This window comes from Rhipicephalus microplus, chromosome 4, assembly GCF_043290135.1.
Source record: "Rhipicephalus microplus isolate Deutch F79 chromosome 4, USDA_Rmic, whole genome shotgun sequence".
NCBI lineage: Eukaryota > Metazoa > Arthropoda > Arachnida > Ixodida > Ixodidae > Rhipicephalus > Rhipicephalus microplus.
Genome location: NC_134703.1, coordinates 200074810 through 200218988, shown reverse-complemented (window position 1 = coordinate 200218988; position 144179 = coordinate 200074810). Strand labels below are relative to the sequence as shown.

At 45.9% G+C, this 144179-nt stretch overlaps 2 protein-coding genes across 3 annotated transcripts in view; both read left to right on the top strand.

Annotated features, from left to right (window-relative positions):
• The first annotated feature begins 45657 nt into the window (after nucleotides 1–45657).
• Nucleotides 45658–118672, top strand: LOC119172520 (methionine aminopeptidase 1D, mitochondrial). The gene is made up of 6 exons (XM_037423661.2): nucleotides 45658–46966; nucleotides 82872–83063; nucleotides 87228–87394; nucleotides 93190–93287; nucleotides 97986–98033; nucleotides 116173–118672. The coding sequence occupies exons 1-6, from the start codon at nucleotides 46553–46555 to the stop codon at nucleotides 116316–116318; spliced, it is 1065 nt and encodes a 354-aa protein (XP_037279558.2). The 5' UTR covers nucleotides 45658–46552; the 3' UTR covers nucleotides 116319–118672.
• A 19506-nt stretch (nucleotides 118673–138178) lies between these two features.
• The window catches only part of LOC119172524 (uncharacterized), a 176247-nt gene continuing 170246 nt past the window's right edge, over nucleotides 138179–144179 (top strand). Inside the window, exon 1 of one of the 2 annotated variants that reach the window (XM_037423668.2) lies at nucleotides 138179–138407. The gene's annotated coding sequence lies outside the window, so the exon portion shown is untranslated. The remainder of the gene's footprint in view (nucleotides 138408–144179) is intronic. The other variant, XM_037423666.2, reaches the window with a different exon arrangement.

Sequence of the window (144179 nt, the reverse complement as noted above, 5' to 3'; positions counted from 1 at the left end):
GTCTCGCCAGGCTTCTGGGTTTTGTGGCGCAGACGCTGGTCAGCGCGGAGCTTGCGGACTTCTGGTCGGCCGAACGCTTCAGTCACGAGGGTCTTAAAGGAGGGCCAGTTGGCGATGGCGATTTCGCGGTTGGTAAACCAAAGCTTAGCTACGTCTGCCATGTGAAAGATGACCTAGGCGAGCTTAGAGTCATCGCTGGCGCTTACGCGTTCGTACAAGGAGAGCCAGTCTTCGACGTCTTGCTCACCACTACCGCTGACGATTGGTGGGTCCCGTTGGCGAGTAGCGCCGGGGCAGGTAGACGGGGCAGCCGATGGTGCTGGCTGGGCTGGGATGGGCTGGTTGGCGACTACGTCAGTCATGTTTCGCAGTGGTCTCTCGGGCAACTTGCGAGAGCGGAGCTCCAGGTCTGCTTGGGGATCTCAGCAGCCTCCACCAAATGTGATGACGTTTATTGAACCAGAGAAGTCGCAACGAGGTCACAAAGAAAAATGGCCGTACGGCAAGTCTGGCAAAGGCGGCCAAGGTTCTCGTGCAATCAGAGCGCGGGGCTTTTTTTGTTCTCTTCTGAAGGCGCATACGCGTTGGTGCTAATGCTCCACTACATGTTGTCTAAATACTGTAAGCACAATATTGACAAAGTTTCACCTTCATCTTCCTCATCTGTATATAATCAACATCACGAAAAACGTCGTCTTCGTTCGAATGGTTGATCAGGCGATTCGGCCTAATAAACGCCGTCGAGACTCCAACGCTGCTACTATCTTACAGAGTGGTGGAGGCTGCTTCGATCCCCAAGTCCTCTCCGACGTCACGTTCCCCTGGAGCTTCGTTCGGGTCGCCGCTTGCTTCCCCCGTCCACTGTCATGGCTCAAGAACCGCTGCCCGGAACATCCAGCATCCCTGTCCAACAAACCGTTCCTGCGTGGATCGTCAACGCCTGGCAGCGCGACCCACCCATCTTCTGTGGTCTTCCGCGCGACGACGTCGAGGTATGGATAAAAGAATACGACATGACCAGTGTTTATAACCAATGGGATGAGCCTCAAAAACTTCGTCACGTCGCCTTCTATCTGTCCGATGTCGCGAAAACGTGGTTTTTAACCACGAGAGCAGCTTCCCGGATTGGCGTACTATTGCTCAACAAGTCCGTAGGATTTTTGGGAAACCGAACATCCATTCCGAAGTGTCGAAACGAAAGCTCGATGGGCGTGCCCAACCTCTCGGGGAGACGTACACTTCGTACATTGAAGACGTCCTTGCCCTTTGCCACCGCGTGAACTCGGCGATGACAGAAGCTGATCGTCCTCGCCACATCATCAAAGGGATAGGCCATGTCGCGTTTAACGCGCTGGCTGTTAAAAACCCCTGCACCGTTGAGGACGTCATCACGACTTGTCAGCATCTGGATGAACTCCAAGCCATTCGATTGCACCCAGACTACCCAAACGCCAGTGGCAGCCGGCCTTCCTCGGATGCGGATTTGCGCGCGCTTATTCGCACTCTGATTCGCGAGGAACCTCAAGCGTAAGGGTTGTCATGTGCACGCGCCCCTAGGCATCACTCTCAATCTGCTGGACTGCGCGACATCATCGAAGAGGATCTCTCATCCATGGCTGTCGCTCTCCCATCGAACACTGCGGCGCCACCAACACCACCCATGACGTATGCGCAAGTCGCTGCCATGCCACCTGCCTTGGTTCAGCACGTGCATCCTGTTCCTGCGCAGTCCAACGTAGCAGCATTTGCACCACACTCGCCTGTCCCAGCGCCACTACCAGTGCCTGTGACAGCTCCAGCACACTACACCCCCTGGCGCTCGCCTCGCCCAATATGTTACTATATTGTGGCATTCGGGGCCATATTTCACGATTTTGCCGCAAGTGCCAACAGGACGAACGCCGTGGCTATGATGTTTACGAAAGGGATTCGGAGCCATCCCCGAACCAGTACAAGCGACGCCCTACGACAAGTTCCTTCTCTCCGACTTCTCCACTCGCCACACCCCGCCCCTGCTATCCCGTACGCCGCCGGTCCCCTTCACCTCTGCGACGCTCAACATCTCCTCTGAGACCGGCTGTACCTACTTCTGACTACCACTCGGAAAACTAGCTGGTGCAGTTTTTGGAGGGAAATCTGCATCGCTCGAACAAACACCAAGACCTCCAGAGGGCCCAGACAACTTGTTATTAGTGTTTGCGGAAGGGGTACCAGTTCAGGCATTGGTGGACACGGGGGCTGCTATTTCTGTTATTCATGCGGATTTGTGTACTCGTCTACGTAAGGTTACCACACCTTATACAGGCACTCTCTTAAGTAGCGCAAATGACTCGCAGATACGGCCATCAGCACAGTGCACCGTTAGAGTTTTCATTGATGGGATCCGGCATCATATTCAGTTTGCCATGCCGGCTTTTTGTGCTTTTATGCTTATTTTAGGATGGGACTTTCTTTCTGATGCTGCTGCTTCCATCTCTTGTCGACAATGATTGATACATATGCGAGAGCCGGATGATATTTCCCTGCAATCATCACGTGACCAGCTACGAACAGCCAATGACTTCCTTGCGCCACCTAACCACGAGCACGTTATCACGGTTATGTCTGACTCCATTGACCACGGTGACGTCCTAGTCAGCACATCAGCCCGTTGTCTATCCGGAGGGATTGCACTTTCACCGAGTCTTGTCCGCTTCTCCAACGGCACCGCATTTCTCGCAGTACTGAATTTCACCAATGAGCCGATTCGGCTGACCAAGGGCACTGTTGTAGTTTCCAGCGGGGACACACAACCTCTCTTTGTAGTGGCTTCGGATACCAGTCTGGTAGAATCACGTTCAATACCAACAGATGCTCAACCTACTACGGCTCTCGTCAATGCCATCAGCACGGATCTCACTCCCCCGCAAGCAGACGAACTACTGGCGTTGTTGTCTAAGCATGTATTTTCTTTCGGCGTACATTCCACTGCTCTGAGCCAGACTTCTGCGGTGACTCATTGCATACACATCGACGGAACTTCTATTGTCCGTCGTCGACCATACCGTGTTTCTTCCAGCGAACGCGAGATCATCGACAAGCACGTTGCTGATATGCTCCAGCAAAACATTATCCGCCCCTCCTCAAGCCCTTGGTTGTCACCTGTCGTTCTCGTACGAAAAAAAGACGGTTTGGTGCAATTCTGCGTTGACTACCGCGCATTAAACAAAGTAATTAGGAAAGACGTATATCCCTTCCCTCGCATTGATGATGCCTTAGATTCCTTACAAAGAGCGGAATATTTTTCGAGCCTTGACCTGCGCTCCGGTTATTGGCAAATTCCAATGCACGAGGATGACAAGCAAAAAACTGCCTTTGCCACACCCGACGGACTTTACGAACTTAACGTCATGCCTTTCGGCCTCTGCAATGCGCCAGCAACGTTTGAACGACTGATAGACACTGTATTGCGGGGCCTTAAGTGGAAAACATGCTTATGTTACCTTGACGATATCGTCATATTTTCTTCAACATTCGAACAGCACTTGCTGCGCCTAGATGAAGTTCTGACGTGTCTCGCAGCTGCTGGCCTTCAGCTCAACACCAAGAAGTGCCACTTCGCTAGCAAAAGTATTAAAGTACTCAGACATCTCGTCTGCAAAGATGGAATCCGGTCTGATCCCGACAAGAAAACCGCCGTTCTTCACTTCCCGGTGCCTCAACGTGTCAAAGAGCTCCGAAGCTTTCTCGGCCTTGCGTCGTACTTCCAGCGCTTTATACGAGACTTCGCCACCATTGCTGCGCCACTTCATCAACTCCTTTCTTCGGGAGCGTCATAAGTATGGTCAGACGAATGCCAAATGGCTTTTGACAGCTTAAAACGTGCCCTCACGTCTGAGCCAGTGCTTTGTCATTTCGATAACGCCGCACCCACTCTCCTCCATACTGGTGCCAGCAGACACGGACTCGGCGCTGTACTTTTGCAACGAACAGAGCGTTATGACGAACGTATGATCACATACGCTAGTCGCACCCTCACAGCAGCAAAGAAAAACTACACCATCACCGAGCAGGAGTGTCTCGCCGTTGTCTGGACCATCCAGAAGTTTCGACCATATCTTCACGGCCGCCACTTTGCCGTTGTCACTGACCACCACGCTTTGTGCTGGTTGTCGACGTTGAAGAGTTTGTCTGGACGTCTCGGCCGCTGGATACTTCGTCTCCAAGAATACGAGTTTGACGTTATCTACAAATCCGGCAAGAAATACAACGATGCCGATGCCCTTTACAATCCTCATCAGGCACTCCTGGCCTGTCGCCAACTGTGAGGGAACACATCAAAGTGCCTCCGTCAGTTCATTCACTCGCCGCTGTCGATTTTCTTTCTACCTTCGACAACGAGACGTTTGCATCACACCAACGCAGCGACATTTACTGTCGCTCTATAATACAGCGCCTTCAAGGCTCCTCTCGTCCTCCCAACGCCCGCGCCCATCGACAGCTGCGGAACTTCAAGACTGAAAACTCAATCCTTTACCGCTTTGTATTCCACCCCGAAGGACAGCGCTGGGTTCCTGTTGCTCCTCGTTCCCTAAGGGCGCAGATTTTGGAGGCGTTTCACGATGACCCCAAGGCTGGTCATCTCGGTTTTCAAAAAATCTATGAACGCATCCACAGTCGTTTTGCATGGCCTGGCCTTTCCAACTGCGTAGCGCGATAAGTTGCGTCATGCTCGCTATGCCAACGCCACAAGCGACCCACTTCCTCCCCGGCCGGTCTTCTACAACCTCTTCCGTGTCCTGACGCTCCCTCCGATGTCATTGGCATTGACCTCTACGGACCGCTACCAATATCGGCTAGCGGCAAGCGCTGGATTGTCATAGCAGTTGACCACTTAACAAGGTACGCCTAAACAGCTGCACTTCCTTCAGGATCAGCAGAGGACATTGCCACATTTTTTCTGGAGGCAATCTTTCTAAGACATGGTGCACCCCGCATCTTATTGAGCGATCGCGGCAAGACGTTTCTCTCGAAACTACTCGAACAAGCCTTCCACGCATGTAATACGATTCATAAGACGACATCCAGCTAGCATCCCCAGACTAACCGCCTCACAGAGCGCTTCCATCGAACTTTGACCGACATGATATCTATGTATATCAACGCCGACCACACCAACTGGGATACCATTCTGCCATTTGTTAGATGTTGAAAGGAAGAAAGGACGCTGATGATGGCATCCCACCGCTGCCAACAGTTGTACGATGTTGGAAGGAAGAAGGTCGCTGATGGCATCCCACCGCTGCCACCAGTTCCTCGTCATAGGTGTCGGAAGGAAGGACGCTGGAGGATACGAAAACAGAACAGGGTTCATGTCACTATTTACACATATTTACAGAAAAGGAAGGTTAGGGGTTTCACAACCCACGAGCGTGATGGTTGAACGTTACATAGTTCAGAGCGACGTCCAGCACTCTGTGGCGTCATTTTATGCCCTGTCGGGCTCCTCCTCTCCGAGTCGAACACCAATCACGCACACACAGGTGAGGGGGGCGAGCATGCACGGTCCACGTGAACACTGCACTGTGGTGGCGCCAGCAGGGCTCTTCCTCGTCGTGTGTGTGCCGTTAGTCGAGAGTTCCCACGATCCTGGCTGCATACTTCAAAGGGTCCACCGCACAGCTCGCCCAATTAGTGGGGCGATCTGCGGTGGCCGTCACGGTCTCTTTCAGGAAGACGCCGTCCCTGTTGCCCTCTTTCGTCGTGGCGACACGACGTCTCCTCCTCAGGCCAGCACGGACAATGCCTGGCGGGCATAGGCAGTCGGCCGGTCGGCTACTTGACTGAGGATTAAACAAGCGCCGCTCCGCCGTCAGCTCTGTCGCCGGTCACGCCAGCTTTCCCGTTGCCCGATGAGTCTCCGAGTCCATTAGTCACCGCTTCTACTTGAAGGGACGACAAAAGAGTCCGCATTTGAAGGACGGGAACTCGCCTTTGCTTGCTGTTTGGTCTGGATAATTGCTCAAATCTTCGACAGCGTCTGTCAGACTGGGCGCCGAAAGGATTGAGAGCCTCACCAGTGGATCGGCTTACGCACGAAGGCGTCTGCTCAGACGAATTTCCAGGCCAAACTTAACAGCTCTTCCACCGCCCGGAAAATCTCGGCTGGCCAGCGCTCCCAACCGCTGGGCACGAATAGAATGGTTGGTGACGAGGACGATGGCCTGTCTTTTCTCTCTCCAGCTGCGAACTCGAAACCAACTCCCAAACCAGCTCACAATGATTGACAACAGCAAGGCGAACCACACAACACAATACCATGCTGAAGACAAGCACATTGGACCCGCTTAAAACCCTCCAGGCTTCTCAAGAAACACAAACAAAAGAGAAACCTGTATGCTAAAATTTTGAGACAATTTTGTGCCGCCAAAGTTACAACAATCATGGACGTGGAGATGCTTACCAAAGATGTAACATATTGCCGTGTGAGAAAAGCACACAAAGGCAAATATAATTTGGCCCCAAATAACCATAATTACACTCTTTAAAAACTAGCTTTCTCCTAGCATTCCCCTACTAAGTTGTAACTTACATCTAATTTCATTACTAACTTCATGAGACAGAACCAACTAATTTCTGCACAAATGCAGCCTATACCTACAAAAGGTAATTGTGTGCATTCTTGATTCTCTAATTATATTGAACTGTGTAAATCCTTAAAACGCATCTCTAATCTCAACGTTCGATATGACATAACGCTCACCTAAAGAATTCACCTGATCCCTGAGCACATGCTAAAATAATACAGGTAAATGCAACTCGTGTACTAACACGCTCCTTTGTTGAATGTAGTTTCATGTCAGCCCATGTTTTTAAAGGACGCACAAGACTTTGCTGTGCGCCCTAGCACGACATCATACTCTCATCCAAGAGCGTTAGCACACCAATCGCACACCTAACCGTAGGCCATTTCCCAGTAACTAACTAAAACACTGACCAATGCTTTTTTAAAAAATCTAGAAAGGAAAACCTGCTGCTACACGAACTGGCTGGGGAGATGACAAAGGAATATTACTTTAAAACCAAAAATAAGCAAACAAACATGCTTCTAAGAAAATTCCTTTGTCACTCCCTCCAGCTTACAGCTGTCCCTCATCTCAATCGCACACGCGGCGGTCGGGGTCTTGCCGGATTGCGAGGACGCCCGAGGCAACAACGTGCACGTGCTACCGGCTGAACGGCAGCGTTACGCCTCATTTGCGATTTCGGCCGACTTCTGTCAATCTGGCTGAGGGGATACGAGCAACGCGTGGGAAAGAGCGTCGGTGTCCTCTTTGGTCTAGCTCTCGAGCGGTGTTTAGCTATTGTGGCCTTTCTTCTAGGACCATGACGACACTCTTTTCCACGAAAAGCTCTAAATCTCCATCTCGCCTTCCGTCGCGAGGACTGGCGCCGTGGCCTACCGTTTCGCCGCCCGTGCCTTACTGTACGCCACAAAGGACCTTTCTTTGAGCTGGTCGGTAACTCACTCTTCCCTCGTTCGCCCGGCTGATTGCTACCTCTTTCACCCCTTCGCTTTGTCCCTCGCGTACGCTTCTTCCTTTTTCGGCGACGTTTTCGACCGACCTTTCCCTCATTGCTTTGGAATCGGTCGCGGGTTGAGTGATCGGCGGTATTACAGCTCGAGGGCGCACCATGAAACTTGATATTAATAAAACGGAAAGACTGGCACTTTCCTGGTGATTCAATTTGTGAACCGGCGTTCTTTTTACCTTTGGCCCGGCTGCTCGCACGCATGCAAACCGGCTTTGATGCCGATCCAGAGCTCGTAGTCCTACTTGCTACGCTAAAAGATTTTGTGCCTTCTTTTACCCGCGTAGTACTTTTTGTCTCTCTCGCGGCGTTCCGACGTCTCTTGCGTCTGCACCACTTCTTGCGACTCTTTTCCGAGCTTCCCAATCGCACCTCCAGCTCGTTAACACTCTCACTGCTCCTGCCTGCTGTCTCATCCACGCAGTCTCAATGATTTTCGACCGAATCATATTTATGTTCACACACTGCACTGGCGGACAGGTTAACAAAAAAAGGAACAATGCAGCTCTTTGAACCATCTCGCTGGCATTCCTGGGAGCTATCTGCAACCGCGTTGTTGCCCTCACTCTCTACTTTGGCTGCTTCTCCTGAGCTTTTTCTGGTGTTCTTGACTTCTACCTCATTTGCAAGATCCACCGTTGCGACAAACACAGTTGAGGTCTGTACCAGTTTTTCTACCGCTATCCCCGCTACCATTTGACTGGCACAGCACCTCGTCGCACTTGCTCTGGCCTTCGTTGGCCTCTCTTCTCAGTGCAGCATCTTTCGCAGCACTCGAATTCGGTTCACCGTCGAACCTGCTGCCGTCATTAAACATGCTAGCCTTCTCTATAGCTCTGGAGTGCACCTCACTCGCTTGATTATCGCACTTCTCGTGCGCTACAGTTGCGGATGGCTGAATTTTCCACCTCATTGCCTCGATTTTCTGTTCCAATTGTTCGAGCACCAAGGCGCGTGCTCGATCACGCTCTTTTGTATCCCTTTTCCATGCCTCTCTTTCGCGTTCCTCTCTTTTCTGTTCTCTTTCTTTTCTATCCATTTTTTTTTCCTTTTCTTGCCTTTCTTTTCTATCCCGTAATTCCTTTTCTTCTCTTTCTTTTTTCTGTTCCTTTCGTTTCCGTTCCTTCATTTCCTGTTTTTCAAAAATCTCTACTGCGTTTTGAGTCTCGTCCTCACTGGCTTTTTGCGAGATCAGCCTCCAAATCGCTGTCCTGCCCGTTCTTTCCTCTACTTCAATGCCTAGATGCTTACTCACAGCCAAAAGTTCATCTCTTAGCATTGCCTTCCACGACATGATTGCCGTTGTACTTTGGTCCTACATCTCACACATAATTAGGTGATCCCTACAACTCAAAACTCACAAACGGTAATCTCCCTAATCCACACACAATCCAGCTTCTAATAAACTCACACAATTGAAGCCTGGAAAGTCAAAGCAAAGACCAAGCACTCACCACAGCACAGCACCATGTCGTGAAGTTCATCTCACCGCTGCCAACCAGTTCTTAGGGTTGACGAAGGAGGAAGCAGGTCGTTGGAGGATGCGAAAAACGAAACATGGTTTATGTCACTATTTACACATATTTACAGAAAAGGAAGGTTAGGGGTTTCACAACCCACGAGCGTGGTGGTTGAACGTTACATAGTTCAGAGCGACGTCCAGCACTCTGCGGCGTCGTTTTATGCCCTGTCGGGCTCCTCCTCTCCGAGTCGAACACCAATCACGCACACACAGGTGAGGGGGGCGAGCATGCACGGTCCACGTGAACACTGCACTGTGGTGGCGCCAGCAGGGCTCTTCCTCGTCGTGTGTGTGCCGTTAGTCGAGAGTTCCCACGATCCTGGCCGCATGCTTCAAAGGGTCCACCGCACAGCTCGCCCAATTAGCGGGGCGATCTGCGGTGGCCGTCACGGTCTCTTTCAGGAAGACGCCGTCCCTGTTGCCCTCTTTCGTCGTGGCGTCGCGGCGACACGACGTCTCCTCCTCAGGCCAGCAGGGACAATAACTGGCGGGCATAGGCAGTCGGCCGGTCGGCTACTTGACTGAGGATTAAAGAAGCGCCGCTCCGCCGTCAGCTCTGTCACCGGTCACGCCAGCTTTCCCGTTGCCCGATGGGTCGCCGAGTCCATTAGTCACCACTTCTGCTTGAAGGGACGACAAAAGGGTCCGCATTTGAAGGACGGGAACTCGCCTTTGCTTGCTGTTTGGTCTGGATAATTGCTCAAATCTTCGACAGCATCTGTAAGACTGGGCGCCGAAGGGATTGAGAGCCTCACCAGTGGATCGGCTTACGCATAAAGGCGTCTGCTCAGACGAATTTCCAGGCCAAACTTAACACATTCGTGACTTTTGCGTACAATACCGCTACGCAGCGCACCACGGGCTATTCCCCATTCTTTCTCGTCTATGGCCGTCAACCAACATCTCCGCTCGACATATCCTTTTTTGACGTCCCTGTGAACTCGTCATCGTCATCGAGGGAGCACTTAATCTCTCGCCTGGCCGATTGTCGCCGACGCGCCCACCTCAATACACAGGCAAGCCAACAAAAGCGGAAGACTCGCTACGATGGCGTGCACCGCGTAGTTCACTTCAATACTGGAGATGAAGTACTGTTGTGGACCCCAACGCGGGTTCCCGGCCTGTGTGATAAGTTTCAATCACGTTTCATCGGCCCCTGCGCTATAGGCGAGCAGACGTTTCCTGTTAACTATCGAGTAACCCCTGTTGTCATGCCTTCCGACGGCCGTTTTCGTGGTACAGAGGTTGTTCACGTGTCGCGCTTAAAACTATTCGTGCGCCGTACACCACCTTCATATTGCCACGTCGCTCCAGGGGGTGTCGACAAGGCTTATTGATGTCCGAGCAACAGGGCTCTAACCAAGCGCGTCGGTTGGGCTTGTTTGCCAGAGCGGGGGTCTACGCGCACTTCTTTCTTCTCTGTGGTGTGTGCCTTCACCTTGGCATACGACCCACTACTAGAAGTAGGTGGCAATATTCCTCCTCAATAAAAAAAAAGAAAGAGCATCGTCCCGATGCTGTAAAGTTATTGAAAAAAAAACCAAAACAAAGTAGGTTAAACAATGAAAAAGGGCACCAATGATCAAATGTTAGACGCGATAAGTTCACCAATGATGAGGAAATTGTCAGAGCACAAATAAAAAACACACAGAAAAAGTGGTCTTTTAGGAACGCGCAAAATAGGGCTTCATGCGCACCACGTGAACTATGTCAGAGGTCGGTTGTTTTCGTTGTGCCCATCGTGACGACGTAGCGTCCGGAACCACTTCATAGTTTACGTCGCTCACGCGGCGTATTACTTTATACGGACCGAAGTATCTGCTGAGCAACGTTTCGGAGAGACCACGGTGTCGAACAGGGGTCCAAACCCAAACTTGGTCTCCCGGACTGTAAGATACGTCATTGTGACGCATATTGTAACGTCGTGCATCGACCTATTGCTGCTGACCAATGTGTAGCCGGGCGAGCTGGCGCGTTTCCTCGGCACGCTCTGCAAATTCTTCTGCGTCAGTTGTTAATCGATCAGCGCCTTCATAAGAAAGCATCGCATCCAGCATCGTCTGAACTTCGCGGCCGTAGAGAAGGCGAAACGGTGAAAATCGGGTTGTTTCTTGAACGGCGGTGTTATAAGCGAACGTGACATAAGGCAAAATGCGATCCCATGTTTTGTGCTGGACGTCGATGTACATGGAGATCATGTTTGTGACTGTCTTATTTAGTCGCTCAGTTAAGCCGTTGCTCTGCGGGTGGTAAGCAGTCGTCGTTCGATGCGTAGTGTTACTTAGCCGAAAAACTTCATCGATAAGCTGTGCAGTGAACGCTGTTCCTCTGTCGGTTATCACTGTAGATGGAGCACCGTGGCGCAGAACAATGTGGCGCATGAAGAACTGTGCTACCTCAGAAGCCGTGGCTCGTGGTATCGCCTGTGTCTCAGCATAGCGGGTCAAATAGTCAGTTGCAACAATGACCCATTTGTTGCCGCCGGACGATAAAGGAAATGGGCCGAGAATGTCCATGCCGACTTGGTCAAATGGCTTGTGGGGTGGATAAATTGGCTGAAGTAATCCAGCCGGCTTGCTTGGTGGCGACTTTCGACGCTGGCATTCACGACAGCTTTTAACGTACTGCTTCACGCTTGCCGAAAGTCCGGGCCAGTAGTACGCCTCACTTACTCTGGCGAGCGTTCGCGAGTAACCTAGATGACCAGATGTGGGCTCGTCATGGCGCGCGGAGAGGACTTCGTCCCGCATGTTTTTCGGAACGACGAGGAGGTAAGCGCGGCTCGTAGAACGGGCGTTTTTTTTATACAGGACATTACCTCGGAGGCAGAAAGACGTCATGACACGAAATAGATGGCGAGGTATAACGGCGCTATGACCCTCCAGATAGTCGATGAGCGGTCGAATCTCTCCATCCTCTCGCTGGCATCTGCTCAAGTCAGATGAGCTAAGGGCGCCCAGGAAACCGTCATCGTCGTCTTCTTCTTGATTGACTAAAGGTATGGGTGCACGCGACAGCGTATCAGCGTCTTCATGCTTCCGTCCAGACTTATATACGATGGTAACATTAAATTCCGGTAGACGCAAGCTCCATCGGGCCAGTCGTCCAGAGGGATCACGAATGTTTACCAACCAGCAGAGGGCATGGTGGTCCGTCACCACTTTAAATGAACGACCATAGAGGTACGGGCGAAACCTGGTGATCGCCCACACTACTGCGAGACACTCTTTCTCTGTGGTCGTGTAATTCACCTCGGTACGGGACAGTGAGCGGCTGGCATAGGCAATGACTCGTTCTTTGCCGTGTTGATGTTGGACGAGCACTGCGCCGAGGCCGATGTTACTAGCGTCAGTGTGCACCTCTGTGTCAGCATCATCGTCAAAATGCGCAAGAAAAGGGGCTGACTGCATCCGCTGTCGTAGCTCGGAAAAAGCAGCCTGTTGTTCGGTAGCCCATACAAACGGTGTGTCGTCGCGTGTAAGGCGAGTCAAGGGTTCCGCTATTTTCAAAAACCCTTTAATAAATCGTCGATAGTAGGCGCACAAGCCCAGAAAGCGCCGAACAGTCTTTTTGTCTGTAGGATGCGGAAACGCGGCTACAGCGGCAAGTTTGTCGGGGTCGGGTCGGACTCCTTTCGTGTTGACTAAATGGCCAAGGAATTTGAGCTCTTCATAACCAAAGTGACGCTTCTGCGGTTTGAGTGTAAGATCTGCTGATTGAATAGCCTGTAGCACACTCCTGAGGCAATGAAGATGTTGCTGGAAGGTTTCAGAGAAAACGACAACATCATCAAGGTATACGAGGCAAGTTTGCCACTTCAGACCAGTAATCACAGTGTCCATCATTCGCTGGAAGGTTGCGGGCGCTGAGCACAAACCAAAAGGAAGGACACGGAATTCATACAGGCCATCAGGGGTAACAAAGGCCGTTTTCTCGCGATCTCGCTCGTCAACCTCAATCTGCCAGTACCCACTTTTTAAATCCAAAGAGGAAAAATAGTGGGCGCGGCGTAATCTGTCTAACGAGTCGTCGATGCGTGGCAGCGGGTACACGTCCTTTTTAGTCACGCTGTTCAGCTTCCGATAATCGACGCAAAAACGTAGCATTCCGTCTTTCTTCTTGACTAGGACGACCGGAGAGGACCACGCACTGTTGGAAGGCTCGATGATGCCGTCGTCAAGCATTTCTCGAACTTGCGTACGAATGGCTTCTCGTTCCTTCGCTGACACACGGTAAGGCTGTTGGTGTACTGGGCGGGCGTCTTCGTAAGTGATGATTCTGTGCCTAGTGATCGAAGTCTGGCGCACCTTAGAGGAAGTAGCGAAGCATGACTTGAATTCAAGCAAGAGTTTTCGCAGTGCTGTCTGGTTTTCTGGTGTGAGGTTAGAATTAATATCGATATTGTTTAGAGACGTATCGGCGACCTCCACGGCGTCCGACGATAAGCAGATGGGAACGGTACCTAATTCATCTGCAAAGGCTAACGAAGTGCCACGGAAAAGGTGTCGGTGTTCGTTACTGAAATTTGTAACGAGCAGTTGAGATCAGCCATCACGTAGCTGTATGATACTCCTAGCCACACAAACACCTTGAGTCAGCAGGTGTTCAAAATTACTTTCTGCAATCGCTTCACCATTTCGCAATCCACAGCATGTGACGTCGACAATAACACTGGCTCTTGGAGGAAGCGTTATACTTTCAGCAGAAACACGAAGAATGTCGGCACGTTGTTAGTCGTCCTGCTTGTCGATTGCTCGGTCGGCTGAGAAGGTGATGGGATTCTCTTGAAGGTCAATGACAGCTCCATACTCCTGCAGGAAGTCAACACCAAGAATAACGTCGCGTGAACATTCACGGAGCACAAGGAAACTTGCTACAAAAGTATAACCGCAGACCCGAACTCTACTCGTGCAGGTTCCAAGCGGAGAGACGGTGTGGCCACCAGCTGTTCGAATCACAGAGCCATGCCAGGGCGTGATTACCTTCTTGAGTAGTCTGGTCATTTTCCCGCTTAGTATAGAATAGTCAGCTCCGGTATCAACTAAAGCACCTACTGCATAGCCGTCTATCAGCACCGGTATATCCAGAGAAAGCCGCACATATCGCTCAGTCGAATCCACACCCTTTACTGTTAGCGTCGATCGGAGGTCTTCAGCACGTCGACTGCCAGCGACCTCACCTCCAAGGGTCGCTTGCGTTAGTTTTCCCGGCGGGGACTGGGGGACCGTGCGCCAGCATGGCGCTGTGGCGAAGATGAAAAGCGCTTCGGCGACGGTGAGCGTGGCTGCCGTCCAGAAGGTGGTGGCATGCGCTGTTGAGCCAGGTAATCCTCAATGTCCCGGGGTCGCTGGCCATACCGAGGAGGCGCTGAATATACTGAAAAGCCGCGCAGCCCGAGGCGCCGGTATGGACACTGGCGGTACAAATGGTGCGCTTCACCGCAGTGGAAGCACAAAGGTCGGCGATCAGGAGTGCGCCAAACATCAGATTTCCGAGGCGAAGCACGTCTGTCGTCAAGGTTGTTCCGCAAGATGCACAGGGTTGGCGTAAACGAGGGGTGGGGGCGTGCGTGTGTTCTCGTAGTACCGTAGAGGCTGCGCCGACTGAAGTGAAACTGTAGGAGGTGCCTGAACAAACAGCGGGGAAGAGGAAGCTGGGCGCTTCAAGGCTTCCGCATAAGTCGCACGGTGGTAGTCAGCCGGGGTGGGTGTGGCGTTATCCAGACTCACAGGGTCACGCAAGGCATGATGCAGCTCGTCCTTGACGATACTTGCAATAGAACTCACCGTAGGTAGTGGTGGTGTGGCAGCCTTTTGCAGCTCCTCACGTACTATAGAGCGGATAAGGTCACGCAGACACTCGGTGTCGCTCCCAAAAGTCGTCAGAACTTGAGCAGTGGACGTGTTCACTTGCCGCTCATACAGGGTGGATAGATGCTGAAGCATCTTTTCCATCGTGACGGCTTCAGACAAAAACTCGGCTACCGTGTTCGGAGGGCTCCGTACAAGGCCAGCGAAAAGCTGCTCCTTAAATCCCCGCATCAGATGACGCAACTTCTTCTCTTCTGTCATACTTGGATCAGCCCGTCGGAACAGACGAGTCATATCTTCCACATAAATCATGACAGTTTCGTTGGGCATCTGGATGCGGGCCTGGATCGCTCGCTCCGCTCGTTCGTGGTGATCAGCACTTCTGTAAATGTCCAACAGCCGGCGGCGGAATTCGGGCCATGATGTCATCTGTTCCTCGTGATTCATGTACCAGGTACGTGCTCCATCCTCCAAATAGAAGTAAACACGCCGTAGTTTTGCCGCGTCGTTCCAGTCGTTCAAAGCAGCCACGCGTCCGAAGTCCACCAACCAGTCCTCGACGTCTTCGAGCTCGGTGCCATGAAACGGTGTCGGAACCTGTGGACTTTCAAGGGTGTACCGAGTCACCGGGGGGTTTCCCGTACCTGTTAGAGTGGTTTGAACGGACGTGCTCATCATACTTGTGTGAACTGTAGGGTCAGCTTCGAGTGGCAATCCCCTGATCCTGCGGCTTGTCCGATGAACAGGAGTGTGGACTCGCACTGGGGTTGTCGTGCCGCTTCCAGGAGGGGTCTGAAACATCCGTTAGGGGCTACCCCGCACCTCCACCAATTGTCACGTCGTTCCAGGGGGTGTCGACAAGGCTTATTGATGTCCGAGCAACAGGGTTCTAACCAAGCGCGTCGGTTGGGCTTGTTTGCCAGATCGGGGGTCCACGCGCACTTCTTTCTTCTCTGTGGTGTGTGCCTTCACCTTGGCATATGTCCCGCTACTAGAATGAGGTGGCAATATGGATGGATGGAGGGATGGATGGTTGGATGGATGGAAGGATGGATGGATGGATGGATGGATGGATGGATGGATGGATGGATGGATGGATGGATGGATGGATGGATGGATGGATGGATGGATGGATGGATGGATGGAAGGATGGATGGATGGATGGATGGATGGATGGATGGATGGATGGATGGATGGATGGATGGATGGATGGATGGATGGATGGATGGATGGATGGATGGATGGATGGATGGATGGATGGATGGATGGATGGATGGATGGATGGGTGAATGGGTGGGTGGGTGGGTGGATGGATGGATGGATGGATGGATGGATGGATGGAAGGATGGATGGATGGATGGATGGATGGATGGATGGATGGATGGATGGATGGATGGATGGATGGATGGATGGATGGATGGATGGATGGATGGATGGATGTGGCTGTCGTCACCAAGCCTTAATACTTAGTGAACCAAGAACTAGACTTATTTTTTCCCTTTAAATTGAGTTTGAAAACTCGTACTTTGCAGTGAAGGGTTTAATTTTCACTCGTGCCTCGACTTTAGCCACCATTCAGATAACCTCCTTCTTGTTAATTCTACCCGCTTAAAGTCTATTTCTCTCTCCCTGTCCCTAAGCCCCAGTGCATTGAAAAACTCTGCGCCATCATCCTGAACTATAGGGTGAAGCCCTTTACAGAACATTATCAAGTGTTCGGCAGTTCCCTCTTCCCACACGCACTGCATACCGTGTCTACCCCTTCGTATTTCGCCCGATATGTTGTCACAGGTCCCGTTAATTAGGGAGGCGATCGCCGGGCTAATTCCAAGGGCCGAAGTATCGGCCCCCCGAACCGCAACACGAAAGCATGGACAATTTAGAAGTGGTCTTTTTTGGCGCACCAGCGGACGCCGGCTGTGGCCCAAAGAACAAGTCAGAGCCGAGAGTTGATAAACAACCAAAATTATATTCTCAATAATGGCAGATCGAAAACAATACACAAGAATGCACACTCCACAATAGTTGCATACAATATGTCACCAATCAAACAACTGCTACACAGTACAATCAGCCACACTCGAAACAACGGACACAGACAACAATACGCACTACAATGCAGTCGCATTCATTGAACAACCAAGACACTTAAAGGCTAAAGAGAAAGAAAACCTATTCAGTCCAAGGTTCTTGGAACAAAAGTCTGGATGATACTCTTCCGAGAATCACTCACTCAAAGTCCAGTGTTGTTGTCGTTCCGCTGCCCCTGAAGTTTCTCTTCCAGGACACCTCGCCGAAGTTTCTCTTCCAGGAAACCTCGCGTCTTCAATTGGCCACTCTCCAAGCTTCAAACTTTTTCGCCGGAAACACGTCGGCTTCACACACGCAGCTGTTGCCACGCGTCTTCGCTCGATAGCGGTAAACACACACTCTTGCCTGTAGCTCGAGTCGTCACCTCTCAGGTGGAAATCATCTTCGTCTCCTGCTTTGTCTCTACGGGCAAAACCTTCGCCGACTACACGGCGGAATCCCTACGCGCTCTGGCGCTAACTTCCGTCTTCCCCTGATCTCTCATCTCGGCTGCTGGATTAAATACCTTCCGCGCGAGATTCCAGAAAGTTCTCATCATTTTGTCGGCGCGGTGCGCAGCGAAGGCTGGGGGAAAGGTCGAGACGATACGAGGGCCGTCCGCGACGGATGACTCAACCCGGTGTCTCCACGCCCCTTTCCATCTAGAAAATTCGAGTGCTTGCTCGGCCGCCGTTGTGGGGTGAGAAGGTTCGTTGGCGGACCCACGCTTTCGAGGGAGAGAGTCGCGCGCCCGGGGAGCCTTTAGATGTTTGTTTTCTTTACTTTTTTTTATCGTTGACTTCGTGGCGTCACTCCGGCGTTTTCTCGCGAGAAGTAGCGGCGCGCCCTTTTTGAGCGCTCGTTTTGTGACACTGCCCCCCACTTTAAAAATATTATCTCATAATATTCCAAACCACACAAACGAGCGCGAACAGTCACCACACACTCTGAAAGACTGTAACGCAAACCATCACTCATGACACTTCACATTCACAATAGATCACTCAATACAATTGTACATGGTAATTCAATCTCACAACACATGAAATATAACCACAGGTACATGAGTACAACACTCCATCACAGATTCCAAACAATACAAATGTACAAAGTTCTCTCATTACCACAATTGCACAAAACTATACATCACATCACCGTAACAAAATTTTGACTCACTTGACACACAGGATAACAAAACACAAGACATTGAAGCTCAACACAGACAAACGCATTCCGATTTGACCTCAGCACCTATCCTGAGTACTTCGAGCTGCGCTTGTGCCCTTTTTTGCGGTGCTCGCTCGACCTCTTCTTTTTTTCCTCTTTCTTTTTCGGCGAGCCCTTTCCAACGACGGTATCTGAGGCGGCGTCTCAGCCATCGTTGTCACTTCCGACACCGTTAACGGCTTATAACATTCGACGGGTCCTGTCTGTTTATTTACCAGCTTGTTCATGTCTCTACCTTTGGCCCGGCTGGCCGACTCCGTCACCTTTACACTGCCGGTGGGTTGAGGTCGTGCCGACGTACGTCCAGCTGCCCAGCACGTGAACTCATTCAACACGATCATCTTATCATTCATGGTCCCTTGCCCCGCGGCTTCACCTTGGGCTCGAGTGAGATCCGTCACGGGATGCTCCTCCACTGTATCTCGCGGCCGCTGGGTTGGCGAGGGCTCTATCTTCGGGTCTTCCCCCAAACGTTCTGGATCATTCGGCCCTCGCGCCCCGTCGATGTTTCCGATGACGAGGTCGTACAGGGGGGTCGTCATGCATAAAGCAGTAACCTTCCCGCTGAAGTACGGGGTTTCAACCTCAATTTCTGCTTCGGGAAGCATCCGAACCATACGGTCAATTAGGCAAACTGGTTTCGTTTTGCCTGTTAACTCACTCTCCCGCACCAAATTTCTTCGCACGATAACAGTGGAGCTACCGGTATCTCTTAAAACCATAATATTTTTGTCCGCAACTTTTCCAGGCAGCGTTGGCATTCCCTTCGGAAAACCGGTTGGCTGTTTTGTCTATACAGCACCCACAATAGGGATTTTTTCCCCATTTTTCAACTCTACGAATCCGTCGGTGACGGCATTATCATCGGATTTCGGTACTGCTGGCACACAGGATACCTGGTGAGTTTGACTCGCTCCGTTTCGACATGTGTCTGCTTTGTGCCGTCTGACCACACTTAAAACATTATAATACCATAGGGCTCGTAAAGTTAGTACGACAGTTGCTCGCGCGATGACCCACTCGGTTACACAGAAAACATTGCGGAACACTCTCCGGTGCACGCTTCTTTTCTTCGGGAGCCGATTTCTTCGAATCTTCAGGACACTCCTTCTTGACCCTGGCCATATTAGTTCCACCTTGCGCTTCTAAGAATTGATCAGCCAATTCGAGCATGCCTTCAAGTGACTCAGCCTTCCTCTCTTTCAAGTACAGCGACAGGCTTGGGTGGCAACTAGTAAGAAATTGTTCTCTAATTAGGAGATTTTTAAGCTCATCGTACTCCTGCGCTGTCCCTGAAAGTTCAATCCATCTGTCAAAATAGTGGCAAAGTCGGGCGGCATATTGCGTAGCCGTCTCACCATCAGCTGGCTTTCCTGTCCGAAATCTGTCCCGGAATCCTTCCACAGTAAACCTAAATCGCTTCAGCAAAGCAGCTTTCACCTTTGCATAGTTGGCTGCATCGGTCGGCGTCAGCCTGCCGTATACACTGAGCGCTTCACCACTCAAGCAGGTACTCAAAGCAGTTGCCCATTGATGTTCCGGCCAATTCTGTCTCCTTGCAATCGTCTCAAATCGGTGAAGGTACGCGTCAAGGTCGTCCTTCCTTTCATCAAACGCTACGAGCAGCTTGCTTGGGTTCAAGCGGAAGCCGTGGTCCTCCCGTTCGCTGCTTTCAACTCTAGCTTGGACCGGAGTTTCACTTCGCTGTTGCAAACGGAGCCGCTCGAGTTCCATCTCGTGCTGCCGCTGTCGTTCCCTTTCAGCCATCTCCGCTTCTCTTTCTTCTTTCAGCTGTCGCTCCTTTGCTTCTCTTTCTTCTCTCGCCCTTTCAGCTGCCAACTTTTCTCTCTCCAACTCCAACTTCAATTTTTGCTCTCTTTCTTCCTTCGCCCTTTCAGCGGCCAGCCTTTCTCTCTCCAACTCAGCTGCTTTTTCTTCCTTGGCCCTCTCAGCTGCCAACCTCTCTCGTTCCAACTCAGCTGCTTTTTCTTCCTTGGCTCTCTCAGCTGCCAACCTCTCTCTCTCTCCACCGCCTCTTTCTCCTTCTGGCTTACCCATTTCCGTAGTTCGGCGCCAGAAAGACCCATCTTCTCACCAAGAGCAACTAACTTTTCGAGATCCATAGTGTCTCGCAAATAAAGTCTTGCCGCGTGTAAAAAGTATCTGCCTAAATCAGTCTATCGGAACACTCCTCTGCTCTCGGTAACGAGAACACTGAACAACACACAAAATCGTTCCGATAGCACTATTAACAACTCGAGGCTCTTTCTCACTACTTTGGACACACTGTGCACCAAAAAAGTACTGTCGCGGACGCCAGATTAATTGTCACAGGTCCCGTTAATTAGGGAGGCGATCGCCGGGCTGATTCCAAGGGCCGAAGTATCGGCCCACCGAACCGCACCACGAAAGCGTGAACAATTTAGAAGTGGTCCTTTTTGGCGCACCAGTGGACGCCGGCTGTGGCCCAAAGAACAAGTCAGAGCCGAGAGTTGATAAACAACCAAAATTATATTCTCAATAATTGCAGATCGAAAACAATACACAAGAATGCACACTCCACAATAGTTGCATACAATATGTCACCAATCAAACAACGTACTACACAGTACAATCAGCCACACTCGAAACAACGGACACAGACAACAATACGCACTACGATGCAGTCGCATGCATTGAACAACCAAGACACTTAAAGACTAAAGAGATAGAAAACCTATTCAGTCCAAGGTTCTTGGAACAAAAGTCTGGATGATACTCTTCCGAGAATCACTCACTCAAAGTCCAGTGTTGTTGTCGTTCCGCTGCCCCTGAAGCTTCTCTTCCAGGAAACCTCGCCGAAGTTTCTCTTCCAGGAAACCTCGCGTCTTCAATTGGCCACTCTCCAAGCTTCAAACTTCTTCGCCGGAAACACGTCGGCTTCCCGCACGCAGCTGTTGCCACGCGTCTTCGCTCGATAGCGGTAAACACACACTCTTGCCTGTAGCTCAAGTCGTCACCTCTCAGGTGGAAATCATTTTCGTCTCCTGCTTTGTCTCTACGGACAAAACCTTCACCGACTACACGGCGGAATTCCTACGCGCTCTGGCGCTAACTTCCGTCTTCCCCTGATCTCTCATCTCGGCTGCTCGATTAAATACCTTCCGCGCGAGATTACAGAAAGTACTCATCATTTCGTCGGGGCAATGCGCAGCGAAGGCTGGGGGAAAGGTCGAGACGATACGAGGGCCGTCCGCGACGGATGACTCAACCCGGCGTCTCCACGCCCCTTTCCATCTAGAAAATTCGAGTGCTTGCTCGGCCGCCGTTGTGGGGTGAGGAGATTCGTCGGCGGACCCACGCTTCCGAGGGAGAGAGTCGCGCGCCCGGAGAGCCTTTAGATGTTTGTTTTCTTTCCTTTTTTTATCGTTGACTTCGCGCCGTCACTCCGGCGTTTCCTCGCGAGAAGTTGGCGTCGCGCCCTTTTTGATCGCTCGTTTTGTGACATATGTCTTGGTTCCCAATACTCCCATTCTGGCCTCAAACAGTAGACAACTACCCCGAGTATTATCATAGATCCTTTCTTTGGCAATTTCCTGCTTAAAAGTCTGATAGACCTCTAGTGCCGACTTCTTAATTATGCCGATTTTCCACATATCGGTCTCAGCTTCCTTCACCTTCTTCTTAACCAATATTTCTTTTTGGTTTGGCCCCCTTATGTTTTCTAAGTATTTACCAGTCAATTTTCTGGTTTGCTTCGTCCATTTTGTATCAACATTCTTCATGTACAAGTAGATGAATACCTTCCTAGCCCAACGCTCCTTCCCCATTTCTCTCAATAGCGTCTCAAATTTTATTTTGCTGCTAGCTTCTCTGCCCTCAAATGATGCTCATCCTATATCAGCTTGTATCCCTGATTCGGTGTATTCCCGTGAGCTCCTAAGGAAAGCCTACCTATTCCACGTTGCTTAATTTCTAATTTTGCTTGAACTTCTGATCTCATGCACAAGACCGTATTTCCGAACGTCAGACCAGAAACCATGACCCTTTTCCATGATCCTCTCACAACATCATACCTATTGTAATTCCACAGTTCCTTGTTTTTCATCACCACTGCAATCCTGTTACCTTTAGTCGTCACGTTTATTTCGTGTTACCTCAGGTACTCGGCCTCATTGCTTATTCATACGCCCAGATATTTGTATTTATCTGTTATCTCTAGCGTGGCCTCCTGTATTCTAAGCTCACTACCTTCATTATCATTAAAAATCATGACTGCTGATTTTTCCTTACTGAATCTTAAATCTAACCTATCTCCCCCATTACCGCAGATGTCCATCAATCTCTGCAAATATTACTTGTTATCGGCCATTAGCACTATATCATCTGCATACATCGATGCTGGTAGTGCCTGTTCCATGAGTTTTCCTTGTTTGACGAAAGGGAAGTTGAAGCCATCTCCACTTCCCTCTAAATTGGCCTCTAATCCTTGTCGGTACATCATGAATAACTTGGTTGACAGAGGACACCCCTGCCTAAGCCCCCGTTTTATCTCTGTAGGCTTGGATACCTGTTTTTCCCGCTTTATAACTACATTGTTACTTTTATATATATCCTTTAAAGATTAGTGACTACATCTTCCACACCTAGTGTGTCCTGTATTCCCCACAAGTCCTCTTGAACCACGCTATCGCTCGCTTGATATCCAAAAATGCTAGCGACAAGGGCCTGTGTTCCTTTTCTGCTATTTAGATGCACTGCGTCAGTGAGAACATATTGTCTTCTAACTTCCTGTGTTTCCGAAACCCATTCTACAGTTCCCCCAGCACCTCCTCATCCCCTATCCATGTCTGCAGTCTTTCCTTCATAATCTGCATCGCCAGCCTGTATATTACTCATGCCACTGTCATAGGACGGTAGTTGTTTATGTCAGCTTTGTCCCTCTTTCCTTTATAGATCATGCTCATCCTGCCAAGTTTCCATCCATCGGGGACTTCACCATCGATTATTATTTTGCTCACTGCCTCTCTCAAAGCCTGCTTAGACTTCGGACCTAATGTCTTTATCAGCATAATCTGAATGCCATCTGGGCCTGTTGATTCACTACTAGGAACCCTCTTCTCAGCCCTTTCCCATTCTCGTTGTGAAAATGGAGTCATTGCGCCACTGGATTCATCCTTGTCTATTGTGGTGCATAAAGCACTTCTTTGTTGAAGTTTTTTTGTCACCCTTGGTCTTATATATTCAATAGCTTCGCTCCTACTAGCCTAGCACCTCTAACTGTAGTTATAAACCTCTGCTCTAGGCTCGTCTTCTTTCTTAGGGAGTTTAGATGGTTCCAAAATTTCGCAGCTGCCTTTCTATCTTTTTTATGTACTTCTGCCAGCCACTGAGCTCCCTTTTTTTTAATCTTTTCATCGATCAGTTGGGATGCATTTCTTCTACAGCTTCAAAAGATGTGTCATTTTCTTTTAACATCAGCTGTCGGTTCGCCCCACTGTTTAGCATGTTTGTGTTTCCTAGAGGCTTCCTGAGCTAAAATAAACGAACACAGCTGTTGTAGTTTCTGGCTTATTTCTTGTTTAAATCTGAATAAAAATTAAACATCACTCATATTGATCGTCAGGAGAAGCGTGTGCTCGTGTGCAGACGACCATTCCGGTGAGATGCGGTCTATCTGAGCTAGCGATTCGCTGAGCCGCCATCTTGTTTGGACAGCAAAGTAGACTGCATTGTATTTGTCTACGACGTGGTCTTCTTCAAGGAGGTTATCTTTCCGATCCGGTGAGATGCGGTCTATCTGAGCTAGCGATTCGCTGAGCCGCCATCTTGTTTGGACAGCAAAGTAGCCTGCATTGCATTTGTCTACGACGTGGTCTTCTCCAAGGAGGTTATCTTTCCGAAGCTGCGAATTTGCCGGCTGCGTAAGAATAGGTGGACAGCAAAAGGTCGGGTCGTCTGCTACGGTACTTCCGGTTTGAGGCCTATCTCTTCACTGTTTCAAGGTGCCTGCTGCGCAGTGTAATCGGGTGGAAACACGTGCTATTCTGTGACGCTTTTGCTGCCGCTTGTTCAATGATTCTGTTTTTCAATTCTTTTAAATGCGAAGCATTTCTTAGCGAACTTCAGCGACTATGAGCGTATCTATCTATCTATCTATCTATCTATCTATCTATCTATCTATCTATCTATCTATCTATCTATCTATTTATCTATCCATATATCTATCTATCTATTCATCTATCTATCTATCTATCTATCTATCTATCTATCTATCTATCTATCTATCTATCTGTCTATCTATCCATCTAGTCAGCTACGACTTTTAGCTCTCCTGGCCGTTTCGATAATGGTATCAATACCAAACTTGATATGGCATAAGATGACTGTAGGAAGAATATATTTGACTAGTCATAAAATGAAAATCATGACATGTATGTCAAGAATATCATGATTTACATTTCATGGTCTGGCAGCTCTTGCGGTGGTTTCGTTCACATGGCATGTTGAAAAATTTGTATGGTATGACATGATTGCATGGCCAACACAAGCGACAGACCCTAACATGAAAATCATGACATTTGTGTCATGTAACAACATGACTACATTCACGCTCATGATGCGCTCGCGGCCGTTTTCCTAGCGTCACATATACCAAACTTGGTGTTACAGTAGGTGAATGAATGATGAAAGCATGTGACTGGCGCAAACATCATAATCATGAGATGCGTGTCATGCAACAACCTGACTACATGCCACGCTCATGATGCGCTGGTGGCTGTTTCGCTAGCTTCACTTATACCGAATTTGGTATTACATGACGCGAACGGACGACATAGGTTAAGACACATTCAAACATGATAATCACGACATTTGTGTCATGTAACAGCGGGACTACGTGCCACACTGATAACCCACTCGCGGCCGTTTTGCTAGCTTCACATATGCCAAATTTGGTATTACAGTACGTGAATGGATTACGAAGGTATGTGACTGGTGCAAACATAATAATCATGAGATGCGTGTCATATAAGAACTTGACTACATGCCACAGTCAAGGCACCAATACATTTCGATGTGACGCGGTATGTGTGCTCGCCGGTGTTCGTTTCGTCGCGTCACACCGGCGTTGCCACGCCAGGCGCTGGTCCTGCCATATACTTGCAGGAATGCGCCGCGCTGCGTCGCTTTAACGCATGCGCGTTTCAGCGCGTCCACCATCCCTCTGTCACGAAAAGAGGGAGACGCAATGTTGTCTGAATAACGCATAGGTGCGAAATGCAGCATGTTGCATTTCGCACCGGTTGCCTTCGGGCCGCGCAGACTGACTCCGGTCGCGCCGGTCGCGCCTGCCGTCAGACTATATAGAGTGTGTTTTGCTAACGTAGCGTCGCTGTGCCCAGCGTGCGCGCGCGTCAACGCTACATTGGAGTATATTGGGCCCTTCATGATGAGCTCGCGGCCGTTTTGCTAGCTCCACATATACCAAATTTGGTGTTACGTGGCATCGAGGAATGACGAAATATATGACTGGTGCAAACATGATAATCATGACATGCGTATCATGTAAGAACATGACAGCATACCACGCTCATAGTGTGCTCGCGACCATTTCTCTAGTTCCACATATACTAAATGTGTTATCACGTGGCGTGAATAGATGACGAAGGTAAACGACGCATTCAAACATGATAGTCATGACATGGAAGTCATGTATGGCATAATTTACCTCCGCCTCGTAACGCCGAGATTATTTTAAAGTGGTCTATCAACCTTCCCCATTCGTGCTTCGCATATCATCGATTCCCACTGTACGTGGGATCTGCCCCCCTCCCCTTTTTTTTTCGAATGAATAGATTATATTTCGCGCATTACAGGGAATGAAGCTAGATGTGGACATGGGCAAAAACGATGAACATTGAGAGATAAGTTTCGAGCACAGCGTGTCGTTACGCTTTGAAACACGCAGTAATCTTTTGCAGAATCACCTCTTAGTTTTTTCGAGCGCATACACTTACCAAGACCGCTTCAAAATCACTCACACATATGTTCACGTGCTGTCATATGTCAATATACGTACGATGTCTACATATGTAGGCGTACTTTGCGCGTTTAAGTATGCCAATATAGTACACTTCTATTGCAAATCTGCATCGCTGTCCACCAGTCAAATCGATTGAAACAGGTGAGTGCGTAAAAAGCCCACAGAACAATATGGCCACTCAAATAACGGTATCGTGTGACGTAAAACGATCGAAGTTAGTTTCGAAGCAACGAGTAGCATGATATGGCGTCTCTTATATCAGACTTGCAAGCGAGTGATGCCGATAGGTCATGTTATACTCCGACTAATAGCCTTAAAGGTTATCTTGCGCAACTGTACGCTGAGTGTAGATAATTATATGCATGCATTGAAAAACATTGTTCGAGCGTGTGAGCGACGACACCTCATTTAAAGGGTATTTAGAGGCGTAAAAAAAGCCAAAGAACTACGAGCACGTTTCGTTTATAGCGTTCGAAACACATTACTACGGCCATTCGCTATATTGAGTCCGGAATGGTATCTTTGCAACCAAAAGCTGAATAAATCATTTTACGGGTATGTGAGCAACATGAAAACAAGTAAACGGATATTTCGTGATCCCACGATGTGCAGGAAATCTTTGTGACAAAAATGCGCAATATAACGTTCGCTGCAAAACAACAAGCATGGGTCTGGAGATGCAAGTCACTTCTAGGAAAAAATGCCCTCTCGTACGATTATAACTATCTCCGAGATAGATATAATCTCGTGATTCCATTTGTAATTCAATCATGCTGCATAACACTCTAAAGTCTTCCGCAGCAATTTATAAGAAAATGGCACCACGACTGCTAGATGGAACACACAAAAAATGCCGGCACTGGCAAGGATGCCCGCACGGCATCACGGTGCCTCGAACTGAAAATCGGTACAGATGGCCGCCATAGCCCACAATTCATTGCTATCCACCTATTAGCCCACGATTTTGCTATCCACCTATTACAATGGGCCCCACCGCGGTGGTCTAGTGGCAAAGGTACTCGGCTGCTGACCCGCAGGTCGCGGGATCGAATCCCGGCTGTGGCGGCTGCATTTCTGATTGTAAAGGAAAACTACCGATCGGCGAAGAAACCAGACCGAACGCCATTTCCTGTTTTCAACTTCTTCTTTCTTGCAGTACTACAGGTTTTCCCGCTCACTTTAATCCAAGTGCCAGCCTAAATAATCTGCACGCCATTGAAATAATCGGAGTGCCGAGCTATTCAATCCTTGTGCCAAACATTTAATCCAAGCGCCAACATATTTAATCCAAGCGCCAACTCACTCAGGCCGCGTGCCATTGAGTTTAATCCAAGTGCCACCGTGTTTAATGCAATTGCCAATGCCTTTAATTCAGGTGCCAGTCAGTTTAATCCACGCACAAAAACCAGAAGACAGGGCGTAAAAACGACAGTGCAATTGAAATGCAGTTCCTACAGTATAAAAGACAATAGTCGGAAGGTAGAATCAATCATTATTATTTGGATTCGCCGATGGTATTCTTGAAAAAAATTACTGCCATGGTTCGCTTAAGCCATGTTTGGAGTGCTTATACTTTTCTATGCGCAAGTTTGTATAATGAGTGCTTGGCCCAGGTGAAATAAATTTAATAAAAACTAAAAAAACGCAGGGAAATATTACTGAATATTTTACAGTGCAATGAAATTCAGTATCCTTCACTGAAGCTCATAATTGGCTTTGGTACACACTACAACATTACATGACCAGGACAGGTCATGTAATGCGAACGAATTGAAGTGCCGGAATGCATGCTAAGAGATTAAAAGCATGGTCGCGGGCAGTGATGGGTCAAAGACAGCTACATACTCAAGAAATTAGGAAGCCGTCACGCGGCACGCACTGTGAAATAGAGATAATTCCAATATGTTTTTTTTTTTCCTGTAGTGAACATAAAACGTAAACTGATCATCCTGATGTGGCAATAGAAGTTTTATTTTACATTATTGTATGATCTTATTTTTTTATTCAAACAAAGTTAAATGTCTCCAATGATACGAACAGTACTGATTGTTCGTTTAGCTTGTTAGTTTTGTGACGTACTTGACGAATGCGATGAAACGAACACACAGGAAACAAAATGATAATAACACGCAACTGACCTTGGGCCTAGCTTTCTTTTTTTTTGTGTACGTGTTGTTTTTTTGCGCGGCATTATGCCTCTCATCGCACATTGGAAGCTTGCGCAGTCAGTGCAATCACTAAATTATTTGTTCTGTCTCCCTCTCTATCTCTACACACACACACACATACACACGCATGCACGCACACACACACATAAAGGTGTGTGTGTGTGTGTGTGTGTGTGTGTGTGTGTGTGTGTGTGTGTGTGTGTGTGTGTGTGTGTGTGTGTGTGTGTGTGTGTGTGTGTGTGTGTGTGTGTGTGTGTGTGTGTGTGTGTGTGTGTGTGTGTGTGTGTGTGTGTGTACACATACATACATATAAATATACAGGAAAACTAGAGTGAGTACTACTATTTATTCAAGAAATGCAACATAGCCACAGGTTAGTGTGTTTATTAAAAGGGAACTGTCTCATAGGGCTCGGAGACGGATGTTCACAAGTCATCTTCACGCAAAGCGGCAGGCACGAAAGAGAAATTGTGACGATCAAAGGCCGCGCAGTCAACGCGCTGTATTTGTTGCATGGAGTGGCGAGCCGCATCCAGCAGCAAAGAATGCCTGTGCTCCTTTTTTGTCATGCCTTGCGGTGTCACTAAAACTAAATTACGACGTTCGCTCAGGTAGGCCTTCCGTGTCACTTGAATTTCGAGAAGGCTTCTTTTATAGGGTTAAAGAAGGGACTGCACGCTGGCATGCGCTTAATAGAGTGCATGGAGTTAGCCAAAGCCGCCTGTTCTGCTCGAGCGTGAGCAGGTGCATTATCAAAAAGGAATACAGCTTCGGTATTTGGCTCATCACCTTCTACGCAGGCCGAAACATCACCGAGGAAGTCATTAAAAACAACCCAATGAACTTTGTCCACCACAGTCCAGTGAATAACTCCATTTGCGGACATGCATGCTATAATGTTCAAGTTCACTCCCTTTGTCGTTGTAGTAATGTGCACAGCTACGTAGCTGTCCTTTAGCTGCCCTGCCGAAGTTCCCGGAACACCTGATATTGAAGTTAGTCTCATCCAAATAGAAGCGGCAAACACGCGGTCCATCAGACTGCAGCCATTGGGCGTACAGCATGCAGCTGTGCTTGATGTCGTCACGGTTGCGATCTGTGGGCATCTGCGTCACTAGCTTCATGGAGTAGCAGGGGGCATCCAGCAAGCGGTCGACTGTGCTTGCACTGATTGTTACTCCTGGCATTTCTTTCTCCAGGGCCTCCTTTATTTGCTTCAATGTAAATGTACAGTTTCGTCGACAATTCGTCTCAAAGTACTCACGACGTCATCTCCAAACTTCCTTTTTGAACCCCCACCATGCTTTGATGTTTCTCTGTCGGTAGCGGCAATCGATCTTGCTGTTTTAATGTTGATGCCTAGAGCGTCGGCCAGTTGCTTTATGTCACCGCCACGCCTGTAAACGTCCACAATCCTAGCCCTGTCGACCACCGATACTCTGCTGTTTTTTTGTTTTTTTTTTGACGAGGTTCGTCGGGGTTCTTAAAGTGTGGTCCTCGTTTGCGTCCAGCCATGACTTCAAGCAAAGCTCTCTCTTCGTCTGCAAATGTTTTCGTATGAAAACACACGTTTCAAGTAAACACACTTTAGCTACACTAAGCGTCGCCTGTTACATGAAAACAGGAGTATCTACTTTGATGCTTTTATAACAACTTATTTCCACATGAACCCGATTAAATGCAAGTTTGTTATTTTAAGTGGTATTTTTTATAATTTCAAGAACGAATGAATATCATCTGTCGGTCGCTGTTCTCCCTGGGCTGAGCAGACGACTGCGGTAGCCTCAGAGCATAAGTAGCCAAATGCCGTCTGCTCAGCAGACGACGCGAATCTATGCATATGCGATGGTGTAGATGGTTAACCGGAATGAAGCAGTATCAATGCAATAAAGACTAACATGGACTCTATGAGCAAATACATTTAAGTACCCATAAATGCAATTACTACTGACTGTTTCTTTTATTTTGAAGCTATGACCCCAAAATGCTGGGGAAGTCGCACTGCGCACTTTATTTCATTAGCGCTACCATGTATAGCCGAGGGAAAAGTTCTTGCTGTGATGCCATGTTTACGTTATTCTGACATTTATACTATATATAGTTGCTAACTGTGTGTTTCTAGCGCATAGATTAAACTGACTGGCACCTGAATTAAAGTCATTGGCAATGGGATTAAATATGGTGGCACTTGGATTAAACTCAATGGCACGCGGCCTGAGTGAGTTGGCGCTTGGATTGAATATGTTGGTGCTTGGATTAAATGTTTGGCACAAGGATTAAATAGCTCGGCACTCCGATTATTTCAATTGCGTGCAGATTATTTAGGCTGGCACTTGGAATAAAGTGAGAAGGAAAACCTGTAGTCTGCACCCGTTTATTCCTTTTCTTTTTCAACATACTCCCGCCACCCAGTAGCGTCGCTCAATTCCAGTCTGTACAATTTCTGTACTGGTTTTCTGAAAATCTTCCCGTCTTGAGCTTTCACTCGGCGAGCTCGTATTATTCCATCTTGTCCAGGGTAAACGTCTGTGATACGCCCAAAAGGCCAAACTCCTCTGGGAATACCAGACTCTTCTATTATCACCACGTCATTTACTCGGAGGCAGTTGCTGGGATGAGCGGGGTATAGGTGAAGTGCCCGTAGTTCTAATAAATACTCTTTTTTCCATCGCATGCACATATGATCTATCATGTTCTGTCGGTATCTCAACTTTTTGCTGATGTCTCTTCGACCAGCTTGAACACTTATGGCATCGTAGTCATTGTTTCTCTGATCCGGAGGCGCTAACAATGAACGTCCAACAAGAAAATGCGCTGGACATATCGGAGAGGGCTCTTTGGCGTCCGTATACGTGTAGGTCAGCGGTCTTGAATTAACAACCGCTTCTACCTCTAGTAGCATCGTTTCAGCTTGTTCGCTGCTGAGCTTGCTTTTTCCCATCACCTTGCGCAACGATGACTTGACAGTCCGAACAAGCCTCTCCCACCAACCGCCCCACCGAGGTGCACCTGGCACGATAAACTTCCACTCTATGCGGTAGTTAAGCAGAAAATATGCGAATGGAGAGCTCTTCATGACACTCCAGATGTTCCTGAGGTCCCGTGACGCTCTCTTGAAGGCGAGAACGTTATCCCAGTACAATGTTGCGGGTACTCCTCTGCGAGCAAGAAACCTCCGGAACGCTAGCAAGAAGGCGCTGGTCGACATCGCACTCGTCAGTTCAAGGTGTACTGCTCTAGTCGTCGCACATGTGAGCAGCAGGATATAAGCTTTTCATGTGTCACCATGTAGCTCACGTTGCTTTATATATAGTGGACCTGCAAAGTCCAATCCTACTACATCAAATGGCCGTGACGATAGAAGACGGTCTTCAGGCATCGGCGCATATTGCACGTTCCCAGGTTTCACATTTTACCTTTGGCAGATAAAGCATTTGTTGACGATTCACTTGACTTCTTGTCGAGCGAGGATGATCCTATACCGCTGTCGTATTTGCATCATAGTGTTTGCCACACCACCATGCAAAGCTCTGCAGTGAGCCGCAATCACCACCAGAGACGGTAAAGGATGTCTCTGTGGCAGTATGACCGGACGTTTTTCGTCATATGTGGCGTCCATTCTCTCGAGTCGTCCGCCAAGCCGAAGCTGTCTGTTTTGGTCCAAGAAAGGGTGAAGATCGATCAGCCTAGACTGTTTGGGGAGTGGGTGTCCAAGCTGCAGTTGTTCGACGTCGTTCGCAAATACTTCCAGCTGAACATATCGGAACCAAAACATTTCAGACTTGCTTAGCTCCCGTGCCGAAATCGCTTCGCTGAGTGAAGTTTGAAGTCCACGGCATCGATCCACAAAGCGAAAGACCCAGGCGGTGACGCGCAAGAGCTTCTGCAGGTCGCTATGCTTCCTTATATCGATCACCGGGTGTAAGTTCCTGGATGACGCTTGAAGAAAAACATGTTGCGTCTCAGTCTCTGCCTCGTCATTTATCAGTTTGTACTGGTTAGGTTATGAAGGCCTGCCTGATTTTTAATGGGACAACCATTCAGGTCCATACCACCAATAGCGACATGCACGTAGAGTCCTGATCGGTATACCTCTAGTCAGTACATCCACCGGATTGTCTTCGCCAGGGAAGTAGCGCCATAACGCTGTTTCCGTAACTTGCGTTATTTCACTCACTCTGTGCTTTACAAACTGACTCCACTTGCTATGGTTTCCGCGGATCCAGCTCAGTGTGATCATGAAGTCAGTCCACATGACGCAATTGAAATGCTTGAAATCCCACGAGGAGCAAATGTATTTTAGCAATCTGGCTCCCACTACCGCGGCCATAAGATCGAGCCTTGGAAGCGTTAATGTCTTAATAGGTGCCACTCTTGACTTCGCTACAATGAGAGAGGTAGCGGAGTTTCCACCTTCATCAAATGCTCTCAAATAGGCACATGCTCCATAAGCCTTCAGGCTGGCGTCGACGAATATATGCAGTTCAGCCTCTTTAAGTGCTCCATACAGTCCGTCTCTCACGCAACGCGGAATCCTTATGTGGCCGAGCTGTATTACATCGGCACACCAGGCTGCCCACTGCGTCTTGATCTCCACGGGCAATTCTTTATCCCAGGAATGACCTAAAACCCAAAGACGTTGAAACAAAAGCTTCGCAGTGATGGTGAATGGTGATAGAATGTCAAGCGGGTAATAAATTCGAGAAGCAACCTTCAATGGGATACGTTTCGTGTCGAGCTGGCCAGCCACTAAATACTGGGCCACAGACTTGCAAGAAAATTTGAAGTAATCATTTCCTATATCCCATTGCATTCCCAAGACCACAGCTGCTCCTCCGGATGCTCCTTCTACTTGCTCCTCCTGGTTGTCAAAAATGTTCTGCAGCTGACGGTCATTAGTCTTTCACTTTCTGAGCCTCATGCCAGCATCTTTCATAATAGCTTTCGACTGCTCATAGATGCGCCGACCTTCATGGAATGTCTCCGCACCCACCAATAAATCGTCGACATGAAATGCCTTCTTTAATGTAGAAGCGAGCTCTTTGTCTTCACATGCGTTATCTAAGTGGTAGTGAATAGTTTCCATGAGCAAGAAAAGGCTTGACGTTGATCCAAACGGTACCCGTGTCATGCGCCATTCGACGAGCTTACGGTGTTGGCTTACGGAAATAGAGTCAAACCAGAAAAACCGGAATGCATCTCGGTCAGTCTCCTGTATCTCAATTTGTAAGAATGCCTTTTCGATGTCGGAATTGATGGCGACAGGGTACCACCGAAAGCGAAGAAGGACTTGCAACAATTCTGGATTGAGATTCACTCCTTTATCCAAGCAGTCGTTAAGGGATGGTACACCTTGGGTGTGTGACAATGCGTTGAACACTACACGCAGTTTGGTAGTTAACGATTCCTCTCTTATTACTTCCCGATGTGGCATATAATATATGGTGTGATCTCGATCCCGAGGAGTATCCTTAGGCACCACTTCCGCGTGACCCATCTCCAGATATTGCCGGATTACTCTGTCATATCGCTGCAACATTCCTTCAATCGTTGATAGCCTCCGTGTTAATCTTTGTAGACGTGATAGCGCGATTTTCCGGTTGTTCCCTAGGAGCGGCTTCTTATCTTCCTTCCAAGACAACGCCACTGTGTATCTGTCGCTTTTCTTGCTAATGGTTTCATGAAATCGTGCAACGGACTCATGGGAGGAAGGTGCCGTTGAATCTGCGATGCCCATTGCTTCTAGTTGCCAAAAAAGATTGCAAGATCTGCGAGGTTGATTCGTCATCAACAATTGTTTGTACTTTCAGAATGCAGACCATTAGGCTAGAGCTTCAGACAAGAAAGGCTTTTTGGTGACTGGGTCCTTGTAGCGTCCATCCGAAAGCTGTATCTATTGCTACCAGTCCTGGAACTTCTGCACTTTTGACGATGCGTCCTGACATGATTTGCCAGAGGTGGTCAGCACCGATCAACAAGCTGAGGCTATTTTCCGTTTCCGCATCAAACTTCTTTTCGTCCGCAATGACCTTGCCTTCAAGACGCAGGTTCTGAACGAAATGGCTGTCAGCTTTCGGGGAAGCAATATCGTGGCAGATAACTGGAACAACGATTGCGCGCACCGAGCAGGTGTCAGAACCGTGTTGGCTACGCAGAGGAACTTCCACCACTTGAAGTCTTTTCACAGTACTTGGTGATGAACAGCCAAACGTATTCAGCGCAATTTGAGTTTCTCCCAGCACCTGTAGGTGTAATGTCTTGGCGAGATCTTCCGTGACGAAGGATCGCTGGCTCCCTCCGTCGAGAATCCCTCGAACATACCTTGTTTTGCCGTTTTTGATGACAAAGGCGCGAAACGTTTGTAGATATACTTAACTGTGATTTGTTGTGCCCCCGCTCAGTGAATCCTTCTCACACAGCATAACTGATTGTGACGACATCATTCCTACTGTGCTGCCGGAGGAGTCCACTGGACGAGAAGGTGTCGCTGTTATGTTCTATGTATAGTGCGGGTCGCACATACTTGATGCGTGCCTCCAGTGGCAAATCGAGCAAGTGAGTTTGACGCGGCAAGAACGTGCCTGATGTCCTCGGGACGTGCATCGATAGCAGCGGTTGCCTTTCGCAAGCATTCCTTTCTTCGAATCGATAGCAAGGTTCGCGTCACAAGCACGGGTGCCATGTTTCTTCGACTTGCAGAAAAAACACTCACCCCAGCTGTTCGATGTGCTGTGTAGTACGGAAGCCGTGCTGGTGCTGCCGTTTTGAGTCCTCTGTGCACGGTCATCCAGCAGTCGGTCATTAAAGGACTTGCACTGCTCCCGACTTTCTAGCTCTATACGTGTATAGGTGAGCAGCTCCTTCAACTCCGCATGAGATGTAGCAGCTGCCACGCTTGGCTCAAAGACATTGGCAGCAGACCCGTTTTCTCTTAGTGCCTGACTGCGCTTTGCACGTGTGTAGGGCAAAATGATGTCGTACGGTAGGGCTTCCTGTAAAATGTCAATCAGCATAGCGGAAAAGCTAAGCGTAGGAACATTTAGTGAGTTAGACAACGGATATTCAGCTTCACAGCATCGTAAAGTCGCCTAAGGCCGCGGACGTCGCTTCCCGACTTGATGTGAGGTAGATTGCGAAGCGCTGATAGGTGGTGTTGCTCAATCCGTTTTCGATCTCCGAAGCGTTCCTTCAATAACTCCATGGCGTCTGCATAACAGGCTTCGGAAGTCGGAAAACCACATATCGCAGCTGCCGCTTCACCCGCAAGATAATGACGTAGATAGAAAAACATCGTCGTTGTTGACAAAGCGTTGTTCAGGTGGATAGTTTGCTCAAACTGCTCCCAGAAAGCCGACCATTCATGTATATCACCTCTAAATGTTGGCATGCCAAGGTTCGGCAGCCTTGGGCCAATTGCGGTCGGCACGTCAAAAGGTGATGTGTTTGCGTTCTGAGGAGCAGCCACTGCTGTACTGTCTCCAAGTCGCAAACCGTCTATCTTGCAGCGAATCTCAGCGAGCATGCTTATAGCTTTGTCGTTATACTCTGCTGCCGCGACATACTCAGCTTCGAGCTCCTCGTCCGCTACGTGCTCCTCGAGCGCATTATTGCTCTTCGAGAGCTCGTTGTTGCTCGCTGACAAACGGTCATAAATACCTGTGAGTTTGGGCTTGTCCGCGGGAGGGTCACTTAGCAGTGACCTTGCTTCTTGCAGGAGCTTGGTGTTCTGGGCTCGTCGAGCGGAGCGCTTGGTCTTGAGGCGATCCATCGGATCCGGTGTTGGAGTCTAGTCCGGTCTACGCCGATCAGGAACGATCCGTTGCAGTCATCGCCGCCCACAAAACGACGCAGTCGAGTAGAAGGTCCCCTCGAGTCGTGCGATGAAGGAGACGTGTCCGCACGAGGGGTTTCGGCACCACGATGTAAAGGAAAACTACCGATCGGCGAAGAAACCAGACCGAACGCCGTTTCTTTGTTTTTGTTTTGTTTTGTTTCCCTGGGAGGTTGGCTCATACCCACTCAGGGGGATTGGCCAAGAAAGTGTAGTGCAGTTTTTCTGTGATCATTTTAACTTTGTGCAATGAATAGGTATTATAATAAGACTAATGTAAAAATAAAAACAACATAAAAAGAGCAAACGAAAAAAAATCAAGTTGAGCAATTTTGAGATTAGAGGTGTTATGTTTACCACTCAGCTGCGTTTACTTCACTCTGCCCTTGATAGTAATAAATATTTTTTTTATTGAAGATCACAAAGGTATACGCTTGGTTGCCTGAATATAATCGCAAACGGCATTGAAAGCATCACTGTGGCAATGTCCCAAAGCTGAGGCGCCAAAGCTTAGCGCCGTTTCCGCCGTCAATCTAAGGCCTATTTTCCGAAATGGCATAACTAGTAACCTTTTTCTAAGTATCTCGTAGCGGCGACAATACAAAAAATAATGATCTAGTGATTCCATTTCTCCGCAGAATGCGCAGAGGGGTGATGTTGTCTGACCAGCTCTGTGTAGATACAGGTTTAGGGGGGGGACACGACATCGAAATTTAGTAATTAAGACTTCGAGCTTTCTGGACTGACTCCAGTGGGGTTGCCATGGAAACATGAGGTGGTTATAGTCTGCCCATGTAATTACTTTTTCTATCGTATCAGTGGAGATTGCTGATTTTCGATATCTTATAGCCGTGATATATTCTACATCTGGCAGTATGGACAAAACTGGCCCATCAAGTGCGGCTCGTGCTAAGGAATCGGCCAATTCATTTAATCTTAATCCACAGTGACCCGGAACCCATAGTAATCTCAGGAGTCTCAACTGCGGCGGTACTAATGTTTTGAATGTGCTTAGAATTCGAGAGTTCTCTGAAGCTGTCAGAGCTGCACAAACTGAAAGAGAATCCGTCATTATTATTGCATTGTTTTGATTTGATGGAAGTTTTCGAAGAGCTAAAATAATCGCCAAGAGCTCCGCTTCAAAAACTGGAGTAAAATCAGGCAGTCTCACTGAAAAGAACCAGTCAAGCAAATCAGAGGCAATGCCTACACCTGCCTTTTGATTATTTACGGAAGCATCTGTGGCTATTATATTTTTAGTTTTCGCATGCTCCAAGTAATCTAAAAATATGTTATTTAAAAATTTGAGGGATTGTAATTTGGCGTTTTGGGGGAATATATCATCATACTCAATAATAACATGACAATTCGAGTCATTAGTCTCAATTACATTTCTAATGTTCACATTTATACTTTGTAGATTTTTTCGTACAAACATTATCTGAGGTGTGTGAAACCGTGGCCAATGAGCAAGAAAGAAGGCGTCTGGGTTTGCGATAAAAGCATATTGAGATCTTCTTGCCGGTAAGCTATAAAATTTTAAAAATGCTTGTACGGTCAAAATTCGAAATCGACAAAGAAGTGTAGGCAGGCGCGCTTCCTTGTACAGTACGTTGATAGCCACAAATCTAGGGAATCCCAGACACATTCGCAGTGCTTCCCGCTCCAAGAGAACTAGAGGTTTCGTTTTATAAGCAGGGCCACCCGAGAATAATATGCAGCCGAATTCCATGATGGGGCGCATGTACATCTTGTACAACGTTATCAAGGTGTGCCTCCGTAACCCATATTTCCGGTTACTTAGCTTGTGTAGTAAGCTTGAAGCCCGCTGTGCTTTGGTAGTTATATACTCTATGTGTGGACTCCAGTTAAGTTTGTCATTATAAATGATTCCCAAATATTTTATAGAGTCTACTTGCTGGATGGGTTCCTGTTTATATAGAATTGAAATTGAAATTGGTTCTGCAAACGGAAACGCCATGAGCGCGCTTTTGTTGACATTTAACGATAACGAAATCAACTGCAACCAAATTTCTAACCGTTTCTTGTTTCTTGTTTTCAACTTCTTCTTCTTCTTTCTTGCAGTACTAGTCTGCACCCGTTTATTCCTTTTCTTTTTCAACACTGATGGAGGCGGAAATGTTGTAAGCCCGTGTGCTCAGATTTGGGTGCACGTTAAAGAACCCCAGGTAGTCGAAATTTCCGGAGCCCTCCACTACAGCGTCTCTCATAATCATATGGTGGTTTTGGGACGTTAAACCCCACATATCTATCATCTACCTATTAGAATGGTACTTAAGATGGCCACCGTGCAATTAGCGCGCGTCACGTCACGTCTTGTAAGCCGTAATGTGGCGTCGTTTTTTCTACAGGTTTTCTCGCTCACTTTAATTCAAGTACCAACTTAAATTCAAGTACCAACTTGAACTTAATAGGGGGTGGAGAGATTAAGTATCAAAAGATTTCATTAGCGACCGCCAACAGTTCGTGCTTTACGAAGGCGCATTATCAGGGACGGCTTCTGTAAAGTCAGGTGTGCCCCAAGCTCCGTCCTTGGGTAATTATTATTTCTTATCGATATAAATGACATTACAGCCGACATAGAATGCAAAATTAAGCTCTTCGCTGATGGCTGCGTTATTTATAGGGAAATTAAAGACAGCGATGACCACAAGGCACTAAATAGTTCATTGGAAAAAATGCTCAATGGTGTGAAGAATGGCAAATGTCGATAAACTTTACAAAACCAGTCTGTATGACGGTGTCACAGAACGAGCGCTAAAAATGGGCGCGCCGCCAAATTCTTGCGATAACGCGCGGGAGAGACGCCGGGAGGTCAAAAGAAAAAAAAGAAAACAAACATCCAAGGCTCCCCGGGCGCGCGCTCTCCCCTCGGAAGCGTGGCTTCGCCGACGAACCTCCTCACCCCACATCGGCGGCCGAGCAAGCCCGCGAAATTTCTAGAACGAAAGAGGCGTGGTCATGCCGAGTTGAGTCATCCAACGCGGAGGGCATTCGAATCGTCTCGCCCTCTCCCCAGCCTTCGCTGCGTATCGCGCCGACGAAATGACGAGAACCTTCTGGAATCTCGCGCGGAAGGTATTTAATCGAGCGGCCGAGACGAGAGAGCAGGAGAAGACGGAAGTTAGCGCCAGAGCGCGTAGGGATTCCGCCGTGTAGTCGGCGAAGGTTTTGTCCGTGGGACAAAGCAGGAGAAGACAGAAGTTAGCGCCAGAGTGCGTAGGGATTCCGCCGTGTAGTCGGCGAAAGTTTTGTCCGTAGGGACAAAGCAGGAGAAGAAGAGGATTTCCACCTGAGGGGTGAAGGCTCGAGCTACAGGCAAGAGCGTGTGTCTACCGCTATCGAGCGAAGACGTGTGGCAACAGCTGCGTGTGTGAAGCCGACGTGTTTTCGGCGAAGAAGTTTGAAGCTTGGAGAGTGGCCGATTGAAGACGCGAGGTCTCCTGGAAGAGAAACTTCAAGGGGCAGCGGAACGACAACAAAGCTGGACTTTGAGTGAGTGATTCTCGGAAGAGTATCATCCAGACTTTTGTTCCAAGAACTTTGGACTGAATAGGTTTCCTATCTTTTTAGTCTTTAAGTGTCTTGGTTGTTTAATGCATGCGACTGCATTGTAGTGTGTATTGTTGTCTGTGTCCGTTGTTTCGAGTGTGGCTGATCGTACTGTGTAGTACGTTGTTTGATTGGTGACATATTGTCCTCATCTATTGTGGAGTGTGCATTCTTGTGTATGGTTTTCGATCTGCCATTATTGAGAATATAATTGTGTTTTGTTTATCAACTCTCGGCTCTGACTTGTTCTTTGGGCCACAGCTGGCGTCCGCTGGCGCGCCAAAAAGGACCACTTCTAAATTGTCCACGCTTTCGTGGTGCGGTTCGGGGGGCCGATACTTCGGCCCTTGGAATTAGCCGGGCGATCACCTCCCTAATTAACGGGAGCAGTGTGACAGACGGTGACCAGAAAAAAGGCACCCTCTGAGTTTACTCACACAATAAACAACACACCTTCACAAAGAGTCACGCTGCAGATATATCCTGGTGTTACATCAACTTCCGAACTCAGATAGAAAGCACACAAATAACGTCACAGCTGCTGCTTTGCGCAAGCTGTTTTTCTTAAGAAGGCGTCTCCCACATGCACCGACACAAACTAGGCTCTTAACCTACACAACATTCGTTCGTCCACGTTGAGAGTACGACAACACTGTTTGGTTCCCTCAATATTCTACTCATATCGCAAGGTTAGAACGGGTACAAAGGAAAGCCGTAAGGTTTATCTACAACAAGTATAAACGCACGGACTCGCACACTAACCTTTTAGAATATTGCGGTGTTCCTACGCGAGTGACAAGAGCACGATTAAAATTTCTACACAACCTGCTTCATAACCGCAGCCACATCGATGCATCAAAATACATCTCCCTAGCAGAATCCAGAGACCTAAGACACAAACATGCGTTCACTATTACAGAATACACCTTGAACAATGATTGCTTCAAGCATTCATTCTTTTTTCTGTCAATAAAAGAATGGAATAGTCTAGATTCCTCGATTACCAGTATACTATCATTGTCAAAGTTCACCTCAAAAATCGAGGACTCTGCAAATGATTTTCTAGTTACCTTTTTCTGTTTTGATGAGCAGTATTATCGTTTTTTGTAGCGGTTATCTTTGTGGAATAAATGTTCGCGTTCAATTGCGCGTAAACAAGTTTGTTTTGCTGGGTGCAGTAACTGGTTCAAAGTTACCTATGTGTGTATTGTTCCCAGTGCTCATGTGTTTGTGCACAACTAGTGTTGTATTGTCTACTAGATAAGAGCTGTCTTCTATGCCGTCTTTAAGTATATGTACCGATCGTTCAGCATTTGTATACAATTAACGCCATTTTTTTCAGAATGTACTTATCGAATTTTGCCTCGAGGCCCCTACAGGCATTTCTGCCTCCAGCCATGCACTCTTAGACGTTCTGACAAATATGCCGCTAACTGAAAACTGTATTGTGTATCCAAGAACTGATGCCCTTCTGCTTTGGTCTCGTATAAGACTGGCAGTATTGAAAATAAATAAATAGTCCGCATGCTATTGAAATAATCTGAGCACCAGACATTTTTTACAAGCGCCAACTGAGGCCGTGTGCCAGTGAGTTTAATCCAAGTGCCACCATGTTTAATCCAATTGCCAAGAGCTTTAATTCAGGTGCCAGTCACTTTATTCCATGCACAAAAAGCAGGGTACGGGGTGTGAAAATGGTAGTACAATTTAAACGCACTTCCTAAAATACAGAAGACAATAGTCGCAAGATAGAATAAATTATTATCGTTTGCATTCGCCGCCAGTATTTGTGAAAAAAAAAATAAGTTACTACAGTTGTTCGTTTGAGCCGTGTTTGTACTTTGCTATGTGCAAGTTTTTAGATTAGTGCTTGGCTCTGGTGAAATCGTTTTAATGGCAACGAAAGAAAATGCAGTAACATGTCAGTGATTATTTTGTGTTCGCTACAAAAGCTCATAATTGGATTTGTATAGCATTACATCACCATGACAAGTCATATGTTATGCGAAGGACAGACTATGGTTATTAGGGTACCGGTATGCATACCAAGATATGGAAAACCTTGCCATGTGTAGCAATGGGTCAAAAACAGGTGCATAATCAAGAAATCAGGAGGCCTTCACTAGGCAGAGAGAATTAGAGATAATTCAAAGCGGTTTTCGCCCTGTAGTGCAAATAAGACGTAAACTCATAATCCTGATGTGAACAATGGAATTCACATCTTACATTCATATTACCTGTTATCTTTTTATTCAAACAAAACTATGTGTATCCGATCAAACATACTTGTTTTAAGCCAACACGCTTCAGCAACACTAGCGTCGTCTGTTAAATGAAAACAAGATTATCACCTTTGATGTTTTTATTTTAAAAAATTCATTTCACATTCAAATAAATGCAAGCTAAGTTTTTAAATGGTTATTTCTGATTTTAAGAACGGATGAATACCATCTGTCGGTCACCATAGTTCTCACCAGGCTGAGCAGACAACTGCGAAAGCCCCATGGGCCCGAATCCCTTGGTCAAATAAAGTTCAAAAAGTTTTACTACCACCTCAGCGAATAAGCTGCCCAATGCTGTCTACTGAGCAGACGCCATGCGTCTCTGCGTATGCGATGGTGTAGACGTTTAGCCGGAATAATGCAGTAGCCATGAAGTAGAGACTAACATGGGCTCTATGAGCTAATACATTTAGTACCCGTAAATGCAATTGTTACGCACTTTTTTTTAATTTGACACCAAAACATTTGGAAGAAATGGCACTGCACCACATTTTGTAAGCGCTAGCATGTATAGGGGAGCAAAAAGTTCTTCCTTTCACTTCATGCTTACATTATTTCAACATTTAGTTTGTATAAAGTGGCAAACCATGTGTACCTGATGCATAGATTAAACTGACTGGCAGCTGAATTAAAGCCATTGGCAATTTGATTAAACACGGTGGCACTTGGATTAAGCTCACTGTCACGCGGCCTAACTGAGTTGGCGCTTGTATTAATTGTTAATTGATATGTGGGGTTTAACGTCACAAAACCGCCATATGATTATGAGAGACGCCGTCGTGGAGGGCTCCGGAGATTTCGACCACTTGGGGTTCTTTAACGTGCACCCAAATCTTTGCACACGGGCCTACAACATTTCCGCCTCCATCGGAAACGCAGCCGGGATTTGATCCCGCGACCTGCGGGTCGTGGGATCGAATCCCGGCTGCTGCATTTATGTTGCTGAATATGTTTATGCTGAATATGTTGGCGCTTGTATTAAACATTCGGCTCATGGATTAAATAGCTTGGCGCTCCTTCAGGCGCGAATTAAATCTGGCAACGTGAAAATTTTTTTTGTTCATAATTTCAAGATTTAAGCCTTTTAAAGTAAAAAACTCGAAACAAATGCAAAATATGTTTATTGGTTCAATTTTTGCTCAGCGTCCACATTTGTGGACATTGCGCTTCAAAGCAGTAATATTAGTGAAAGGCGACAAAGAAGAAAACACGCTTTCCATTTAAATTCAAAACAACTTCTTTCAAAGTAATGTTGGGAGAAGTTACCAGAAAAAGTCTATTTAGTGTGAAAGAGGTAGAAGCAGTCATTCTGCGATGTCAGGCAAAGAAAAATGTCACGCTTCCTGCAGCGGACGCGGCTCTTGGATGAGCATCCCTCCCTCCTGCAGCGTTGTGCGTTGGGTATGTTCATTTGCTGTGGCCAGTGGTGGATGCCGTCATAGCGAAGAGTGCTCACTGGCAGGGGTGACGCATTCGGTGCCTTCCTTTTCATCACCTGGGGGTTCTCACTGCTTGGTCGCCCACGCTTTTTCTGGGGCTTGTTGACGCTCAGCAGGCAACTTGCGACATCTCTTTGAAATGCCATCATATCCATTGTGTTTTTTTTTTTAGCGACCCTTCTGCATTGGCATCTCTGATGTACTCTAGCCAACTGTTACAGAGGGCAAAAGAAGCAAAATGGGATATCACTCTCACAGGCCACTTGCTGGTTCGTGTCCTCATTGGGTAGAGGGACATGATGAAGTCTAGTTTGTCCACTCCACCCATGTATTTGTTGTAGTCTAGAATTACCTCAGGACATTCGATGTCGACGTGGGCCTTTGAAGCTTCGCTCCATCTTCTTACCGCGCCAACGTTTCCGACTCCTAGGTGAGTAGAGGCCATGTTGACCACGCCATTGTCTTGCCAACGGACAGGAGCAACGTCGCCGTCCATGGAAACCCTTTCATCGTAGCTTCCACGTCCTTCCTTCTTCATTTCTTTGTCGGTTTTCAGAACGCAACCTGCCAAGCGGTTTCCTCTATTGTGCCACTAGCCAAAATACCGATCTCTTTCAACTCCAGAAGCAGTTTCACTGATGTGAAATAGTTATCCATGTAGCACTTAATGTTCTGTGCCTTCGGGAGGTGTTCAACAAGGCGCATTACGACAGAACCACCAAGTCCAAGGTGAGAATGCTCTTTACTCACCCCTGTTCCCTTCCCTTGGTAAAGCTCAAAGTCATGTGCTAGCCCATCAAAGCTGCAGCGCACGAAAACCTTTACACCTTCAGGGTTTGGTTTTCCCTTTACAAATTGCTTTTCAGCAATACGCCCCGTAAATGGCACCATCTGCTCATCGATGCTATTTTTTTCTAAGGGAACAAGCTGTAAGCATCGGCCTCTCACAGCTTCTAACAAGGGCCTAACTTTCCAAAACTTGTCGAGGCTGTTTGGGTCTCGTTCTGCATTAGCGTCAGTTATGTGAAGGGCGCCTCTGATTTTGAAGAACCTCTTCACACCCATCGCATCCGCTATTGCGGGAATTCTCGTGGCAGCTTGCCAGTACATTCTGACGCGGGGGTACTTCAGAACACCCATTAGCATGAGAATCCCGAAAAACACTCTGATCTCCTCTTTTGTTGTGGCTAACACGGTGCCGTCTCTCTGCAAGACATACCTGTTCGTGAATTCAGCAAAATCTTGAAAAAGGTCATCGGTGAAATACTTGCTGAAATACACCAGTGGCTGCTCAGGCGCTGACGCTGTTTCCGGATTGTAGTCGCACTCAACATCCCTTGGGGCAAACTCTTTCTTGGTCCACTTGATCTCAAACTTCTTGGATGCCGCAGGCTCTTTCAAATTTGTGACTGGGGTTTGTGATGTTGAAGGCTGTGCTGAGGAGGACATCGATGCGCTCACCTGGCCATTGGCGGGCTGAAACCAACAGTTAAACATAGAAACAATGTCCCTTTAGATATTTGTGCAAGAAATACGACAGTTTGGCAGTGTAATGCAAACTTACTATGTTCTCTTCATTCTCTTCCTCCTTTTCGTCGTCCGAAAAGTCTCCATCGGAAACATCTCCATTGGCTATTTTATTAAGTACGTCTTCTGCTGTTTCATCGTCAACTTTTTGTCGTCTCAATGCATGATCTTGAACTCCTGGTGACAAAATTATTAACGTAAACATTATTTGATGCTGGCGGAAGTGAAACACAGAGAAACAGCAGCCTTTCAACAAAGGCGGCACTGAAGCGCAGTGTCCACGTTCGTGGACGCGAAATTTAGCTGAAGCTTTCCGTCATTACAAATGATTTCCTATTGCCAAAATATTGTTAAAAGGCATGCGGGATATCTTAGTTATTACAGACAAATGCAAAAATTTACGCCAGCTAAAAAGGTACCAAGTAAACGATAAAAACATAAGAGCCACTTACGCGTCCCGCCACAGAAAGTTGAGGCGTCCATTTTGATGATAGATGGTAGCGCAGACAACGAACACGGACAAGAGAAGGCACATAGACACAACACACCTTCTCTTGTCCGTGTTCGTTGTCTGCGCTACCATCTATCATCATGCAACCATACCAACAAGCCCAAGTCGCCACCCTCATTGAGTCCATTTTGACTTCTGTTTACGATGTTATTTTGAACCAGATGCAAGAGATGGCACCACGCGTCCTTGCAGCAAGATGCAGAGGTTGCGGGAGCCTTGTTTGCGCGCGAGATTCAAGACCTGTTTTCGAAACACCTAGATGTGAACTTGGCGTCCACAAATGTGGACGTTGCGCCTGAAGGGGTTCAATGGCGTGCGGATAATTTAAGCTAACACTTGGATTAAAGTGAGCGGGAAAACCTGTAGTTTCGGTCTAAAAAACACTGTCGTTTGCAAGCTTTTTTCTAAGGCAAGCGCTTGTACTTCGAAGGCGACATTTGGCAGGCAGCGATACCTCAAGCTAGACTGCCTATATATTGACTTTTTGCAGATTGTCAAAATTTGTTGCTGTTGGCCTTTAAACATGCCTTCAAATACGTCTTCGTTTTTTGTTTTGTTTTTTTTTACAGGTGTTGCCAGCACTAGGTGTTCTCTGCCAGCACACAGAGCGTTTTATGGAGCTTTATGGAGTTTCGAATAATGTTTCACCATACGTTTCACTAAAAAAATTAGAAAAGTTGTGTGACTGCTGCTAGTCACCACACGGAGAACGAATTTTTTTTAGCCGGTGAAGTCAAATAAAAAGCATTCTTTACGTTGTTGAATGGCAAATTTAAAATTTCGTTGATCGCGACCTCCAACAGTCCAGATGGCGCAGCGGCGTGTTTGTTTATCATCATTGCATCGACGTGACTGCGTCTGCTACCCTGTGGTGACAGGCATAGAGTTAATATATGGTGACAGGCTTTGCTCATTCAAGTTCATTAACACGAGGCTACAGAGAGTACGTAGTGTATTTAATTTGTTCTATGCGCGGCCTTCGTAAGCTGTTTCGGAGATGGCGTGCTGCGTCGTTACAAGATGCTTCGCACCGCTCTTGATGCCCCGCTTAGCGCTATTTGCAGAACGGCGACTGCATCGCGGCAGTCTTGTAGCGTTGCCAAAGTACTTGTTGAGTGATCGCAACAGCGAGGTGGTTTCGGCTCGTCGTATAACCAACCTGACCCACGGCGATCGCTACCGAAAAGGGGGCATCGGAACACCGAGCTACGACGTTATCACGGAACCGGGCAAGGTCAGTGCTCTGCAGTATGTGCCCGACAGCATCGCCAAGCCGAGCTATGCCGACAGCGGCATCGTTGTGGGAGTGCCCAAGGAGCTGGACGTCAAGACCGAAGAACAAGTGGCTCGCATGCGAGAATCGTGCAGGCTGGCTAAGATGATCCTCAGCCGAGTGTGCAAGCAAGTCAAGGTAACTGTTGCTTGCCATTCCTACGACGGAGATGAATTAAGATCGTAAGTGCGCCATAAAAATTGGCGCGGACTTTGCAAACTCTGTATAGTATGTTTATCCACAGTCTTTTAATTATTCCTGTCCTTTGCTTTCGATGTTTGTGTCAAACCGCGCAAACGTTAGGTTTGAATCGTTTCGTGTTCGAAGGTAGTTGACAGGTGTGATTATGAAGCTAATATTTTGGGAAAATAAGACAGTTTTATAAAACATGTCTACAACATGATTCAGGTGTGGTGAATAAGTACTGCTATTTTTTATGTAGCTGTTGAGGAAAGGACGAACCGCCGTGCCCATGGCGAAGCCCACCCGATCCACCTCTTCTTTATTCCGAACAATCATCCAATTCTCCGATGATAATAACGTCGCTCCTCGTCTTCTACACAATTTGTAACATCCTCCGCGCCGCCACAGTGGCGCCTGACGACAAAGAAAACTGAACGCTCACATGAGTCCAAGTTCAAAATGTTCGTCAGTATTAGTAAGAGTTCCATGTCTGTTCTAGTAGTGTCATCCGGGTCTTCTCCTGCACTTGATCGTCCAGCGGTGCTTTCGACCCTTGTTCCAGGCTCGTGCTTCTGAGCGTGTTGACCTTGATGAGCTTGCGCTGTCTCTGAACAATCTTCCTCAAGATAAAAATTCGCAATGAAGGCGGTTCTTTCTTTTTTTTTATTAGTTTAAGAACAATTACGAAATTGTCCAAGGAGGCATGGCAAAAGGCAAACATTGCCTGACTGGGCTGTGCCACCCATACAGCAGTAGCAGCAGAAAGACATTCACAAATATAAAAGGGTACATAGAAATCAAATACTACACCTCTGATCAATATTACGCAGTCATATAGCAAAAAGAGAACAAAACATAAGTACAATTTTACCCCAAAAAAATATGCACGCACTACTCTCGAACAGAAAGAGAAAATCGCATTATACTCATCAACCCCCTCCCCCCCACACACACACAAAACTATGAACAACTTGTAGGGCTTGCAATCTACGTTTGGGGAAAGAAAAATCAACAAAATACATAACTTTCATACAGAACCATAGTATTCTTTTATTTGCAGTAGTCCCTTGAAAATAATAATTCTTTTATTGTTTTTTGATATGCTTGTTTCTGAAGTCCGGATTTGAGGAGATCTATGGCAAAGGTATAGTCATTGAGGAGGTTAGAAATTCGAACAGCAAGTTTTTGTTCTCCGTAATTTGTTCTGCTATGTGGTATAAATACAGAACTATTTATGAATTTGTAGCCTGTCATTTTCACACTGTACTTACTCTGGAAGGAATGGTCAGATTTATATTGCCGCATAATTTAAAAAAATATTTTGTATGTGTTGAGTTTGGGCACCTTTAATATTTTATTTTTTGAATAATATATTTGTGTGCTTATCATACGTCCTTAATTTTCTATTGCACCCTAAATTACCTGTGTTGTAGTCGGCCAAACTAGAAGACAGTACGTTAAATGGGAATGTATAAGTGCGTTGTAGATATAGTGCTTCACGCTTGTTGGTAGTAAATATTGCAGCCTGTTTAATGCACCTACAGCACGGGCAATACTACTTTTGAGAGAATTTATATATGGTGACCAGGACATGTTCTCGTGGAATATAACTCCCAGGAATTTTGCCGTGCTTGACTGTTGAATATGTACTTTTTGAAACTGTAGCTGGGGATGACAAGTTGTGTTCGTTCCTTTTGATTTAAAGAGCAAGTATTTTATTTTACTTATGTTTAATTGAAGTTTATTTGCATTAAGCCACATACCTAATCTTTGTAGCCAGTTGTTGGCTTGTTCAAAAATGCTGTGCAATTATCTTCTTGAGAAGAACACATTAGTGTCATCGGCATATAGTATAATGTTAGAGTAGCCCTGTACTTGTACGATATCATTTATATGCAACAAAAAGAGAACAGGTCCTAAAACGGAACCTTGGGATACACCGTACTTTATGGTCTGAATTTCAGATGTAGTGCCATTGATCATAGTATACTGTGTTCGTGCCATTAGATAGCTTTTTATTAAGGATAAGGCGATGCCACGAATACCACAGTGAGGTAGTTCTTTCGAAAAGAATTTTGTATTGCACGCAATCAAAAGCTTTTCTAAAATCAAGAAATAAACCAAGTGTTAGCATTCGGTTTTCAATGTTGTGAAGAATGTGTTCTTTTATTTCAAGTGAAGTTGTTTCTGTAGATTTATTTTTACAGAAACCATATTGCTCTTGTGTAAAGTTTTTCGTGTTTATAAAGCCGCTCAGTCTTTTGTTTATTATATGTTCAGCAGTTTTCGCGAAAACTCATAGTACAGATATTGGTCTGTAGTTATTCTTATATCTAGCTGGTCCACCTTTATGAATAACGGTCGCTCGAGCTAGCTTCATTTTATCCAGGAACACGTCATTTGAAAGAATCAAATTACAGATATGAGCTAGATTAACTAACGGCTTTCACCGGCTGCACCTTTACATTTTCAGCACCAGACGCACAACCGTCTTTAAGCGATGAGATTATGCCCTGGGCCTCCGGCTCGTCAGTGTCTACCAAGGACAAAGTAGAAGAACACCTATTGGCAATATATTCAGATGGAAAGACTGGTGCATTAGGTTGTGAAGATGAACCAACATCTGTAAAATTGGCATTGAATGAATTTGCAATTTGAACGTCTGACAGACCGCTTTATTGATGTAACTTTATTTCTTTCGGGGAGTCTGTTCATTACCCCATTGATTGCCCTCCACATGAGATTTGAATTTCTCGATACAGCAATGAATTCATTCATGTAACATTCTTGTTTGGCACGTTTAATATCAGAATTTAATTTATTTTGTTCAGATTTAAACACCCGCAAATCTTCTTTGCTTCTACTTTTTAGAAAAATTTGAAAAAGCTCGTTGCACGCTTTAATTCTGTTATAGAGCTCACGTGAAATCCAAGGATTTCTTGATTTTTTGTGTTTTTTGAGGTTCACAAGAGGGAAGCATCTGTTGCATAAAATCAAGAAGATAAATATAGAAGCATCGTAAGCTGTGTTTGCGTCTGTATTCGCAACAACTTCGTTCCACCGATAGCAAGAGATTAACTCTATAAATTTTCTTACGTTTTGTTTGGAATATATCCTTTTGTAGTTTTCAAGTGTTGTTTGACAAGGCGGTTTAGGAGGTAGTAGACAATGTATTGGTAAATGATCGCTAAGATCACACATCAGGACCCCTGCTCTGGTAGACTCCGTAGGAAAACTTGTTATACAGAGGTCAAGCATTGTCTGTGTTGCAGGTGTAATTCGTGTGGTCCCATCAATGACATTTGAAGACCGGTATGATTCAAAAGTTTCTTGAAAACGCCTTAAATCTGGATTGGTCTGGCAAGCGTTTGTTAAAATCGCCTATTAAGGCTGTTTCATGTTTTAGTCAAGTGCTTAGTTCTAATAATTTTTCGGCGAATTCCAGAAACATGCCGAATGACCCAGAGGGCAGAGGATAAACAAGCTCAATCAATGTTTTCATGCACTGAATACCAATACATTCATATGATTCATTAACAACTCTGAGATCAGAAAGAATTCTATAAGACATATCAGAACATACATAAATAGCAATGCTGCCACCCCGCTTCTTCATTGGATGTGCAGATATACAGTCATTTCCCGAAATTTAAACATATTCATCCATTGATGTAAGCCATGTCTCGCTAAAGCAAAGTATGTCAAAGCGGTGTTTCAGATCCACTAGGCATAAATTAACATCAAACTTACTTTTTAAACTTCTTATATATAGATGTAAAATAGAAAGAGGACACTGGTTCTTTAAAGCTGCGACATCATGAGAAAACTGGAACTGCAGGGTCGCCATCTCGGTTTAATGAAACCTCGTGCCTCTTTTGCCATCACCTTTCACGCTATTCCTTCGAGGCCGCAAGAGTGGCAAGGTCATCCTCAGTGCGTATCACAACAGCACGGTCACCACTCTTTCTGCGCACCAGAACTTTTCCATTTGAGTACCATACATAAGCATATCCTTAAGTTTGGGCCCACTCCTTTGCGTTTGATAGGACTGCGTGCGATAGCCGTATCATATTCTCACACAAGAAAACGTATCCTTCACCCTTTGGCTGCTTTTTGTTTGCAAGCCACGTATCGCGGAGTTATTGGCGGGTAAAGCGTACAATGATGCCACGAGTTTTGCCAGGTTTAGCCGGAAGTCTATGCATAGCAGCAACGTCACTCTTGTTTAAAAGTGGGAGCTTAATTTGAGCAGCTTTTTCATTTACCTTCATCATTAGGTCTTCCTTCTCACTTTCTGGAACACCGTGTATTTCAATGTTTAATCTGCGACTGCGACATTCAAGGTTGTCGAGATCCAGTTTGATCTGAGCCAATTCATTGCTCGAATCAGTGCGTTCAAGTTTATCAACTCTATTCGATAGGTGCAAGGTAGCTTTTTCTTGTACTTGCAGTCTCATTTGAAATTCTTCGAATTTGTCAGAAAGTTGTTGAACGGATTATTCGAGCTCCACCAGTCTTGTTAGCAAAACTAAGAGGGCATCAAGCTTCTCTTCAATTGACACAAGACGAGTAGAAAATTCAATGGGTGTCGTTTGGCGGGTTGTTTCAGCACCCGCCCCTGCCCTACCCTTTGACATGATTCGCATTTTCACGATTTCTTAGAGCTATCTCGCTTTCCAGTGAAAGCTTCTTCAGCTATACCGGAGCAAGTTCCGAAATGAAATGAATTTACACTCACAACAACACATGTACAAGCCATTATCAGGTACGGCTAATCGGCATACATAACACCGCAATATTTTAACAGGTGATTGAAATATTGGCAACTCTAAAGATTTGGCAGCAGCAGCAGGTTATAAAAGAAATATTAGTTAGAACACACCAACCTGTAAAACGCAGAAGCAGAGCTCAAAATTTGCTGTCCGCCTGTCGCTGCCGCCACTGCCAAAATGACCAGACACGCCTCCAAGTTTCCTCAGTCCCTCTGGTGTCGTTGATGGTGCTGATGTCACAGAAGATTGTAGGGCCTTGGTAAACCTCAGCCAAAAAATAAAGGGGGTGGGGCCAGAAGTTCGCTGTTTCACTGGATAATGGGCCCAATGTAGCAGCAGGCTTGGTCGACGACAGCTGTAAAACACAGAAGCAGGGCTCAAAATTTGCTGTCCGTCTGTCAATGCCGCCAAATGAAGATCGTAGGTAGCCTTTCTTGGGGAAGCTCTTCCGTGGCTTTCTTGTTTGGCTGAATTTACCTTGTGAGCACCTGCCTTCTTCTTCCGCCTCGGCTTGGGTTGCATCATTCGCTGCTGTGATTCGGTCTTGGCTTTGGGCATTGGCAGTGATGCACCCACACGATCCACTTTCTTCTCTTCCTCGGTGTCAGCAGTTTTCTCAAAGAGCTACACTCATGAGCTTTACAGGCAGTAGGCTTCTGTTTCTTCACGGCCTTTCCATTTCATCTTCTATTTTCTCTAACTTGTTGCTGTGGCTGTGATTTCATTCCTTTTGTAACATGTAAGCACGGCATTGAGGACTGCCTCACAGTGGACATTGTCAACCTCAGTGAGTACTTACTTTTGGTATCTTCTGCAATGTCTCCTCAATTTTCAAAGGCATCACACCATTTGATCGTAGAAGTCTCTTCGCCCACACACACCCGAGCAGCCTCTTTCATGTTAAGTTGATGGGCATTGAACGTTGACGAGGGCTCTGAAGGCATTGAATAGGTATCCAGAAGTTCAGATTGATCTTAATTGGTGGTCCTCCGTGTTGTATTCTCTGCAGTGCAAACGTTGGTCTCTCTTCTTCCAACACGTTGTTCTATCTTTCGTGGGGTTGAGCCAGTAACCTTCTGTGTGGCAATATCGAAATCGATAAAGCGTTGGCTAGATGGTTGCGCCACAGGCAAAGAGAGCACTTCCGCTTGCAACTTTGTTCTGATCCTTTGTTTTATCCTCTCCGAGTGAGCCTGCCAAGCCTTTAGCGCATCTTCAATCTTATATTCAGCCTTAACTTTTGCCAGAATAATCTTACGCACATAAACGTCAACTTCCTCCATTTAGTTCCAGACGGACGTTCTTGTTCATAAGGAGCCACTGCTTTGACCCTGGCAAATGAAAAACTTTCACGTAGAAACTTGAGGCCATGCGCAAATACCTACTGAGTGAACACGAAACGTACTTGACTAGCTCAACCATTATCCCGATCTATACGTTTACTAAGTAGCAAGCACATATTGAGAACATTCAGTTGACAAGCTATAGCTACAAAAAGGGTGAGACCAAACTTGTATTAACAATAATGCATGCTAGATGCTACTTACGACGCCAGACACATTCAGCATAGAATAGAGCACTCTCTTAGAAAGATGTTGATCTAAAAATATGTCCTTCCATTTAGGCTTGTTGAGGTGGTTGTCGACCTCCTACACTACAAAGCCTTGATGTCTTGACCATACTACTGTACATGCCTTGCACCTACGTCACTCGTCTTCATTGGAGTGTACAGGAAGTGTTGAGTGGCGTGACCGTGCCTGATGCCTTCCGCGTTGCCTGTTGTGGCGGCACTGCAATCGAATAGTAATGGAAGTGATCCATGACACAAAGAGCCCAGCGCTCGCCCTTTTACACAAGATGGCATTCATTACAGTGGCACCACGGACAAAAGGATTGACAATAGGATGGGTCGTCATGCCACAGCTTTTTTAGGGGGGCCCTGAGGCCAACAGAGTAGCCAAAAACGATTCTAAAGGGGCACCAATATTCAAGCCACATGAAGTCTGCGGGAGAACAAACCAGCGTAAGCACAAGGGCCAAGCTAAATCAGACATAAGGTATATGAACATGCAGGGTGGCAGAAATAGGTTTAAGTGGGAAGAAATAGAAAAGCAGTTAAGGCAGGAGGAGCTGATGGTATATGGGATTGTGGAGAGACATCTTCGGGACATGGAGCAACCGCCTTGGAATCCAGACTACGTTTGGGAATATTGCAATAAAACAAAAGGCAGCAAAAAGGAGGTGGAATTGAGGCATTTATATAAAAAAGTATGGGTTGGCAAATAGTCAAGCAGGGATACAGAGAACATTTATGGTTAAAAGGGAAAGTAGCTGGGCAGATGACATTCCTTGGTTTAGTGTACTTGTGGATGGGAGCACAAGCCAGAGAGGAAAACCAGGCAATGGTCGAGTGTATATCAAAGGACGTTGAGGAGTTAGGAGTAAAGTGCGAGACAGTTATACTAGGAGATATGAATGCGCACATAAAAGATTTAGATAGGTATACTGACCCAACAGGCAAATGATCATGGATATGTGTGAAAAGCATGATTTGATCATACTGAGAAGTGTGAAGGGCAGATAACATGGAAGGTAGGAAGGCTGCAGTCGGCGATAGATTACGCACTGATGTCACATAGGATGTATGATAGGCTCAGGGGAATGCACATAGATGAATGTGGCTCCACAAGTCTGGGTAGTGATCGCAAACGTATCAAGCTAAGTTTTGGAAGCAATGAAAGTGGGAAGGCGACCAGATAACCAACTACAGGGAAATTTTTATTCAGAAAGGCAAATAGAAATAGCTACTAAACAAATTGAAAAAGTAATCACTGAGGATAATAAAAAAGTGTGGACATACACAAATCTAATTAGACTGTTTGAGCTAGAACTTGCTAAGGCATGTGACAAGTCACCCCGGAAAAGAAGACACAAACAAAAGAGTTGGTGGGACGAGGAAGTTGAGAGAGCCATAGAAAAATGTCAGGAAGCCTCTAGGGAACACAGACATGCTAAGTAGCGGGGTGAACCCACAGATGGTGTTGAAAGAAAATGGGACACCTTTCTAAGCTGTACAAGGGAAGCATCCCTTCTGATCAGTGAAAAGATTAGAAGGAAGGGGGTTCAGAGGCTGGCAGAGGTACCTAAAAGGATAGAAAGGCAGCTGCAAAATTTTGGAACCATCTAAACTCGCTAAGAAATGAGACAAGCCTAGAGCAGAGGTTTATAACTACAGCTCAAGGTGCTAGGCTAGAAGGGGACGAAGCTATTGAATATATAAGAACAAGGGTGACAGAAAAATTTCAACACATAAGTGCTTTATGCACCACAATAGACAAGGATGAATCAAGTGGCGCAATGGCTCTATTTTCACAACGAGAGTGGGAAAGGGCTGAGAAGAGGGTTTCTAGTAGTACATCAACAGGCCCTGACGGCATCCCAATTATGCTGATAAAAAAATTGGGTCCCAACTCTAAGCAAACATTGGGAGAGGCAGCGATCATAACAATAAACGATGGTGAAGTCCCCGATGGATGGAAACTTAGCAAGATGAGCATGATCTATAAAGGGGGACAAAGCTGACATAAACAACTACCGTCCTATAACAGTAACATCAGTAGTCTACAGGCTGGCGATGCAGATTATAAAGGAAAGACTGCAGGCATGCATAGAGGATGAGGTGGTGCTGGGGGAACTGCAGAATGGGTTTTGGAAACACAGGAGGTTGGAAGACAATCTTTTCTCACTGACGCAGTGCATCGAAATAGCAGAAAGAAACACAGGCCCCTGTGGCTAGTATTTTTGGATATCAAGGGAGCATACGATAACGTGGTTCAAGAGGACTTGTGGGAAATACTGGATGTATTAGGTGTAGAAGATGGAGTCAATAATCTTTTAATGGATATTTATAAAAGTAACAAGGTAGTTATAAAATGTGAAAAACAGGTATCCAAGCCCACTGAGATAAAAGGGGAGCTTAGGCAGGGGTGTTCTCTGTCACCCTTGTTATTCATAATGTACCTTCAAGGATTAGTGTCCATATTGAAGGGGAGTGGACTTGGTTTCAGCCTCTCTTTCGTCAAACAAGGAAAACTCGTTGAACAGGCACTTGATGTACACAGATGATATAGTGCTAATGGCCGTCAACTAGCAAGATTTGCAGGGTTTGATAGACATCTGCGGTAATGAGGGATATGGGTTAGATTTGAGATTCAGTAAAGAAAAGTCAGCAGTCATGATTAATAATGATAATGAAGGTAGTGAGCTTAGGATACAAGAGGTTCACTTTAGAGATAACGGATAAATACAAATATCTGGGTACCTAAGAGTACCTAAGATAACAAGAAAGATACCTAATGACTAAAGGGAACAGGAATGCAGCGGTGATGAAAAACAGGGCACTGTGGAATTACAATAGGTATGATGTTGTGAGAGGAATTTGGAAAGGGGTCATGGTTCCTGGTCTGACATATTGGCAATGTGTTCTGCATGACATCAGAGGTTCAAGCAAGATTAGAAATTAAGCAGCGTGGAATAGATAGGCTTGCTCTAGAAGCCTGCAAGAATACGCCAAATCAGGGAGTACAAGTTGATATGGCATGAGCATCATTTGAGGACAGGGAAGCTAACTGCAAGATAAAATTTGAGAAACGATTGAGAGAAATGGGGGAGGAGCGTTGGGCTAGGAAGGTTTTCAGCTACTTGTATATGAAGAATGTCGATACAACATGGAGGATGCAAACGAGAAAATTGACGGGTAAATACTTGGAAAACAGCAGGGGGCCAAATCAAAAAGAACTATCAAGAAGGAACTATCAAGAAAGAACTATCAAGAAAGAACTATCAAACCAAAAAGAACTATTAAGAAGAAGGTGAAGGAAATGGAGACCGCCATGTGGAGAATAGGCATTATTAAGAAGTCGGCTCTAGAGATTTATCGAACTTTAAAGCACGAAATTGCCAAAGAAAGGATCTATGATAATTTTTGGGGTAGTTCTGTACTGTTTGAGGCCAGGACGGGAGTATTGCGAACCAAGACTTATCGGGCCAAATACGAATGGGTAGACACAGTATGCAGTGCGTGTGGGAAGAGGAAACTGCCGAACACTTGATAATGATCTGTAAAGGTCTTCACCCTATAGTTCAGAATGATGGCGCAGAGTTTTTCAATGCACTGGGGCTTAGGGACAGGGAGGGCAAAATAGACCGTAAGCTGGTAGAAATAAGTAAAAGGTGTTTATCTGATTGGTGGCTACAATCGAGGCACTAGTGAAAATTAAATCCTTCACTGCAAAGTGCCAGTCGTTAACTTCACTATTTAAAGAGAAAAAAAGATAAATCTAGTTTTGTCAACTAAGTATTACGGTTAGGTAGCGTTAGCCACCACGCGACCTAAAGGGTACAGCCATATCCATCTATCCACCCATCGCGTTCGGGGCGCATTCATGTAGGCTGCGCGGGGGGGGGTGGGGGGGATCAGTGGCACATCATGCCTTGTCTTTTATTACAGGGAAAGCTGTTATGAGATCAAAACTTCGGGTCACGTGTGATCCCGTCGTTGTCCACCGCCGCCGGTGTTCGTAACTACATCGGACGAAAGTAGAAAACAAAAAAAACTATTGCTAATGACACAGCAGGGCTTCAACCTGGGTCCTCTGGGTGCTAGCCGAGTAGTCCATCACTGAGCCACGCCGGTGCTTGTGACTTGTTGGCAAACTTGCCTTAGGCAGGCTTAATGTCGTGAAATATATTGTGCTAATGTGACTTATAAAGCGTTTCAATACAGCGAAAGAACAACCAGTCGTCGTACAATGCGATTAGCGTAACAAGTAGGTCGTTCATTGCTCCAACTCATTACGTCCACCTGTTAACTGTGGCATGACCTCTGACGAAGGCTGTGCCACGACTGAAACATTCACCTTTTCAATGTGTGCTAGCTTCAGCTTCATTCAATATATATATATATATATATATATATATATATATATATATATATTGGTGAATTTATTACACATTCCTTGGCATTATTGTCTGTTAGATCTCATTAATGTTGTGTCAAAAAACGAGCTGTTTTCCGTGTTTCTTCTTTTCCATATATATATATATATATTGATACGGGACTTTCCTTGAAGTGGGGTAGAGGAGAAAGAAGTGAATGTGTTGTTCTGTGCCAGGCCTGACGGCTGCAATCATCTATCCTCCCGCCTGTACAATAAACCTCTCTCACCTGTAACATAATTGGTGGAGAGTGATGGGTAACGTTTTGAAGCACCGGACAAGTACGACAGAAGACACACCCCTGGAGCTTCGCCGTAGCCGCAGACTCGCAGGACTTCCGCCGCTACCAGTCATCATGAACCCTGACGGCAAAATCTAACCAGCTGTGTTTAACATCTATAGACACCATTACAGGGAACCGCGCCCATTCTCTGGGAAACCTGGAGAGGACGTTGATGAATGGCTCAAGCACTATCGGAGGGTCAGTCTGTATAACTACTTGGACACTACCGGCCAGCGCGACTACATAACACCTTTTCTTGAAGGAACTGCGTTGATGTGGTACGAGAATCATGAGGAGAATTTGACTACGTGGGCGAATTTTGTGCATGAAATCAAGAAGTGTTTTGGAGATCCGACCACGATAAAGAAGCGTGCTGAGCAGACCCTGAGCCAATGTGCTCAAGTCCCTGGGGTGACATGTGCGATGTATATTGAAGTTCTCAAGCTTTTCAAGAGTGTGGACCCACTAATGACTGATGAGGATAAGGTCGGGCATCTCCTTAAGGGCATTGCGGAGGATATCTATCACTACTTTATAGGAAAGGATGACTTGCAGTCGGCAATGACACCATCCGACATTGCCGAACATTTGAGGCCCTTAAAGCTCGGCGCATTTCGGCAAAGCTTGGTAGACTCCCCAACGTCACAACGGTCGCAAGCGTTGACTTAGTCCTTCCACCCAGCGATCTGGTGTCAACAATACGAAAGATAGTGCGTGAAGAACTTGATCAGCGGGACGCTGCTGTGCCGTCTATAGCACATGGCCACAGTTCTTATACGCCGTGCGACCCCCCGCCTGCGTCCATCAACGCTGCGGGCTTCGTCGACTCAAGGACGCCAGTACAGTTGCGTCGTCATGCCTATATGTCTGATTCACGAAACGACTCCGTGCAAAAGTCACCCCCCGATAGGGCAGCGTGGCGTGGCAGCGCTGACCATCTTCAGCAGCGAGTGGGGCGTGAAGCACCTGTGTGCTTTTACTGCGGCGTTCGTGGACATATAGCCCGCTTCTGCTCAGAGCGACCTCTGCCGCAGTATCAACGACCCCCGGCATCCTCACGGCGCCCAAATACTCGCAGAAACTATCGCTGGCCACCCTACGGCTACTACCAAACAGGCTTCCAACAAACCTTCCGCAGCGATTCACCGGCTTCTGTGCGGAGTGTGACGCCACCAGCCTCCTCCCGCCAACATCGGTCGCCGTCACCAGGTCGTCGGCATCTCACTTCTCCTCCTCCGCCGGGAAACTAGACGCCATGGTCGATGGAGGTGAAGTGGCCGGATATTTTTCACTGCGTACAGATATGCCTCTGATAGTTTTCATGCTACAAAACAGGGTCAGTGTTCTTATAGATGGTGTCCTCACATCCGCGTTAGACGACACAGAAGCAATTATTTCCGTCTTGAGCAGAAATTTTAAGACTAGTCTTGGCAAGAAAGTGATGTTCTCTTGGGCAAGCCAGACAACCTTCCGTGCAGTGAGTGGAAAACCGTTGCGCCAAGTGGGAGTTTGTGCGTCAACTGTTAATTTCGGTGCTGAATTGTTTAAGGCAGATTTTGCAGTTATTCTTTATTCTACTCATGATGTTATCCTGGGGATAGACTTTTTGAAAGAATGTGGAGCCACTGTGGATTGCGCAGCTGGCGAAGTTTTACTGTCTGGTTTTTCTGAAGAGCCCACGCGATGCCAACAGACTATCGCAGTCGTTGATGACATAGTTTTACCGGCCCAATCGATAGTTCAAGTGCCTGTGGATGTTTGTGGTATCACAGCAGGTAACGTTGACGTTATAGTTCACCCAATCCAGCTGAACTGTGCGAAGAAGGTTGTGATTGTGCCGCACTGCGTGATTTCTGCAAGTAGTGGCAAAGCCTTAGTATGGGTGGTCATCTCCTCTTTCGAGCCGATTGTACTGCCTGGTAGAATGAGGCTGGCTGTGTTTGAGTTCGACGTCAGGAGCAACTTTAACATTGCAGTCTTTAGTGACGACAGGAAAAAGGAAAATGAGTCTGATGTGGCTTGGCCTAGTGATGACATACTAATGGATATGGTGAATAAGTCGCTATCGCCAGAGAAGAGACAAGCGTTAGTTCGCATCCTCTCCAACCATGCATCTGTTTTTGATTTCGTACTCAATAGCCATAGATTTTCTGCACCACCTTCACGCACTCGTCATGCGATTGATACTGGTTCCCCCCATCCCATTCGTAAGCGACCATAAAGAGTATGTCCATCGGAGCGTAAAGTTATTGCTGAGCACGTAGAAGAAACGCTGTCTAAGAAAGTTATACAAAAGTCGTCTAGCCCCTGGGCAGCACCAGTTATACTTGTAAAAAAGGATGATGGGTCTTGGAGATTCTGTGTAGATTACCGGCGGCTCAACTCAGTTATAAAAAAAGACGTATATCTGCTGTATATCTGCTGCCCCGCATCGACGACATTATCGATTGTTTGCACTCTGCCTCGTACTTTTTTTTCCGTAGACTTAAGATCGGGATATTGGCAAATCGCTATGCACTCTGCTGATAAAAAAAAATGGCTTTTATAACTACAGATGGTTTATTTGAATTTAACGTCATGCCATTTGGTCTATGTAATGCTCCAGCCACGTTTGAGCGCTTTATGGACACAGTTTTCCATGGCTTAATATGGGAAGTATGTCTTTGCTATTTTGATGACTTTGTAATCTTTGGCCGCACGTTTGAAGAACACAATCGTCGACTTGATGTCGTTCTCACGTGCCTTGAGAAAGCAGCACTTACCTTGAATTCCAAAAAAGTGCCATTTTGGTGATCGTGAAACTCTAGTTCATGGCCATCTCGTAGACAAACACGGCGTTCGGCCTGATCCCCACAAAATCACCGCGGTCAGCACTTTCCCTCAACCACGCTCACTACGAGAACTCAGAAGCTTCCTGGGCCTGTGTGCGTATTTCCGGCGCTTTGTTCCTAGCTTCGCCGATGTTGCTGAGCCTCTTACTCATCTGCTCTACAAAGACGTACCCTTCAAGTGGACGAAAGAGTGCGAGTCATCATTTTTGCAGCTGAAGCTTCTACTCACTTCTGGGCGTATTCTTCGTCATTTCGACGCATCAGCCCCAACTGAGGTTTACAGTGACGCAAGCGGAATCGGTATCAGCGCAGTATTAGTTCAGCGTCATGGCGCCACTGAACATGTCACTGCCTACGCGAGCCGTTCTTTGAGTAAAGCTGAGCGCAATTACACTGTTACATAGCAAGAATTTCTGCCAGCTGTCTTCGCCATGCACAAGTTTCGGCCGTGCATCTATGGCCACCGATTCTCCATCGTCACAGACCACCACTCACTTTGTTGGCTCACTGGTCTACGAGATCCAATCGGTCGTCTTGCACTATGGGCGCTCTGTTTGCAAGAATATGACTTTGATGTTTGCTTCAAGAGTAGCTGCCGTCACACGGACGCTGACTGCCTATCGCGATTTCCCCTTCCCACGACTGAATGCGACGCTGACAATTTAGACGACTGTCTGGCCGCTATTGACTCAGGTTTTCCAGATTTGAAAACGTTCCATACAGAACAACATCAAGACCGTAGTCTGGCTCCTTTTTTCTCATCTGCCATTGATAAGCTGCATCAGAGCCCATTCGTCATGCAGGATGGCATTTTTTACAAGCGAAATTTTGCTGCAAAGGGGGCCTGCCCACTTTTGGTTGTCCCCAAATTATTGCGACCCAACATGCTGCGAGCTATTCTTACAGTTGAGAGATGTTTATTGTACAGGCGGGATGATAGATGGTTGCAGCCGTCAGGCCTTGCACAGAACTCATTCATTTCTTTCTCCTCTACCCTACTTCAATGAAAGTCCCGTGTCATTTCCCCCATTGCAGACGATGCCCACTGAGCGAGTTAGTGTGGCGCGTGGTATGGCTTCAACCGGGCAACATGTACGACGTCAGTTCTCCTGGAGCGATGGCCAGATAATGTGAGGCGTGATATCACGTACGTAACGCCACTAAGGCGCGACAACTACGAAGGGACCTGTATAGCGGGCCAGAAACTTTTGATACAAACCGCTCTTGTGATTTGGAGTCCACAGCCACACCATATCACCTTCGCTGTACGACACATTTTGATGTCGCTTATTGTAGGGAGCCTTTGAACGGTCTTGGGCTGCGGAAGTTCAGAGATGTGCGATGTGTCCTGCCTCCTCGGCGTGACAGAGTGTCTCTGCAAGGGAGGAGTTTTCTTGCTCTAAAAACGGGAGAATTGTGTCGTGGCTCACATATGTAGAGAAGGTAAAACGGGCTAATGCCAGTGGTCTCTTGTAGCGCAGTGTTGTAGGCGTAGGTCATAAACAATAAAACTTCGTCCCAGTTTTTATGCTTTGAATCAACGTACATAGCGAGCATGTTAATGAGCGTCCTGTTGACGCGCTCAGTCAAACCATTGTTCTGTGGATGGTATGAAGTGGCAGGACGAAACTGGGAAGCAGACTGGCGAATCAACTTTTCCACGACGTCGGCTACAAAGTGCCGGCCACGGTCGCTGATGATGGCACGAGGGGACCCATGCCGGAGGATGATGTAGCGCAGCAGGAAGCCAAAAACATGATCGGCTGTTGCGGCTGAGATCGCTGCGGTTTCAGCAAACCGAGTGAGGTGGTCTACACAAACTGTAATACAGTGATTCTCAGTGATAGATCGTGTAAAAGGGCCCATCAAGTCAATACCGACAACCTCAAAGGGAAAACATGGAGGCGATATGGGATGGAGAAATCCTGGCGGCGCACATGTTGGACTCTAGTACCCTTGACAATGCTCACAGCTGGTCACGTATTTAGCTATAGCCTGACGCATGCGGGGCCAGTAGAAACGTTTTAGTGTGCGGTGATAGGTCTTGGCGAACCCCATATGCCCAGATGTTGGATCGTCGTGCATAGTGATATAGGACTATGAAGTGGGGTAGAGGAGAAAGAAGTGAATGTGTTCTGTGCCAGGCCTGACGGCTGCAACCATCTATCATCCCGCCTGTACAATAAACATCTCTCACCCGTAACAGTGTGTGTGTGTGTGCGTGTGGGTGTGCGTGTGTGTGTGTGAGTGTGTGTGTGTTTTTACATTGTACATATACAACTTGAATTTCTCAAAACAAAATGCACCACTGCCTGCCTACACATTTTGAGACTTAAAGGGGCCCTGCAACACTTTTTGAGCATGGTCAGAAAACGCAGCCGATCGGTAGTAGAGGCTCCCGACAACACGCGAGACAAATATTATAGCGCAGCACGTCGCCTGGAATTCACAATAAATTATCAAAGTCAGCTAAAAATAGCTTTCTCTTCTCTCGATAAATCACAGACTAAGCCTAAAAATCACACATAGTAAGCCCATCTATCAGCCATTGGCTAATTTGAACATGGTGCTCGATTGTTACAGAGGTCCCCACAAGAGGCCGTCACTTGTCCACACGTGCGCGCGCGATCACTCTGAAAAGTTGCCTATTCGAAGAAAAATAAAGATTTTTTTTTATTTTTCTTCGAATAGGCAACTTTCAAAGTGCAAAGGCAAAGTGCTCAAGGTCGCGAGGTGCGAGTGACGCTTTTTGTTCGCCCCCTTCCCATCCCTCCCTGCTTAGCTTTTAGTGCTTTCGTTGGGACGAGAGAAGAGAGAATTTGATTGCAGCATGTGACAAATCTTTGTAACTCCGCTTGTACTAGACGCGTTTTTAAAATTTTTGCGGCGTTTCATTTGTGAGGTAGTACGCTTTTCCAGTGAATTAATTCCATGGCTACTCAAAAAAGTGTTTTAGGGCCCCTTCAATAAAAGAACTATACTTATTATACAAAACATCGTCATAAATTTGCTGGCTTGCAATGGTGTTTCGTCAATAGAATACTTGGAAAGCAGCGCAATTTAACCTGTCGATACAAAATTAGAACTGGTTACAGTGAATTTACGCAGATTGACAAGGTGGGCTATTTATACAACTGGCACTATTTAATATGAAGATAACCCTTTTTGCGTAAAGTTTATTACTCGGAGGTACACTCGTTCCTTAAGCTCGCCTCTTTGGCTCGGTCTTCTGGATTTATGAGCACTTGGAGCTTGCACAAAAGACGCAAAGTAAGCGTGAAAGCACACGATTAAAACAAGATAGGCCTTTCAGAAAGCGTTAATTAATACCTTTCGCAAATCTGGCATGATAAAACTGAGTCGTGATTGATATAAATGTTCTTACAACATTACTTATACTCGAATTTCTCGTGAAACAATTGAACGCATGTAGATTCATATGAGGAACAAAGCGCTTTATATCATAGAAACTGCCAAGAAAACGAGCGTATGATTTAATAGCGGTTTTGATACTTCTCCTCTCTTTGTATTTCGTCAGTAGTCACTTATAATGTAGCGCAGCTCATAGTGCTGCTTGAGTAAAAAGCTAGGCGGATCTGTGCCAATTTGGATTGTACATGTTTTTTTTTTTGTGTGTGTGTCTGTGGGTCGGCAGGTCCTTGAAACACTAAATGTTGTGACGCAATTTTGGTGTGCCTGCATATTCACTCGTGCACCATGGCGCGTAGCAGATGTGCATACACTGGTAAAGGCTCAGAAATCCATTAAACCCACCGAAAATGAGCAATTACACGCTTTTGCAGGCTACGGCATGTGCGCTCCTAATGCAGGCGTTCCTCAAATCTTCAGTACCATGTGACTACAGCGCCACCGCTACTGTCACCTGCCGGATAATCAGCCAAGATACGGCGCGGCTGCCTCGTTCATTCCACTGCCCCTTTCCAGTACACTGTAACTTCACTACTCGGAGCGAGTCGGCCATAGTGGTGAAAAGTGGCTAGACCTTCTGCAGCACTGCCTCATTGTAGCGGCAAGGTCTTTTTTCAGCTCGGTTTTATGTGCGGTTGTAGACTGCTATAATCATGGCGACAGTTGCAGAAGAAAGAAGCAGCCCATGAGTAGGAGTCTCTTTTAAATATCAAACTATATTTATATTGGAAGGCCAGTGCGAGTGTACAAAAATTCTGAGCGCAAACCATAGCAAAGCCTGGCTGGCGCACATAATGCTCGCAAACTTTGATGAAGAAAGCCTCGATCTTTGAGTGCGTGGAGCGCATCCTGTCGTAGGCAAGTGAAAAAGAGAGGAGATGCGAAGAAACTAATCAACACAGATGCTCGTATTCTTAGGATAGCCGTCTGCTTTGTTCGACGATAGGAACAAAGACTTGGCGCCGTCTCTCCGACTTAGTTACAGGTTCAAGCATGTAGGCGCTTCAAGCATTTAGGCAACGCGCTCATGAGCGCTGTTGACAGCGTCACGAAAAGCTGCAAGCCGAGGCCAAATGGTGCCGAGAACAGGCTGATGCGTGTTGATGAAGCCAAATGAATCGCGCTTTCGATGATGATCCTCATGCATCAATTAAACCCCCAGTACTCGTTAACACAGCATACCACATACATCTCTCTATGTTTATATAAAACAAAATGGACAATCAAGAGAACATTTGATCAAAAAACACGCTGCCGCATGAGCATCTCATCAGTATTTCTTGATTTAGCAGCGTTCGTGCATCAGTATTTGACACCCTGGGGCTGGCAAACGGGTCAATTTGATGATTCAATCAGCTTACCACTGAAAGCACAATCAAATTCACGGTCATGAACCTCCTTGCAGACTGGCTCTTTACCCAGCCGCTGGTAATGCAATTGTACGGTTCCACTGACTTGTACACCTTTATTTCACTCGGAGTAACAAAGTTAGTGCTGAAAAGCAAATCGCTCACAATGTTTTCGTGTGACACCTCTGAAAAGGTGAAGATGTTTGAAGTCATGTCTGTTCCAAGTCGAAGCGTGTATAAATCCACATCATCACACACCGTATCTTTTCTACGCAGTGAGACTACCTTTGCCTTATCACTTCTGAATAGTACACCACATCTGAAATGTGATATCGCTTGCATAATTATTATAACCTTATTAAAGTGAATGGTTTGTATAGGTTTAGAATTTTAAGACTTCTCCCATTACAATTTTTATTCTTCATTAAAATGTCTTACATACACTTTCTTGTTAGTTATTGGCACTCTACAGTTAATGTGAAGCAGTATAAGCCAATAATGGTGTCGGAGATAGCAGACGAAGAAGGAGTGATCGGCGGCAGCTTTCTCCTCAGCGAGTACCAAGAAGTGCACTATCATCATTATGGACAGTTGAGTGTTTTTTGTCACCATTAAGGGAATTCTGTTGCTTGTCTCATGGCTCCGCCGGCCTTTGATACGTCTTCACGTATGGAAGGCCGTTGTTCCGCGCCAAGTAGTGCCGAAGACCCAAGGGTCAAAGAGCGGCTTCCAAGGAAGTGGACAACGAGCGACAGCGACTGGCAGTTTTTAACTGAAACCACAGCCGAAGCAATCTCATCCTCATTGAAACTGCACCCATGGAGGTAACGAGCAGAACCGGCTATCTTACGAGCAAGTAAGCCATTATGTTAACGACATATGCTGCCTGAAAGCCAAATGCACAGCTCGACAAATGCAATTAACGAAAATCGTAGATAAAGCTACAACACATTTGGAGAACAACAGAAAATGACCAAGCCGCATTCAGCAAAGTCATAGGCAAGCTCGTTGCAAGCCGTGATGAGTTTCAAAAGATCAATGCTGAAATCGAGGACGTGATTCCGGTCGAGGAACTGGAAAATGAGTACGAGTCTGTGGCGCATTATGACGATCAGGCACTTGAAACCCTTGTGTGCCTACGGTGCTGTCCTGAAGAGCTCATACTCAGCAAGGCATGGCAGACCTCTATATAGACGACGATCAACGTGTCGCCTGCTTCAACCACAGCTGCGTCCCAGAACTTTGGACCGAATCTCCCACCGCTGACGATCAAGCCGTTTTATAGGTACGTGTGTCAGTGGACATTGCTTTGGGAGCATTTCAACGAAACACAAACTCGTCTCTGAGCAACACATACAAATTTCACTACCTTCGCAACTGCTTGGTAGGTGAAACCGCAGCTGTGATTGCCGGGCTACCAACGACGGAAGCGGGCTATGGGAATACCATCCAGCTGTTGAAACAGAGGTTCGGGGACAAAAACGGGATTATACAGCAACAGCAACACTTCAGAGCTTTTGGTGAACTGCCACCGATGACGTCTTCATTGTATATGAAGGGGCTGGGCAAGCTTTATGACGCAGTTCAGCTGAATGTCTGCTGCCTCAACGTCCTAGACATTCCAACCAGTAGTTTCTCAGCGATGCTCTATGACGCCTTGCTTCAGTACTTGCCACAAGCAATCGTCATCATTGCATTCCCCCGTCATAGACGTCTCCAGGATGGACTACAAGGCATGCAAGCATTGCCTTCAGGAAAGGCAACCATTACATCTTGCGAAAATTTTGAAGAACTCTTAGGATATATGCAGATAGAGCTCGCAACGAGAGAGCAGGGTGCTCCGCGAGCATCCTCTACCAGAGGCATCGGGAACCACAGGAAGCATGTGCCGTCGTCATCGGTCCTACATGCATCGGATGAATCAGACAAGGCGCACAATGAATGTTTTTTTTGCAAGTCTAATAGACATGAACCAAGGCATGCAGTGCTACCATGACCATATCTGAAAAAAAACAAAGGCTGGCTAAATTTATGCGGTGCTACCGCTGTACTATGAAGGGTCACCGCGCGAACGTGTGCCGATGGAAGTTTGTGGGTGTAAAATGCAAAGGCAGGAATGCTTTCATGATGTGGGACCCACGCGACAAGATGTGATAAAACCCCACGGTCGTCTCCAACGCCACCAAGTTACAGAAAGCAGAGGGTCTGTTGTTGACTGCCGTTACAAGTTGTCAACTAGACGAAGCCATCAATTTACAGACCTTCCGTTTTTGTATCGTCAAATTCAATGAGATGTCTTATGTCAGAGGCATCTTCGGCTGAGGCAGTCAGCACACATTCATCAAAGAAGATTTGGTGACGTGGTTGAGACTTGTGGGGTCTCGAATTGGGGAGCGACACGCCACGCCCTTGAAGTGAACGGACACAGTAGACACGGTTGGTACAAACCAAAGAACAATACACATTTATCTAACTAATTTACAATGCAATATCGTCTGCCGAATCGATACATCAATCGTTGTCAACAACCTAGGACATCCGTGCACCATATGACCATACACTCCATGACAAACACAATAACACACCCAAGGCGGCTCGCCAACGCTTGACTTACCACGAGGGCCCCCGGAGCGCGGCCCGCGGTGCCACGCGCAGACGACCCACGCTAGAGACAACTGTTCGCGGCAACCACCACGCGCACAAGAGACTAGCTCAACTCTCGCCCGCCACCAAGGCTTGCCTTCCGTCAGGGGTCACCGCCGGCACTACATCATGATGATGATGGTGGTGCTCACCGCTCGCTAACAACGCCACCTATCACCCGGTTGTTGTAATCTGAAATGTGGCTTTTGGGCGAGACAGGCGGGCCACGCGGCACAAACAACTTTACAGGGTGTGTCAGCATCCTCACATCCCCTCAATCTTAATTCAAACCATATTCTGAAAAAGAAGAAAATCAGCTATACAAGCTCTAACAATAAATCACTACACATGTCCCTTCATAATGTCCTTGCACCCCGACACCGCTGCCGGTCAACACTGCTGCACTGTCCGGCTTAACTTCACTTCAGTACCGGTCCCACGAAAGCAACGTTGCCATTGGCGTGATGATCCGTCACTCGTGCCAACACGTCTTCCGGTTGTGACCAGCACTAACGAGGGCGCCGGACTGCAGGTAGTTGCGCAGGTCCCAGGCATCTCCATCGCCTGACGTCACGACCACATCCCTGGCCAGCGGCGCTGACGATGTGCAGAAGACAGCCAGCCGTAGATTACAACACTCCCGCTGTGTACATTCCAAAACACTCGAAAGAAACAATGGAGCAGGGCCTAGGGGAGGGAGCTTCAGGTTTTTCGCCCACGTGGTACGATGGTCAGTACTGCTAGCTAATACATCGGCAGTGGCCGAGACGCCCATAAAATTATAATAAAAATAACTTTTTGCTGACTTGTGGATCGCAAGATAAAAAGTAAGTGATGGAAGCAAAGTGTAACACCTCAATGCCACGATCCACCTAGTTGTGCCACGTGCGACAGGCGGCTGCGCAGAGCCTTAGGCCTAATGAGTCGCTCGACAACAACCGGCATCCACCCAGCACCCAGCCTAGGCGTAGAAAAGGCAGCCACGAAGAGACATCCACTCTGTGAGTTGGCCCTATCGCTCGCTGCGCACAGCAGCTTATCGAGTGATCGGCGTCTACCGAACGGTGTTACGGCACCCCGGCGTCGAGCTGCAATACCAGACAGCAACGACACCCGGCTCCCTGAGCCCAAAAGAGATAGAAGAAGCTATTTACAGTAAAACGCACCACCCACGAAACTTCCCTACTCACTCGCTTTGGGCCTAGCCTACGATCCACATGCTCTAGGCCTTGCTCACCCCAGGATGCAGACCGCATGGCTCTCGTTTTAACTGAACGTCTTTAAAAACTACAAAAAAATGCGAGCAGACAAAAAAAATAAAAACTTAACCTGCCGACAAGTTCAAACACGTCACAAAACCAATCTCCTCGCTCTCAACAAAGCACACCGCCGACACTAGCAATGAGAAGTCCCCCCAGGCCTTCCCTTCCTCGGCTCAAACAAAAGCCCATACCGAACCGCAAAAACTGTCGTCCGATACTCCAAGAGCTCCTGTTGGGCAGCCAGTGTGGGGTCTCGAATTGGCGAGCGACACGCCACGCCCTTGGAGTGAACGTTCACAGTAGAAGCGGTCGGTGCAAACCAAAGAACAATACACATTTATTTAACTAATTTACAACAACGATATCGTCCGCCGAATAGATACATCAATCGTTGTCAACAACCTAGGACATTCGTACACAATATGACCATACACTCCATAACAAACACAATAACACGACAAACACACAATAACACACCCAAGGCAGCGGCGCCAACGCTTGACTTATCACGAGGGCCCCCGGCACGCGACCCTCGGTTCCACGCGCCGAGGACCCACGCTAGAGACAACCGTTTGTGGCAACCGCCACACGCACAAGAGATTCGCTCAACTCTCGCCTGCCACCAAGGCTTGCCTTCCGCCAGGGGTCACCGCCGGTGCTACATCATGATGATGATGATGGTGGTGCTCACCGCTCGCTAACGCCATCTATCGCCTGGTGGTTGTAACCCGAAATGTACCTTTTGGGCGAGACACATGCGCCACGCGGCGCAGACAACTTTACAGAATGTGTCAGCACGCCCACAGACTGAAAATCACTAGGGAGACATGCCTGTCAGTGAACTAGTTTGTAGCCCCGCCACGGTGATCTAATGGCTAAGGTACTCGGCTGCTGACCCGCAGGTCGCGGGATCGAACCTCGGTTGCGGCGGCTGCATTTTCGATGCAGGCGGAAATGTTGTTGGCCAGTGTGCTCAGATTTAGGTGCACGTTAAAGAACCCCAGGTGTTCAAAATTTCCGGAGGCCTCTACTACGGCGTCTCTCATAATCATATGGTGGCTTTGGGATGTCAAACCCCACATATCAATCAACAAGTTTGCGTAAAATGCCCCTTCTCATGTGAAAACATGCAAGGTTGTCGAGGTTCGCCTGCAGAGCCAGTTTGACAACACCAAGCACGTCATTGAGGCCGTAGCTATGCCTGCAATTTGCCACAACATCCCAGCCATGGCTATAGAATCCTTCTCTGCTGCCAAACTGCATAAGCAAAATTACCGGCTTGCAGACAAGCAAGCTGTGTCTTGACAGAGCGGCGAGAAAGGCATTAGCCTACTCATCAGATCTGATCAACTGTGGAAGCTTGTAAGCAAGAACATCATACACAGCAGGTAATTGTAAAGATTGGTCGCGGCCAAGACCACTCTCGGATGGACACTGCAAGGCCCTGTCGTGAAAATTCGCGTCATGGGCGGGACATCCGAGGTGATGACCTGCATCCTGTGAGTGCAAGTTCAAGAAAGCAAAAACTTAAAGCAAAGCATACTGGGTGCCCTTTCGACATTGGATGCTACAGAAGTTGCAATAAAGGGAAGCAACTCACAAGCACGCTGATGCCTTGTCTGTTGTCAAGAGTAAAGTTGCAAAGATTGAAAAACAGTACCAAACAGCTCTGTCACGGAAACACAAGGACATCGAGTTGCTTCAAGGCAGCTACAGAGTCGCGATTTATCGCTTGCAAGATCTGACTAAATGTATTTTGAAACTCGAAGAAGTGATTGAAAACTACGGTACAGCGTTTCATCAGCACATTATTTCTGGCCAGTCTGAAGTTCTACTTGACTAGAAATCAGTGGATGACCCTCCATTCTACTGCCCACACAGGGAAGTCATTCGAAAGGACCCACTTACCAGCAAGCTCCGTGTCTCCAACGCTAAGTTCATGATTAGGAAAGATGGATTTATCTCTGCTAAAGAAATATTAGCAGCCAAGAGGTGTTTATTTGGGCAAGTTCAAATGGAATCGTTTCCTGGTGAGAAAAGTTGGCTACGAAACAAAAGCTCGAACGGTGGCTCATGGGTAGGGCAACTACACCCATTTATCGACGAGAACGGGCTTCTACATATCAGTGGAAAGTTACAGAAACTCAAAGACAGCTGGGATGTGAAGTATTCATTTCTATTTGGAAGTTCACATCCTTTCACTGAGCTAATGCTTACCTACGGCAATCGTCGAGTCATGCACGGAGAAGTGACAGCGACAGTACACAACATAGGTGAGTGCTTCTGGCTCTCAAGAGCTCGACAAGCGGTGAAGAAAGCGATGAGCCGTTGCCTGCTGTGCATTTAGCTCTGAACGAGACTCATTGTGCCACCGTACCCACCACTTCCAGTTAACGATACCTTTCAAGACTATGGGACTTGGTTTTGTTGGGACATTATCTGGAACTGGAAGTGGCTACATGTGAGGCCCCGAAAGATGTCGGAGATACCAGACGAAGGAGTGGTCGTGGGCTGCTGTCTCCTCAGCGAGGGCCAAGAAGTGTGTGCAGCACTATCATCATTATGGACAGTTGAGTGTTCATTTGTCACCATCACAGGCGTTCTATTGCTTGCCTTGCAGCTCCGTCTTTCTTCTGGCAGGGCTCTATGCATCGAAGGCCGGCATTCCGTGACAAATGGCTCATGACCATTCAAGTACAGTGATTCAAAAAGTGCGTTTAAAAAGAGCTACACTTTACAAATTGTCATGATGCAAAAAATGAAACTATGCAACTTGCTTTAAAACTGATTACATATTTCAAATCAATATAAAAACAAAATCAGCAAATGAATCAGCATAAAGCAGAAAAATTTGATTGCCATTAAAGCAACTTTTTCTTTCGAGTAGCATCTCCCCTTAACAGCCAATCTGCAGCATTTTCTGACCATGTTTAAGAATTGTTGCAAAGCCCTTTAAAATACTTTGCTCAAGTTACTTTACATTGAGTGGACCCTGGAACTGTTTTGAAAGTTTTTACAAGCCCATCGAGCTGATAGCGCAAATTTTTCACATCATTAGCAAGTCAATTTATGTGCTGCACGTAATGTGTGTAGTTCATTATGAGACCTTAAATATGCCCATTGCTTCAGATTTCAGTTATTCTTTCAGTAGAGTTTCCCACCAGCCCATAGCATAGCACAATGAATATGTGAGCAATATGAAACAGCTGATAGATCTGCTCGTCTGTCCCTTTCACATCGCAGGTAAATGGGAGCAAATGTTTTTCATAATGCATGAACAAGAGAAAGAAAGATTTAAGGTCTAGTTTTTCTTGGGGAGGTCGCTGCGGTCGCCGAGGTGAATGGACACTCTTCACGTCGGCTCCGTTCTCATAGAATGATTTTGCAGCGAATACAGCCAGGCACCGCTCGGATTTATATACCACCTGATTCTTCTCGTCACCGAGAAGCCGAAGAGACCATATTCTAAGGTGGGTGATCATTTTTCGAGATTTTACGACCGAAAACCAGCCCCCACGAAGAAGCGCCTACTATTCCTGCAACCGGCACTCCGCGTCGACTGGGGCGGCCTCACGATAGCCAGGCCTCGGCGTTCGTGTCATGCAGGCCGTAATCATCAGTAATGGAGGTATCGCAGCAGAATGAAGACGCCACCCAACAGTAAGACGAAGACATCACCCAACGGGAAGATGACACAGGCAATGAATGGACAGAAGTTCGAAACAGAAAACGTGCTAAGAAAGGTAGCCAGCAACGCCGTGGTAGCCCTAGCCCTACCCGAACGCCTAGAACGCGCGGTGCAAATCTGATAGCCTGAATAAGCAGAGCCAGCAAAATGCCAAGACTGCCGACAGGCGACTATAATATAGTTATAAGGCCAAGAGGAGGACTGCAGCTATCCAAGCTCAGCTTAACGGAGCTAGACAAAGCTGTGTACGAAGCAGCCGAGATCCCTTATGAAGAAAGAGAGACGGACACAATTTGTCCGAATAATTTTCAGAACATCTTGGTCTTCAGCACCCCAAACCAAGACCATGCAGACAAATACCAAGGTATCAAGCACATCAAAGCCAACAACAAGTTGTATGAGGTGGGAGCATACGAGACGGCCCCGGAACTCACTGCCAAAGGTGTAATCAAAGGAGTTCCCTTGAACGAAACCCCACGGGACATCACCGTAGCAATTATAACTGCCCAAAATCCTACGGCGATCGCAGCCAAACGTCTTGGCAACACCATGACAGTGATAGTCCTTTTTGACGGCAGCAGAGTCCCAACGCACGTCATGTACAGAGGAGTGCTCACACGCTGTTCACTATACAGAAAACAAGTTGACTTTTTCACACAGTGCAACAGACTTGGGCACAGGAGCGACGTGTGTTGGAGGACAAACGACAAGCTATGTGCGGGTTCTAGAACGCCTGATCCGAGCGAGAACCACCACTGTCAGTCACGATGTCAGCTGTGCGGCAAGGATCATCCCACGGCCGACAAACTCTGCAGGGCCAAGTTCAAGACACCCTACATTGTAAAACAACGCCAGTGGTTCCGACAACTTCGAGACGCACGAGGAGAACTACCCCCCTACCTCCAAGCCAACCGAACGCGGCAGGTCCAAATTCCAAACGAGGGCAACGTCTGAGTCCAAATCAAGATCCTGGTCCTGCACAATGCCACGGGGCCACACCTCCCAGTCTCCGGGACCGAGAAGGCGCTCTCCGTCCCGTTCCAGATTCCGGTCTAAGCCAAGGGGTGGCAATGGCCATCAAGGGAACCCGGCTTTCACGGTGAGCTGGTCAGACGTGGCTAAAGGGATGCGCCTTGAGCCTTCGCGGGAGACTGCGCATAATGTCAGTGATATAGCCGAGCTGAAAAAAGAAAACGCTGAGCTTAGAGAATTGATATCACAGCGTACTCGGGAAATTCAAAGTCTTAAAGAGAGCACAGATAGAACTTCAAGTCAAATGCATTCCGCGGCCCAAGAGCGCCTCGAAGAAATGCCAGATAACCGAATGGACGAGGACAGTACCCCGCCACCTCTCAAATGAAAATCTCAGGTGTCTAATGATAAAATTACGGCACCAACCTCGAACATTAATCAAACATTGTCTGAAATACAGAAAGCAGTTAAGGAACAGGCAGAGGCAACCAACAATCTCTTGCTTGCAATATCTATGATCATGAATAGACTAGATGCTCGAAGCTAACGTTGCCAATCTCAACCCTAGGACACCTCCGGTACTTCCAGCTGCCAACCTTCCAATAAGCACTGAAAGCAATTCACACTTATCTAAGGGCACCACATCAGCGGCTATATCAACCAATTTCATGAGGCCTGCCTCCTTTCATCCTCCTCCCTCTTCGATAGCCAACTCAAAATAGGGAAGCCCAGAAAAAGAGACTTAATTATTTGGCAGTGTAATTGCAGGAGCTATGAGGGGAAGAGAGCAGTCCTGCAACGACACCTTAGGGACAGAACCAAACCGGATGTTCTAATCTTGCAGGAAACCCATGATTTAGCTAAGCTACCGGGATATCAAGCAATCCGCCCCACAACAGGGGATATTAGAACACTAACCCCTCTTGTAAGGAAGGGACTCGTAGCAATCTGCCACGACACCCCCATCACAGAAATTGAGCATATACTCGTACAGCTTGCCCCTACAAGAAAAAAAATCTCCGAGCATATTTATTCTGAATTTGTACAGCAATCCCACGCGCATACGACGCTTCCTTCTTCTCTTTAAGAAGGCCGTAGAAATAGCGGGACCCAATCCACTCATCATAGGTGGAGACTTTAACGCTCCACACAGTGCTTGGGGATACGGATACACAAGAGCCAAAGGAAAAAACGTGGCAGGATATTCAAGAAACAGGCTTCACTCTCATCACCGACTCCGACTCCCCTACGTGTATGGGAATTGGGCTTGCGAGAAACACCACTCCAGACTTAACGTTCCTTCGTAACGTGGGGACCGCTAAATGGAAAAACACATTCAATGATCTAGGGAGTGATCATTGAATATTAGAAATCATGATATTCTGGCTGCCGCAGAAATTCAGAGACAGATTAGATGGACCAACTGGAATAAGTTTCGGAAAGCTAGAAATGCGAAAAAACAAGACCCTATTAGCGATATTGAAGATTGGATCAAAGATGTCAATAACGACATCAGCGAGGCAACGCGAACTATCACTTCAAGGGCACCCTTAGAGCAGATTGATAGCCGTCTCGCACACATATGGGAGGCCAAGCAATCACTTCAGAATAGATGGCGGGGACAGAGGCACAACAGGCCCTTGCGCAAGCGCATAGCCAAGCTGAACAAACAGATCGAAGAACAATGTAAACAGCTAAGCAAAGAGCAATTGGACCAATTTTGTAATAGTCTTGACGGCCAAATGAATGCTAGCCAGACATGACGCATGCTCAAACACCTGCTCGACCCAGATAACACCAAATCAGCACACTAGAAAACCTTGCGTAAACTGGTACACCGGTATAACGGCAGTGAGTAGGACTTTATCGCTGAGGCTAGCAACACGTACATTCCCGCCATGCCCGTCATAGAGCACGGACCATATATCGGAGGTGCGAACGGGCTCTTAGATGAGGAGTTTACCGTGGCTGAAATCAGGGCTGCGCTATAGAAGCTAAACACCAAATCTGCACCGGGACCAGACGGGATCACCAACAGAACACTACGGAACCGTGACGACCAAGCCATAGAAAACATCACGCGATATATTAAAGAGTGCTGGACCGAGGGCACTATTCCGAAACAGTGGAAAAAAAGCTAAAGTAATCCTCATCCCCAAGCCCGGGAAACCCCCCGATCTATCGAATTTACGCCCCATATCACTAACGTCCTGTGCTGGAAAGCTGATGGAACACGCTTTTCTGGACAGAGTCAACACCTATCTTGAGGAAAACGAAACATACCCAGATTCCATGTTAGGGTTCCACACACGGCTCTGCATACAAGACACCATGCTGTAAATTAAGCAGCAGATTCTAGACAGCGAAACAAAAGCTACCCGAGCGACTTTAGGATTAGACCTTACAATAGCCTTGGACAAATCATCGCGTATGGCAATATTACATCAGATCTGCCAATTAAGCTTAGGACCGACAGCGTATAACTATGTCAAGGACTTCCTAACAGACAGAATGGCATCCATCGTAATGGGAGAACTGAGATCTGAGGAAAGGCTTACGGGCGGTGCTGGTACCCTGCAAGGTTCGGTTATATCGCCAATGCTGTTTAATCTCATAATGATAGGACTCCCGGCGCGGCTTAACTGAATATACGGAATACATCATTCAATATATGCAGATGATATCACCATCTGGGCGTGTGAAGGTAGTGACAGAGAGATAGAGCACAGGCTACAGGAGGCCGTCACCACTATTGAGGAGTATCTTGAAGGTACTGGCCTCGAGTGCTCGCCAGATAAATTCGAACTCCTCCTGTATCGCCCCACGCTTAAAGGCAGACCACCCAAGGGATACAACCGAGACCGTGCTTGCGAAGAGATCCAAATTCACACCAAAAACGGCAGGACTATTCCTATAGTGCAACAAATCAGAGTCCTTGGACTCATCATCGAGTCTAAGGGTACAAACGGCGAAACCGTGAAGAGGTTAGTAACCAAAGTCACCAACTCAATATGGCTAATCAAGAGAGTCACAAATAAACCCCAGGGCATGAAAGAGGCTAACATCATCAGGCTTATTTATTCATTCGTCATAAGTCATATTATATACGTAGCGGCATATCTAAACTGGTATACAGCCGAAAAACTTAAGATTAACGCACTCATACGAAAGGCGTACAAACAAGCTTGAGGCCTTCCAGATAGCACCAGCACCGAGAAACTATTTCAACTGGGCTTACATAACACTTTAGAGGAGCTGATAGAAGTGCAACAGATTGCCCAGTTGGAGAGACTAGCCAGCACGCGCACAGGACGGAGTATCCTTGACAAGTTGGGGATAAATTACCATAGCCAACAAGGAAGTAAAATGTCGGTTCTAAAGGTGATCAGGGAAAAGATCCAGGTCCCCAACCTACCCAAAAACATGCACTCCGAACTTAATCAGGGCAGAAGAGAAAGCCGCACTAGAACTCTACTTAAGGCCTACGGCAGAGAAAAGGAGGCGTTGTTCGTAGACGCAGTGGAGTACCCTAGTCACAAATCCTACGTTGCGGCAGTAATAAACACAGACAGCAAATGCGTAAGCGCGTGCTCCATACGCTCTGATAATTCAGAAATCGCGGAAGAGGTGGCTATAGCACAGGCCACAATTTTCCCAAAGTGTAGGTATGTCACAGCGACTCGCAGTCGGCAATCCGTAGCTATGCACGAGGAAGAATATCTCCCGAGGCAACTAACATACTCCTCTGCAAGGCAAATCTCATATCATCCGAGGAGTTAGAAGAAAGGTATATTATATGGTTCCCAGCCCACACCCCGTGTGCGTCCCCCATTCCAAACCGCAACGGGGAGGCTCACCGCGTAGCGCGAGGTCTCACTGACCGCAGTCACGATGGAGCTTCACATGAGGTACCGGCAGGAGAGGAGTGGTGGGAGAGGGACAGAATGTTTAGGTTCTGCGATATTATCCAATTCTACCAAAAGTCGAGGTGCAGATTTCCACCACCTAGCTCCACGTTAAACAGATCTTAGGAGGTTGACTGGAGGCGACTTTAAACTAGAACATTTTCCATCCCGAAGCACCTAAATCGCATCGACCCCGAAATATACCCAGATGACTCGTGTAAGCTATGTAGCATGAGACGCGCCGCCCTAGAGCATCTATTATGGGAATGCACACAGATACAGGAGGCCAATGCAGTCTCCCCAGAACAGCTTGGGGCGCGATGGAGAGCCACGCTGATCAGCTCAGATCGGGCAGATCAAATATGGGCCATACAGCGAGCACGGGAGGCGGCTGAGAGACAGGGTCTCTCCACCGCCCCTGGCACAGCTTAGGGCCCACGCCTCAATCCGCTGGTTAAATAAAGTTTGCTCACTCACTAATTTTTCTTGTTAGATGATTATGAGAGCTATTAAATATGTGAGAGATTGATACAGACACAGAGGGTCTATTCGAACCTCATCGTCTTTTCTCTACGAGCTCTCATTCTTTATTAAACCACTTACTTTTTTACATTCTGCTGACCCGCCAGAACTGATGGCATCTCTAGTGGGTACAGTTTTGGACAGGCTTGGTAACCTTCCCGCATTGAGTCTGAACTCGACATGCCAGTCCGTCGCGCCCAGGATATAGGTCCATTATTCTTCCAAATAGCCAAACACGTCATGAGGGGCATTCCTTGACAACCACTATGTCGTCCACTTTTAAGTCTTTATTTGTGCTGTTGATAGTGATGAAGCGAGCGAAGTTCATACAGACATTCCTTCCTCGAACGAAGCCACCAGTGCTTGAGCAGCCTCTTCCAGTGCCGTAGTTTTTCAGTGAAGTCTTCCTGGCTTGTCTGCAAAAATCGAGCTCTGGTATTTCTTGCCACTGTCTGTGGTTCAGCCAATGGCGGTATTTTGGCTGGACAGATTGGAGCAGGTTTTCTTGCCTCTGTGTTCGTAGAAGTAAGTGGCCTCGAATTAAAGATATGAATCTAAAGGTCATTGTTCTCCGGCATTTTGGCACCAAAATAATATTAAATACGTGAGAGACTGAAGCAGATGCAGAAGGCCCATTTTAACATCATTGTCTTTTACTCTGTACGAGCCCCCATCCTTTCTTAAAATTCTTTTTTTTTACAAGAACTAACAGATAATCAAGTGCGATTGTGTGTTAGGGCTCAATAATTTTGCACCAAACACGACACTTTATATTAAAATGCAGTTATAGAAAGAGAATAAGCAAATCATTACCAATGACTGCTTACTGATACACCCAGGAGCTTTCAGCAGACGGCGAGCTTCATCTGCATGTGTTACAATGTGCTGCATGTTGATGTGAGCTGCACGACCAGTGTTGCTCAGGAGGTTTTTTCTATCCAACACCATGACTTATAAAGTAAGGTTCGGGGAGAACGCTTTATGAGTCATGTGAGACGCTGCTTAGGGCCGCAAGGAAGAAGACGTAACTGGCACAGCACACAAACATATTTCAACACAAAAAGGCACAAATAACACAAATACAAAGCACAGCTAGCAAAATAATATACAAAATATCTTTACATGTCGGTTCAAATATACGCCACACTCACGCTATAAACCTTGGCTTGGCTGCGTTGCGTGTTCTGGACGAAAAGAGCCAGGCGGGTTATCGGAGATTCTGTGTCCAGTCGGTGCCGGAGGGGAAGATGTGTCGTTTTTGAAGTCTTTCGGGCTTGACGCCCAAGGAGGTACCATCCAACAATGTTGACCTCCCGAATGTTGACGTCTAGCCAGGCCAACACGTCTTTTTCGCTCCAACTTTTTGCTTCATCTGAAAGGACAACCTGGCTTATTGTTTTTTACTTGTGTGTACGATACGTGGGCACGTGCAGAGAGGCAACGCACATGGTGGTGCTCCTGTTATTTCCTTCAGGTGCTCTCGTGCTTTGACACTGCTTCGTTGTCATCTCTGCAATGTCAGGGCCCAGGGGTGCACTTTAACATGAAGGTTCACACTGTCTCAACAGCGCACTGTGGCACGCATAAATGATATTATCCTGGTTCTGTCTGACAGACTGATGCATGCGAGTGAGCATAGACTGATATGCAGATGAACACCGGTCAATCTTGTATCACAAACTGTTTGCACAAAATTTTCAATGGCAATACAAAAAAGGTTGGTGGTCAATGCAGCATTCTGCATGAAAATTGTAGCTGTCATCATAATTGGCTTCAATGTACCTCACAAAGGAATGTAAGCGTTGCAGTGCATTTGTCTTTAACCAAACAATTTCGGTGATGCGCAGGTCAGAACAACAAGGATATGTCACTTTCTTTAATACATTTAATACAATTTATAGTCTGCCACAAAATGAATTCACTTTTGTTATATCTCACAAACCTTTTGCGAGCATTATCACGCCATTTGGTACGACCCTGAAACGCCAGGCTGTTTGAGTAGCATCCACGATCAGGACTTCCTCGGCCGCTTTGGCGGCCATCTGCATTCCAATCACCTAGAGACAAGCATGTTTCCTTTTGGGGTTCCCCCTTTGTAAATCTGTTCCTTTGTTTCATTTATCTTTTTATTGTCATGCTGTCGTGATAGTTTTTTGAAAGAACATGATTTCCTTTTCACGACAAGCTAACTTCACGATTGTTTGCCTGGCTTAGATTGATTTCCAAGGGGGTTGACTTACAGCTGCATTTCCGTGCGTTCTCTGTTTGTTTACCCCCTATCGGAGACGTAGGGTCGCATTGTTTCCTTCCAGTATTCAGAAGTTCCCGCACTGGCTTTGTTAGCTATCCTGGTGTTTGCAAGACTATTCTTATGGCCTTGCTTCCGCTCTGTAGATAAAAGTGACCGACACTAGAGTACTAGTGCAAGAGCTATTCTCGGAGGAATAAATTGTTGTGCATGCCATTCAAAAGACAGCTAACATTTGTGCACATAGTTCCTACTATTTCTTCATGATGCCACTCTCTGTTACTAAGTGGAACAATCTTGCTTACTCGGCTTGCAGCAAAGTGTGTCTCTTTCGAAAGTGCATGCTTATCTGAACTTGTATCCAAGTTTTTCGGCAGCTCCTTAACTACCCCAGTGTCATGCTGACTCCTAAATCATTGTCGTTCGAGACCATTCTTTGGCATAGGGACATCGTTTAGTGCATTATGGAAACTACTAGTTTGTGTGTTTCTTCCAGTTTTATACTGGGCCCAACTGCTGATAGGAAATGTTTTGTTCTGAGCACCTACATAGTGTATGTAGCTTACACTGGGTACACAGTGTAAGCTATACAGATGGGATATACTTTCTGCATGTATTTCAGCTCAATTGCATTCTTTGTTCTAGATATACTGCCAGAAGACTGATCATGCTCGGTGATGAGCTCCTCAGGACGCATGAGGTCCTGGCGTGTACTAATGGAGCTTTTTTCACATGATCCTTACAGGCACATTACGTCCTAATACCCAACATCCACCTTCAGCCACAGAACTCTTCTCTAGCTTACGTATTTCTGCGGAACAAGCCTCGTTTTCTAGCTCGAGCCTCCATATATCAGTTTGAACTTCTTTGCCCTGAGCAATTAGTGACTTGCATTGAAATTTGTGTGCTTGGGCGGTCTTTGCATGTGTTCTTTCTGCTTATGTTTCTACCCATGTCTTACATGGCAGGTTGTCGCATGTTCTGCATTTGTTGGGTGCTGAGACAGATGACGTGTCGTTTCCTAAGTTTTTCGGGCGTTGACATCTGACCCGGTCAATGGGTCTTCTTCGAAGACATTGAAGTACTATGTTGAGCAAGTCCTTTTTCTTCATTACAATTAGAGCCCTGAATCGGTTACCAGCAAATATTGTTATCGTAAGTCCAAATGCATAACTTGTACACGTGCTACGTTATGTTATTATATAGGCATAACCATCTTGGGATGTACAATTATAGTTATGATCATGTTTTCGTGTTTTCTCCATGTAACCACTGCTTTTTATTGTGTACTTTATGTATTCCCTCCACTGTATTGCCTATGCAGGTGCTGTGGGTATTTGATAAATAAATAAATAAATTATAAATACATTTCAAAGTATTTTGTACTCTGCATTTCAAATGCTGGGAAAGAAAACCCAGTCCTTCGGTAAGAGAACATTGAACCAACGTGTCTGGATGTGTCATTGATTGATATGTGGGGTTTAACGTCGCAAAACCACCATATGATTATAAGAGACGCTGTAGTGGAGGGCTCGGAAAATTTCGGCCACCTGGGGCTTTTTAACGTGCACCCATATCTGAACACACGGGCCTACAACATTTCCGCCTCCATCGGAAATGCAGCCGCCGCAGCCGGGATTCAATCCCGCGACCTGCGGGTCAGCAGCTGAGTACCTTAGCCACTAGACCACCGCGGCGGGGCGTCTGTACGCGTCAGACAGGCCTCATACATTTCTCCGCCAGATGCAGGCTATTAACGTTCAACCTTTCCCAAACATAAAAAATAAATAAATAAATAAATAAAATTTCCACACAAGCCCTTGACAAGGCTGGCTTATGTCCTTCACAAATCCCCGTGTGGGCCAATAAGGCTAAACCATTTTGTTGTGCTTTTTGTTATTTTCACAAGAAAATGTTTTTTTGTGAGTATTTTTCACAAGTGTGATTTACGCTCTGCAGGCAGGAGTCACTACAGATGAACTTGACAGGTATGCTCACAAGCTCTGCATCGAGAACAATGCCTATCCATCGCCCCTCAACTACCGCTGGTTCCCAAAATCTGTGTGCACATCGGTGAACAACGTAGCCTGCCACGGAATACCCGATGACAGACCGCTGCGCGATGGAGATATCATCAGTATTGACGTCAGTGTAAGTGCACACACAATCTTGCTTCATTTACTAAGTCTGCAGTGTTTCGTCTTGCTTTTCCAGTTTGTTGCCATTTTGCATTGCAATTTACTGTTTGTTACACCTGCAAACACCTTTTTCCTGTGCCTTACTGACTAAACATTATGTGTGCATGCTTCTGTTTGATTTAGACACCTAAGAGCTCTAATATTGTCTTTTAAGTAAACAACACTTCTTTGATTATGATGTAAACATAAAATTATCTGGCCACTTCATGTAATGGACAACTTCGATTGAGCAAGCTGGCAAGGGACAGCCCTAGAATACCAGATATGATAAAATATTTGTTGGAAGTTTTATTAGGCATTCTCCTTGCTTTGTGAACTTATGCGTCAAGTAGTAAGGGCTATTTAACCTATAATTTTCATTATGACAATGTGAAATGTTTGGTTTGCATAAGAAAGAGCCTCATTCAACTACATTTAGTTTAATTTATTATTTACTTTCATATATCATTTTATTTTTCTTGATGTTTACAGAACCTGACTTTTTTTTTTAATGTAGCTTCATGGTTGTTGATGAATGCACTCAAATTCAGGCTGATCTCGGCATTCATGGTAACTATGCACCTGTTTGCAGAGTGTAAAATATGATAGACTTCATGAAGAATTTTTTCATGCATAGAGATGCTAGCACATTGGTGCCTATATTTAACCATATTAAAAGGTCAGAGGTAGGCATAGAGACAGAAATGGTAGGCGTGTGAGAACATTCCTTTTTTTTGTTCACAGGAAAGTTGGAGAAAATGGTAATCAGTATTGAATAATTGCAAAGTGAATTCCCATAGCTGCTGGAGTTTAATACTGGCAAGGTGCATATTTTAGGCTATAAAATACATTAATGTTTTAAAGTTGGCCAAACTGAGCTCATATAATCCCATATAAGATGCCTCTGAACTTAAAAATTTGTCAGGTTGCAAGCTATGTAGAAAAGATAGTAAGTTCCCAAGAAGGTTAGTAACAGCTCTTGTTACTAACTCTATGCTTGTGGTTCCAAGCTTTATGCTAATTTTTTTTTTAGAGTGCACCCTTGAAGTACAGTAACTCAGCCGTGGACAGACATGGATTTGTTCGAAGGCAGTTCAAGTTTAACAAGCACCCCAAAATGCAAGAGTGCGGGCCGCATCAGTCAACCTACGTTGCGGTTGAATTAAACGGCAGCTCGAATTTTACGCAACGAGCTGCATGAACACCTTGACATAAATTCAAGCTTGTGAGCGTTATGTAAGCCAAATTAACATGCTGCAGCATGCAACAACTCGAGTATAAGTAACTTTTTGCCATGCACCTGTTTAACGAGGCGGTATTGCGCTAAGCAGGCATAATATATCCTTCGTATTATTATTTGATTAAATTTTCTACTCTACATTTCCTCCAGCACCTAATATAATTGTATACTGTGTAAACCAACTGGCAAGTTTAAAATACTTAGTCTAAAGCATTAGTGCCCATCAACACCAGTTGCGTTCCTCAAACGTTGGACAATACCTAGAAGCACTTACGAGCTGAACGTGTCGCATGGACTTATCGTTGTGTATGAGTGTGGTGCTGAGAGTCCTTGGGGTTTAGCAATTCAAGCTGACGCTTTGTGGTGAGTAATTCAGACACGTCATTACTTCTGTACGAATTTTCTCGCCTTTCGCTGCTTTCTAGAACTAGAAATAATGTGCTCCTTACCTTTTCATCAAACGTTATTAGGCTAACTGTGGATGTAACGGGCCTTTTCTTAGTCCGAACAGCACCCCAAGTGGAGATGGCCGAAATCAAAACTGGTGGCTCTTAGACTGCGAAATGGTCCACCTCATAGTGGTAGGTAATCTCGGAGGCCTACGTTCACAGCTCTCTTTTTCAGCAAACATTTGCATGTCTGTGGCACCAGATGTCGCTTGATTTGCACGAGTCGTCACGTTTTGGCCACCAAAAATCATAACGCGTGCCTCCTCGAGGGCGGCGTGCATGCGCAAACTACCTAACCGGAAAAGGCCCGTTACTAGAATGTATATCCGACTCCCAACTGAGGGCCACTGTCTACTTCTATATCTATTTACCAGAGTTTTAATTACTACTTCAAAACTTCAACAAAATAGGATACAGCCTTAAAGGCAGCGCCTGTCTATTCTTTAGCACTTAAAAATTTTTTGTCTTTAATTTTTATACACTCCAACCACCCGCGATGTATAGGCTCAACGTAACAATCATATAGAAGTAGCCGATTAGGTCGCAAAACAGGTGCGCACAACTCGTCAGTTGACGGGAAATGTCAAAGTAGAAGTGCAGTAAGTAGACATTAGCTGTAGACATTAGCAGTAATGCAGGCACTACAGAATCAGGGCATCGAAGAACCCTACATAAACATACTGGAAGAAATCTACGGAGGATCCGCAGCCACCATAGTTCTCCATAAAGAAAGCGAAAGAATCCCAATAAAGAAGGGTGTAAGGCGGGGAGACACGATCTCTCCACTGTGCGTTTGCAGGAGATTTTCAGGACCCTAGAATTGGAAGAGTTAGGAATAAAAGTTAATAAAGAGTATCTTAGTAACCTGAAATTTGCTGATGACATTGCCTTGATGTGTAACTCAGGGGACGAATTACAGCTCATGATTACTGAACTGGACATGGAAAGCACAAAAGTAGGTCTAAAAAAACTAATATGCACAAAACTAACAAAATGTGCAACGGTCTCGGCAGAAAACAGCACTTTGGGATAGGTGGAGAGATGCTGGAAATTGTAAAGGAATATGTCTACTTAGGATAGGTAATAATCACGGAGCCAAACCACGGAGCCGAATCACGAGAGTGAAATAACTAGAAGAATAAGATCAAATCATTAATGGTAATCTGCCACTAATACTAAGAGAAAAACATCACAGCATATTTACGGAGTGAATGATGATTGGGATGAAGCGTCTATCAGCCTGTCCACGTTTATATCCGTTCGTTTGTTTTTCCTTCAGTCCGTCCGCGCGATCATCCGTGCGTCTATCCACGTGTCCGTCTGTGTGTCCGTCTGTCCGTATGTCTGCTTGTCTGTCCATCTGTGCGTCTGTCTTCTAGTCTGTCTGTCTCTCCGTACATGCGTCCATTTAGTGAACACTCCAAATACCGCCATCTCGCATCCCCTGTGGCACGTACCCGCTCGGTGCGTCCGTCCGTCCGTCCGTCCATGCGTTTGTCCATGCATCCATCTAGTGAACATTCCAAGTACCGCCATTTCCCATTTCGCATCCCGGTGGCTACGTACGACAACGACAGAGAATGGACAGACCCATGCCTTAAGCAGCTTTGCCCCTAAAAGAATTTCTCAAGCGCCCAGATAACCTCGCTCCCATAAGGTGGCACTGCTGGCACTAACATGCTAGCCATTGGACACTGCACAAGCACAGCAGTGCCTCTCAATTGGCTGCTAACTATGGCTAATCAGTTAAATGTAGATTGATGAGGCAAAAATTATTTTACAGGCGGTCATAGCACTACAACAACATTGAGAACTGACAAGCTTCATTTATTGTCTCAAGATAAACAAACTATAAGTTGATTGAGAACTCTTAGTGAAGAGATCAAATATGTTGTAACTTAAGTCACTACTAAAGCTGATTTGACTCCCATAAAAAAGAAATGAATCATCACACTGTTTTGTTCTGCACACTGACTTTATTTACAGCACTTTGGACAGTAAAATTCTAAAGTGTAGTTTGATTGCAACATGAGATACTACTATTCTTGTATACAGTGCTTGTCTTAAAAATGAGGTATGCTAACATGTTCATTTTATTTAGACTTAGATTCAACTTGTTATATCTATAATGAGCCTGGATATATTGTACCTAGTTCTATTAAATTGTTCTCTATATCAAACACTTCTATGACCCTCTTGATGAACTTTTGGAGAAGTATTTCATTGTACTACACTTTTATTGAACTGTCACTGAGCACCACATTCGATAAATACCTAGAATGACCCTGCAAATCGTCCGCTTGCTGGCTGCAAGTAGGTTACGTCATTGGAAATATTCACGATAGTTAAGTGGCACGATTGAACAGTTATTGGAATATTTATATTGCAGTCCTCAAAGAGCGTGATTTGTCTTTGACCGTATTGTACTATGGGCATCCTTTCCTGGTAGGTATTTTACAATGGCTATCATGGAGACTGTGCTGAGACCTTGATAGTCGGCCACTCTGTGGATGAGAAAGGCAAGGCACTGGTGCAGACCGCTCGTGAATGCCTGGACAGGGCGGTCAGCATCTGCGGTCCGGGACAGAAGCTTAGCGAAATTGGCCGAGTCATCAGGTATGACTTTGTAGGCCGATTGTGTACTTGCCCTGACTTGAATGAATTAGTGGCATCTATTTTGTGTTTCCTCGGTTTGTACATGCATAATATGTACCACTTTTTTTATTTGTGGTGTCTGCATGCACATTTTCTATGTTTGTTATCATTATTATGAGTTCCATACAGCTGTTCACTTGTCTTCATTTATCTTGACTGTACTGCGCCAAGGGCCAATCACAGCATGTTGTACCATGACGCAATGGGGAACATCCAATGAAAATCCAAAATTTCGTGGCTCTGAGAAATGCGTACTAGTTTCGCTTAAGATCTTATATTTTGTATTAAGCCGCATGACTCAACATTGATTGAAGTAATAAAAAATGCTTAGATTGAACACATTTGAGAATAAACTATAAAACTACACACATGGCAGCTAGCTCAGTTTTACAACTAAATAGTGACAGTTACAGCAAAGAATTCATATCAGTAGCATAATGAGAAAGAATGAGGAATTTTGTATTTTAATGAATAATAATTCGGCTTCTACTCCACATATTTAAGCAGACATGCATTAAGTTTATTAGAAACAATCACAAAGACTGAGCAGTGTCAAATCTCGAAGAGGACATATATTTGGCCCTACGGAATAGCAGAATGTTTGCGTGCGCCTGAGCAATAAACAGTGCATAGTGCCAACTTTTAAAGTACAAAAGCAGCTGAGGTATTTCACTCTTTTGAATGGAACCAAACTGAAATATGATAACCAGCCCAACAAGAAAATTTTAGAAGGGATGTAGCACCAAAGCTAACACTGAAGCATGTACAATCGGCGTCAAATGAAACCCGAACAGCAGAGTGCGTGTTTCAAGCATTAGAAACAGTATAGTGTTGGCCGTCCTGTCATCACCATTGACAGGCCTGCACATCTGGTTTGGCAGCACTGCGTGATCCCCCTATAGTGCGTTATACTCGGCGACAACTTTCTGTGGCAGCACAGCCAAAGCTACGCGGGCAGAGCTTACGCCAAGTAGTCCGTTTTCATGAAATTTTGGTTTTGCAGGCATATCCAACATTTAATTTTTTGCACGACCACCATGCAATAATTCTTACATTTATTTGCGAGGAAAAAAATAAAATGTTCATCTTTTAGGAGAAAGAACACGAAGCTTATTTGAAGCGTTGAGATTCATTTCTGAAAAAAAAAAGGTACGGTCGAGCAGGTACTGGGCAATTGAAACAACGCAATGCAAAAAAAACATTTTCTCAATTTCAGAGCATACTTGGTCGGCATCATTGTTTTCCTTCTTTTAGAGACGCAAGAACCTTCCGGCGAAGCTCACATTATTTTTAAGGGACGCGAAGGCAACGATGGGAAGCAGGAATCTTGGCACCGACCGGTCACGAGCGGGCGCTTGATGTTTGTAAATTCAAGTGGATGAAGCGCGATCTTTACTTGGCCAAGAACTTTGTTTTTGCCATGTAAACAGCGTAATATACATAAACGTGTCTGTCGCCTAGGCAAAGAGCAAGGAACGACTTCCTCCGAAAACGTCGACGGGAGTGTATCAACAATATTGGGCAGCTGAAACACTGACCACGTATGCAACGCAATTTAGGAAAAGGGTCATTGGTTTTACGTACAGTTTCCAATCGCACTTTTTCTTCCAAGCAGCACTGGTGTTGCTGAAGACTGGCAGGTCGCCGTTATAGCTTTCAAGGCGGATATAGCGATTAGAGTCCCATCTTCGCTAATGATATCATTCGCACACTCAGTGACTGCATGTGTGAGAAACAAAATATTTCACGATGCACCACTGTCTTCTTTTCTTCCTGCTTGATGTATACAGATCACCTAACGACCGCGCACTCATGCTCGTTCACAAGCTTGGATGTAAACTTGCTCCAACCGAACGATGCCATCGTTGTTTGCCGGGGCAGGGAAAAGGTGAAATGACACCAGAAAACTGGAAACAGCAAGGAACAAAAACCTGCATGGGTGATGCTTCCTAATAATAATGCGAACAACCTTGAACGTCTTTTGTTTTATATTTTTTATTATGGTATGCAGTATACAAAAGTTATGGGCTATATGCAAAAGCGTAGTAAAAAAGGGTGTGCTTGGGCTTCATAGCTGTGCTGCCACAGAAAGTTGTCGCGGAGTGTAGTTTTCGTATGGTGATAATGGTGGCCATCATGGGCATGCAATGAGCTTTCGATTGTATCACTTGCGATTCCTTGCTTTCACTTCAGCGTCGCAGTGCAGTGTCGGGGCACAATAAAAAAATATACATATAATCGATTTACTGTTGATTTTCAAACGATCGTTGTATCTCGTTCACCAGCGCTGCTTCACCTGCACCCTTCTTTCAGAAACCTATCCGAAAGGCTTCACATTAACTGGGAATGCCAAGCGTCTTTTTGGAAGAAAAAGTGCAAATTGTTTCACTTTACCTGTACCAAGTGAAACAGCATGAAATTGCCAGCATTATGAACTGACCTTTGTCTAATATAAATAGAATTTGCCAGGCATTCCTTGATGACGGACGCCTCTGGAACCTTCCACATACACAGGCAGTGGGCGATGGACAGTGCGAAGGACCTACTTGTTGTACAAGCTGCAAACAAGGCTTCGTTCATCACAGCTCGACAGATCAAAGACAGATTGAACTTCTCGGCCAGCAGGTCAACCGTCAGACATCGACTGCATAAGAAAGGCCTGCGGAGCCATGTGCCACCCCGAAAGCTTGCACTTTCTGAGGCCAATAAGCTTGCGAGACTTGCGTATGCTCAAGAACACGCAACCTGGACTGTGGGAGACTGGTGGTGTGTGATATTCATCGACGAGCCAACATTCTCCACTCACTAGGACCAGCGATAGAGAATTTGGAAAATTGACAACGCCAGGTCGGATATTCACTCAATTTAGTATGTCGGCTGTCTCGTTTTTTAAATGATTGCTATAATTAAATACATATAATTTGCTGTTATCGTGACTTCAAAACGAGCCCGCACTTGAGTAAAATTATTATTATTTGGTATATTTTACAGGGCACTGTTATTAAGCCAGCTATTTTCGCAATATTTGATGATGACAAGAGTGGCAAAAAGGCATTTAACGGTTTACATTTCTTCTGCAAATTTTACCTCCAAAACCTACAGCGCATAGCAAGCAGTGGCCACTGCTCTATCAGCGTGTGGGGCGCATTGTCCAAAGAGGGCCTTAGACCACTGGTTCGCATAGAGGACAGGTTCAACGCTGCGGCATACTGCGATTTGATAGAAAGAGTCATGGTGCCCTATGCTCTGGACGGACCATTCTCTGATGGGTTGTACTTCTTCCAACAGGACTGCAGACCCATTCACACGGCCATATCAACAACACTTTTGCTGGAACAGCTGGGAGTGATGCTGTTGGAGTGGCCTCCACAAGGCGCCGACATTAACATATGTGAGAATGTGTGGGGTGCAATGAAGAAGGCACTCTCGCAGCAGCCAATTCAGCGCAGCTCTTAAGATGCACTGTGAGCTGCCATACAAGGGGAGTGGGAGCGCTTATATGCAAGTGATCTTGTCACATGGCTTTTCGACCATCTTCCTTGAAGAATGGGCGTCGTTGTGGCAGCTGGAGGCGAACTCACAAAGTATTAAACTTAAGGAGCAAATACTTTTTCTCGCGGAAACGTCTGCACCTTCCAAGTCTCGCTGAGGAGCATTCTTGAACACGATGCTTAATTTTTGTACATTTCTGCTATTATCTGCAAAAAAAGAATTTTGCAAGTTAACCAGTTCTTTTTGTTTGATTTTTTATTGTAATATGTGTTTCAGCTTAGCTGCACCTTCATTTCCAAGTGTAATTAAAATTACACGGCTTCGCTATCGCGACTTAAGGCATCAGTTAATTTTAATGGTCATGATGATGGCTAGTCAGATTCATCCTTTCTTGTATCATTCCCAGACACCGAAAGCACTGCAGGGTGCAGTAAAGACAGAGCGCCGCTATTTAAATGACCTGAAGCACTCGGCATACGCATGCCGGCGACTGCCCGCAATGTAAGTTTGTCGATCGAAAGTGTGATTGCGGTGCGAGAGCGGGAAACTGCATGAGTGCATCTTTCTCTAATCATTTGGTTACAAACAGCTCTATGCGTGCCACTATTCGTGTTTCGTTTGACGTTGATAGCACTGTTACTTTTGAGGAACCAAGCTACAATACGTACTCGCCTTCGGCCGCAGTAGCCCTCCCTTCTTTTTCCTTTTAAATACCATACCTTAAACACAAGTAGAAATATTGCACTATAGGGGATCGCGCAGTGCTGCCACACCAGATGTGCGAGCCTGTCTGGTGGGCGGCGCGCACTATTCCATTCATAAGGCTTGTGCCATGTGCTCTATGTTCGCGTTTTATTTGATGTCGATGGTACATTACTGTATTTGCAACCAGTGAAACCAACAGACAGTTAAGTCAAGGTAAGCTCATAGTTTTTGTCTTTTTGTTTTGTGTTTTTACATCTAGTGTATTGACCTATATTGAAATTAATTAAAGTGAAATCCCTCTTCCAGTTGGTGAAATCTGGGCCTACATCTTTTGAATCTGATGCTCTATCCCTTGAGATACAACAGAAGTCAGCTCTTTTTCGACATTGTTTGGTGTTTCTGTGCTGTTTAATAATGAAAGCGTTAGCCAGTGCCGCTCGTGGCCAAGGCAGCAATTCTGGAACACCTTGTGACAAAAGGTGTCACATAGCACATTAGATGAGGTGGCAGCTGGCCAATAAACCTACGCAAGCCAGTTAAGGTGTGCCAGGACAAAGCCCTTGCTAGGAAAGCGTGAAAGAAGGGGAATCATTCAAGGGGTTCACGTTTTGTGAGGCTCAACCAATGAAACCAGCAGCTCAATCAGTTAATTGATGAGTGGGCATTGGGTGGGTGAGTGAGTAGGCAAGGCAGGACAAGGCAAATAGTCCAAGTAATCTTGGTTGGCAAATAAATGTTTTGCGTTTAAGATAAAATGCTTTAAGGGGCCCTGCAACACTTTTTCAGCATGTACACATGTTGCCGATTGGTAGCCGAGGCTCCTGAAATCACATGAGCAAAACATTATAGCACAGCACGTGGCCTGGAATTTACTCATAATTCTCAAAGTCAGCTGAAAATCGTTTCCTCTTCTTTCTACAAATGATGTTATATACTCAAATGTACCTAAGTTCATGACATTGGCTACATTGTGGGTTGCATAGTTACTGCACACAATATAGTGAACTTTGGTTTGTTACTGCGTCAACACACGATGACCACCGCTGTAGCTCAGTTGGCACAGCATCAGATGCGTCATTCGAAAGTCACAGATTTAATTCTTGCCAACGACGAGTCATCTTTCTGTCCACCTTACTTTCTTCACATATACATCATAATCACTACAGATAACATCTCCCATACTTTCCTTGGCTTTCTTGTCTGTTCTAATTATTGCCGTGTCTAACAAAGTAAAGGGATATTTTCCTTTTTTGGCTTCAGTCAAAGAAGTAAAAGTAGCTTTAGTCAAAGTACCTGCTTCAGTGCATAGAACTCTCACTTCAACAAACTTTTCTTGTGGTCCCTTGAGGTTTGTTCAGTTGAAGTTTGACCGACACCTGCATATAACACACAACCCTTGCTACTATGCTCTGAAGAACACAAAATTTTCTTCTGTTGCCATAAGGCCACCTTGCTCACTGGAATTCCGCACGATGACTCTAAAATTTCTTTATCTTGTGCGTTCATTAAGAGAAAATGCCTGAGGAAAGATGTGTGTGATTGCCTTCTCTTGGATGCAGCATTGTGGCAGCCCAGGCAGGCTTCACTGTTGTGCCCGCATTCTGTGGCCACGGCATCGGCACTTATTTTCATGGACCGCCCGATATCTACCACTTTGGTATGAGCAAGCTTTCGGCAGCATCATCTTTATTGTAGTGAATTCTTTGTCGATACAGTGTTAACATTTCTTGCATGTTTTCTCAGATTACATGTTTTCTGAGCAGAAGGTGCCCTGTGGCACCACCTACAGGAACTACGCTAGCAATATAAATGGAGACACAGCGGTGGCCTAGTGGTTAAGATGTTCGGCTACTAACCACAATTCACAGGTTTAATCCTAACTGTGGTTTTGCATTCCAATCTGGGCATAATGCTAGAGGCCCATATTCTGGGCAATATCTGTTAAGCTCACCAATTTGTGCAGATTTTCGCGGCTATCACACTTTACGAATATCGTAGTGCTGCATGTTGTGTGGATGCCCGATTTCAAACAACCAATGCCAGTGCCCATCTCCCGCGCCCGAACAAATTTTTTCACCTTTGCAGTGTCATAATTTTGCCCATGAGCAACCGACTTCTTAGAATGGTTCCTTTCGCTGCAGAACAGTGCTTGGTCCTGTGGTAACAAGGTTTTGGCCATGCAGTCCGCATTCCCATTTTTCTGTGCTGTCATTTGTTTAAGCCAAAGAGAACTCGGCAAAATGAATCAGACTATCTTTGTTGCGTGGATGAACTGCGCTCATCTTTGGTAGGGAAACGATTGAAGAGCTCCAGGTGGTTGACATTACCCGGAGCTTTCCACCGCAGTGTACGGCGTAATCGGGCAAGGGGTGCTATTCTCAGGCAGACAGAAGGAAGCATTCGCATCGGTGCTTCCAAACACGTGTGTCTACTCTGCTATTAGCAAGTTATGTGCCAAAAGAGTTTTGGTTAGTTATCAAAGAATTGCTGCACTAGCCAAAATGCCCTGTTTTAGGATAACTGCAATAGCTAATATAGGCAAAACAGCTTCCCATTTTTCTTCCTTCCTGTCCTACATTGTGTAGTGATGATAGAGGAGACCAGCACTGGTTAGGTGGCGCGCCGAAAAACAGCACCTGGCGAAGAGTCGCGACACCACTCAGCCACTCGCCTACGGACGACCGGCTGCAGTGTACCGTAGGGAGAGCACGTGCGTTCATGCCAGTGCAGCACTTCACTTAGGAACAGAGAGCTCAAAAGGCACTTGCACCTGTAATATTGCATTGTGGTTCAGAAAAAAACAAAGCAAACTTTTTCCAAAGGCTACTCTCACATAAAGAGCACTTAAAAACGAAATGAAGCTCTCCAGAGCAGATTGCGTCTGTGCATGTAGCATCGAGGGGACAGTGCTGTGCAGTGATGGTGACACTCTCGTTATCATTTTCTGGTTGCGTGCTGAATTTTGTGCTAAGTTAGTGCCGGCTGATATGCCTGGATTGATAAGCCTGTGCGGCAATGATGCTACACTGCCCACTTCTGTACTTAAAAAAGAAAAATAACAGCAATTGGTACCTGCAGCATCAATTTTCCCTTTTCTGGCGGCATATGTATGCCCTGTTCGCGGTATGCATGCACGTGGACGCCGATCAAGCAAACTGCCATGACAGGATATCAAGGGTGGTGTTGCATTCCTATGCTTGGTGGCACGGGATGGATTTCCGACAACGGCGCCCGAACTTTGATGGGAATGAAAAACAAGGAACACCTGTGAACCACGATATATGAGCACATTGATGAACGCCATGTGGTCACAAACACAGTAGACACTCGGTAAAAAGAACCTGAATGGACCAAGAAAATGTGTTCTATTTAACAGGAGTTCTATTTACTGATACATGAACATGGGCGCATAATACAAGCACCAAACGAAGCATTGCAGAGGTGATAGTTCCGTTTAACAGATTTCAGTTTACTGAGAGTCTACTGTAGTGCTGATAACCATGCTACAGCGTGCCTGAAAATCATTTGTTGTTTGGCACATAAAAACCTAGCAATTTTTTCCGACGAGTAAAAATCGGATTAACTATCGCACTTTCCTAGCAAAGCATAAATTTTGATGTTACTTAGCCATGGCAGCCAGTGAAAAACAAGCTTACCGCATCAGTTGACTCCAGAAAGCTAAGCGCTGATTAGTCCGCTGCTCTATTCGTTACAGTACTCTGTCTTTAGCTCAAATTAAGATAAACAGAGGCATCTCAGTATCGAGTATTAATCACGAGCCTATCTTTTATAACAGTTCAGCGGCTTGAGCAAACGTACTTCGCATAAACCTTGTGGACAAAGCAGCTTTCCTTCTGTTACTGTTCGCAAATGATGTAGACTACGTACTGTTATGATTGGCCCCCCTGGCTTGACTTCGCTTGGATGCGTAAGACATTGGGCTGAGCCTACTTTAATTTCTTCCGGGTCAGCGCTCCCTGAGATGAGCCAAGAGCGACAACACGAAAGCCGTTCTTTGAATAGTCCAGGACCGTCAGTGTCCCTCGTAAAATCTTTTGGACACACCTGACTGACCGGCGGATTAGGAAGAGCTGTAGGTCGTCAAGGCGGTTCGCTTTGTACCTCAAGGTGCCCTGGACAATGAGCCAAGTGCCTGAGATTCGTGTTCCTGTGCATTTTCAACGTTCTCCGGGGTGCATTCATGCCGCCGTTACCGCAAAGCGGGATCTGTCTGGCCCCACATACTCATTACTTCAACGGACTACAGAGTTGATTTGCACGTAGGACTACACGTCTGCGTGCTGAACTGTGCTGTGCGCGTTGTGCAGTGTTTTCTCCCCCGCCAGGCGACAAAATGGGCGTGCCTCTTCCCTCTTTCTTGATTTGGGAAGCAAGCGATGTTTCACCTTCCCCTTTTGAGGGCGGAGGTGAAGATGTCAATTTTCATTGGACTGTCCTGGCTTCCATTCTGGGTAGACCAGGGCATAAAATGCGAGTGCCAAGACGCTCGCATGAAGCTTCCGTGATGTTATTGTAATTAAAAGTTTGCAGTTAACAGCTGTGGAAATAAAACTAGCATAATATGCAGCATGAAGATAAGCTACCAACAAGCCCGCATCACATCTCTTCAACTTCTCCCCGGGACTTTGGCTGGCTCCGATCTTAAGAGCAGACCCCCCGACTACATCAGTATACTTGTATCATCCACTTCACGGGGGGACATCAGATGGAATTCGGTGGTGGTGGTCAGATAAAAAATGTTTTACACATGTCATATGCTGCATATTCTGCTTGTTTTATTCGCGGCAAAACACCGTATAAATTAGACTGTTTCATTCTGTTTCCGCTGGTGGCCGTCTTCATTATCGAATAAATCTGGCAGACAGGCACAATTCGGTTTATAAACCAGCCCAACATCACTAGTCAAGAGAGCGAGAGCAAAACAAACTTTGCTCTTCTGACCACTAGGATGCAATGCCGCCTCATTTCTTACTGATATGAAAGAAAAACATGCAGGTATACGCGTCCTCCCTCATTTCTAACTATTGTCTCAGTGAATATACCACCAGCGCCCTTTGGTCTTGTTTCGGTGCTGTGCACTCGCATTGCCTTTACCAGCCGCCACTGTCGCCTACGGGAGCAACTGAGAGCTGTGCGCTTTGACTGCCAGCGCAGAAACTCCAGCACTGGTTCCCTACAAAAGTAAACAAAGCTGTTCCAAAGTAAGTTTCCCTGTAGTGCATGTTAAAAACGGGAAGTAATGAAGGGGCACATATATACAGACAGAACGCTAACTTCCATGTTGGAATTTAGCACTCTGTCTGTCTATACGTGCCTTCATTTCCTCCTGTTTTTTACGTGCGCTACAAGAAAGCTTACTGAAGATGAGTTACCAACAAGCCCGCATCGCATCTCTCATGAACTGTCCCAAAGGTTCCTGAGATAAAGAAAAGACAACAACATCGCCTGCAGTTAAAGAACACTCTTTTTTCAAGTAGAATCTCTCTAACATGACTGCAGTATATACTTTATTAAAGGGACATCAAAGGCAAATATCAAGTTGACGTCGATTACTGAAATAGCAGTCCGAAAACTTTGTAGTGCCACTTTGGTCCCAAGAAAATGCTTATTTTAAAATAACATCACGTTTCAGTGGTCCACATGGCGTTAGCGTACTTAGATCATCCGCCTGAAAACGGACCTCCTGATGTAGCAGTTGCATTGCCCAATGTTGGCCGTTTTTATACTGCGTGGCTGCCGGCACTAGCTGGAGCAGAGTGAAAGTAGTGAGAGCCATGGCAGTTCCGATGGTCATTGAACAATTTTCTGCTTGCTTGTTTAAACCGAGTCCTGCTAAATGGCACAACTTATGCAGCTGAACCAGCAGAAAATAGAACTTCTGAATCCATCGCTTTATTCTTCGTAGTAACGTAAACCAGTTCTGTTTCTTTTTTTTTTAATTTACTAAATGTCCCATTCATAGCGCATGTGTTGCCATACATTTACCTTAACTTCTCAATTATTAGAGTACTGCTGTTGATGATACTGTCATTTTAGACATACCCAAACATTGATCTTTGACTCTGATGCAAAATTTGCCTTTAGTATCCCTTTAATTCGATATTCATTGTGTATGCAAAATAGCTCAAATGCTTAATGAAACATGTCGGTTGCTGTTACACACATTTGTGAACTGTTCTCTCTCTCTCTCGCTTCACATACGATATTTTGAATAACAAATTGCGGTGTCAACAATGCTTTGCCTGATTTACTTTATCAGGCATCATTTCATTGCATGTTACCTAAAATTGGTGTAATTTGTTAGTGTGTATGATTTCTGTGCCTTCTCTTTCAGACAATGATGAAAAGGGAGAGATGCTCGAAGGGCTGGTGTTCACGATAGGTGAGTGCCCCTCTTTGTGTTCTAGATACATTAGGGAACTCACCTCAGCTATCAGGCCGCAGTCAGTCTGCAAAACGACAGGGACAGAGCTTGAACAATATGTCTTGTAGAGTTCACATTTTGAAACCTCTCCTATATCACATCTACGTATCACCTCTAAAGGAGATTTTATGCCAGGTTTTGAAAAACTTATCAATAACGATTTCCAGAATGAGCCAAATCTAGACGCCAATTCGGAAATGTGGAATTAGCGTTTCATGGAATGCTTTTTCATTTCATTTCATTTCATTTATTTACTCTCAATGCCGTAAGGCGTTACAGAGAGGAGGGGTACAATATTGAACAATCAAGAGAAAAGACAAAAGCGGGGTGGTTACAAAAAGTGATTGCTGACAGTGGACCTGAAGTGCGCAGCGTCGCTGATGGAGACGATGGAGGCTGGAAGGTGATTCCACTGTACACAGGTCGTTGGGACAAACGAGTTCAGGTAGAGGTTTGTTCGGGAGTTTGGCACACCAACTTTTAACGGATGATCAATGCGGGATGACACGTATGATGGAACTGAAAAAAGGGATTGTTTTAAGGTCTGATTGGTGTAAAATACTTTATGGAAAACACATAGGCGGGATATCATACGACGGGTTGCAAGATCAGGTAGTTGTACTACTTGTTTCATGTTAGTGACACTAGATGATCGGGAATAATCAGAGAGAATGAAACAAGCGGCTCAATTTAGGTAGCTTCAAGTGTGGAGACAAGATTGGCAGAATGTGGATCCCATACAGAAGAGGCATATTCAATCTTCGGCCGTACAAGGGTTTTGTAAAGCTGCAGTTTTAATGAAGTGGGAGCTCGAGAGAAATTTCGTCGAAGGAAGCCGAGCATGCGGTTCGCATTCGAAGTGCGAGGGCCACGAAAGGTTATCTGAAATCTGAATGCCCAGGTATTTGTAGGTGGTAACTGATAATAGAGGGGAGCCATTCAGGAAATATGTGTTTACAGGGGTGTGCTTGATTGTTCGAGTTAACCTCATATATTTGCACTTGTCGATGTTTAGTTTCATTAGCCAGGTGTTGCACCAGGCTGAAATTGTGTTAAGGTCGGTTTGAAGTTGTGAGGGATCAGAAGGTTCACATATATTTCTATATATAACACAATCGTCAGCGAAAAGACGTATTGATGAGGTTATGGTATCAGGAAGATCATTAATATAAATTAGGAAGAGAAGGGGTCCCAATACTGATCCCTGAGGGACAGACACCAGATGTAACAGGACAGTGAGGAGATTCGTTATCATTAACGGCTACATATTGAAAGCGATTCTGCAGAAAACATACAATCCACCTTAAAATGTTAGGGTCAATGCTCAGTTTGCTAAGTTTATAAAGTAGTAGTGGGTGGGAGACGCAGTCAAATGCCTTTGCGAAATCAATGAAAATGCAATCGACTACTGACGCACGATCCAACAAAGAACAGAGATCATTAGTAAAGGTGATTAATTGAGCTTCACAGGAATGATTTTTGCGAAAACCGTGTTGGTAGACTGTAAAAAATGAATTAGATTCTAGAAAGCTCATCAAGTTAGTGTAAATGATGTGTTCGAGTAGTTTGCATGGGATTGATGTAAGAGAGATGGGTCGATAGTTAAAAGGGGAGAAAACTTCACCAGACTTGTACACTTGAATCACCTTTCCACCCTTCCAGTCGTCGGGCAGTAAGGAACACTGTAAAGACTGTGAAAAAATATAGGAAAGGATCAATGAGGAGTTCACATTGGCACTTTTCAGAAACTTATAGTTAATTCCATCCATTCCAGAAGATGAAGAAATTTTAGCCCCCTGTATCAGCTTGAAAATTCCAGCACAGTCAATAAAAATGGGTTCCATTGGTTCAAGATGTAGGCTTTCTTTAACAGGAAAAGAAGTAGGAATTGTTTTAGTAAAAGATAAAGAAAACGTATTGTTGAGCAACACGCAGCACTGCTCTCGTGGAACAAGTGTTCCATCCGGTGTTTTCAATTTTACATCTTTAGATCTGCTCAAATTAACAGCGCTCCAGAACTTGCGGGGATCAGTCGATAAGAGGGATGGGAGCGTTCACTGATAAAACTCGGTTTTTGCACAAGAAAGGGCTTTTTTATATTCTGATGCGACGCGCGCACAAGCCGCCCATCTTTCAGCAGAACTTGATAGTCTACAGCGGCGAAAAATGCGCTTTTTTTTATTAAGCAGTCGTTTTAGTGAGACGTTGTACCACGGTTGGCGTTTAGGACAGGGTATTCGTCTGAGCGGTATGTACTTATCAGTCAGCCATTGAACCTTGTTTCGAAATAAAGCCCAATTAACATTGAGCGGACGCTCCCAAAATTCAGGAAGGAAATAATCTATAAAAGCTTCCAGTTCCCTATTTATGGCTTGGAAATCAGCTTTAACATAGTCTCTAATTTGTTTAAACTGTTTAGCGGGGCGCGAAGAGGATGACGGTATAGTGAAATGGGCAACTAAGTGGTCACTCAAAGCAGGCAAAAGCGTTAAAGATGAAACAGACTAGGGAACAGTGGTCAGTAAAAGGTCAAGGGTGCTGGAAGACGACTGGGTAATGCGAGTAGGTCCTTTAACAAGTTGACTTAAGTTAAATATAGAGCAAACGTCAATAAAACTTGAGCATTCTTTAGAAGGACTGGTTGTTACAGGAAACGGCTCGTTCCACGAAATTTCCGGAAAGTTAAAATCACCCAAAACAAACAAGGGGGCTTTAGGAAATTTAACGACAACTTGGTTGAGGCAATCGTGGAATTCATCGCAAAAAGTAGACGAACTGTTCGGCGGACGGTAGCAGGCACAGAACAAGAAATCTGCGTAGTTTATCTGGATACAAACACAAAGAAATTCTAAATGTGATGCAATGCTGACGTGATAACACGCAATCTCATCGGATACAGCAATAAGAATTCCACCTCCTTTCCGCTCAATTCTGTCGTGCCTGTATATGGTGTAATCTTTTTTGCAATTCCGCAGTTCTTTATTATCCACATGTTCATGCAGCCAAATTTCGGCGAGCACAACAACATCAGCTGAGCACGTGTCAATCGCAGACGATAACTCATTTTGTTAAGGAATCAAACTTCTGATGTTGGTGAACAGAAAAGAATAGTCGCGTTTGGATTTCGCCCGCACGGCTGAGGGTTGCTAGGCAGTGGTTTGGTGCGGTAACAAAGAGTTGGCTGTATCACCAGTGAAAAGAGGGGCACTGTACATCCCAATTTCGCAAACACTATCGGTTACACTGCAATAAGCATAACATTGTTTGCCGACGTACAGCTTGTTATAGCGCAAGCTGTACTGTTTCCCTGTAGCCTTGCCAAAATCGTGAAGCTTTTTGCACGAGTAGCGAGTGGCCTTACAAAAGTCTTCCTGGATTGTGATACCGGTGCCCTTAAGTTTAGCCCTTTAAGATAAAATTCGGTCTTTTGTTTTGGAAGACGCAAACTTCACAATTATAGGTCGGCACTTGTTCTCGACAAAGGAGCCTAATCTGTGTGCCCGAGGAATGCCATCAGCGGGCACTGGTTCAGAAAAGGCGGTGGACAAGAGCTTCTGTACTTTCTCTTCAGCTGACGCCCATGTATCTGAATGACTATCGTCAAAGCCGTAAATAAGCAAGTTGTCCCGCCGGGCCCTATCTTCTAAATCATCGAGGCGAGACAGCACAGCCGAATTTTCGCAGTTGACAATTTCAGCTACTGTGCGGCGAGTGTCAGCGTCGTCAGTAAGTGTTCCAGGGTGGAAACCTTGTTCTCAACCACTGCTAATCTCTCGGTTACATCTGTTACTCGATCTTCGAGCAATTTCTGGCTGCCTCTTACTTCGTTTAGCGACGACATTACTTCGGCGTGGCGTGATCCCATTGTACCTGCGAGGGATTTTATAGCTTCGAGTACTTCACTATTGGTAATCTCGGCTACCGGTTTAGGAGGCCCAGGGTTAAGTTCTATATCCCCAGACATAATAAGCAATTGCATAGCATGAACACAGTCAGTGCAAACTATCAAAAGCACATGGGGGCATGGGACAAGCAGCAGACAACGGTTGCTCGTTTTTTTACAATGCAAGGAAGGTGAACAACTAACCTGTATGAAAAACAGGAAGGGCTTAAGCAACGCCATCTTCACTGCTGCTGCCACATGCGCACTGATAGCAGCTTGTTCACGCTGGCTCTTTATACTGTCCGAATCCCCTGGCGGCTGTGATGCGGTGGTTCCTCCGGTGTAGGTGCGCAGTGGAGCCGCGTCCACGCATGGCCGCGCATAGTCGACTCGTGGAAGATAGCAGCTGGTCACCGGGGTTGACCAAGAACGCACAAAGCAGCCAGGCTGCGGCGTTGATTCCGGAGACGAGACAGCCAGTATCTGTATGAAAAACAGGAAGGGCTTAAGCAACGCCATCTTCACTGCTGCTGCCACATGCCCACTCAACTGATATTGACCCCTTGGGGTGCCTGATGAGAAAAAATGCTATTGCAGTGGGTGAGAAGACAATGCGAGTACTTTTAGCAAAGTCACAAAACTTTGTTCCGTGTGAAGCAACGTGTTTGGGACCCCTGAGATACGTCATGCAAGAGGGGGGGTGTCATCCCTACCGGTGCACAATAGTACTCCTGGTTTTAGTCCCGTTTTTGAAGCTCCTCTAATAAGCCAGGCAAACTTAGTTGCTTTGGTTAAAAACTGATGAGTACCAAACCCCAAAGTATAGCTAATCTGATGTCACTTGATAAGACAGATGCTTGGGCTAGTTGGTGATTGTGAATCAACATATTTGCACAGCGCAAGACTACGAGTAGTTATGACGTAACTAAAGAAGAAGAGACAAGGACAGAAAGATTATGGAGGCCAATGAGATGCAAATGCTCGGTTATCGATGTATCGGCATGCCTTCGCTTGCTCTGACTAAAGAAAAATCGAGTTTCTGGCTTTGACGCAATATATCGTAAATTTGTGCTGAGCTGTGGAGCTGTAACCATATAATAAGATGATGATTGTCTTGCTGTGATGCAATAGGTTGCGCGATTGCGTGGTGATGTTCTGTTACGAGTATATATTTCTAGCGTTTTCACAAATAAAATTTCAGTTGAAGTCAGCGCTCTTTCTGTCCTTGTCTCTTCTTCTGTAGTTATGTCGTAAATACTCGTAGTCTTGCGCTGTGCAAATATGTTTATCTGATGCAATATTTCACTTGTTGTGTGTCAACACTGCTGGCTTCACTTGCCTTGTGTGGTGTAATGCCTTCTTCCTCCATGGCGTATATGTGCTTTTATGGCTAAGTGAATCGGAATTGTGGCATTTCACGCATTTGCCGAGATCGAAGTTGTGAGACACAGTAGGCCTGTAATTGAGGCTGCTGTGTATATTCAGCCAAGTGTTATTGCACTGCATAGAGCAGTCACTGATTTGCAATTTGGTCTCTAAAATAGCCAAGCACTCCTTGCTCTGTCTATCACAATGTGGTCCCACTTGTGTAGTTGGCAAAGACAGCAGGTATCAGTTTTTGGTGTGTTGGCTCTGTCTGGGAAGCCACATAATGTGTGAGATACTGCCAGCAGTGTTTCTGCGATGCGCTAATGTCGCACATGTCTGGACCAGACGTTGCAGCAGTATGGTCAGAGGCTTGATGAAGTAGCTTCTTAGTGGCATACTTCTCCCTTCCCAGCCCACGTTTCCTGTGTAGCTTTCAGTAAACCTGTGGCAATGAAAAGCAGAGAGGGCATCTGTATCTTGTGATAACTCAGCTTTTTCTTGACAAGTTTACAAAATTTTTGCACCTAAAACTTCAACTTTCTTCTGGGTGAGTTGCTTCATACTTGAAAGGAAAAAAAGACTGTTCCACACAAGTACACAGCTAGACACGAACGGCACTCTTCTTCTGTTTCCTAGGGCTGTTTGTGCGCAACCATCTTTTCCTTCAAAGTATCTATTCATGAGGCAGTCCTACAGTAATGTAACTTAGCAAGGCATTGCAAAACATGTGAAAAAAAAAGCAGTGATAAGGGGAAGATGCTAGTCAATAACTGATTTTTACTGCCTCAGGTGCAGACTTGTAGCTCACGAGACAACACAGCTTGAATTCTGCTATGTGCACTAAGTATATGTTTACGTAAGAGAGATAGTCTCACCATTTTATTGTTGGTGTGGCAGAAATACCACACCTATTTTACTTTTCTAGTGCTGTTCGATTAAACAATCTGCAACATTTTTCATCTCAATACTTTTACAGAGTATGTGCACCCACCAGAATGGCTTAGTGTTTTACTAAGTGATAAAATTCACATATATGTTGGTTCATCACCCAGTCTGGTGGTATCAGGGTTGCTATGAAGGCATTAAAGGAATCACTTGCATAGTGTTATGCCAGCGAGTCCTCGTCAAACGTCCGTGCCTCTGAAAAAGGCAATGTGGGTCAAGGCCAGCCCGCAGTCCGCCTGACGCGAACAACTCAACGGAGTAAACACGCGCGGCGCCTCTCTGGCCCACGTGCAGTGAGTCAGCAGCGCACGTGACAGCGAGCCGGCGTCCTCGTGTCTGGGGGTAACGTGGCCCAGCGGCGACCCCATTGGAGGAATCTGCCCTGACGACCAGCGGCGCGTCTGATTGGACATTTTGGTTGGACCCGGTGCAAATAAAAGAAGCCCTGCGGCGCGTCGCGATCGGCGGTCCTATGAGAGAGGAGTCCCCATGTCGGAGAGCCGAAATGTGTGTGAGTCGGCGGTCTTGGGCGAAAAGTTGACCTATGTGTTAGAGAGGAGAGCTCGGCTCTTCGAGTCTCTGTCGGCCCCAGTGCCGAAATTTTAACGCCTCTGTATATATGCTGTACATAAACCTTGTTTAACTCACCGTCGTCTCGTCCGCTCGTCTTATCAGCTCTGCGCAGAAGCAGTTGCGAGCTGAGAAACATACGCTACCAAACGGCTGGTGACCTTCCCGGCGGAATTGAAAGCAGTGGCGCCTTCGGGACCGTGTTGGCGTCCCCGTCTTTCGCAACAGTGGTGGCTTCGGCGGGATCGGTCCGGCTTTCGCAACAGTGGTTGGCAGCTGCGGGATCGGCCGGCGTCAGCGACATCGATGCGGTGAGTGCCTGATGTTTTCCCCTCAGTTCACCAGACTACTCTAGCTCAGGTTGTAGTAGTTTAGAGAAGGGCTGTGTGAAGCATTAGAGTGAGCTTTGATCGTTTCAAGCAAAGTCGAAGTGCTTTGAAACCAAAGTTAATGCGGAGGGGGTAAACACGGGAGAGTGAAAAATTGCTTGCACGTCTTGCTAGTTGACTTATAGTGGGTACGGCAAGTAAATTGTTAACAGGGGCAAACAGCAAGAGGCTAGTGTGAACGATGGAGAACCTTAAAGTGAAGGAACTCATCGAAATTTGTGAGGAACTCGGCATTACTTTGGGCCGCGCGAAACGAAAGCAAGCAATCCTTGAGATCATGAAGGATGAGGGAGTGTCGGCTGAGGAAGTCGATGAGGCCTGGGTGGATATTAAAGCACGCCGTGAGGAGGCTGAAAGGCGAGAAGTAGAACGTCGCGAGCGCGAGGAGGCCGAGAGACAGGAGCGCCTTGAGATGAAACGACTAGAATTGGCAATCCTACAGTGTTCGCAGGCGCCTAGCGTAGCTTCTCCGACGATTCAGGTCAGCGGTTTTAGAATTCGTGACCAACTGCCACCGTTCGTAGTAGGCGAGGACATGGCGAAGTATCTCGTCAAGTTTGAACACGTCTGTGAGCGAAACGCTTTGGAGCGGTCTCTTTGGGCGCGGAACCTGCTAGCTCTTCTTCCCGGCGAAGTGTCCGACGCGATAACTTGCTTGTCGAGGGAAGCGTTTGAGAGCTATGACGAGGTTAAGGAAGTGCTCTTGAGACGTTATAAGTTGTCACCCGAGGCTTTCAGGCAAAGGTTCCGGTATGCTAAAAAGGGGAATGAGTCACACGTTGACTTCGCGTTTCGTCTTAAAGCCGATTTGATTGAATGGCTCAAGGGCGAAGGTGTTTATGACGACCGCGATAAAGTGGTGGAATGCGTTGCATTGGAGCAATTCTACCGCTGCATCGAGGAGGATGTCAAACTTTGGCTGCAGGACAGACTTGGGGACATACAGTTAAACAAGGCAGCTGAGTTAGCTGAGGAGTATTATACTCGCCGAAAGTTGCATAGCAGGGCAGTGCGCGTTGAAAAGGATGAAAGGAAAGAGGGCTTTTCAAAGATACCTGATCAACGGAGACCCGATCCGCACCGTAATTTCAAGAAGGACCCGTCTCTTACGAAGGACAGTGTAGGGGAAGGGCAAACAGAAGCGGAGAAATCGAGTGAGGTTTCTACCACACAGGCATTTGAATCGGAAAACAAACGGAAGCCGCTAATCTGCTACAACTGTAAAAAAGGAAGGGCACATCGCGAGAAACTGTCAGGAAAAGTTTGCCTTCGCAACGATCCGAGAATCAGAAAAAAACATTCGGTTGTTGGAGCCGTATCTCCAAGAAATTAGGGTCAATGAGAAAACGTGCCGAGCACTTAGAGACTCAGCGGCAACCATGGACGTTGTCCATCCTTCATTGGTGTCTCCGGATGACTTTACAGGAGAATGCGCGTGGATCAGGCAAGTCGCCGAGGAGCAGAGTGTTCGCTTACCAATCGCCACCGTTGTCATTGAAGGCCCGTTCGGTAAGCTTCGCACCGAAGCGGCTGTGTCTGCCGCGCTAACCGATCGTTTTCCCTATCTTTTCTCCAACAACTCGGAGCAGCTTCTCAAAGAGCAGGGCAAATCGTTCTTCCCCAACTTAGCGTGCATGGCCCTCACGCGATTGCAAGCGCGGAAGCTATCGCGGCAGCTTGATCTGGTTCAATGCAGTGAACTCTCAAGTGACCTTGTCGGCGGGTCGACGGAACCTCAGAGAAGAAATTTTCCGCGTGAGTCATGTGAGCAGTCACGCGAGCGGCCCGTCGCCGAAGCAACCGGCACGGTTTCCGTAGAAAGGGGAGATGACATGGCGCCATTGAGTCAGAGCGAGAGGGTTGCAACGCTCTCGCCTGTAGCGGAAAGTTGGAGCGAGCTGCCGAGAGTTGATCGAGAGACGCTCATTCGAGAGCAGCGTGAGGATCTCTCGATTGAAGCGCTAGTGGAAAGCCAGAAAAACGCGGCAAAAGTGCTGTCGAAGGAGCACTACGAGGAATCGGTGAAGAAGCGTGCTTTTGAAGTAGGGAGTCAGGTAATGCTGCTGCAGCCGTTCAAAAAGAACAAGCTTGAGGTTGATTGGGAAGGGCCCGCCAAAGTATTATCGAAGCCTTGCGATACAAATTATGAAGTGAAATTAGGAAGGCGGCCGGACAAAATTTACAACTTGATGAAATTATACGTTCAACATCAAGCGGTCGTAAATCTGTTGTTGAATGCTTCAGAGGAAGAGGAAGCAGAAATTTCGAGTTCTAGTGAGGTAATTGAAGGGGGATCGAAAGTAATCCGGGAGCAGATAAACCTAGAGCGTAGCTTAAGTGACGGAGGACCTGAGAAAGCGGACCTGAGAAAGATTGGTTCGGAGTTTGAAGACGTGTTTTCGGACCGCCCCGGAAACACGAGGGTGATCGAACACGATATCGAGCTCAGCGGTGAGGAGTCAATCCGTAGCAAGCCGTATCGTTGTTCCCCTGTGCAACGTCGAAAGTGTGAGCCGCTCTTGGTGCCGCATAGGTATCGTCGCCTAAAAGTGGCCGGTTACTGAGGTGGAGCACGTTGCTCCACAGCGCAACTTTGACGTTCGCTAAAAAAAAAAAAAGGGGAAAGCTAAACGCTAATGGAGGTGCATTGAGCAGTGCGTTCTAGCTAGTACCTTCTCAACCTTTCGGTTTCTCGGTGGCAATTCGGGGCAAAATTTTGACCTCATCACGACCTGGGCTGAGCGCTCTCGTTCAGAGTGATCTCAAGGGGCCAACTTTATGTGGTATTCTAATTCGTTGCGTTGTTGTAATTGGGAAAAATTCAAGTTCTTACTTTAGGAGTCTTGTGTCCCACATGTGCCTCTTGATGTAGAGGGAACAAAATTCCGATAGACACGTAGATAGGTATATGTTGTACTATACTTTGTCTGGTGTTCTGTCGGGTGACCGAAGGCACTTGCGTGTGTCGTGTGTTGTCTGTTGTCGATCCGTTCTTGGCAAGTTGCAGAACCATCGACAAGTGCTGAAACCGAAGATGGTCAGAAGAGACGAGTGAAGCTGGTCGACAAGTTGTGGCGACAAGCCAGTGGAGCTGGGATCCGTCGTCAAAAATGGGATGTGTTCCCGGAACAGTCTGGAGCTGTATTCTCCCCATGGCCCTGGAGGCGAACCTGGAGGGACCTGGCGAACGAGCGCACCTGACATCCGAGCCCCGTGGAAGCAGCTCGTCTTTCCGGTGCATTGTCTGGCGGCGGGGGTGCTGTTATGCCAGCGAGTCCTCGTCAAACGTCCGTGCCTCTGAAAAAGGCAATCTGGGTCAAGGCCAGCCCGCAGTCCGCCTGACGCGAACAACTCAACGGAGTAAACACGCGCGGCACCTCTCTGGCCCACGTGCAGTGAGTCAGCAGCGCACGTGACAGCGAGCCGGCGTCCTCGTGTCTGGGGGTAGCGTGGCCCAGCGGCGACCCCATTGGAGGAATCTGCCCTGACGACCAGCGGCGCGTCTGATTGGACATTTTGGTTGGACCCGGTGCAAATAAAAGAAGCCCTGCGGCGCGTCGCGATCGGCGGTCCTATGAGAGAGGAGTCCCCATGTCGGAGAGCCGACATGTGTGTGAGTCGGCGGTCTTAGGCGAAAAGTTGACCTATGTGTTAGAGAGGAGAGCTCGGCTCTTCGAGTCTCTGTCGGCCCCAGTGCCGAAATTGTAACGCCTCTGTATATATGCTGTACATAAACCTTGTTTAACTCACCGTCGTCTCGTCCGCTCGTCTTATCAGCTCTGCGCAGAAGCAGTCGCGAGCTGAGAAACATACGCTACCAAACGGCTGGTGACCTTCCCGGCGGAGTTGAAAGCAGTGGCGCCTTCGGGACCGTGTTGGCGTCCCCGTCTTTCGCAACAGTGGTGGCTTCGGCGGGATCGGTCCGTCTTTCGCAACAATAGCCAGAATGTCTTTTTTCTTGTTCATGAATCGGCTCACATGAGCCAGCCCTACTGGCATTGATAATAGCATCTGGCAGCTCTCATTTTGGGATGGTGCGGCAGCTAGGGCAACTGGCCATTCTTCTATTCAACTCAGGTTTTTTGAGGCTCACAGGATGCCATTGATTATTATTGTTGGGAGGCTCTTGACTACAGAAACTGTGTCATAGGAAAAAAAACACACAGTAGGTTGCAAAGCATGACAAATTTAATTTGATAATAAAGTTCGTTTCAACATGCTACATAGCATAGTTCTTATTAATGCAGTGTGATGATGTTCAATACAGTTTAACAAGTTTTATTGCTTAAAGGAGCAGTTACATAAACTTGACACATGTTGCGCTTTTTGCATCAATATGTGGTTATCAACACCCTAGTAATAATTCGGTACCGACAATGCAACAGAGGGGCAAATTAGTATGTATATTAGTATTACCTGTATCGAAGCCAATTCAAAACGAGTCCAAAGCGTGCCAATTTTTAGCGCTGCCCACTCACCTCCATTAAAAAGGCTGGATGACCCATCTCCGCTCTCCCATCTGAAGCCACCGGAAGGTCCTTTCGCTGTCCCGGAAGGTGGCGTCTTCTGGGTGTTTTAGGCGCGCTGATTTAAATATTATCTGGTGGAAGTTGTTGTAATGATCGTATTTATTGTTTTTTTAATAATATAACATTCTCACAGTTATATAACGCTACAAGAAAAATGACAGACGCCGTAGTGATGCTTTCTAAATACAGCGGAGTGCTGTAATCTGCTCTACGATTAGACATCACTTGGAACGCTGTCTAAAGCTACATGAAAAATGACAGACGCCTTCTGAGTACAGCAAAATGCTGTAATGTACAACCTTACAATTACTTATCAGTCAAAAAAAAATTGTCACTGAATATTTTTACAAAAAAAAGGGGGGTGGGAGGGGGGGACAATGAGTGCACTGGTAGCTAGGAGGGCAAAGGTTTGTCTTTTGTAAGTGATCCGGGTAGGAAAACAATGTAGGAATGGCATCATTTCGAAGATGAGTTTTTGGTTCCGAGCGGTCAAAGCATGACTGTAAAATGGTCACAGCAAAGTCTGCTTTCTGAAGACAACATCCTGTTCTCCCTCTTTGAGTTACTGACCCATTTCTCGTAAATTTGAGGGCTCGAGCGTGGGAAACTGCATGTAAGAAAAATACGAAACACCTTCAACACGCCTCGTTAAAAAAAAGGCAATCAAGTACCGGAATTTTCTTGCAGAAGGCGTAAAAATCAATATAATTTTGAGGTACCTACGTGCGAAATATCTTCGCAACTGCATTTACAGTCGATTCGTACAGCTTACTGTGCTACGGGCTGGCATTTTATTATTAAGAAGAGAAAAACCCTCGCGTTGGCATCCGGTGAATGTTCATGGCATTGGCTTCTGGGACACCAATGGCGGCGTCCGGTGGCTTCAGCCGCGCGCACTAGATGTGCCATCCAGCTCCCCCTAGTAGAGATCAGTGGCGCTGCCAAGCAGTCGCCTCCCGCAGTCACGCCCCATATGATCACGGCGCCACACAAAATGGTGACGCGAGTTTCAGTTGACATTTCATTTGCTCGGTCCACGCGTGTGTACGCGTCTTCGCCACCGCCCGTATTTGTCGCCGCCGTCATCAGCGTCCACAAGCAACGATGAAAACATTGAAGAATATGGAATCGCATTGATTCACGGTGTGAAGAATCATTTTCGGTCTGATTCTCTTCTGAGGAGTTAATCTGAAATCGATTCCGGACTGAGCAGCAGCAAAGGAGCTGGAGATGCACACTTTGGCCTTGCTGGTTGGTAAGACATATGAATGCTGCGTTCGTGTTACTTGTTCACGATGATCGTATAGCTTCAAATAATTACATTCGCACCCACAACTTCACAATGAATCGACCGAAGCGGCACAACGAAAACGCAAGATGCACACAAGTGCACTGCATAAGCCAAGTAAAGCAAAGGAAGGGAAGTCGTTGCCAGGCTTTGCCACTTGATGGTGCTAAATGTAGGCACTGTATTGACAACACTAAAATTGTTGACGTCATCACTGCTCACTCATCGTCACTCACCGCCTGAGGCATGCCCTAGGAGCTCGCTGAACACGTCTAAGTAATGTCTATGTCTCATGGCCGGGAACGCGCCGTTGAGCCTTTGAACGCTCTTTGTGCTTGAAATAGAATAACTTCGAAGTAACGGACACCATTCACACTTCGCTAAAGAAAACTCATGCATAGCAAGCAATAAAATGAACGCCACACTTGAGTTTGAAATTCACTGTCCCTGCTCTTTTTGGGGTCAGATACTGTGATGCTGCCTATCAGTTAAACCAAGATGCGCTTGTTCTGATTCACATGTTGAAAGAGCCAGGCGGCTCTCAATGATGTTGTGAAACATCAATATTGTGTATGCCAATACTCGAAATGGCTCATTGGAACAAATACAGAGTCGAAGCACGTTATCTGGAGATATCACCTCAGTCATTTGCTAGACTGTAGTAGACACACCAACATGAATAGAAAACTGTTTATACAGTAAAAGATTGCTAATTCAGATTTTGCTAGACCAGTAAGAATGTCCAAATTAATCATAGGCCGAATGATCAAAATTACCATGAAATGAACAGTATAGGTGAAAAGGCGAATCCTGCACTTGTTTAGCATAAGGGCAGTGCAAAAGCTGTTAGTTTCATTGTTCACAACTTTGTTAACCGTGTAACTGCAGCTCACAATCCTGTGTCTTAAAAAGTTAGTTCAAACACCACCATATGCGTGTAACGATAGGTTTCTTCCTAGCGAAATGGCGTGAAACTGACGATTCATCCATTGCGATGTCGTAAGTGTGCGTTTTGCTAGTATGCACATCGCGACTGAAAGCTCCTCATTGCGAAAAGCTGCCAGTATGAGTTCTGTGGCCCATTGCACCAAGTCGATGCAAAACAACTATGGGGCGTGAGATACGCTGTGGACAAAACATGGTCGCTGACTGACGGAGACAGCAATGGAGACTTGTCCACAAATGCTGTTTTTGCTCTGTTTCACCATTTCATGCTTCTTGTGCTCCGGGGATCATCCGAGTTAACCAGGCTGCAGTCATATATGGCCACACTAAGGAGTTTGTCGCCATTGAACAATATGTATGCTAGTCAGGACCAGAACACATATTTGAATTATGTGATTTTCTCAGAATAATGAAGTTCTAATTAATGAGTGTTCATCGTATCACCAGATAGAGGCTAATTGCAGATTGAAGTATACAGTAGACTCGCAAGAATTCAAACTGATAATTCATACTTTCATTTAATCAAACAAAATTCAATTTTTTGGTTGACTATCTATTTTTTCAATGTATTTTTGCGACCGGATGACAAAGACCTCATTCTGCTTACTACGCCCCTTCCTTCTGTTTGCATGATCGCCCAGCGCACTTTTTCTTTTCATCCGACTGCTCAAACCCATGCAAAGCGACTCTGGCGCCGACGACAAATGCCTAATTCGGTAAACAGCCCTCGGACGTTTACTACCTTTCTTCAAGCGGGCTGTGCTTTTTGTCGTACTCTTGCCTTTAAGACGCCGCTTCCGCCTACGCTTTTTCTTTGGGCCTATGTCTGACTCCACTCGTTTCTCTTGCTCACCAGCACTCTGGCTGGTTTCCTCAGCTGTCTTGCCCGCGCAGTCAAATTATTTGCGCACAAATCATCTTCTCTCTCATTCTCCAGACTGCCGGACAAATTAACGTGTGCTGTAATACTGCAGCTGTTTTCTTCCGAAGAAGCTAGCTCACATTCCAGGAAGCTGCCCACAACTGCATTGTCCTTACCCATGTCTACTTTTGCTCCCTCTCTTAAACTCACTCCGGTGTTCTTGCCTAGCGGGTCGAAATCCTCTTGTACACTGCTGGCAGGATCCACCGTTGCAATACTCTCAGGTGAACCCAGCTCACATGCCTGGGAGCTGTCCACAATTACTGTACCTTGTGCTACTTCCTCACACTCTGCTGGCCTAATACTGGTGTTCTTGCCTAGCGGGTCGAAATGTCCTTGGACTCCATCGGCAAGATCCAACATTGGCGCACTTTAACTTTGTGTCTGTGCCAGGTCGCCTACAACTATCTTAGCTGTTTCACTAAAATTCTTTTGGCACAGCACTTCACCACATTTATTCTAGCCTTCGTCGGCCTCTCCTCTTAGCGCAGCTTCTTTCGCTGCTGTCAACGTCGGTTCATTCGTGAACCTAGTGCTACCCTCGTAGGTGCTAGCTTTTTCTGCGGCTCCGATTTGCACTGCACTTATCTGTTCCTCGCATTTCTCGTGTGCTACCTGTACTGATTGACCTGCTTCGCACCTAACCTGCGTTCTAGTCTTTCGCACTCTCGTTTGAACCTTTCCTCCTCCTCAGAAATTTCTTGCATCGCCTTCCTGTATTCTTCCTCCCTTATTCTCTGTTTCTCTACCTATTCCTGTTCCAATAAATACATATTCCCAAAGTGCTCAATATCGGCCGTGTTACTTTTACTTTCAAGGATTACCTCACGGAGTTTAGATGCAGGCATATCATCCTCGAATTCCATGTCGAGATCCCAACACAAGTTCCACGGGTTATCTCTCATCTATTACATCAGGTCCGTGGGGACTACTTTGCTTTGACTCAGCTGTGAAAAAACGAAAAAACGCAAATGCACCAGCATTTCAATTCGGGGTCTGGGGAAATTGAAGCCTGGTAAATCCCACAGCGGAGACCGGAAGCATAACCAAACAAGTAGCACTACGTGGCCAACCTCCCTTTCTACACTTTTCCCATTTCTTTTGCACCCTTCTGCTCTCTTCAACTTCCCGAAACTTTCCCCTAACGTACCCTCACAACTTGCGCAAAATTCACAAGTTGCTACTGAATTATCTGAGCTTTCGTTCTTAACCTACTTGCTAAGATAAACATCGAGTGCTGCTCCGTGTTCTACTAACAACCACAGGGGCTAGGCAGTTGTCCGTTATATCTGTCTTGTAACGGGTCTAGGCTAAAGAACTTGATACATCTCAAGCACAAAGCCAAGCACTCACCCGATTACGTGTGGTCGTGGTACGCTACTTTCGTCCTGCCGAATTCCAGGGCTAGGGCTTTCCACTGACCTCCGGTCCATGTTGCTCTTTGTCGCTGAGTCTAATCCTACCGCTGCCATCCAGTTGTTGCGACCGGGGTTTGCGCCCTTAGAGATCCGGGACCAAGATGTCGAGGCAGGAGGACGTTGAACTTCATAGAGAGGGTTTATTTACATTATTTACATGGCACGGGCTCTTTGGCCCGAAGCTTTACATTTAAAGCTCTACATCAAAAAAGTCTGTCTGTTGAGCAAGCTCTGTGAACCACACTAAGCAGCCCGTGAGGGCTGATTAAATACAGTGGCGTCTTCCCAGATCCGTACATCGGGGAACAGGTCCATACGGCACTTTCCAATAACATGTCCCGCAGCACACACGAGTGTCATTATGCCGGCACCGCCCCCAACAAACACACATACACAAACCAAACATGTGTATGGTCCTGGTGCTGCCTCCTCCGGCGAATCTTGCTTCCAGCGAGCGGAGTAAAACGTGTTTGTCATCCTGCCGCTCGCGCTGACCACCCAAGCTTTGTCGAACGACGATCGCCAGCTAGGTTCCTCTGAGAGGCCATATCTGGACATCTGGTACTGATTTGAGCGTCGGCGGGTCATCAGTCAGAGATGCACAGCGTGGTGGTCCGACGTTGGTAATCAGTGGAAGCTCGGCATTGTGGTTTTTACCGCGGCACAAAGACACCATGTGTCGCATCTCTGCGTGGACCCGAACGACAGCGGTGCTCCGTAGAGTAATTTCAGCCACGCAGCGCCCAGTACATGGAAACAGGAGGGCCTCTTGGCGCTGCTCCTTATCTCCACAAGATGAAGCGGCTGCCTTTCTTCCGTTCTGGCGGCCGCGGTAAAAGGGTGGCCCGCCAAATGCAACAGTATTTAAAGGCCTCTTGACCCCATCATTTGGTTAATTCATACTTTTTGTGGCTTTTTACCAGAAGTTATCTGCTACTTGCCTACTTACTATTTAAAAATTTAAATAATCCTAAGAATCCAAAGTGTCTAAAAATGAAAAATAAGCATCTCTGGCCTTCGAGGAAAAAGGCTTTGCTACTAGTAAACAAATGTTTGAAACGAAGCACACGCATGGTAAACCGTGATGCTTTTCAACTGGTATAGAGAGCTTTGTGCTGAAGGCACATATAGCAAAAAAGCAGTCAGCAATTTACGATTTCTTTGAGAGGTCTGATCAGCAGTAAAGGGCTGATAAATGTGTGGACCTTACACCTCCGGTTTCTGTTCATTTCATGCAGTTAAGGTTTAAAAGTGCTTTAAAAAGTTTTAATGAGATAAAATCAATGCTTAATTGTAATGTGTGGTGTCACCTCGCCCACAGTAATGTATCTGATAATTCCTGATAATTAAAACGAAATTCAGAGGTTCCTTTGAGTGTTAATTAATGAGAGTTGACTGTAATTTATTTACAACTTTGGTCTTGATCTTTACAAAAGATTGATGAGAGAGTGTCACAAGGGTATTAAGTGGTTTGGCCCTGTGACCACCTGTGTTTTTAATCATTCTTGGAAAACTATATTGGCACAAAATGCCTCCTGCGCAATGCCCCCAAAATTGCCACTGTAACATACCATGCGTTATCAGTGCTATCGTAATTTGAAAAATAAAGAAGCAAGAGAGAGCTACAGGAAAGACAGACTGTTGCTCTCAAAATTAAAGAGATTCTCAACGACTTGAAGCCAAGCCTGGTCGCTGTTTACATCCCAATTAGTTCCTCATCAATGACTGCTCTAAAGAGAGCAGGTTTTCTGAAGCAGTTCAACTATTTAATTTTTGTGTCTGCATTCGATGTTTCATGCGCATAATAAAAGAACTACGCATTTTCTTTTTCCACCACTAGAGCCAGTGATCACCGAAGGAAGTCCTGACATTGCCATCATGGAAGATGGCTGGACAACTGTCACTGTTGACAACAGCCGCACTGCACAGTTTGAGCATACTGTATATATCTGTACTGAGGGTGTTGAAGTATTGACTGTTCTCTGATAGGTGCACTGGTGCCAGGTGTTTGGGGTTCAGTTAGTTAGTCCCGTGGCTATAAAGCGAGAGTGTATAGGTCGGTTCTGTTGCAAGTTAGGTGCAAAAGTTAGGTGGTCTTATTAACATGAAGACAGAAAGCATGAACAGCACAGAAAAAAAGAAGAACAGTGCACAAAGCAAAAGGACACAGCCAAAGTCCTTTGTTTATTTATTTATTATTTTCGTGCTTTTAATGCCTTGTTCAGGTTTTCAGTGATAGTCTTGTGGAGACTTGCGCAGCTCAGTTGTTCTTGAAAGTATTCTTCATTTTGTGCTCACGTTGAACTCTGTATGCAGCTTCGTGCATCACCTATAGACACTGATAGCTTGTATATTAGTTAATTAGCTTATGTGCCTGGTTTGGTGCCAGGATTTTCTGACTGGGAGAGGCAGCCTTGACAAGTGATTTGGCCCTTCAGAGGGAGGCAGGAAGCTTGTCTCTTATGTTATGAGTACGTCTGATATTGGAAAAGAGGGGGCTACTCCCTTCCTCATTGTGCCACACCTGTTGTGTGCTGAGCCCTGCGAACACAAACTAGCTTCTCTCAGGCTGTTGGCAGCAAGAGCTACGGCTCCCATTAAACCATTTGTATTGGTTCAGCAGTGGCTGTGAAATTTCACTGTAGAGGCTGACATTTACCATTGTCCTGCAGTATTTCTCAAACATAGTAAGCAAGCATTACCAGATCATAGTCGGTGCTCTTGTGAATATGAGAAGCAAACAAGATAACTTGCGAAGTATAACACGCCTGAGCTGTGACAATGGGTTGAGGTCGAACCTTCAATGTTGTGGGACACATGCAATTTCGAGTTTTCGAACCCTGTCCTCTAAAAAACAAAAAGGGGAGTTCAGTGACAAAATGCAGAAGGCTATTTATATAGCTTGAGATACCTGGTTGCCCATGTTTGAGCAGAAACTGTCCATTCTAGATACGCACTGCACCTTGGAAAGCTGTCGTAAAGTTTAGGTGCAGATCAACCAAAATTAGTGGAACAGCTCTAAGACTAACAATATTAGGGAGTTTTCAAATAAGGGTCCCAAAAGTTTGGGGCCCAAAAGAAATAGCATCAAGGCCACTGCGCATGCGCAAAACCAAAACCGCATTTGGGTTTTGGGTTGGGGACGCTATTTCTCGAAATTAGCGGGAGTCCCAAAGCCTTCCCTAAAAGTTTTGGGTCAGGCAAAAGTGACGGCATCTACTGGAATGACAACTCTTGGCCAAAACCAGAGTGGCATAGACAAGGGGGAGTGTCCAAAGCGCTGCAGACCCTATTTGAAAACTCATCCCTCCTGCTTGACCCAAACCATGCATACGCAAAAGGCTTTGGGGCCCCTATTCAAAAACTCTCTTAATAGCTTCACTGTTAGTGTGTATAGTACACAATGTGGATACCAGTAGGTACTATATGTGTAGTCAGGATGATCATAGTGTTATAGCGAATAGTCATGCAAACACTCGTATGGTATATATATAGCATGTTAGGAAATCAAATAAACGCTGAATGAGTAAAAAAAAGGGGAAGTAGTTCACCAGGTAGAACCAATGCACTTTTTTTGTGTGTGTGTGTGAACAAGGAACCTGTACAGCTTCCCACACTTCTGTCTACTTTCACTAATAATTTTGACTAACTTCCAGTGTTTCTGGTACTGGATGCACCTTGATTATGTTTTGCACATCTCTTATCGTCACAGCTTACGAAAGACACTTTCAACTAGCAGCTTTGATAGTTGCAGCCTTTAGTGCTGCGTTTTTTATGCGTTGCTCTGTATTATAATGTTCAAACTCAACGTTGCTGTGGGAAACACTTTTTTTATATCTAGACCTTGAGGGCGTTTTCCTGCAATCCAAAATAACTGGCTGTTACCAACAGATATCTAAGCAGACTGTGGTTTACTTTCCTACTCATGCCATTATCTAAGCAGTCTGTGATTTACTTTCCTACTCATGGCATAATTGCCAAGTGAAAAAAACATGAAATCGCAGCACTCTTTAAAGAGAAAAGCACATATCTACTGCACGAGCCTGGTAAATAATTGCTGATGGCAGCCTCTCTCTGGACACTTATTTTTCAATCATAAGTAAATAAACATCAGAGTTGTGGCAGTCATGTGGTACATTCACAAAGGACTGCCATCACAATGGTGGTGGTGGTGAAACTTTATTGCTCAAAAAAAGGGGTCCTGAAGGACACTCGGCTAGACGCCAGGTGTAGAGGGCATCTCCCACGTTGGGACGGAGAGCCCGAATCTCTCAGCCGCCTGGCGGGCCTCCTGGACAGCCCGAAGTTGGTCTGCTAGTAAAGCACTTTTGAGCACTTTGGCCCACTGTAGCTTGTTCTTGGCATGTCTCTTGATGCACAACCACAGAACATATGGTTCAAATCTACATGTTCACATTACTGTTCACACACATGTCCGTCGTAGTCCGGGTTGATATGCTTCATGCGCCAGGGGCTGGGGTATGAGTTAGTCTGGAGCAAGCGTAACGTGACCGACTGGCTGTGCGTTAATTTCTTATCCGGGAGGGGGAACTCTCGCCGGCCTAGATAAAAGTGGTTCGTAATTTCGTTGAAAGCGAATAACTGATCCCTGTACTGTATGTGCAGTGTAGAGGGGGAAAATTAAGACCGGCAAATTAAAGAGAAGGTGGCGTCAAATACACTTGTCAAACATCTATTCACAGGCCATGTGATTACATGAAAAGCTGCTTCCATTATCGCCATGGGAAAGAAACTCTTTCCACGACTTCATCTCGAATCATTTTTTGTTCAACTGTGGTAATCTTCCGGCCATGAAAGCATGTTGGCTGAAACATGTGTATGGTGACCTTATAAGCAGTTGAACTTGCTTCTCATGCTTCATTGTCAACAACGCTCCTATATGGGAGTTGAAACGTCTTTTTAGAATATATTTTTCACTTGTTCAGCGCAGTGTAAATTTCGTCCATGTCTTTCCCTGGCCAGGCGGGTGTCCACCAATATCTCCACTATGAATTTATTATAAGTTTATCTTAAAATTATCCAGTTTTGTTGTGATGGCAGTACATTATTGTGAAGCTCTGCCATCACAATAAAACTGGAGAATTTTAAGATAAAAACTTATAATAAATTCATAGTGGAGGTTTTAGTGGACACCCGCCTGGCCAGGGAAAGACATGGACGAAATTTACACTTCGCTGAACAAGTGAAAAATGTAATCTAAAAAGACGTTTCAACTCCCATATGGGAGCATTGTTGACAATGAAGCATGAGCAGCAAGTTCACCTACTTATAAGGTCACCTAATCACATGTTTCAGCCAACATGCTTTCATGGGTGGAAGATTACCACAGTCGAATAAAAAATGATTCGAGATGAAGTCTTGGAAAGAGTTTCTTTCCCAAGGCGATAATGGAAGCAGCTTTTCATGTGATCACATGGCCTGTGAATAGATGTTTGACAAGTGCATTTGACACCACCTTCTCTTTGATTTGCTAGTCTTAGCTATATAAACGTGTGTCAAATCTGTGCATTGGATTTAATCGACGACATCTAGAACTTCTCCTGCTCTAACTTGTCCTTGACGTTTATGAGGCTGTTTTCAAGTTTTCGTGCCGGTATATAAGATACTTGTGCGTCGTAGAAGCACGAAACTCTGGCGAGTGCCTCACTAAAGCCCGGAGCATACGGCATTGACGCTCTTTTGTTTGTTGAAAGATTGCTTGGTTAGAGCAGCTGTGAAAGTTGACAATGGATTGAATTGATGAATAAGGATGGGTGACACATGCAGTGAGCTCCCAATGGACAGACAGTCTCCACATCTCTGTGTGCGTCTTCCTTGCTTGAGCAAGTCAGTTGAGCTCATTGTAAGGGTGGCGAGATGCAGCAAGGATTTAGCAATCTCAAATTCAAGTAGCTGCCAGTATGTGTGCTTCTCGTGTAGATGGAAAACTTCAAGCGCTCGTGTTCTCATTTTACAAGGACATCGAGGAAAAAAAGGCAGCCTTCCGATCTTTCTTCCACTGTGAATGGCGGCAAGTGTTCGATTGAATCCAGCTGAGCTGTTAAGGCCCACGTTAAAAAATATAAAAGCAATCGTCAGTATATCGCAAGAAAATCTTTCGTGGGACAGTAAATGAGGACAAAGCACGACTCTCGATTTCTTCAGTGGCGAGTTTTGCTACAGACACGGATGCACCCATGGCAGTGCTTTGTAGCTGTCTGTAGAAATTCTTCCGCAATGCTAAGTAAGTGTTCTGCAAGCAGAACCAGAAAAGCCTTGTGAGCTCTGCATCATGTGATTTTGAATATATTTATTACCTAATCGGTGCTGTGTAAGTTTGATTCAAAATAAATTATTGCCCTGCCACAAGTTATGGCCCATGTAACGTAAACGTGCTTCTTTTATGGTATTTTGTGTAATAATATTCCTGCAATATTTCTGCATTCCTGTAAGAAAACTTTAGGAATGTTCCAGTTATTATTGTAGTGTAGAAACATTAATTTTCAAATTTTTCTTGGCTTGCATTTGAAATGTTTGTTTCAGACACATGGGTCCGACAAATTCTTACAAAATTCGTACATCTTAAATGGTCACTTTTTGTAGCCCCCACATGTGCAGTGTGCAAACCAACAGGTTTAGCATTGTGAAATGACCTTAAGTGCACCTTCCAAATCGCAGTTATCACTTTACTATCTGGGTTCACACTGTCGCATTTGGCAACTTTGCTTACTGGGTTTGTCTTAGACAAAAAATTCTTTAACTTGCCTTTGCATGAGCTTAACTACCCAATGTCACTGGTGTGCAGGACTTGGCACTCTGTGTTTTGTACTCTTTAGCCTTGCATCATGTGATTGCTTCTGTCAACTTTCTGACTCAGCCTTGCCTTCGAGATCAACTTCCAAGGCCTACTTTTTACTCACATGTGGACACTGCAAGGAACAAAATTGAAGGCATTGTCTTTTTCTCAACTAATGGTGCCACCTGCGATATTGAATGGTGTGGACTGTAAAATGTGTTGTTACGACTGCATTTGAGCAAGAATTAAAGAGCAATAAACTCATTTTGTGTATATGTATATGCAACTAATGAAACCAGTTCATAATTGAACCAAGCAAGGCTTAGGGGACATTATTTGTGGTTTCTTAGCTGTAGCATAATGATTCTATTAAATTGAAAGGAGTCAAAGTGGATAAAAAATCACCCTTTTTGCCAGTGCGATCCCAACCCATGATCTTCAAGTTCATTAAGTAAGGCAGTGTTAAACTACTGAAAACGTGCCCATTGCTGTTAGAATATTGTCACACCTGGATAAATCTTAAAGCAGGCAAGGAAATCATTCTGTCTATGCAATTTTTCAGCAACAGGTTTGGCATTTTGCAATAGCCTTAACTGCGCCTGCCAAATCGCAGTTGTCACTTTACTATCAGAGTTCAAGATTTTATAAAAAGTAGTCCTGTTTTTCTCATTCATCATTCTGTCTAGCTGTCTGTCACCATCTCATAGCAATATGACCATAGAAAATACAGTTTTTTTTTAACAATTCTTGTACCAGCAAAGTGATCTTGAATTTCCCCTTGCACTTGTTAAAAAAGGAACACATACAGCGAAAAGCAGACACAGCTGTGAACAGCTCAGCTAAATCTTCCATTTGCACAAAGGCAAGGAGAGTTCACAAGTAGAGCGCTTTCTCAGGGGCCCGCTCTTCGTGGGAAGGCTCATACATTCTGTTCAGAGAGCCATTGTACGGCGGATTTCGTGCCATACAATAGACGGCTCCTATTGTCTAATAGCTGATATAAACCAAAAGGTGTGCATCTTTCCTCAGGATGCCACCTTGTACTGGATGCCACACTATGGTGGGCTAAAATAACACATTAGCAACCCCAGTGCGCATGTGATTCTCAAGCAGAGAAAATATCCCCATTCCATGACATGCTCTCAATGTCATGACTCGCGCTGACATACGTTAACTTCTTTGCCCTCTGCTGTTCTTTCCTGTAGCTTCTAGTGCTCATTGACATGAGAGAAAGCGTTTAGAGTGTGCGCCGAATCCCTAGAAATCTGCTTGTTCTAGTCTAGACATATTCAAGAGATTTTTACGGTGATAAATTCATGAGGTAACAAACTCCTCTATCGAGGTCAGTTCATGATTACTTGAAAAAATGGTTCAGGACTCTTTTAACTGATTATTGAGTGTAGAAGTCATGGAGGCCATCAGAGCACCTGTTCATTTTTGTTTTTGTTTCTTTTCAAGTGGGATTGTCGTGACCACTTTGCTGCTGCTGCTGTCCTGAAAATTACGGGTTCTTTTTCAATGAAATAATTCTGCCTGGGCGGTTTCAAGTATTTGTTTTGTGCCACGTGTTTAGTGAACAGGCTCATGTCCGCTGTAGTCTTGAGCTTGTGAAGAAACCAGAAAAAGAATATTATAAGCAACTGGTCTATCAAAGAATGTGGTTTTTGTGGACTGGTGACTGAATACCTTGTTTTTATTCGTGTTGCAGGTACTAACATCTGTTGTATATTTTTTTCCGATCTACAATAATCTGTAAAGGCAAAAGTAAGTTGGTCATATACTACTTACTGGCATAGCAATGTGTTGTGAAAGCAGTCAACGCTGTCGAAATAGCTTGCCGAGTACTAGAGCTCTCATAACCACTGTCTAGTCTTCCATCAAGTTTTGTTAAGTTCCTACCAATGTGTAGATATCTTTGTTATATTTGCTTGTATAAGCATAGATTTTATCTACACTGTTACTAATGAGAAATAATTATTAAATTTTGTTATACCTGATGACCTTGGCATGTCAGTGTCTGTGATCACAATTTAAGTCTACTTTTTTCAGGTGAGTTATGTTGCAGTTATGTAACTTCGGCATTGAGCAGTTCTGTGTGACTTAGTAATAAGTGCACAGATGTGACAAAGATTTTCAACATAGTGAATGGCATTCACTTGTATCTTTATCTCTTTCCACTTTATAAGTCATAGTGTTTTGGTACTGCCGCAGTTTCGGAGCACTTTTTTGTACTTAGGATCAGCTTTACAGCAGCAGTGCTACCTAAAGCTCATTTTGGTACTGTAAAGCAACACCAGCCAAGCAACACACTGTGCACTCTGCTGTCAAGCCAGCTCCACCTTTAAAATGCAAGCTGCCTGGGTAATGCTGCCTTCGAATAGGTGTGCTTATACAAATTCAAGAATCATCGTAGCTCTCTGCAATGCCTCGAAGTGGAAGCCCAGGTGACAGCAAGTGTTGCTCACCTTATAACAGGCTGATGACAAGACAAAACTCAAGTTGTTCACCTCTTTTTTACTTGTGCTCACCATTGACCAGATGAACTACTTTTCAATGTCTTGACAGTTTTAGCAGTGCCTTGTGTGTTGTTTCATGGCTCACGACAGTTTTATAAAAGAGTGCACTGTATTGCTTGTCAGTTGTGCGATTTCTTTTGGTAAGGAAGTGCTTCAGCATGAAGGAAAAGGGCTTTTCCTTAAAGCACTTTAAATTGCCTGTGCAGGGGTGCAACAGCTGTGCCAATTGCGCCAATTCGATACACTTCCCAATTTTCGCGCCGATCTGTGTCAAAGTCATGAAATTCTCCGAAATAGTGCCACACTGCACCAAAATGCCAGACCAGCCTCAACAATTTTTCAGTTGCTCAAATTTCAGTGAGAAATGGAGGCCATGTTGGTCACCTATAAATCTCTTCATCAGTCAATTCATAGATCCAGGTGGGCAGACCCTAATCCTAAATAACGGTTCAGTAAAATTTGTACTCAATAGGCTATAGGCAAAGACGTTCGCGAAACCCGATAAACCAGGTGAAATAACAATGCCGTGCCCCCATTGGTCTGCTGACTGCAGTGGATATTTATCTGCAAGGCGTCGAATCTTGAAGCATATGCCACTGTTACTGCGTGTGAATAAACTCAACGTGCTGCGAACGCTGGCCTTGCTGGTGACTTTGTTAGTTATAGTAACAACACATATCCGGTGCCGCCGCCCGGCCCGTGGGCGTGTGTTATTGTCAGAGCGAGCCAAGAAGTTGGCCGCTGAACCTAACTTAATCCTTTCGAGAAAAAATAAGGGGGGGGGGGGGGGTAGTATTAAAAAAATTTCTTCGCCTTTTACGAACCTGTGCAGAACGCCACTTAAGTCGCCTTCACCGCAGTACATCGGTAGCTTGCGAAAAACTTTTAAAATTTGGGAGGGGCTGTCAGCAGTAATCACGGGACACAGCACAGTTTGTTATGTGTATATATGCAGCATAATTATGGGTACTAATATGATCGCTGACATCTGAAAAGGCTACCTGCACTCATTTGGAGCACTGTTTGACATTTCTGCACCTCTAAAAAAAGCAAACTGAACTGTGCACCAGTTTTTCTTTCTTTAGCACTCCTACTTCTTAGTTTAACTTGTTCGTTACCCCATAAATTTATATCGATCACTGGTGATAGACATTTGAATTGTCGATTTTGCCATGCTAAATTTGTTTCTTGTGCACCCATCACTTTCTTGTAGTTAGTCCAGCCACTCAACTTTCAGAACCAATTTGAATTATCCCATTTTGGCAACATAGTGATTTTTGGCAGATATTTGTACGAACCAATGTGCGTGTATTATTGGAAAAGTGCACTAGGCTGATGAACTTGACAGAAGTGCATGCTCCTCATTATTATGCTACAGTAACACCATTGTTCTGTGATGAAAAGAACCTCTACAAGCCGAAAATTGAAGTGTCAGCTTCACAATTCGGCTATGTTGGGCAGCAATGATTGCCAGAAGTTTGTGTCAGCTATTCAATAGAAACCTGTTTTTAGAAGTCAGGAAAAATTTGTTTTATAAAAAATATTTATGAAGGTCTGTTACGTGTCGAGGTGGCCTTTCTGGCAGTTTCCACCAGCTTTGATTTTGGTTACGTCGTTATATCAGACACAGGGTTGCATCTCGCTAGTCGCTCTAATGTCATCGTCGTCACGCATGCATGGTTGCACACCAGCGCTACGAAACACATGTGCTGCTCGAAACTGTTTTGCAACCCCATCTTTATTCATTGAAGACGAGCTTAGAGTTTGGGGTGACAGCACCTCAGCTTCAATTTTTATGGCGACGATGCTTCGAGTCAGCCTGAGACATCCGCAGCCATTCATAGGTTTGTTTTTTTTTACATCCTCAAGTTGTCTCCTCCGTCGCAAGTGCCTATAGCTTCTGACCTCTGTGCACAATCTTATAGCTACTCTGGCTATTTGTGTGGTGTACACTTCAGTGGGCTGCGGTGTGCTGGCGCTGGCTGCAGAGTTCCTTCTAACGAGAGGAACATTCCTGGAGCACATCTTGGTCCTGACTATGCAGTAGTGCGAAACGTTTCAGAACTGCACGCGATATTGCCGTTTTTTTTAATCATATGTGCAGAAATGCAAATAAATATGCTTGGATGCATATATATTGGAATGCCAACCTATGCGCAGGGAAATAGCTCATGGAAAAAGGTAATGCTAGATGAAATAGCGAAGTTCATAGGACATTTAATTTATAGAGAAGTTATTGACATCACGGGTATCCATCTATATTGGAACACCTGGAGACTCTTGTCACTACACAAGAAAAATTTACTGAGAAAAGTGTACGAGTTCACTTATATCTCTCGAAAAACCATGCAATGCTTCACCGCATGACACAAGCAAGGAAGCAGCAACCTGATTCGGATTTTCTTCGTCGATTTGAGGAGAAACAGTTTGTACAACATTCATTATTTTTTATAATGTTGCTAGGTCACTTATCTAAAAATGTACATTATTAATTCTCTTTGTTTTGAGTATTTTTGCATACGTAGTGTTTTTTATTGCACTGTTTACCAGGTGGCAACTGAAATTCCACTTTTCAAATTTTTATTCGTTTTAAAACATTTTTTTCTCCGCAGCATATATTTTTGAACAGAGCATGTCATTCTGTGATGCTTGGTATGCTCCAATGCTCATTGGAGTACTTTTCAAACTGGTAAAGATGATCTTCCCGAGACACATGAAAAAACTATTTTCACGCGGTAACGAAAGTGTTAACTTATTTCCCAAATATCTTGGGACATCCACATCAGAATTCTAATAGCCTATGAAATGGTTTGACAGGTGTGGCAAATGTTAATGTGGTGTTTATTATTGTTTGCTGAGTGGGTAGGTTCAAAATACCACTTCTTATGAAATAGCAGTGCTCATATTTACTTTGCACAATTTAGGAGATGTTGAACAATGGTTTGCCCCCCCTTTTTTTTTCTATATGTAAGCCTTTTTTATACTGCTTCAAATTCGGTCTTTCGTGATGAAAAATGAATGTTTTTTTCCCCCTAACCTGCTCCAAATTTTTAATATAGCGCTCCAAAAGGGACATTTTGCTGCTCCGAAAATTGCTTCAAATGCTATTTCGGCTGTTACACCCCTGCTTGTGTTTCAGGGACGCTGATGATAAGTAGAGACCGGAGTATAGGCAAATGCCTATTTTGTTTCTTGTGTTCCTATCGTGCCACTTTGATATATGAGCAAGAGTTAAAGGTTAAGAAGAGCTTTTATAGTGCTTTTTTTATATTGCCTATAAAGGCCTGTTTTCAAAATCGGTGCCTGTATGAACGCTATTTAAACCTCAAATTTTGCTGTAAGTTGGAGACTGGTATTCATGTTACCAGGCAAAATTGAGCTTTCTGAACTCTATAGGGTGCAACCTGCACCTCATCTCACAAGTTCCTTTGAGCACTGTCAAGGTTACAAGGCTTCTTAGCCAATAGGAAGGCCGATTAGCCTCTACACCTGTATTCATCTGTGTTGCATCGTCTGCTCGACATCTCCCTGGTGTCTGCTCGCTAGCGTATAAAGAACAGGAGGTGCTTCTGTGCAGCCGCATGGCAATAGAGAATGAATGCAAAATCATGGAATTCATTAGTGGAAAGGAGAGCGTAGATAAAAAAATGATGTTCACGTGGTTTATTTGTTGTGTTTGTCATTTACTCTTTAGACAAAGTGTCACTATGTTGCATAAGAAATATTACTTAAGACACTGGAATTTGTTGCATGACCAATAAAAAGCTTTGCACCACTGTAATTTTTTAATTGGCTTATTGCAAAACAGGAAAGCATGGTGAGAGGAGGTGAGCTTGAAACATTTGCCACTCGCCTGGTGTAGCCTTTGCAAGCCAAATTAGTTTTTTGACCTCTTTGGTATCGGTACAACTCGGAGCCGGAAGATCACACAAGGCAGTCACATCAACACGTCATGCGCACACAAGGCTACATTCACATGTCATGCAAATGGTTTTGACATAACAAACCAGGCCGTGCACGTAAGCAGTGTTGTGTCGCTTCGACGTTATCTGTATTGTACTGCCTGTTTCTGTGGGATGAATCCCTCTATGCACGCACATTTGGAGAGGCTGGCATAGATCATGTACCTTTACCATGATGCACGGCATCCCATCGCTGGAACTGCTCTAAGGGACGATGTACCAAAAAAACTCCAAGTGATGTTAATGCTGGCACCAGCACGATGCGAGAACGGCGAGAACACCAATGCAAACAAAAAGGAGGCAGCCTAGGCTCACATCTCGCTTAATACGAAGTTAAAAAAAATAGTGTGAATAGATTCCATTTGTATACTTTAATATATCTGTCAACCTTGATAATAACTGTTAGGGTTTGACTTCCCAAAACCATCATATGATTATGAAAATCGCTGTAGTGGAGGGCTCCGAAAATTTCGACCACCCGGGGTTCTTTAACGTGCACCCAAATCAGCACACGGGCCTGCAACATTTTTCGCCTCCATTGAAAACGCGACCGCCGCGGCTGGGATTTGATCCCGCTACCTGGGGGTCAGCAGCCGAAAGCCTTGGCCACTAGATCGCCGTGGCAGGTCTTCTGTCAACCTTCACACTTCTATTCAGGCAACAGATTGCACAAATTACACGGGTCACCTCGTACAGTTCTCGCAGTGTTACGTACTACTTTGAGGTGCGCAGGACCATTCCTTGCTGTATACGCCACATCCACCATGGCCCACCAAGTCGTGTCTCCACTGCATGAATGTCCCGAAACTGTTGCTCTGTCTCTGGCAAGAACACCGCCCTGCATAAACTACCTACAGGAAGAATAAATTTGTACCAACCTTTGCGATGTAGTTGTGGTGCTGACAGGTAGAAAACGTGGTTTATTGAACTAAATGTCAAAAATGGCAAGGCTATTAGTGCTGCGAGAAATAGAAACGGCTTACTTATTTACATCTTGCGTAGCATTGCATTAGAACCTCGTCAGTTGTTATGAATAGATGCTCATATATGACCGGCTATAGTGTCATATTCTTTCTTACTGCAATTGCATCTAGCATTACAGCCACATTATCCCGCTTTTCTATGCAGTCTACATAACAAAGCCAACTCCGACAATTTTAGGACGATGTCAGCATAACAAAAGGCACCATGTCAGCATGGTGCCTTTTTGTTCCTGAGACACTTTATCACGCGCCCGATAGCTGAAATGCTCAAGAAATTTGAAAATAATTTCAATTGACGAAAAGCCGCAATACCGAAGCCCAACCGAGTGCGCTTCTACATGTGATGTAATCATTTGCCCGAACCTGCCTGATTGAGCATATAAGGAAGCGAACCAGGAAATTGAAATTGACTGGTAAATACTTGGAAAACAGCAGGTGGCCAAACCTAAAAAAGTAACTATCGGTTAAGAAGAAAGTGAAGGAAACGGAGACTGACATGTGGAGAATTGGCATGATTAAGAAATCCGCATTAGAGATCTATCGATCTTTTAAGCAGGAAATTGCCAAGGAACGGATCTATGATAATACTCGGGGGAGTTCTCTACTGTTTGAGGCCAGGACGGCAGTGTTGCAAACCAAGACATATCGGGCCAAATACGAAGGGATAGACACGGTATACAGTGCGTGTGGAGAGGAAGAAGAAACTGCCGAACACTTGATAATGTTCTGTAAAGGGCTTCACCCTATAGTTCAGGATGATGGCGCAGAGTTTTTCAAAGCACTGGGGTTAAGGGACAGGGAGGGCAAAATAGACTAAGCGGGTAGACTTAACTAGAAGGAGGTTATCTGATTGGTGGCTAAAGTCAAGGCACGAGTGAAAATTAAACCCTTCACTGCAAAGTACGAATCCTCAACCTCACTATTTAAAGAGAAAAAAAAGATAAATCTAATGGTTAGTTCACCAAGTATTACGGCTAGGTAGTGTTAGCCGCCGCCCGATCTACAGCCACATCCATCCATCTACCCATCCATCCATAGTCATGATTTTAATTATAATGAAGGTAGTGAGCTTAGAATACAGGTCACGCTAGAGATAACAGATAAATACAAATATCTGGGCGTATGGATAAACAATAGGGTCGAGTACCTATAGATAAGGGAACACTAAATATACGTGACGACTATAGGTAATAGGAATGCAGCGGTGATGAAAAACGGGGCACTGTGGAAAGGTTGTGAGAGGAATAAGGAAAGGGGTCACGGATCTTGGTCTGACGTTTGGTAATGCGGTCTTGTGCATGAGATCAAAAGTGCAAGCAAGATTAGAAATTAAGCAACGTGGAATAGGTAGGCTTGCTTTAGGAGCTCACGGGAATACACCAAATGAGGGAGTACAAGGTGATATGGGATAGACATCGTTTGAGGGCAGGGAAGCTAGCAGCAAGATAAAATTTGAGAAGGGATTGAGAGAAATGGGAGAGGAGCGTTGGGCTAGGAAGGTATTCAGCTACTTGTACATGAAGAATGTCGATACAAAATGGAGGAAGCGAACCAGAAAATTGACTGGTAAATACTTAGAAAACAGCAGGGGGCCAAACCAAAAATAATTATCGGTTAAGAAGAAGGTGAAGGAAGCTGAGACTGATATGTGGAGAATTGGTATGATTAAGAAGTCCGCACAAAAGGTATATCGGACTTTCAAGCAGGAAATTGCCAAGGAAAGGATCTATGATAATACTCGGGGTAGTTGTCTACTGTTTGAGGCCAGGACGGGAGTATTGGGAACCAAGACATATCGGGCGAAATACGAAGGGGTAGACACGGTATGCAGTGCGTGTGGGAAGAGGAAACTGCCGAACACTTGATAATGTTCTGTAAAGGGCTTCACACTATAGTTCAGGATGATGGCGCAGAGTTTTTCAATGCACTGGGGCTTAGGGACAGGGAGGGCAAATGGACTTTAAGCCGGTAGAATAAACTAGAAGGATGTTATTTTATTGGTGGCTAAATGCAAGGCACGAGTGAAAATTAAACCCTTTACTGCAAAGTACCAGTCTTCAACCTCACTATTAAAAGGGGAAAAAATAATTCTAGTTTTTCGCTTCGCTAGGTATAACGGCTTGGTGGCGTTAGCCACCGCCCAATCTAAAGGGTTCAGCCATATCAATCCATCTATTCAATACAACCTAGGGGAGCTGGTGCGCCATCACCTTGTGATGGCCATGAGGGTACGCCAATGAGGTGTAGGTGCCCTTCAAGAAGACACAAGCATACACCTGGAGTCAATGTAGGCTTCCTCAACCTACATGTTGCGAGGAGAATGTCAAAATAGGAAGAACTTTTTCAGAATGTCCAGGCAGAAGACTTCACCCTATTTGCTGTGGGCGAAACACGTCTTCGATACCTTGAGGAGCCACATCCAAACGCAGAATGGCATTGGGAAGGCTGCAACAGAACGGCTGGATCCCGCAAAGGAGGAGGCATGGGAGTGCTGTGGCGCAGCAATACCACTTTGACCAGGCTGGAAGGTTCCTGCAACGAACACATGTGAATTTCCGCTAAACTTCTGGGTATGCTAGTGCTTGTTGGGATGGTGTACCTCAGCGTCGCACGCGCTGAAGATACTGGGAACTGCCACGCTATTGAATGTATTAAAAAAGATGTGATCCGATGGGCAAAAGGCAAGCAAGTACTTTTGATGGGGATTTTAATGGACATATTCAACCTCTTGATGGGTACCAGCATGTCAACAGATTACTTCTAGTACACGTGGCAGAAGGAGTGGGATTGGAAGTGACCAATCTCTGACCCGACTGCGAGGGTATGGTCACGTGGTGTGCGCGCAACAGTCAGTCATGTATCGACTATGCCCTTGTGTCACGCAGACTGGCGATGCTCATCGCCCGAGTACATGTTCATGAGGCAGGCCAATACAGTGTGGGGAGTGACCACAACAGAATAAAAGCTGAATTTCGCAGCCTCACCCTACCATGGAACCCAGCGCCGACACCGCCGCCCATCAGGATGGTTCTTACCAGTAGAAGCCTACGACACAATAGCTTAGGCAGTTGAAGCGAGTGATATATATATATATACAATAATCCAGATGGCCCAGTCACGTATGGAGCGTTAATCAAAGAGCTGAAAGACATAATGGGCCGACATGAGATTCGTGTAAACTCTCGCAAAGATGTTCAGCCTAAACCCTGGTGGGACATCGAGGTGAAAGAGGTGTTGAAAGCCCGACGTGCAGCAAATCGATAGCATCGGAGCACCATTCGGAACCTCCCAGCTGAAGATTGCGAGCAGGTGAGGCACAAGTACCTGGGGCTGAAGTGGCACATGCAACAACTATATATATATATATATATATATATATATATATATATATATGTAGGTGCGGAAAGCGACCACAAGGAAATCAAGGAGCTCACAACACCAGCTCGTAGTAGAATGCAGAAATTTTAGAGATATGTATCGACATTGGACAAAAAAAGCCCCTCACGACCAACCCTCTGAGACGAGGTGACTGGAGGACAGTTCTCCGATGTCAAAAAGTGGATAACTGAGTACATCCAGAACGTTTTCGAAGCCCCGACTCCGGTGATAGCCGCAGAGACTGAAGTACATATACCACCAAGCCCAAGGGATGCACAGGAGACAGACCGTGAATGGAAAGTCGCGCGAGTAGCGCTAGAACGTGCCCCAGCGCGAATAGCATCACAGACGGCACATGGGCTGGATGATATACCCGCATGTCTGGTAAAGAGCCTGGAAAAGACAGCGAGGAAACATCTTGCTACTATCTTCACGGGAATTATAGAAGTAAACCCCATCGCCAAAATCTATAGTTGCGAAGCCGCGTATGTCTAGTCCCCAAGAAAGGCGCTGACAGCAGTTTCCTCAGCAGCTACTGGCCCATTAGTGTGACCAGTGTGCTATACAGGCTATTTGCACAAGTAGTTAAAGCATGGATGAGTATATGGGCTGAAAATAGCGGACACCTCACAAAACACCAAAATGGCTTCCGCCCAAACAGACGCCTGGAAGATAATCTTTTCGTGGTTACCCAATGCATATAGGTTGTGCGTAAACAATCCCGCAATCTACTCACATGCTTTCTAGATGTTTCGAAGGCATACGACAGTGTTCCAGACGACCTAATGCTGCAGCGCATGACCCAGCTGGGCATGCCGCAAAAATGAATAGACCTTCTGCGTCGCATTTATGCCGATTGATCGGTGGTGGCACGCTTGGCAGATACGGCATCTGAGCCAGTAACCGTCCGCAGAGGACTCAAGCAGGTGTGCCCACTTTCGCCACTGCTCTACATGCTATAGTCCCGCCACGGTGGTCTAGTGGCTAAGGTACTCGGCTGCTGACCCGCAGGTCGCGGGATCAAATCCCGGCTGTGGCGGCTGCATTTCTGATGGAGGCGTAAATGTTGTAGGCCCGTGTACTCAGATTTGGGTGCACGTTAAAGAACCCCAGGTGGTCAAAATTTCCGGAGCCCTTCACTACGGCGTCTCTCAGTATCAAATAGTGGTTTTGGGACGTTAAACCCCACAAATCAAATCAAATCAATCTCTACATGCTATATATGCATCAGGTTTAGAAAGTGCGCTCATCCAGTCCAATATCGGTTTCCAGATGAAATTCCTGTCAGAAGGGCAGCCCGAAGTATGGAGACTGCCAGGGCTGGTTTTTGCAAGTGATATTGTTCTTTTTGCAGAATACCAACATCAGCTACAACAGCTGGTGACAATATCGGCTCTCCATTTGGCAGACCTAGGCCTTCTATTTAACCCTCAAAAGTCGATTGTTGTCCAATTTGCTGAAAAGTGGACACAAACCTCCCGTTAGAACTTCTTAATGGAGACAAGTCACCTTTCTCAACAGAATACCGGTATCCGGGAATGACCATAGGCACGGGAGAAGACCCATTCTCGGGGCACGAGAATCTATTGCGGCTGACCTCCCAGCATGCGAGCTGCATTCTGCACCGGAGAAGCCTCTGGGGCTGCAACAGATATGTATTGGTGCGAGGTCTGTGGAAATCGATTAATGTACCATGTCTGACCTTAAATGCCATCATATGCCTGTCCAGCAAGACCCCTGAGTGGCTGGAGCGAGGCCACTGGGAGGTGGGCCGTTTGGCATTGGGCTGCCATGGAAGAGTTGCAGTGGAGGTCATCCAGGGGGCCATGGGTTGGTCTACGTACGAGGCGCGGGAAGCCATGACCAAGATCAGTTATGAAGGACACCTATGCTTCATGAAAGATCAGCGGCGGGCTCGTTGTATGTTCCGCTACCTGCACTTCGTGGGACTCAGTACACAGTGGTCGAACAGAGTGTATACTCTCTTCGACGCAAACACGACATGTTGGACCTCTCAACAATCGAGATCACGAAGCACAAGTTTTCCGCAGCAATCCGAAAACGGATACGTGAAGTGGAGAATGCGCAATTGGAAATCTCGATGCAGCAGAAGAGTGCACTTATGCTGTATCGTACATACAAAAAGGCCATTGCCCCGATATCTGTGTAGACAACAGTGGTGGAAGTGAGCTACTGGTCGAAGCGCGCGCGGGAGCGCTTCGCACGCTCACATTTCGTAGCCACTTCGACCCAAACATCCACTCGACCCTATGCAGAGCGTGCGGAGCGGAACAGGAGACAGTTCAGCGCTTGGTGCTACAATGCCAAAAACTCCCACCCTGCCCAGCAGAGGCCACTACACTACCTCAGGTGCTACCCTTGACGGACAGGAATGCGAAAGCAGTTTCCAACACAAAGACAAGGCTCCAACAGTAGTGGAAATGGTGCCAAAAGTGAACCCATCTTTGTGCCTTTTTTTTGTTTGTTCTTTTCTTTATACACCTAAGCTGGAATACAACATATATGTGTTCACCCGTTACAAAGGGCAAAGCCACGAATCATCATCATCATCAAAGGGCTTCACTTTATAGTTCAGGATGATGGCGCAGAGTTTTTCAAAGCACTGGGGTTCAGGGACAGGGAGGGCAAAATAGACTTTAAGCGGGTAGACTGAACTAGAAGGAGGTTTTCTGATTGGTGGCTAAAGTCAAGGCACGAGTGAAAATTCAACCCTTCACTGCAAAGTACCAGTTCTCAACTTCACAATTTAAAGGAAAAAAAAAAGATAAATCTAGTTTTCGGTTCACTAAGTATTACAGCTAAGTGGCGAGAGCCGCCGCCCGATCTAAATGGTAGAGCCATATCAATCCATTCATCCATCCATCGCCTGCGGTGATTGGCTAAAACGCTTACGCTGTTATGGTGAATATATGGCGAATTGTGTGTTGCTCACAACGCAACACAACTTGCCACCGATCACACGCCCACAACACGGAAAAGAAAATTGTACGCTCTACCAAGAAAGCGCCGGCCAAACCCACTCAATCCACAGCAGACAAGCAGACGCTGCAGTACGCGGCACATCAGCTCTGTCACTTCCACCGGGTAAAAATTAACGTCACACACTGACGCACACAATGTGGCCAATAATTGTGGCAAGTGAGGTGAGCGTTTTGAGGCAAGCTATAAAATTACTTTGAAAAGAATCTTCGAAACTCTCAAGCCTGCAATTTGGTATGAATGGCGCAAACGTGAAAATGAACATACCCAGTGAATTTCATTGAGATCCATTTACCTGAAAAATTACCGGAGTTGAAAATTTAGTCGCTTGAACTTACCGCAGCTTTCTTCACGGCACATTTATTTGATAAACACGCTATATATTTCAAGTCTTTTACGATAGCTATGTACGTATTCAATTTTGTAAAGCTGAAGCTTGTTTTCTACTGCGCCCTCTAATAAGCAATTAGAATCACCTTTCCACCGGGAAAGTGATGCTAATTATCATATTCGTGAGGTTGTAAGCCTGTACATTGTTCTTTTTTACTCACTGTATTCTGTCTCATATCTTTGCGTTTTATCATCTATCCTACTTAATTACGTTGACCTTGAGAATGAATGACTACACTAATAAATAGTTAATCTTTTTTTTTTCAACTCACATGCCGCTCAACCGTCGAAGAAGGCCGAAAAATAGTACACATATTCTCATGTTGTTTTTTTTTTTTGCAATTTGAAATCATATTTATTCTGTAACGATAAAAATTACTCTTGTCGTGTTACCACTTTTGCTCCATTTGGCTACAAAGGTGGCGATAACCTTAAATGACATGACTACTTTGGCTACATTCAGCTCGGATTCCGGCTCCTTTTCAAATCTTCTGGCAGCCGCCGTTGCGTTTTCCATATACCTCGTAGTGCTCTCTTGTTGTACTACGTACCGCTGAAGCATTCCATGCCGATGCTTCAGCTAAAATGAATCGTACGGTGACGTTGCTCAATACTGGGCTACCATCCCTGTGTTTTAATAAAGCGTTTCTCAGTTTTTGTTTGTTTCCCATCCGTCTATCGCTTTCTTAATTTTCGGTGAACCAGTGGTCAGTGGTGAACTTCATCCAATTTCTCTTTTCTATGCACGCCAAAGTTTATATGGCCAGCCTAAACAGCTTCTCTGTCAAAAAAATAAAAAAATAAACCCACAATTTTTAATTAGGTTAACCGTATATGCCATAGACACTGTGTTTTCAAGGTGTCTACATTGTGAACTGCACAATTCGTAGATGCTATACATATAAAGGTCTTGCGTAGTGAATTATGTAGGTAGCAGCGACTGTTTACAGAAGTCACTCCCATTTATACTTGGGGGCGAAATAAAATTCGTCTTAACACCTGAAAGCCTGTGCGGAGACACAGCAAGCCGGCTGCTGGTGGGGAAATAATTAATTGGTCAGTTCACAAAGTCAAAAATTTATCAGAAAAGGATGGAGGCGAAATACGTCGACAAGAGGAACGTTGTACGGACTTGAAACTGTGGCAGCTTGGGCTGGTTGGTATGACATGACGATAGTTATAGCGCGAGAACAGAGCGACGACGCAGAGACAAGAGGGACACAAAGGACACTAGCGCTAACTTCCAACTGAGTTTACGAAACTCACTTTCTGTTTCGTTTCCTTATAGACTTTTCTTTGCCTTTTTCAGTGCTTTTGTTTTTTCCCTTACTCGTGTATTGCTCTTTGTGCCACATGGTTTTTTTCACATGGTTTACTGTCTCCTCTATATATTTTCGTGCTCTGCGTAATAAACTCGGAAGTTAGCGCTCGTGTCCTTCGTGTCTCTGCGTCATCGTTCTGTTCTCGCGCTATAACTATCGTCATATCGTTGTACGGACATTTTTGGTAAACCATGTTTTTCTATCTTACATGCAAGGGATGGTTGGGGTGCCCCCCTTACGTCCCGTTGCCCCAGCATGTATGCATGCCCTGTGAACTACCTTAACACACGTACGTTACCGAAATATATTTCTCATGTACTGTGGGGCTGCGCCTCTGCCGGTCCCCCTTTCACCCAAGAGGAAATGAAGCGACTCATCAAGGCCCAGGACCAGACCTCTCAAATCCTGGCCGTCCAGAGGGCCCGCGCGAGGGCCGTCAGGTTTAACCTGATGGTCCCCGAGTGGGCCTAGCCAGGTGACGCTGAGTTTACTCGCGTCTATTGTGGACCAAATAAAGTTGTTTCACTCACTCATGACTATAACTTTTGTGAGAAAAAGTGGCGTACTTTTTTATGTCCAAAATCGATTTCGTCATTTCTGTATAGATAAAGTATAGAAAGATAATATATACGTGTGACGTTGTACAGCTTCTGGACTGCGGAGATGTACCTAGGTTTGTAGTTCGTTGATATATGCTAAACCCAAGCTTGGACACCAAGGCAAGATGTTTATCCTCAACACCGTAATGAATTAGCTGTTCGCATTTTCAAATAGGTGTTCCGTGGACACCGCGATGCAACATGTGTCTGAAATGTAGCATCGTTTTTATGGCGCTCATAAGTCGCGCATCTATTAATACAAAATCTGCCACCGAAAAACCTGATACTTCGTCACTCGTACATGTATATAAGACGAACTTCGGCAATTCAGTTTATCTTGAATGATTTTGACGCTGTTCACTTCATTATCTTTGTTAGGGAGTTTTCCAATAGGACCCTGAACGTTTGGGCCCCAAAGCTTTCTGCGCATGGACGCTTTGGATCAAGCAGGAGCGATGAGTTTTCGAATAGGGTCTGCTGTGCTTTGGACACTCCCCCTGTATTCCATGTCATTCCAGCCTTGGCCGAGAGCCGTCACGTTAGTGGGTGCCGTCACGTTTCTATAACCCAAAACATTTGGAGGCAGGCTCTGGGGCTCCCGCACGTTTGGGTTTGGCGCATGCGCAATGGCCTTGACGCTATTTCTTTGGGGCCCCTATTCGAAAACTCCCCAATATGTCGGTGGATTAACGTTTTCTAGTAAACGGCCGTCAAAATCGGCATTCGAAGGATATGCATTCCTGCAAGTCCGCACACCGGCAGAACTAGCGGACGTTTTCGGTCGTGTTGAGCTCGACTTCTCATCGATGCGTGAATTCTAGCACGCGTTGAAAGCGCGCGGCTTGTGAAACCGAAACTGCGGCGGCCGCCGCTCCACGCGGTCGCCGGGTTCGAGGCTACCGGCTGCTCGAACAGTCGCGCCGACTAACGTCGCCCGTCGCCACGAAACATGGAAATTTTGTGATTGGGAGTGGGCCGGGCGCACGTTGGTTGCGAGTGTTTTCGGCCGCGAAACAAACTCGAGCACGATGGAACAACGGCTCCCGACGGCGTGAAAAGCCAGCGAAGATCCGTCGCCTGCGGTCCGAATGTCCGGAGGCGTCAGGAAGCCAGCGCGTCGCCGTGTTCGGTGAGCTAATTGAGCCTTGCATATTCATCGCGGCATGCATGCGGCGGCACGCACGCGCGTTGTTGTCGGCACACCAGAGCCCACGGGGCCAAATTCGCGCGTGGTTACAAACGAGCCTCGTGCGATGTCCACTTGCCGCCGGTGGCAGTCGCCGTGCGAGGTAGCTGCTAATGGCTACTGCGACGGTTCGATTTCTCGCCAGCCTGCGGCAAGGTTTTACTTGCGCCAGAAAGGAGCTTTCGGTGCAAACGCTGACTTAGCGTTGCAGGCTGGAGCGTACCCGTATCGACGGCCTCCGTAGACGATTTCTCGAATATATCTGCTCACTAGTAACACGATTTCGAGCCCAACATGTCGGTAACGCGGCTGTCCGCTGTGCATTTTACGGCTAGACTTTTCTGCTCGTGGCTAACAACGGAGACAAGCCTCGGTGTTTTCTCGGAAGAGGTCATCCGTGGACGTTCGCGAATTGAGTTGCATTGTGGAGTTGATGCATCTTCGTTTTGTTTGCGTGTCCCCAGGCTGCCACCGCACAGTACGTCACTTCGCCGTTGCGGCGGCATTTTGCAATTATGTGTGAACTGCCGAGATAATGTAAAGCGATAGCGAGGTGATATTACGCGAGCACTGCTGCCGCCGCCTTTGGGCACGAGCCAAGTGGCACTCTCTCGCAGTCAGGCAAATTGTGCAACCCCTCTCTGCTTTATTCCCGGCCGCAGAGGGGTGCAGTCATTGCGAGATCATTGATAACACGCTCTGCTTCACGCTAGCGGTGCGTGATTGCGTGCGCAAAGGCGCGCCTCGTGAAAGCACTTGCCGCGCCGGCGGAGGAAGAGTTCCGTTGCGTAACCCCCGTCGGCACGTGCGTCTCGTTTTATAAATTATGCAGATGGTACGTTTACGATAGTTACAGCGTGAGAACGGAACGACGACAAAGAGACAAGAAGGAGACGAGCGCTCGTCTCCTTCTGTCGTCGTTCTATTCTCGCGCTATAACTATCGTCAAGTCATACCAGCTAGCCCAAACTGCCACGCTTCCAAGGTACGTTTACGTCGAGACACACGCGAAACTGATCATGTAAACGCATTGTATTTAGGCCTTGTTTCTTCACTGAAACCGTCTGTGACTCGACCAGGTTTGCTGTAATGTACGGGAAGATGAAACCATCAGTTTCTCCATTTTGAAGACGTTCGGCACGCGTCATCTTTTATGCACGGTGTTCCTTAGTTTCACTTCCCCGTTTAAGAAACAGTGTTAGTGTCTAGGGTTCTGCGAGGGTACGATTCGAGAGCCCTGCGACAATCCGCCTTCGGGAATAAGTAAATGCCGTTGAGAAGTTTTGTGGAATGGTTCTTTCAAAACTTCACTTTTTCGAACGTTGAGTTGTTCAGTGCGTCGAATGGTAGGTCATAAGGTTTGTATACTTCGACGGTATAGAAAGGTACGATTGGCGACATTGTACAATTGCATTGTGTGAGGTCCATTTTCATATGGAAGAACTGGGTAACAGCCAGATACTTGCTTTTCGGTTAACCTCCCCGCCTTTCTTCATACCATATCTCTTTTTCTTTCAACTTCAGCTTTGCGCGAAAAACTGCGATTAAATTTTTGAATTAGAGCAGCATTTTGGAAAAAATTCTTAACTTCACTGCTTAGCAGAGATGCTCTGTTGTGTTTTTTGGCGCAGTCGTGTTGAAAAAGCAATTTCTGACAGCCTGTAGTGTAGACGCAGATGACGTCAATTGAAACTCGCCAAATGAAACGTAAATCTGGCGCACTGGGGTAGTCGTTGACGTGTAAAGAAGCCAGCAAGGTACTGCTATGGCTCGTTGATTGGCTTGAAGCCTGACACGAGAATTTTCTGCTGTTTGTTGTTTCTTTATTTAATGGAAGGCCATGCCCTAGAAGCCTAGAAAATGCACTGCTAAGCGTGAGTGCTACCTAAAAAAGTAATTACGGTTACTTTCGGTTCCTACCGACGTCGCAACACGGTCTCGTCACGTGCTGCACCGCTCGCGGCTCCGTTGGTGAGGAGACGCTCGCGGAGGAGCAATATTAAAAAAGAGGAGGCAGCGTCACGCGAGAATTTCGAAGCCCAGTCATAAAATTAAACAGGAGCTTGCTTGAAATTGTGACCAGCGGAGGAGAATGAGGGGTGAGCGGCGTCCGATGATGTTGGCTTTTGGGCACTCGTTATTTTTTAGGGGCGAAGCTCCTTATGGCGTGGCTTGGGCGTCCCTCGTATGTAACCACCAGTGGCACATACCCGGAATAGGTATACTTGACCTCCAAGGTGGTGCCAGTGAGAGATTTCTTCTGTGCGTTGTTTAACAATAAAAAATAGTGCTCAATGTACATGCCAATGGCTGCTAATGGGGAATGAGAGACATGAGCATTCGGCTTTTAGTCAACGCGCACGCTGCGATCCCCATTAGCAGCCATTGGCATGTACATTGAGCACTATCGGACAAGAAAGGGATGCTACATTATACTGGCTGGGTGTAACCTCCTTAGCTTTAGAAAGGTTTAACGAGCGTTGAGCCGCAGTGCCATGAATACAATGAACTTGTATGTACCATGAATGAACTCAAGGTGGTTGAAAATGAGAAGTAGATACGAAGCGCAAGCCGTAAGAAAGTAAAAAGCCGAATTCTCCTGTCTCTCAGTTCTCATTAGCAGCCATTGGCATGTAAATTGAGCCCTATCTGACAGGGAAAGGTTGCTACGTTATACTCGCTGGGCGTAACCTCCTTGGTTTTCGAAAGGTTTAGCGAGCGTTTGGTCGCAGTGCCATGAATACAGTGAACTAGAATATACCATGAACTCGAGGTGGTTAAAGGTGGGAAGTGGACCCAAAGCGCAGGCCGTAAGAAAGTGTGCGTGTGCCACCTCTCGTTTAGTCCTTGGAATGTCCGCTGGATGGCGGTGCTTCTATATGGGGAATATATGATAAAAAGATGCGAGATGGTGGGACTTGGAGTGTTGAATAGATGAACGAACGGACACACAAACAGATGCATGGATGGACGCATGAACGGACGCAGGGGCGGATGCATGAAAGAACGCAGGGACGGGCGCACAAACAGACGCATGGACGGTCACACCGACGGACGCATGGACGGACGAATGCTTCGCCCCACTCTCCATCATTCACTCCGTGGATATGCTGCCATTTTTTTTGTTTTTCGACTAGCCTGCAGTGTGTACGCTGCCCCACTCCCACTGCGCACGCTCGCGTCTCGTGCCACCCCAGGAAGGCACCCAAAACTGGCGCTCCCCTGCCCCTCTCTCGCCTAGCAAGGCCAACGCAGGCAGCGTCTGCTAATCTTCTTCTGTTCCTGCTTTGAGATACATTTTAGCAAACACTTGATGTTGCGAGCTATATTGAAGCGTGCGTTATTATGAAATGATTGCACTGCCTCATGCACACGCACTAATCTTGCTGTTGCGATACGTTGTACTGTCGAATTTTCGCTCTAAGCAATTGTTCACGCTGGTTTCTTGTTATCTTTTCTATATCAAAAACACGATCAGGTTAGTTTGGGCCCTGTTTTTATTATGGAATGTCATCCTGATGAAAGGCGAGCGTCGCTCCGATCCCGGCAATGTCAAATGAAATCATCTTTCTTAGCACTGCTCATGTGCGCGCGTGTCCATGCATGCAGTATAACTGGACTGCGCGCACTGTGGTGCGAATGCTTGCCGATGTGCGGCTCTTATTAGAGGCCGATGGTGCGACTTGGCGTTGTGCATCAATTGTAATTCATTGTGGAGGTGCTCGGTACGATCTTATTGTTCCAGAATTCACGGAAAGTTCAAAACCCTGACTGCACTGTAACGATGACAATATATATATATATATATATATATATATATATATATATATATATATATATATATATATATATATATATATATATATATATATATATATATATATATATATATATATATATATATATATATGTGTGTGTGTGTGTGTGTGTGTGTGTGTGTGTGTGTGTGTGTGTGTGTGTGTGAGAGAGAGAGAGAGAGAGAGAGAAAGGTGTCCTTGGATCCAGTGGAAAAATACCAAAAAGTGGAGGACAGGCAAAACGAAAACTTTTTAATTTTTCCTACGTTTTAGCCGGGGACCGGCTTTCATCAGGAAAAACACGATACCAAAATGCGCTTTTCTTAAGTACGCATGCTATATCAAGGGCCCCTGACACGTGAACTATCACTATCATACACTATCTACTGTGACGTGGCGAGTAATGAACAGCAGAGAATGTCAAAGCAATGTCAAAGAAAGCTTATGAGAATGCATGAACGGTGTTTACATCAAGTAGATCACATGAATAGCAGTTTGAAAAGTACAGTAATAGCAAAGGCGCGCTGCTTCATAGGAGAGGACTGCATTGGGTGCGTTAGGGCTGATGATTAAATTAGATGACGATGAAATCGGCAAGAAAGCGCTGCCGGCTTGAGCCACTGGTCCACCACGCAAGGCTCTCTCCGGTGGCACGCCGGTGCCACTAATTGCGTCACTTATGCTGCTGAATGCACAGAAAAAAAAAGAGGGTGATCTTTTAATCATCTTTCGGCATTCATCTTTCATTCCACATCTGTATTGTCTTGTAGAGACGTAGCCAGGCTTTATTTCTGAAGGGTGGTGCGTCTATTTCTCATGTGCACATTTGCATTCGTTTTGAGTGCGCATGTATGTGCATATAGGTGCGTGTATTTCCGAGACATCGACTGTGGATACTTTACTAGCAGAAGAGGCCCTTATATACTAGGCGGCATTTATTGGCGGCACTGTGGAAGCTATAGAACCGAAGCGAATGCGTGCTACCGCGCCAAAAAATAGTATACTTACGAGAAGTTGTCATTTTGCCTTGCTGAAATTAATTCCGTATAATTTATTGTTACGCTTAAACAGTTGCATGTAATCTCGTAGGTAAAATGCCGTTGTTTTTTTATTTCGCAAGAATGCCTTCGTTTCTTCCTTTGATTTCTTAGACAGCATCAGCTTTTCGGTATACGCCCGTTTTTCAATGCGTCTTTGACGTACGGGCTAGTGTGCGGCCTCAACAGTGCTGTTTAGTTCTCCAAGAAAAATCTGCTCGTAATTTATCTCTGAAATGCGCATTGAACTATATCCAAGCGTTTCTTCCTCTCATGTTTTGGCGTGTTTATGATACTTTAACCGCGTCAACGGTGCGAGTGGGCAAAAGCGAAATCAGCTGCGAGTTGCCGGGGGCGGAGCAACACGGGAAGGCCTGCCTCTGTATAGCGTCTGAAACCAGCTGCGATTGTCACGTGCACAGACGTATCTTTTCCTAGCGGAACGCGTCTACTGAGAAGCGTGGCAAGCGTCATCGAAGTTTTTCCTATGATTTTTAAGGGCGAAGCTATTTAGCATGTAGGCCAGTCCCTCGTCGTCCATCGTAGCCACCCGTAGTACTCGGATTGCTCTTTAGATGGCGCTGCGGCGCTCGCTCCACTCCACTACATGTGTAGGAAACGTGTGCTTTAGTTGACAAGAGGCCACTAGATTGCGCATCTGCGCTTTCATTGAGTCAAATGAGAACAGGTATCAGAACCTATAGAGATAGATGCGGACTTTGACAGGGATGTCCCTTGTCACCTTTGTCTTTTATGATGTATCTACAGGGACTAGAAGTCAAATTGGAGGGGAGTCGACTCGGCTTCAGCCTTTCTTTCGCCAAGCAAGGAAAACACATTGAACAGTCATTACCAGTATTCATGCTCGCGGATGATGTAGT

Bases quoted from the DNA above. Each gene is read 5' to 3' on its own strand.
- LOC119172520 (XM_037423661.2), top strand. From the start codon at position 46,553: ATGGCGTGCTGCGTCGTTACAAGATGCTTCGCACCGCTCTTGATGCCC. The intron at 83,064-87,227 runs GTAAGTGCACAC...CTTTCCTGGTAG, and splicing joins TCATCAGTATTGACGTCAGT to GTATTTTACAATGGCTATCA. The intron at 93,288-97,985 runs GTATGAGCAAGC...CTTCTCTTTCAG, and splicing joins GCCCGATATCTACCACTTTG to ACAATGATGAAAAGGGAGAG.